The 121,896-nt window shown below is 42.0% G+C and overlaps 4 protein-coding genes and 1 long non-coding RNA gene across 7 annotated transcripts in view; 2 read left to right on the top strand and 3 right to left on the bottom strand.

Moving 5' to 3' along the window:
- Positions 1-1,857, bottom strand: part of LOC133491103 (uncharacterized) — a 5,610-nt gene extending 3,753 nt beyond the window's left edge. The window contains exons 1-2 of the long non-coding RNA XR_009792353.1: positions 995-1,857; positions 813-902 (exon numbers count right to left, since the gene is read on the bottom strand). This is a non-coding gene — a long non-coding RNA (uncharacterized LOC133491103). The remainder of the gene's footprint in view (positions 1-812; positions 903-994) is intronic.
- Positions 1,858-9,363: 7,506 nt separating this feature from the next.
- Positions 9,364-50,565, bottom strand: mbd2 (methyl-CpG binding domain protein 2). 2 transcript variants are annotated; one of them, XM_061801068.1, is made up of 7 exons: positions 50,323-50,565; positions 41,611-41,770; positions 35,227-35,367; positions 25,123-25,213; positions 24,881-25,058; positions 16,388-16,533; positions 9,364-9,952 (listed from the first exon to the last, which is right to left on the bottom strand). In XM_061801068.1, exons 1-6 carry the CDS (start codon positions 50,391-50,393, stop codon positions 16,416-16,418), a joined length of 759 nt encoding a protein of 252 aa, XP_061657052.1. In that variant the 5' UTR covers positions 50,394-50,565; the 3' UTR covers positions 9,364-9,952; positions 16,388-16,415. The 2 variants fall into 2 exon arrangements, with proteins under 2 accessions (XP_061657052.1, XP_061657051.1); XM_061801067.1 differs by lacking the exon at positions 50,323-50,565 and adding an exon at positions 48,529-49,863.
- Positions 50,566-59,250: 8,685 nt separating this feature from the next.
- c17h18orf54 (chromosome 17 C18orf54 homolog) lies at positions 59,251-94,992 on the top strand. Of its 2 annotated transcripts, XR_009792362.1 has the most exons (16): positions 59,251-59,814; positions 60,207-60,352; positions 68,134-68,290; positions 70,201-70,368; positions 70,521-70,617; positions 70,687-70,750; positions 70,832-71,030; positions 74,564-74,646; positions 74,911-75,019; positions 75,110-75,202; positions 87,987-88,065; positions 88,158-88,212; positions 88,625-88,783; positions 91,443-91,495; positions 92,357-92,543; positions 92,656-94,992. XR_009792362.1 is itself a non-coding variant. In XM_061802092.1 (15 exons), the coding sequence occupies exons 2-15, from the start codon at positions 60,218-60,220 to the stop codon at positions 92,445-92,447; spliced, it is 1,542 nt and encodes a 513-aa protein (XP_061658076.1). In that variant the 5' UTR covers positions 59,251-59,814; positions 60,207-60,217; the 3' UTR covers positions 92,448-94,992. The 2 variants fall into 2 exon arrangements, 1 of the variants encoding a protein (XP_061658076.1); XM_061802092.1 differs by having other exon boundaries at positions 92,357-94,992.
- Positions 94,993-95,068: 76 nt separating this feature from the next.
- LOC133491175 (sperm-associated antigen 16 protein) lies at positions 95,069-99,064 on the bottom strand. The gene is made up of 3 exons (XM_061802091.1): positions 97,529-99,064; positions 96,055-96,159; positions 95,069-95,718 (listed from the first exon to the last, which is right to left on the bottom strand). Exons 1-3 carry the CDS (start codon positions 98,483-98,485, stop codon positions 95,071-95,073), a joined length of 1,710 nt encoding a protein of 569 aa, XP_061658075.1. The 5' UTR covers positions 98,486-99,064; the 3' UTR covers positions 95,069-95,070.
- A 173-nt stretch (positions 99,065-99,237) lies between these two features.
- Positions 99,238-121,340, top strand: wdr91 (WD repeat domain 91). Its single transcript, XM_061802090.1, has 18 exons — positions 99,238-99,469; positions 99,842-99,978; positions 100,244-100,423; positions 100,494-100,700; positions 101,683-101,766; positions 108,206-108,315; positions 110,051-110,225; positions 110,360-110,554; positions 112,261-112,457; positions 113,927-113,981; positions 114,082-114,177; positions 114,312-114,406; positions 115,907-116,060; positions 119,502-119,610; positions 119,694-119,806; positions 120,242-120,349; positions 120,426-120,515; positions 120,710-121,340. Exons 2-18 carry the CDS (start codon positions 99,856-99,858, stop codon positions 120,872-120,874), a joined length of 2,256 nt encoding a protein of 751 aa, XP_061658074.1. The 5' UTR covers positions 99,238-99,469; positions 99,842-99,855; the 3' UTR covers positions 120,875-121,340.
- Positions 121,341-121,896: the final 556 nt, after the last annotated feature.

Consider the following 121,896-nt stretch of genomic DNA (forward strand, 5'->3'; position numbering starts at 1 on the left):
TAAAGAAGAAAACATTTTCTGTGAATTTTTGATGAATTGCATAATAGAGAACGCTGCAAATTTAATTAAATTTAATTTTAAAATGCGAGTAAACAAGTTTAAATTTTCTGTCTGAAATAGGATGTCGCAGAGACAACAAATGAACAACGCGTTTAGCATGTATTTTGCCATTGCGATTTTCCAACTGATTGCCTTAAAATGTAACGTTTTTATGACAAAAAATGCTAAGTTTTTGCAATGTTATAATGATAGTGCTTCACAGCATATTTTTGGAAAAGTTAACATGTCACGGAAATCAGGCCCTAGGTAATATGCAAGGTTTCTTGGTAGTCACGCTGTTATATGTCTTTCCTTTGCACTTAGCCTTTTTTGGCTTACCAAGTCAAATTAAAAATCCTTCCCGTTACCAGAACTGAAAAAATGTCAAGCTCACACGACCAGTTTTAATTCTACATGGCAAACTTTGAGAAACTCGCCGCCATAATCCAACCTGTAAACCAGGGTGCGCAGACTTTTTACCCCAAGATCTACTTCTCAAGCATCCAGCCTCTCGCAATCGATGGGGGGTGACGGGTTGTTTTTTTTTTGTTTTGTTAGAATGACCAATGATGAAAGTGAAGGACCAAGGCACAAAGATCTATCCACTACAAAAATGCTTATATTGAGGATTCCTTATGTTTAAATGTATGTTTGTGTGCCTTGCATTATTGCATGAGCCAATATTACACAATATAATGAACTTTAAATATTTTTTGTAACTATCTGAGTTCATGTTGATGATCACTAAACGCCATACAAATGAAAATGCACACCTGGGCTGTGTCACTCACGTCACTGGATTCGTCCAACTGCAGTGAGAAACACAATCTCCGATGTCCTTCCACATCCGATGTCCGTTACAGCTGCAGAGATTTCATTGAAGATAATATTTCCACCTTATTTTTAAAAGATCGTCTTTGAAGGACTTCTTGTTATTAACGATGATGTGACGAACCCGGAAACGATGTTTCAGCAGTGGCTTCCGCTGTTGAACTACAGTATATTGTGTGAAAAGTGACTGCTGTGCGGCCAGTTGGGATTTTAGTTCATTCACTTTTCTCAATCTCAGCTTGCTTTTCGGCAGAATGTTGGTGTCGTATTTTCCATAAACAGTTAGAAAATGCCACTCCACATTTCACTACACTGGCAGATGAGGCAAACGCATTTCAAAAATGACATTGTGAAAAAGTTGTCCGCCTCTCATTCCTTATGAAAGAAGTTTTTGTCTTCTTTACTCCAGAATCCATACTCATGTGTGTTAAGATTTCTTAAGCGAGCACTTAAAATAGGGGGGAACTCACTGACAGCGTGTTTTCCTGTACTGTCGTTGTTTGCACATGCGCGGTGAGGTAAAGTTAAAAAAAATACAGCTGTCTTTTTTTTTTCTCAGCACGCCGTCAGGATCGACAAAAACTCCAGTCGATCGCAATCGAAGCATTAGCACACCTGGGTTAGAGAGTCTTACTCACAGTTCTGCAGACCAGCGTTCAAATCCCACCCTCGCATGTGTCGAGTTTGCATGTTCTCTCCGCCCAAACTCGACACGGGATCAACACATTGAGCACCCCTGCTGTAAAGCTATTCTTAACCAGTGCACCCGAGGACCTTTGTGGAGGATAGATATCCCGTATCACAAGGGAATATTTTTCCTCTAGATGGCATAAAAGTCGATCGATGAATTGAGCACTCCTGCTGTGAACCGTGTCCTCCACATGGTTTGGGGATACCAAGATGGCGGCCGACTGGCTTCAACCAATCGACATACCACTCGATGTGTACGCGCTATCCAGTCTTTTTATTTTAGATCAGTGAGCCACACCGGACCACACACTCTAGTCTACTTCCTAGTGTACCTGAGACCGCCCCCCTTCATTTTAAAGGGGTACACTCATAATTACAAACACCAGGGGTATGTGAATAATAGAAGAAAAAGTGGTGAAACTGGACAAGATTTTTTTCTTTGAATAAAAATGATCTGTTCTGAAGCCAAAGTGGAAAGCGCAGGATGAGATGGTGTATAATGTTAAAATTCCACCTTGGCACAGCCTGACGATGAACGCACAGAGGATCAGCTATTTCTGTATTTTAAATATAGGAGGGAACAAAACATTAACCTTAAAACTGTTTGGGGGCATCATTCAGCTTTCAACATGGATTGTGTAGCGCCTCTCTAGTATAAAATACTTCAACGAGGTAGCCACCTGAGTTCTTTCCTCACTCCAAAGTAGAAAACTAATAAATTAACTCAATGGTAATTACTCTAAATGTCTATTACAACTTTACTCTTTACTTGTGCACTTATTCCCTCTTCAAAGGACTCTGAAATAATATTTCCCTTATGAGTTAATATTATCCTAATTTAAATAATCAAGCTACCAAATAAACTCACTAATATTTTAACTGTCTTACAGATTGTCAAAAAATAAACCTGGTTATGCAACAAAAAGTGTGAACATTTAATAACAATAGGTTAGAAAAGCAAATCTCTTTACTCAACAGTCAGTAAATAAATTGAACAAAACAGGTACACACTGCACACATGGCTAGGCTAACCTAAGCTAAGGGCCCAAACAAAAATGAATCTAGCCGGCAAAAAAATCTAGCCAATGTCACTGTGGTGCTTCCCCAGGCAGGTGTGAAGGAAGGTGAAGGTGGTTTTTCCTCTGTCCAGCATCCTCACGGTCCTCGTCCTTTTTTTCTTCCTTGAAGTCCAAACACAGGCCTTGTTCGCCGTGTTAGCTCGACGCTATCGCCCTTGTCTGCTCCCTCGTGGTCCAACACACAGGCCCTGCTAGCCACTCAAACGACACACTATCCCAGTTGAACTTTCAACAGTCCTTGTCGAACACGTTGATCAACTTTTGACAAATGTCCACTGTTCACTTTCTTTGTCCTTTCCCTCAACCACTTCTCCCGGTCACACTGTCCAGCTTTTTCTCTTTCTTTTTTCTTTCTTTCTTTCTTTCTTTCTTTCTTTCTTTCTTTCTTTCTTTCTCTCTCTCTCTTCTCTCTCAAAACCCAGGTTACCACAATAAATCAACAAATAAAAGTATTCCCTTTTCACAAATGAATCAAACACATTTAAATACAAATCCCTCTAAAAGAAAATAAAGTCAGCACACACAGTTTAACAGATATTCCACCACTTTGCATAAAGAAAACCTATAACCTAATTGCTACTCTATTATAGTTAACTTTTACCTTTACCAATTTTTTTTAACCGGGTTACAATTGCAAAAGACATGCTGTAAGCAATAAATCAGTTTTATACCAAGGAAAACAGACAGGGATATCATTGTGGGTTAAATATTATATTAAACAAAGTTGGAAGCGACATAAAAATTTATAGTTAATAGTTGCCTTGGTATGCATTTGTATTGTAATGTACTTTTTTGTTTGTTGACATTTTCAGTCTAAGTTTGCAAAAACACAAAATTGTTCTTAAAAATGTTCTGATGGGAATGTTATCTGAACCTTTCAATGAGCCATGTAACTTCAAATGGATGACACTGGTTGAACACAGTGCATACATCTGATGTTGCCCACAGTGGTCAAAGGGAGTGCTCACAGCCTTCGTGTGTTTGCTCAGACGTAAAAAATTAGAGGGAACATTGCCGAATGGCCCAGTTCAAGCACGCCGTGAGTATCCAGCCAGCTGGCACACAAATTTCATTGTGATTAATTTCCTCTTTTTCAATGAATTTGATGGTCCTATGGACCATAATTCATGGAGTAGTTAACAAACTCCAAAACAAATGGAACAGAGTAAGATATGGGTCATTTTGCATTTGAGAGTATCTGAGTCCCAGGGGCACCCGGAAGCAAATCCAGCCGCACCTGTGTGGAGTTTGCATGTTCACCCCATGTTAGTATGGGTTTTCTCTATCTAATCCAGGTTCTTCCCACATCCCAAAAATATGCATGGTAGGCTAATTGAAGACTCGAAATTGGACGTAGGTCTGAACATTAGCGTAAATGATTCTTCGTTCGCCTCAAATTGACTGCCAATCAGTTAAGGGTGTGCCCAACCTCACACCCAAACATAGCTGTGGTAGGCTCCAGCATGCCCACAACCCTCGTGAGGGTAAAGAGTATAGAAAATGGATGGGTGGAGGAATTTATTTTATATGAGCAGATGTGCCCATATTTACATTTGTAGTTGCATTGTTGGGCAAAGGGTTCCATATTTACAAGCTGATGGGAAATAAGAGTTTCACCGTCTTTTATGTTTCTAGCTGAAGAAATTGTGCGGGATTGTTGTATTTAAAATTGATTTTATCACTTCAAGAATTTAAGTTGTGTCTTTGTTGCAACTTACTACAAATTTAACAATCAATATAGCTAGAATGCAAAGTATCCCCATACCGTTGCGGCCATTCATGCTACTCAATTTTCTTTAGCTGCAGTGACCAGTATGCCCTAAAAAATCTTAGCTTCATGAATGCTAGCACCCCCATTACACACGCTCACGGCCAATCAGACGGTGGGTCCCTGCACTACTTCATTATCTTTCAGTGGTTTATAGACCGTGATGAATGGAAACCATCATGTGTCTGCTTTACAGTCATGGGAATGTTTTTTTTCTAATGGCCCCGTCACACCATGACGTTTTGATCAGCGGGATAGCTCCAGAAGAGCGTTGTTTGAATGCTAGTGAACGTCAATGATTGCTGGGAATCGGCAGAGAACGCCGGTCCAGAAAAACAGTTTTGAACATGCACAAAAGTTCTCACCGAGACCAGCCTTCATCAACGTTAAATTTTAAAACGCTGCAGAACGTTCAAAACGTTTGTGGAACGTTTTACTAAGGTTCGCCGAGCGTTGCACCCGTTTGGCTATCGTTAGTCAGTCGTAACTCGAGCTTTACTTGGTTGTTACTTAATCGTTTGCTTTGCAGTGAACTGGCGCCCTGTCAACGACCACTGAACAATCCCGTAGCGCACACAGCATGTAACTAAAGTCAAACGAACGGCGTTTGGAGTACATTGAGCGTCATTTGTGCATTTCCCGAACGTCCATGCATATGGGTATATAAAGCGTTGATTTGTTAGCAAGGTCTATTTAATATTAAGCTCCAGTAGAGAGTACCTACTATAGAAGATCCAGAAAGCAGCAGTTCATTTTCGCGGAAAAACTCCACCAGACTATCCTCAACAGCCCGGTGCAGGATCCTGCAATCCTTTCTCTGCTTCTTTTGTCTCGTTGTCGGACCGTCCTCACTGGGGTTGGCAAGGTGTTAATTAACTGTTAAAATAATTCTTCTGATTTTAGGTTTCTTTCATGAGGACTCCACCCTCATGACAGCTTTCCTCATTTTCTCTGGCATTTCTGTTTAAATTCAGAAGAAAGTCATCTCCTAAACACCAGCACATAATCGGTGGCAATTTAAAAAAAAAAAAAAGTACAAATGCACTAATATGTTAGTTAAAGGACCAATCTAATACATATGGCAGCTAAAATAAGTATTTAACATGTCACCATTTTTCTCACTAAATATACTTCCAAAGGTGCTATTGACTTGAAAATTCCCCCACATTTTGAACCCAAACCTACAAAGAAGGTAGAACAAATAAGCTAAAAAAATTAAGTTGTGTGTAAAAATTTGAAATGACAGAAGAGAAAAAGTATCAAACAGATCAGCAGAGGCAGGTGCAAAAGGGCATGGAAAGACAAGGCAATGCCTAAAATCTATCAATAATAAAACAGCAATCAGCCAATTGTCAATGCAAATGATTATCAGCTATTTCAGCCCTAATAAGTGGAAAGCCAATCATACCACCATGAATTTTCCTCGATCAGGTGCTCCTTGCAACATTTATGACAGAGGAGTCCAAAGAATAATGAGAAGAGTTGTCCAAGAGCCATTGGGTGAAATGTTCATGTCAATAGCACCTTGGTGCTAAGTACGCTGTATATATCACGTCCGGTTTGGAGTAATTTTTAGATTATGTGTTATAAAACTTGGGAAAAATAACGAGAAACCTTTTTATTAATTGATCTATCTCATAACCCTTTAAGGTTTGCTACACAGTTCACATTCTTTGTTACAGCTGTTCATTGGTTCTCCTTAGTCAAAGATATAAATGATGCACATAATGAATTTTATAGAAAGTTTAATAGGAGCTAATAGGGGAATATACAACAGACAAGATAAGACGAACGAATGAACACTGGTTTAGGAAGCTGAATTGTAACGGGGTGGCCAGACATATAGCAGGAATCACTGTTCTCGTTAGTCTAACCCAAATATGCACCAATCTGTACTTTTAATAGGCTGCAAGGTTGCACTTACAAGCGTTGACCATGGTCAAGGTGGGTGCGGCGAGCTTCCAGGTTCAGCCGGAGGGGGTAAGTTCCCATCACAGGTTTGGGGCGGGCATGTGGTCTACACCTTTGTCTCTATCAGTGGTGCTGGAGCTCCACATAGGAAGGCTTTGAGCGCATCCGTCAAGGCTGCTCATCCCTGGCTGACATCACCTTGGGGAAGGTGAGAACTATTGGCCGGATGGAGGAAATTTGGGTACAGAATTTAGCATAGATCATGGAAGTTGAACATGATTTGCTTTTACACTCAGATAATCGACGTTGGCCATGGGCCTTGAGTTTTAACACTAAAGTGCCATAAAAATGATGTATTTAGCCCCCCCCCATTTCTGTTTTTTTTTTGGGGGGGGTGATATCTAACACACACAAAGGTTTCAAATTCATCCATCCATCCATCCATCCATCCATCCATTTTCTTAGCCGCTTTCCCTCACGAGGGTCGCGGGAGTGCTGGAGCCTATCGCAGCTGTCAACGGGCAGGAGACGGGGGACACCCTGAACTGGTTGCCACCCAATCGCAGGACACATTGAGACAAACAATCCCACTCACAATCACACGTAGGGGCAATTTAGAGTCTCCAATTAATGTTGCATGTTTTTGGGATGTCGGAGGAAACCAAAGTTCCCGGAGAAAACACCTGCAGGTACGGGGAGAACATGCAAACTCCACACAGGCAGGGCCGGGATTGAACCCGGAACCTCAGAACTGTGAGGCCAACGCTTTCCAGGTGCACCACCATGCCCCCAGGTTTCAAATCATTAAACCAATTTTAAGAGATGACCAAAGGAAATACAAAATGCAGTTTTGTAATGACAATTCAATTTATTAAGGCAGCAAAAAAAAAAAAATCTAAACCTTTCTGACCCTCAATGAAAAGGTAAGGTTGTTAAATCAAAAAGCCACTGTGACTAACTGCAAATTTGGGAAAAGTGAGTTAGGAAATGGTTACAAAGCCATTTCCACGGATTTTGGGATCCACTGAATCACTGTTCGAGCCATTATCCACAAATAGATAACTGGGAACAGTGGCAAACCTCACCAAGAATGGACAACCAACTAAAATTATTCCAAGAGTGTGACAACGACTCATCTGGGAGGTCACAAAAGAACCTCGACCAACATCGAAAGACCTACAGGCCTCGCTGGCCTCAGACACTGGCCAAAAATGGCATCCATGGGAGGTTCCCAGGTGAAAACCCATGCTGTCAGTAAACTCTCCAGGTGAAAACCCATGCTGTCAGTAAAGAATGCAAAGGGTCGTCTCTCATTTGCCAAACATCTTGATGATTCTCAAGACTTTTCGAGAAACATTTCATGGACTGACGAGTGCTATGTGGAGTTTGCAAGTTCTCCTCGTGCCTGTGTGGGTTTCCTCCAGGCACTCAGGTTTCCTCCCACATCCCAAAAACATGCATCAATAAAAAATTGCGCATAGGTGTGATCGTGAGTGTGAATGTTGTCTCCGTGTGCCCTGGAATTGGCTGGCAATCAGCCCAGGGAGGACCCTGCCTCCTGCCCGATGACAGCTGGGATAGTCTCCAGCACGCCCTGTGACCATTGTGAGGATAAGTGGCTCAGAAAATGGATGGATGGATGTCAGCAGATAGTTGTAATGGTTTATGGCAACTAATTCAGTGCAGCCATAGTCACCATTCATGGCAGAAATGTTGCAACTGCATGAGAACTCGTGATGGTCAGTGACCGTGTGTAAATGTAAATGAATGTGCTCTTTGTAATTACAGTACATCCATCCATCCATTTTCTACATCCTCACTAGGATCACCGATATGCTGGAGTCTATCCCATCTTAATACAGTCTGATTGTAAAAATTGATTCCTCGGAAAAAAATTTGTATTGGAATACTTCAATTAGGGCAGCACGGTGGCACAGCTGGAAAGCGTTGGCCTCGCAGTTCTGAGGACCCGGGTACAATCCCGGCCCTCCCTGTGTGGAGTTTGCATGTTTTCCCTGTGCCTGCGTGGGTTTTCTCCGGGCACTCCGGTTTCCTCCCACATCCCAAAAACATGCAACATTAATCGGACACTCTAAATTGCCATTACATGTGATTGAGAGTGCGGCTGTTTGTCTCTATGTGCCCTGCGAATGGCTGGCAACCAGTACAGGGTGTTCCCCGCCTCCTGCCCATTGAAAGCTGGGATAGGATCCAGCACTTCCGTGACCCTTGTGAGGATAAGTGGCAAAGAAAATGGATGGATAGATGGATGCATACTTATATTACAATCACATAGTAATTTATTTTAGCAATGACCTTACACCATTGTTCCTTTCTTGCAAGTTTTAAATTTCTCAAGTTAAAAATAAATACCATTTACGCAACATGTTGTTCATGAGTGTAGGCTGAAAGCTGCAGCTGGCCACTAATGTGGACTGAATGAGTGGCAACAATACAAAAATGAATGCCAGTATTCTGAGGGGATTAACCCCTCACCAATGTATTGAGAAAAAAACTATGAACAAGTTCATTTTTGGAATGGAATGAATGGAACCCTGGTTCAAAATATTGAGTTATAAACTGAAATAGTTCTTTTCTGAACATTTAACTGCATCATGTAGAAAATGAATGGCTTTCACGCCTTCTTCTGTACAACGGGGGCAAACGTGCTGCAATCTGCCATGTCCATGTTTTATTCTTAGAAAGCTTTGACAGACTGTGAAGAATGGTTCGGACCTTATCATGTGAGAAACGAAGGGAACCCATCACATAGTGCCATGTCAGGAGGGAACTTACAGGCATCCGTGTCCCTGAAAACTTAAATGGGAAAAATGGCCGATACACTCTGAGCAGACAGGGGTGCCATGGCCTTTGGGAACATAAAGCAAATGTAGCTTTATAGAGAAGATGTTGAATAATGTTGAGAAGGTATTTAAAATTAATAAGATTTATTTTTAATAGATTTTTTTAGAATTCTTTATATGACCAGAATAAATATACAGAAATAAAATATACATTGAAACAATCTGGCATTAACAGACAAAACACATTTGCAAATATAATCATTTATTTAGTCCTAAAAATTTACATGACAGTTCTGTCAAGGTAGCAAAAAAAAATATTAAATAAGTTCTCTGTTTCATAGTCATGCAAATTGCTGTGCATTATTTGATGAAAACCCCTGATTTTAGCAATTTTAGCATTTTAACAAAATTTGGACATAAACATAATTAAAGAGCACAGGAAGAGTTAAAGCAGTTAGCAAAGGCCGTCCAGCAGTTTGCACCCTGATTTTATTTAATATGAGGGTAATGCTCATAAAAAAATGTAAAAAAATTTAAAACGGACACACATTAAGAGCTTATTTAAAAGTTTATGAAACGTTTTGATCAGTGACAACTTTAGAAGCTTGCTCTTTTTCAAATTTCTGTAGAGCACTGTTGCTGTTACTTGTGTCCCTGTACCCATTGTATTCCTGGTAATGGGAGGCTTCCTTAATATTGAATTATTTCTGTGTGATGTCAGCCAGGGGAACAACTTGTTTGAAGAGGAAAAGTTGCACCATTTTGTTTGGTTGTTGTTAAAGGTCCAAATGAAGATGACGATACACCTGAGGCTGGTAAACGGAGAAACTCTGTAAAGCAGAATGAATACGTTATTGTGACAGTGTGTATAATCAGTCAAAAGTACAAATTTTAAACAAGGACCCTTTTTTGGACAAAACTTTGAGGAAAATATGCACACACAAAAAACAGAATCGTGATTTTTTTTTTTGTCAGTAAATTACAGAACAACAAAATTAGATGCACTTGAGATTTTGTGTCCAGCGGTGAAATGCAATTGTGTGGATCAGGATTACACACAAATATTACATAAAATGACTTGATCTATGATGATCTATATGAATATGCTTTAGTTCTCAGTGTAACATTTCCGTGGCATTCCTGCCCTTTTTATGAGCGGGGTGTTACCGTCAAACTGGAATGAAATTTGCAGGAAGCACTGATGTGGATTTTCTTAAAGTTGTATGATTTTGAAAAAGTATTAAAACATTGACTTACATCCTTTTCAGTTTTTTAAACATTACAATGTAATTTTTTTAATAATAATTTTGAATGGTTCAACATTTTTCCAAATTGCCTGTATCCTGGTTGACTATACTTTACAGCAAGACTTAACCTAGCAAGGTTTGAGGGTGTAGAGTGAAGTCATTACGAACTACTGGGGACATCACTGACACGATGCATTACATACCAGTATATGAAAAAGTACAATAACTAGTCATTTATAACTTTCTGAATTGTAATGTGTTATTTCTGCATTAGTTTCACCAAAACATGTACACTTCTTAATTATGATGTTTAAGAGAATAAAACAAAACCACAGGTTGTCTTGGAACGGATTACATGTAAAAAAAAAAAAAAGCGCTTCTACTTACGTTTATTATTTTACACTAACTCCACAAGTTTTAGATACTTATACCATTCTGGAGGAAGCAGAGAATTGAACTATCTCAGTCAATATTTACACATCCATACAGACTACAGTTCCACCTCTGCAGAAAAATCTGTGTGGGTGAGCAACGAAGTAATCAATGCTTCTCCTTTCATCTTCCATTAACATTAACATCAAAATTGTACTTTTGAAGAAACGTGTTTATGCCCAAGAAAATAATCCTTCTTCCACTTTTACCACTCCACTCAAGCCAAAATTAAGCCTTCGAAGCCTTAAAACACACTTAATGAAAACACTCAGAAGACAGTCTGGAGACAAAACAAAAGGCTTCTAGGGGGAAAATAGTAAAAGGAATGTAGAATGCCTCCACACTAACTATTAGTTTCCCCATTAACCCCGACACCTCTACCCTGTGAGTGCGTCAACAAAAGGGGGGTGGGCTATAACTAAAACTGCTTGTCTCTGCTCTGGAATATGAAGAATTAAAAAAAAAAACATTTGGTGCCATGTCAAATAATATTTTTCTCAAGCCAAATCTTAAAATTTAAAGAGCCCATTCAAGTTTGAATGCTTCATCTACTTTTGAATTCCCCGAATATAAGTTGCAATCACCTTTTCTAACATTTCAAACTGATTCACAGCATGTTGACTTCATGAGTGGTTCATTTTTAATTTCTAGTTTTTGCTGACCATTTTGTTTTCAGTGGGCTGAAACACCCAAAAACAGGCGTCATGGTAACCATTATAACTCTTCATTGTTTTACTGTTGTTGTATGTGATGATCTTGCAGTGCATTATTTTATTGCCCGTGCTTCAATAATTTAAGATGAACATTCCCCAGCTCAGTCTTAATTACTTCCTAATAATTACAAAACCCTGATAATCTGCTGCTCAATCGAGCCAATTCGGATGACTGACAGCAGACATGCACTCAGTGGTTATCAGCCTTATGAAAGCCTTTTGAAGAAGATAATTCTTCTTCTTAACATCCATTAATTACTAAGGGCTACGAAATGCAGCAGGAGTCTGAATCAGCGTCTTTTGGAAATTACAAGATACACAGCGAATAATCTCCCTCTCACACAAATGCACCGAGTGTGAATATTTGACACTGTTTCCCTATCAAAGCGTGTCAGTCTTTTCTAAGTCAAAAGCGTGCATCTTATTCTCCATCAGATAAAAAGCCAGCTTGCACATTCAAAAGGAATGCCAAGGTTTGAGTGAAAACTTCCTAAATCCATCTTTCCCAGAGTGAAAAAAGGGATTCAATAGCTTTATTGTCGTTTGCGTACCAATATTTAATGAAAAACCCATAAATTAATATTAATTGTACGCTAACCCCGGAGTCACAAAAAAAAAAAAGACTAATTCGTTTTATAAGTGCAAAATGGTAATTGTTAATGTGGACTTGTATGCAGGTAATAAAAAATGATTCCTTGAAGAAATAATCCATCCATTTTCTGACATGTTTATCCTCACAAGGGTCGCGGGAATGGTGGACCCTATCCCAGCTATAATCGGGCAGGAGGCGGAACTGGTTGCCAGCCAATTACAGGGCACATAGAGACAGACACACAACAGCCTCAAGAGATAATGTAAATTCCAATTCCAATTGATAACCTCAATCAACTAAAGCACTACAGTTATGCTTAGAGTTATTCCATTACTGGTGGTCCCAAACTGAAAGAGCCAATTTGTATGAGAACAATCAAGTAAAATCGAGTTATTTGTTGAGTTTTTTTTACATTCTCCCAACAGACAGCATTTTCAAAACAGTCCTCATATGCAACTTGAAAAGTCAAGATGTAGTGTCGGTTCAAAGCATGTGTACTAAGGGCATAGTCCTTCCAATACTGAGTCATACTTAAAATAAAAGATTATTAGAGTGGTAACTCTGCTTATGGACATCTCTAGTAACGAAAAATTCAGGTTACGCAATGCCTCCTCAAAAAAGTTACGAAGGAAATTCAGGATATGAAAGGAAAAAAATGGGGACTGGATTTGCAGCCCCCGAATTCCATCTAACGTAAACATCCTGTATCTTGGTTTGTGTGGCGTGATAGAGATTTTCTCCCATTGACTATCGCCGTCGCATCTTCCTGGCAACCCATTGGCTAGGAGGGATGTCAATTTTTTACCCATGATCCAAATCCTGGTTTGTGTGGTGCGATAGAGCTAATCTCTCATTGGCGATTGCCGTAGCATCTTGTTGGCATCCCATTGGCTAGGAGGGATGTTAATCTTAACCCATGATGCTTTTGTGTTTCCCTGGGACACTCGACAGTCACTGAATCACCCTAGCACACATTGTAAAAGTACAAGATTTTAATGAGGTTTTTTGTTTGATTTCTGCAAGTTTATTCATTTTAATTCACCATGTAACTTTTTGGCCGCAATGCAAAGCGATATGTTTGGTGTAAAAGCAACACAGCTCATCACCCTGTGAACACAACATCCCCTGTGATTACTGCCAGGATTTAAAACTCAAGCTACACAACCCAGGACACACACGTTTGCTGGCCACTGCCCACTCTCTGGTCCAGCTATAAAAACCCATTAGTAATCACTCCTCGACTCTTAGCGGCTCTTTTGCCCCATCGAATTCCAAACAGCCAATCTGCATAAATCTGCATTAATCGACTATTTTCCCAACACAGAAAACAAATGTGCTTTAAAAACATCTTATCTTTGGGCTCCTAGAGTAAACAGAGCGTGCACATACACGCGCACACACACCACACACACACACACACACACACACACACACACACACACACACTTTATGGGTAACAACAGAGCTTTTGTCTACAGGAACTTTATCACACCAGATGTGCCCCCACATCAACACATTTTAATCAATTCTTAGGGGGAAAACATACAATCACCCAGTTGGATAAATACACACACCCTCAAACTAATAATTTTTTGCACCAATGTTCAAATACTTTTAAAATCGCACTGAAGCAGGGAACTTAAATGTTTTGGAGCTAGCTAGTTAGCAAGCTACTGTTAGCATTTACGTTTATATGTAAACATGATGCCAGTGTTCTGTTAATTCATCTTGTTTCTCTTCAATATGATGCAAGTGAATAAACATTGACAACGACGACCAAGACAAGTGATGCACCATTGCAAGACACAAGCCTATTGGTTGAAGTGAAGATCAAACTTTTCAATTTGGCCTCGTTCACTAATTATTTCACACTAAATTAACACACTAAACACACTAAATTTTGCCATTCCCAACAAAGCGGGAAAATGCCCCTCAATAGCAAATTGGGCCTCTAATGGGGCTAAAGTCTTACGTTGTTTGAAACAAGCATTAGTTTATCTGATGGCTTTACCCTAACCCTAATTCCCACCGGGGTGAGCATTGAGTGTAAATGGTTGTTTTGTGTAACTAACGGGATATCAGTCCAGTGTGTACCCCGCCTACAACACAAATTCAGCTGACTCACCCAAGATTCAAGATTTAGTAATCAGTGTAAAGTGGTCAAATGGATGGAAACCTTGAGCGTTTAATAAGATGAACTTTATTAGTCCCATGATAGTAATATATTAGCAGTTTGTTCATCTGAAGCTGATGGGCACACAATGATATGGTCAAAAAGTATTTTAAATATCTTATTCCTGTTAATTAGTTGTTAAAGGTTACACATTGTAGTTTATTATTATGTTTATTCACTCACAAGACTTCTGCGCAAGGCACATGGGTTCAGTTCTCCCTCACTAATGGTACAAGTGTGGGTGGTTGTGTTGTCTCTACTAATACAGTATGCTCCCTGTGACAAAACTGTTTGCCATTCCATTAAAATCCCCAGCATGCCAAAATATGTGAGAATACAAAAAATGATGGTCATCTGGATCCTGTCAAGGTTTAAATGAGTTAAAATGAAAAAAAAAAAGAAAATATCAATGTCCTGGTTAAAAAGAGAAAAAAAAAGGCTTTGCATTTAGTCGTAGACATTACACTCTTGCATTCCTGAGTTTATCTGATTTTGTCTGAACAGAAGTGTGTATGTGTGTATGTATTTATCAATTACTTTGAGCATTAGGTTTCTGGTCTATGTCATGTGAAATAGGTTGCAGAAGAACTGAGAAAAGGAAAAGGGGAAACTGAGGCTTAAAGGGCTACTGTCATGAAATGCATGATGTTATTAATGAAAAAACGGCAGCCAATATGGCCCCATGCGTTTTTTCGCCACAAAACATTATTTTGATGTATCCAGCTTTTTGTAACTCCCGCCATGAAAATCCTCTCAAGGGATTTGTTTTCGAGAAGAAGCAGGAAGTGACGTAAAGGACAGCGGCGCCCCCAAATGGACTCGTTTGTTTCCATTAGTTTTAACTCTGGGAAGGTAGCTAGTTGTTCCTTCATGTTAGCCAAAATGCCGGTTTGTTGCATTGTTGGACATAGCTTGAACACTCGGGAGGATGGATTTACCCTTGATAAGTTTGCAAGAGACCCGGTTCGTCGTGAAAAATGGATTGCATGGGTGCAGAGGATGAGAGCTTCGTGGGTTCCGAATAACAGGTAGGTGTGTATACAGGTACTAAAAAAATTATAGTTTGGGGCTGGAACACGTAATCGGTCTCTCATAACGTAACAAAAGATCCGCGTACGAAATATGTCGCTGTGCGCATCAGACGGGGTCGGGTTGATTAGTCTCTACGCCAGCAAAGGCTGCGCTTCGGGCTCGTGGACAGTGGCGGCTCTGAAGAACCCAGCCAAGAATCCCTCACTCAGCTGCGTGCACGCACTAAAGCGCTGAGGCTTGACGGTGTTGTTCATTGTGTACTGCGGCGGCTATGAACAACCCCCTAAAGCAGCACAGCTCGGCTCCATTATAAGCCACATTGGCTGAGGCGCCGTGTTTGGTGGTCACGGCTTCTGCGAAGGCTGCGTGTCAGGCTTTGCGGAAGGTGGCAGCTCTAAGAACCCAGCTAAGAATGCCTCACTCAGCCGCATGTGTGCAGTAAAGCGCCCCGGCTCGACGGTGTTGTTCATCGCGTACTGGGGCATCTATGAACAACCCCCTAAACCGTCATAAGTCACACCGGCCGATTGCGATGAGCCGCAATGGCTCATCTCCGCCGCGGAAGTGGATCGGACGGGGATGCGGTTTGGGCATGATCGCATATCATCTGAATATGGCTCGAAACAATTGTGTAAAATTGCCTAGAGAGCTCGAAACAATAGTGTAATATTGCCCCGGTAACTTCACTCGGTTGTGTGGTTTTTCCTTTTTGAAAAGAGCTTCCGTGTCAGAAGGGACGTGTTCGTCTCCCATAGTTAGAGTGCACCGCGTGTTTTCATTGGCGAATGTCCAGGTGACGTCACGTACAGAGGATGCAGCCAATATGGCGACCAATTGGATGTCGTAGAATGATACTTCTGGAACTTTGCGCATGGATGACGCGCTCTCCGCTCACATTTATTTTTTCGTAGACATTGAAGTGAATCATGTTATATGTATTTTTATTACAATATCTATTTTAGAATTATAGGGATGACACTTGGGCTTTAAAGAATTAACAAGAAAAAACATATGACACAGAAAGGCTGTTTCCTTTTATACTGTTAATACTCATGAACTTGAGTAAATATGTTTACCTGTCTCTTACTTTCTTCTTTTTTGTCTTTAGGCTGCCTTCCCCTCGAACATCTCTTTGCTGTTTTCAGCAGCCTGTGCCAAACTGTGAGCCATAAGTGCCTCCTCCAGACTCCTCCTGGCTTGGTGCACCTTTAGCTCCTGCTCCCTACATTATAAAAATAGACGATAATAACTCATGTTTACGCTTTTTACAGAAGATTAAGCAGCAAATACAAGGAGTTGAAAATTATAACTGCAGGAGTCCCATATCACCTCAGCATCTTCTGAAATCGTCGTCTTGTCTTCTTTGACAGACAAAAATAATGGCGAGAAGTTTCTTTGGTTCAAAATTGTGGCCAGTAGAATATATGTTATGTTCCTGTTTGTGTGTGTCGTTGTTTTCCACAGTCTCCTTGGTGAGTGTTGGTGGGCAAAGTCTCATGTATCACACTTGCAGTCAATCTCAATCAACGGGGTTTATAGTTGCAGCAGAAGGGGACGGAAGATGACGTATTATCACATTCCTTACGTCCATCGTCCGCACATACAGTGTCTTTAAAAAGTATTGATATAGGCTTTGAACATTTTGTGACCTTACAACCCCAATCTTGAATGTGTTTTGTTGAGGTGTTATGTGATAAAACAACAACCATTAGCACATAATTATGTACTTTGTGCTCATGTAATGATGATTGATAATCTTTTCATCCATTTTCTCATCCTCACAAGGTATGTAAATGTGCAGTACACACATCAAATACAGACAAAGAATTATAAGGAAATTGATTTACAGATAAAACAGCAAAAGAAGCAGCAGCCAAAACCTTTATGGGATTAGCTGACCATGTAACAAATGAAGACATACTTTGAGATGATGTGTTAAACAAAATGCAACAACAGAGCTTACCAGCAGAACTAAAAATGTGGAAAAAAATAAGGTACTACATGACAAAATGGGAATTATGTCAGCACAAATACAAAAAAAAAAAAAAATTCTACCAAAAACATTTTTTAAGTGGGCGGCAATCTTGAGCCATGGGAAGTCTCAGGTCTCAACAGCGGGAATGGTAGCCCTGGTACAAAGGCATTACATGATCCATGGATTTAACTTGTGTGCAAAAAACTTTTTTTGTAGGGCTTGTTTGATCTGTGTACGACATAACCCACAAGGGAATGTGCATCCAAAATGTGGTCAGTTTCCTCAAGCTACACATCCGTTCATCCTTCCATCCATTTTCTTAGCCGCTTATCCTCACAATGATCGCGGGGAGGGCTGGAGCCTATCCCAGCTCTCAACGGGCAGGAAGCACGGTACACCCTAAACTGGTTGCCAGCCAATCGCAGGCCACATGGAGACAAACGGCCACACTCACATTCACACATAGGGGCAATTTAGAGTGTCCAATTAATGTTGCATGTTTTTGGGATGTGGGAGGAAACTGGGGTGCCCAGAGAAAACCCACGCAGGCACGGGGTATCACGAACGAGACTCGAGGGCGGACCCAAATCCACGACTCCAGAGACAAGCAGGCAGTACAGAGGAAGCCTTTATTCGTTCCAAGGTCGGTAATCAGTGAGTCAGTCCAAACAAGCAGAAGTAGCAGTAGCGGCAGGCTTACGAGGTTGGTCGAGTAACAGGCGTGGGTCGGTACACAGAAGGTAAACATCAGGCATACAGTGGTGCGGGAATGAGGCATGAGAGGCAACCATCTGGCGAAGGACCAGTCGTCCCCAGGGTCCTATATATACCGGGTTCAACCAGTCGTGATGAGGCGCAGGTGTGCGCCTCCTGATTAGCTGGCCACGCCCAGCCTGGGCTGGAAGGCAGGAGCATGACACGGGGAGAACATGCAAACTCCACACAGGTGGGTCCAGGATTGAACCCGGGACCTCGGAACAGTGAGGCCAATGCTTTACCAACTGAACCACGGTGCCACCCATGATTGATGATGATTTTTTATATTTTTGTCTTACAAACAGCTTTTTGAATATTATTCACCAATCAAACATTAATTGTTCACAATGTTCATTGTTATTTTATTTTTTTATTCATGCATTATAGGGAACATGTTACTCACTGCTTTAAATTAATCTCAAAGACCTATTATCGTAACTAAGGACAGGAGAAGTCCTGGATAATATCCTGAGGCTATAAAGGGTGAAAAACAAATGGAGTTCAAACTTAACCATCCCCTGGACAATTTGGTCTAAACAATTTGACCGAGTATCTGTCCACAGAAGACTAAGAGGAGCATTGCAGGGAGAGAGAAAAGGAATGAGAGCGATTTAGGATGACAAGCACATTCAGAGAGAGGGGAGGGGGGAGAATTGGAAATTAATGGGGGAAAGAGATAAGAAAAGGGGAGCACAGGAGGCATAAATGCTGGAGGGACTGAGTAGATATAGAGTAGACTGAGGGAGGAGGGGTTGAAAAAAGGAACAGAGTGATGGAGTTGGAAACAAAGACAGGTTGAAGACAAACAGTATATTTAAAAAAAGGGACTGAAAATATAAGTGGGGTAATAATTAGTGGAGCAGACAAAGAGTGTTGAAAACCAAACAAGTAACTGAAAGAAAAAGTCAAAAATAAAACGGTAGGAAAATGGAAAGACAGTGGGCAGAATAAATGGCCAAGAAATGTCAGGAGGAAGCACTTGATGAAAGGAAATGAGTGAAAAGTTCAGGCCAGAGAGGAGTGGAGACAGACATATTCCAATGAGTCTGCTGTAATGGCTTTGGCCAGCTGTTTCCTCTGATCTCTTGGTCCACTGGACAGATAGCTTCACACTTCCAGACAGTGTCAGTTGGAATGTGTCTCCACAGTGCCCCCTGCCGTCATGTATGCATATTTTAAATGAATGTTCCTTTACAATATCCAACTAATCCACATTCATGTTATGCATGTAAAAAATACTGTATAAATTCCTGAATGGAAGAGGATTTTATGATATGTAATTTTATGTTACGCTTTATATGATGATTTAATGTAGATATATGTTCAATTACATCATGCATGTGCTATTTTTCATTCAAACTTGAGAGCTAATACCTTAAAAACAAATATCTACTATACAGTGCCTTGTAAAAATATTCGGCTCCCTTGAACTTTTCAACCTTTCGCTACATTTCAGGCTTCAAACAAAGAAATCAACAATAAGTGAGACATAAGTGAGAAATCAGAAATCAACAATAAGTGAAACACAATCGTGAAGTGGAATGAAATTTTTTGGATATTTTAAAATCCTGAAAAGTGGGGCATGCAATATTATTCGCCTCCCTTACATTAATACTTTGTAGTGCCAGCTTTCACTGTAATTACAGCTGCAAGTTGCTTGGGGTATGTCTCTCTCAGTTTTACACATCGAGACTGAAATTCTTGCTCATTCTTCCTTGCAAAACAGTTCGAGCTAAGTGAGGTTGGATGGAGAGCGTTGGTGAAAAGCAGTCTTCGGCTCTGACAACAGATTCTTGATTGGATTCAAGCCTGGACTTTGACTCGGCCATTCTAACACCTGGATATGTTTATTTGTGAACCATTCTATTGTAGATTTGGCTTTGTTTTGTATCATTGTCCTGTTGGAAGATAAATATCCATCCCAGTCTTAGGTCTTTTGCAGACTCAAACAGGTTTTCTTCCACAATGGTCCTGTGTTTTGCTCCATTCATCTTCCCATCAATTTTAACCATCTTCCCTGTCCCTGCTGAAGAAAAGCAGGCCTAAACCATGAGGCTGCCCCCACCATGTTTGACAGAGGATGTTGTGTTCAGGGTGATGAGCTGTGTTGCTTTTACACCAAACATATCGCTTTGCATTGCGGCCAAAAAGTTACATTTTGGTTTAATTTCACCAGAGCACCATCTTCCACATGTTAGATGAGTCTCCCAGGTGGCTTGTGGCAAACTTTAAATGATACTTCTTATGGATATCTTTGAGAAATGGCCTTCTTCTTGCCAATCTTCCATAAAGGCCAGATTTGTGCAGTGTACGACTGATGGTTGTCCGATGGACAGACTCTCCCACCTCAGCTGTTGATCTCTCCAGTTCATCCAGAGCAATCATGGGCCTCTTGGCTGCATCTCTGATCAGTCTTCTCCTTGTTCGAGGTGAAAGTTTAGAGGGACGGCCGGGTCTTGGTAGATTTGCAGTGGTCTGATACTCCTTCCATTTGAATATGATTGCTTGCACAGTGCTCCTTGAGATGTTTAAAGATTGAGAAATCTTTTTGTATCCAAATCAGGCTTTAAACGTCTTCATGATGCTCTCTGCACTTTAAACAGAACCCTGAGACTATCACAGAGCAGGTGTATCTATACGGAGGCTTGATTACACACAGGTGGATTCTATTTATCATCATCAGTCAACCTTGGATCACTCAGAGATCCTCACTGAACTTCAGGAGTGAGTTTGCTGCACTTAAAGTACAGGGGCCGAATAATATTGCGCGTCCCACTTTTACTTTTTTATTTGTTTAAAATTATAAAATATCCAATAAATTTCATTCCATTTCACAAGTGTGTCCCACTTGTTGTTAATTCTTGACAAAAAAAATAGATCTTTATGTTTGAAGCCTGAAATGTGGCGAAAGTTTGAAATGTTCAAGGGGGGCCAATACTTTCACAAGGCACTGTATATAAACTAGTAGAAGGATAATGATGAGACCAAATTTCATTAAAAATTTACTCAATGACGTTGAGTAATGATGAAAGTGACGGGCCTCCAGAGATTTGTCAACAATTGTGCTTAGTAAATAACTAATTAACTACTTTGCTGCTTTGATTTGAATCAATGCAGCATGACTACGAACCACAACAGGCAAACATTGTCACAGGAAAGTATTTCAAGCCACAGTTAACAACCTGCTCTACAGCAAAGTGACAAGTGCTATTGTATGAACTTGCCAAATAGTCTTGTAAGTTTACAGTAGGAGTGAAATGGGAGCAAAAGAAGAGCGGCACACCCCAGGATGCACTCACTGATACACCACTTGTTACATCTTGAGTGGAACTTGGGCATTTGAACAACTCGGTGCTTGTACAAATAGGTTTTCGACCAAAAATTTGTGTTTTCTGTGTGTCGGTTTTTGACCTGGTTCTCAGTGTCCGAACACCGAGCAAAGCTAAACCCATATTGAGCGGGTAGCCAACTCGAACTGAGCGATGGTGAACGCACATGGGCGGTGCTAAGACGAGCTGCTGGCCACCTTGAGTAAAGCAGTCACACCTGCTTGATCCAGTGCGTGCTCATAGAGTGAGCATGTACCTTTGAAAGTGCTTCTGACGACTCTTCTCCAGGCACTCTGGTTTCCTCCCACATCCCAAAAATGTACATGATAGGTTAAGTGACAACTCTAAATTTCCCGTAGCTGTGGTTGTAAGTGCGAATAGCTATTTATTTGTGCCCTGTGATTTGCTGGCGACCGGTTCAGGGTGTACCCAACTTTCAGCCTGTAGACACCTGGGATGGATTCCAGCAGTCCCCCAACTGACCGTTGTGAAGATAGGTGGCTCAGAAAATGGATGGATGGATGGATGGATGATGGATGGATGGATGGATGGATGGATGGATGGATGGATGGATGGATGGATGGATGGATGGATGGATGGATGGATGGATGGATGGAGCAGGAAAAAAATAAATGACGTCTGGGTTCTGGTAGGCTAGAGACGATGGAAAGCCAACAAACAGCTGACTGCATAACTGTGATTAATGCGTGCAGGGGTGATCTGCCTTGCAAATGAGTAAAGATAAAGCAGGTGTTTTCTGTCTTGTCTTTAAAAAGCCACCTGGATGTTACTATATATTTAACTTACTGTTAATGGCGTGCATTTCCCAGTGTGACTGTTTTTCTCCAAAATCCTGCACTTCCTCCTTCAACCTGGTTTCTCATCACTCACATCTCTCATCATCTGTCACCTCTCAGTTTACTGATTACCTTGGTTGGACAGCTTACATCAATCTCCACACATCTAATCTGTCTATGGCTAAGAGGTAGAAGATGGTTTTCCCCACTCGTAGGTTATTTGCTTCCTGTAGGTTATCTTGAATCAATATCTTTGATATCCATTTTTTTCCCCAACCAATTTCGTGCCTTAATACTATTGAAAAGTTGTCAAACGTTTGCTCACGCTTGAAATGAATATTAAGGATATTCAACGAAAGATCCTTTCACAGATGAAAACGGCCAGACTGAACTAGTTTGGGGTTCAAAACAACATGGTGTCAACTATGGGAAGTTATCATCGAGTGGCACGACACATTCAGCAACATTATTTCGGTTATAACAAAGGAGGTGTTGGCAGAGAAATTGTTTTGTCCACCCATGTACCCTGTAGGCTGGTTGTAAGTCATATGGACGAACAACCATTCAACCTCGTGTTGACATCGATTGAAAATTTTGAAAATCTGTGTGTATGGTGGCACCATAATGCAGCTGGTTAGTGTTAGTATCACAAGTCTGCAGACAAAATTTCAAATCCCGGCCTCGCCTGTGTGGAGTTTGCATGTTCTCCCCATGCCTGCATAGGTTTTCTCTGGGTACTCTGGTTTCCTCCCATATCCCCAAAACATGGATTAATTGGAGACTATAAATTACCCGTAAGTGTGAATATGATTGCGACTGGTTGTTTGTCCCCATGTGTCCTGTGATTGCCTGGAAACCAATTCAGGGTGTATGCTGCTTCCTGCCCGATGACAGCTCAGATTTGCTTCAGCATTCCCGTGATCCTCGTGAGGATAAGTGGCTCAGAAAATGGAAGGATGGGTGTGTTTTTGGGATGACGAAGAAATCCACAACACTGAAGAAAACCCATGCAAACAGGGCAAATATTTAAATGCTACGACAATCATACTTTTCATCAGGAAACTCTTTCAGTGCTCTTCATTTATGAACCAATGGTCCACAATCATGATAAAATTGCTCAGGCACCACCAATGCATCTTTTTTTGGGTCCCTCACCAGTTTATAACAAGCTTTCCACAGAAAAGGATTCCATACCCACAAACTCATTCTATTCCAAGAATGATGATCAAGCCCATTATATAACAATAATATCAAATTTGAAAGAGTCCTGAGATTACATACACTACATGTATTGTTTCCATAATGTAGTCTGTATAAAAATCCAGTGGAAAAACTGAACACAAATGCTCACATTAAAAGATGATAATCACCCTTCATTGAACCAAAGCTTGGCATTAACTGTTGCTTTTTACAGGACCAAAACCTGAATGTGCTAAAACAAAATGATGTTCTCCCTCCATCCATCCATCCATTTTCTGAGCCGTTTATCCTCACGAGGGTCGCGGGAGTGCTGGAGCCTATCCCAGCTGTCAACGAGCAGGAGGCAGGTTATACCCTGAACTGGTTGCCAGCCAATTGCAGGGCACATGGAGACAGACAACAGTCACACTTAAAATCACACCTAGGGGCAATTTAGAGTATCCAATTAATGTTTCATGTTTTTGGGATGTGGGAAGAAACCAGAGTGCCCAAAGAAAACCAATGCAGGCACGGGGAGAACATGCAAACTCCACACTGGTGGGGCCGGGATTTGAACCCCAGTCCTTAGAACTCTGAGGCCAATGCTCTATAGCTGCGCCACCGTGCCGCAAAATTATGCTGTTTTGATCATTAATATTGAGGCAATATTTCTACTTGCTGGTTGTCTTAAAGGAGCATTCAATACTTAATAAATTGTTGGGATTTTAGTTCATTCACTTTTCTCATTCTCAGGTTGGTTTTCCGCGGAATGTCGGTGTCGTACTTTCCATAAACAGTTCGAAAATTCCGTTCCACATTTCACTACACCGGCAGATGAGGCGAACGCACTTCAAAAAGGACATCATGAAAAAAAAGCCCGCCTCACATTCTGTATGAAAGTGATACGTTTTTGTCTTCTTTCCTGCAGCATCCATACTCATGTTTGTTGTTCTTAAGCAAGAGCTTAAAATAAGGGGGAACTCGCTGACAGCATGTTTTCCTGTACTGTCATTGTTTGCACATGCGCGGTGAGCAAGGTTAAAACAAATATGGTGATGTCTTTTTTTTTTTTCTCAGCACACCGTCAGGATCGACCATAACTCCAGTCGATCACAATCGACGTATTGAGCACACCTGGGTAAGAGGGTCTGACTGACAGTTCTGCGACCAGCGTTCAAATCCCGGCCTCACCTGTGAGGAGTTTGCATGTTCTCTCCACGAAAACTCGACACGGCATCAACACATTGACCACCCCTGCTGTAAAGCTATTCCTAACCAGTGCACCCGAGGACATTCGTAGAGGATAGATATCCCGTATCACACGGGAATGTTTTTCCACTAGATGGCGTAAAAGTACATAATTACCTGTATATCAACTTGTTGTTGATTTGGGGTAAAAAAATAAATACCGTATGTGCCTTTGTGCAAAGTTTGAGAAATGCTACTGCAGATCTCCTATCACACTCAACCCACACATAAAAAATCTTAAATCTAGTAATAGCAACATTTCATTAGCAAGAATCATCCTCTCACCGGATTTGTTCGTCAGTCACAGTAAAGGCTTTACACAGCGGTTGGGATGTGTTCAGCCAGATTGCTGGGTTCTTCTCAGCTGCCACCGATGTCTGTCCCGTGATAGGTACAGAGCTCATGTGCAGAGCACTGGCGATGGCAGACAGCAGAGTGTCATCATTTGAGTTTAGACCAACACCTGTTGAGACAGCAGGTCAGAAGCTAAAATTGCTGTATTGGGGGTTTGGTTTCTGTAAACTTACTCTGTAGGCCTTTAGGCAGGTCCATTGTACGTAGAACTTCCTCTGAGACATCTGATGCTTGCAAACCTTTCAACCTTCTCTCCCAAAAGAGCTGCAAAGACACAAAAGTATAAGTTGAGTGCAAGTGATACATATAGTAGTTGCAAAAGATAACTGACAATCCAGACAATCCATAAATCACAATGTATGATTTTTCATTTATTTGTATGTTACTGCTGCAAATAAATATTTGACCACAGTCATGAGCATCGCAGGACCACAGCCAAGAGGGGCGTGGCCTAGCTTTCATCTCTGATACCTGTTGCCGGTCACAGCTATGTCACATGAGGCACTGTGATTAGACAATGTATTTAAGTTGGAGTTTTGTCACTGTTTTTTGCCAGTTCGTTAAGTATGCTTTCCCGCATCCAAGGTTACTGCGCCATTATAGCCCAGTCACGCTTTTGGATATGCTCTTTAGTTGACTCATAGTAATCAGACATTGTTTCTTGTGTTTTGCATCCTGCCTTCTTGGACTGTGTTGTCCTGCACAACTTTCGTGTATAATAAAACCCACTGAACATTATGTCCTCATCTTGGAGTCCTGCATTTGGATCCACCCATGTACCGTTGGTTCATGACAACCACCTGCCAATCAGCAAAAATTCTGGCTCTCAAAGACCCGTATGTCCGCTTCTAAAAAGTCAACTTGCACTCCACTTATTATTCTTAACTATTGGTACCTGTTTGAGATCTTTAGCTGTATAAAGACAGTTGTTCACCCCACACCAACACAAGACTCCAACTGCTAACATGGCTAAGACCAAAGAGCTGTCCAAAGACACCAGAGACAAAATTGAATACCTCCACAAAGCTGGGAAGCGCTACGGGGCAATTGCCAAACTGCTTGGTTATAAAAGATCAACTGTTGGAGCAATTATTAGTAAATGAAAGAAGCCAAAAATGACTGTCAATCTCTCTCAGATTGGGCCTCCAAGCAAGATCTCACTTTGTGCCGTATGAACGATCCAAAGAAAGGTGAGGAATTACCCCAGAACTACACGGAACGATCTTGTCAATGACCCGCAGAGAGCTGGCACCACTGTTTGTAAGGTTACTGTGTAAAATCATGCATTGCACAGATGTTTCCCCTGGTTAAATCAGCACACCTCCAGGCAGGCCCGTTTTAGGTTAGCCCATGTCCATTTGGATGATCCAGAGGAGTCATGGGAAAAAGTTACCGTATTTTCATGAGCATGAAGTGCAAAAAGAGTCTTAAATTTTCTCCAAAATGGATGGGGCAGCTTATAATGGGGAGTGTCTTGTGTGTGCACCAAGTTCCAAAATCTGAAAAATGTTGTTGTGTGACTTTAATGAGTGCTCCACCTTAAGTTCTCCCACTTAGAAATCATGGAGGGGTCTGAAATCATCTAAAAAGAAAAATCCAGAAATCACAATGTATGATTTTTTTAACTATTTATTTGTGTAATACAGCTGCAAATAAGTGTTTGAACACTTGAGAAAACCAATGTTAATATTTGGTACAGTAGCCTTTGTTTGCAATTACAGAGGTCAAACGTTTCCTGTAGTTGTTCACCAGGTTTGCACACACTGGAGGAGAGATTTTAGCCCACTCCTCCACACAGATATTCTCTAGATCAGATGGGTTTCTGGGCTGTCGCTGAGAAACACGGAGTTTCAGCTCCCTCCAAAAATTGCCTATTGGGTTTAAGTCTGGAGACTGGCTAGGCCAGGCCAGAACCTTGATACGCTTCTTACGGAGCTACTCCTTGGTTTTCCTGGCTGTGTGCTTCAGGTCACTGTCATGTTGAAAGACCCCGCCACGACCCATCTTCAATGCTTTGACTGAGGGAAAGAGGTTGTTCCCCAAAAGTCACAATACATGGCTGCGGTCATCCTCTCCTTAATACAGCGCAGTCGTCCTGGCCCATGTGCAGAAAAACACCCCCAAAGCTTGATGCTTCCACCCCCATGCTTCACAGTACGGATGGTGTTCTCAGGATGGAACTCATCATTTGTCTTCCTCCAAACATGGTTAGTGGAATTATGACCAAAAAGTTCCATTTTGGTCTCATCTGACCACAAAACTTTCTCCCATGATTCCTCTGTCCCATCCAAAGGGTCATTGGCAAACTTGGGACATGCCTTAACGTGCTGGTTTAAGCAGGGGAAGCTTCCGTGCCATGCATGATTTCAAACCATGACGTCTTAGTGTATTACCAACAGTCACCTTAGAAACGGTGGTCCCAGCTCTTCTCAAGTCATTGACCAAGTCCTGGGCTGATTCCTCACCTTTCTAAGGATCATTGAGACCCCACGAGGTGATATTTTGCATGGTGCTCCACTCGGATTGAGAATGACATGTTTAGCTTCTTCCACTTTCTAATGATTGCTCCAACAGTGGACCTTTTTTCACCAAGTTGCTTGGCAATTTCTCCGTAGCCTTTTCCAGCCATTTTCTTCACTGTATGGAGGAAAGGCGGGCATGATTGAGGACAGCATGCGGACACAAGGGGGAAGGGTGGGTGTGGGAAAGGGATGCTAAAGGGACACCCCACCATAGGTATAAAGTGGCAGTATTTGTTTGTGCAGAACATCGCTTTCGTAAGGACCCCCGAAAATGACACCAACAAAGAGATGCTACCAAATCATCTGGGAGGCTTGACGAAACAAGTTCAGCTGTTGGACATCGGTGTAAACAGAGCGTTCAAAGTGAAGTTGTGAGCAGCGTGGGAGCGATGGATGACAGATGGCGAACACAGCTTTACTAAGACAGGGAGGCACAATGTGTCAATGGATTGTTGATGCTTGGGCTAACTTATCTGCTTCCACTTTTGTTCAAGCTTTCCAAAGGCCAGCACCTTTGGGGGAGCCGCAGGGTGAGACTGACTCCGACAATGACGTGAGGGAACATGGTGTTTGACGGAGAACGTGCCCGGGTGTTAGTTTCGGATACAGAAGATGAGGACTTGATGCATTTGTGGATGTGGACTAATAAAAAAAAAGAACGTGTGTACGTACATTGTTAAATACTTCAATAAAGTACGACCAAACTTGGTTTTGCTCCTGCTGCCTTTTTAAACTGAGTGCATGCATGCTACCCTATGTTTTACACTAACGTATTGTAGTGTCACTCTGAGGATGGAGGTGATCCCAGCATGCTTTGCGGTGCCAAATATGTACATAAAGAGCGTTTGAAGTGAATGTTTTGTTTCAATTATTTCTTCAGTCATGGTTCTGGTTGTTTTGTTGTCTGCTTATTGTGCTTTTCTGATTGCTGTGGGGTTATGATTTTGGTTTGGTGTGAGACTGAGTGAGGATGGCATATTGACTGGTGACTTGGTTGTATTGAACTTTGTGTGAAAAAAACTGATGTGTGCCACTGCACGTGTTGAAAGGATATTGTACTTTATCTTGCTTATATGTGTTTCAAGTTTTAATTTACTGTATTCACTTCTATGTTTTTAATGACCCTTTTACAGAAGTTTTATTGACTCTGTTTCATCCTCTTGTATTTTTGCTAAATTTATAGATGAATTTGTATAAAAAGAATCTATAGTCGTGTTAAAATGGTGGGAAATATCTCTGGGAGTCAGCAGGCTGAGCTCGTGCCTGTTCATAACAGACAGGTTCTGAGAAAGCAAATGCCATTATGTACTATCCTAATCATCCACTCCTTAATGAGTTTGAGCTTTTGCCCTCAGGCCGTCGGCTTAGTGCCTCGAGGAGGATAAAAAGACACCATGTTTCATTTATCCCCAGTGCAATTTGTTTACTTCATGGAAGTTAGTCCATAGGTTGCTCATGTTTTCATATCACTGCTTTTGGGTATTTACCCATCTTTACGTTTCACTTTCTGCAATACAGTACTTGGAAGAATTTTTTACATTTTTGGTTATGACCGCTGGAGCATACAATTTTTCACAATATTGTGTAAGGGTATGGTGTTTCTTCGATTGTGTTTTTTTTTGTGTGTGTGTGTGTGTGTGTGTGTGTCTGTGTCACACTCAAGGTCCACATAAAGTTATGTGGCCTGTAAAAGCAAATCATATGCATCAACATCCATGATACTTGTTTAAAATTTCTATCACAATTTCAAATTGTGAAACGCAATGTTAAAATATTGCAAGCAACAGAACAGTCTTGACTTTTGATTTAAAAATTGGTTATCCATCAATATGTAGTGTATGCAATAAAAAATGAGCCGATTAATGATATGGTTTCATAGTCATAATTCCCCTGTGCAGGAACCGTGAATACAATGTGGCCCACAATTCATTTTGTACCTTGTCCTCTTTGTACTCCTGCTCTTTAAGAGATGATAAGATTCTGATTCTAATGGGAAAACTGAGTAATAACATCTGACGGAAAGCATCACGTATCAATAAAATAATTAATTCAACATTTTGGTGGGTTGATATTTATTATCAGAGAGGGAGAGAGAAACATTGTCTGATGCGTCATTTTGTAAGGATAATATGGAAGCACTGGCTAGTCTCTATCTTGGAAATCCATCAATCATCCAAGCTACTCATCCTCACAAGGGTCACGGGAGAGCTGGGGCCTCATCCAGCCAGCACTGAGCGAAAGGCGGACTACACCCTGAACTGGTCAGCAGTCAGTCGCAGGGCAGATATCAACACCATCACTGAGCAGGAATCAAACCCACGCTGCCGGAAAAAAGTCAGGGGTGTGTACCACTACACCATCAGTGACGCCTACCTCTTGGAAATCCAGTCAGAGCTTATCATTTCAGACAATGATACTTCACAAAAACATACAGAATGGGAGAATGGAACAGATAAACAGACAGAAACAGATACCCAGTAAGAGAGAGTAGGGCTGCACAATATTTTTTTATTTATCGTCACTGTAATCTAAATGCTTAATAATCACACAACATATGGTCCACTGTGATGCAGAGAAAGGGAAAATGTGACAGAAAAAGAGAAAGAGGGAAACAGAAACAGACGCCTCGGGATTGACTGAGTGAGAGTGAGTGCGAGATAGAGAGCGAAGCGCTACACTGTATTTTGTTTATCATCACTGCAATGTACATGTGCAATAGTCACATCATGGGATCCCCGGTAATGTTGGTGTACTGGTGACTCGGTGACTCAGTGTGTGACAGTGACTCAACTGAAATAATGGAAAGTGACATAGTGATTCAGTGAGTGACAGTGACTCAGCTGTAATATTGAAAGTGCCCTCTCTGAGCCACTTATCCTCACAAGCGTAGCAGGAGTGCTGGAGCCCATCCCAGCTAACCAGTGGCAAGAACCGGCATACACCCTGAACTGCTTGCCAGCCATACGCAGGGAAAAAACAAAAACAAAACAGCCAGTCGCAGTCACAATCACATCCAAAGGCAATAGAGTCTGCAATTAAATCATGTTTTTGGGAGATGGGAGGAAGCAGTAGTGCCCAGAGAAAACCCATGCATGGAGTTTGCATGGAGAGAACATGCAAACTCCACACAGGTGGGGCCGGGATTTGAACACCGGTCCGCATAACTGTGAATCAGACCCTCTACCCCAGGGGTGCTCAATGCGTCGATTGCGATTCACGGCACGCCAAGAAAAAAAAAAAGACGTCAGCCGTATTTTATTTAACTTGAGCTCACCGCGCATGTGTTAACTACGACAGTACAGGAAATCACGCTGTCAGTGAGTTCCCCCCTATTTTAAGCTCTCATTTGAAAAATCTTAACAAACATGAGTATGGATGCTGCAGTAAAGACGACAAAAAGGTATCACTTTCATACGGAATGGGAGGCGGACAACTTTTTCACAATGTCATTTTCGAAGTTCGTTTGCCTCATCTACCAGTGTAGTGAAATGTGTCGCAGCCTTTTCTGTTTATGGAAAATACGACACCGATATTCCACCGAAAAGCAAACTGAGAATGAGAAAAGTGAACGAAGTAAAGTCCCAATTGGCCGCACAGCAGTCACTTTTCAAACAGTATAGTTCAACAGCGAAAGCCGCCATCAAAGGATCGTACCAAGGGTTCATCACATCATCGTTAAGAACAAGAAGTCCTTCCAAAATGGTTAATCTCTGCAGGGCGGATCAGATGGTAAAGTGTTGGCCTCACAATTCTGAGGTCCCGGGTTTAATCGCAGACCCACTTGTATGGAGTTTGTATGTTCTCCTCGTGCCTGAGCGGGTTTCCTCCAGGCACTTCGGTTTCCTCCAACATTCCAAACACATGCAACATTAATTGGACACTCCAAATTGCCCCTCGGTGTGATTGTGAGTGGGGCTGTTTGTCTAAATGTGCCCTGCAATTGGCCAGCAACCAGTTCAGGGTGTACCCCTGCCTCCTGCCCGTTGACAGCTGGGATTGGCTCCAGCACTCCCCACGACCCTTGTGAGAATAAGCAGTGAAGAAAATGGATGGATGGAAAATCTCTGCAGCTGTCAAGGAGTACAGTTACACGGCGCTGTGAAGCCATGGCTGATGTGTGGAAGGACATCGGAGATTGTGTTTCTCACTACAGTTGGACAAATCTACTGATGTGAGTGGCACAGCCTCGGTGTGCATTTTCATTCATGTGGTGTTTAGTGATCATCAACGTGCACTCAGATAGTTACAAAAAATGTTTATAGAGTTAATTATGTCATGTAATATTGGCTCATGCAATTATGTAAGGCACACAAACATACACATTAAGAATCCTCAATATACTTTAAAATAAATATGTTTTGCTTTTTTGTAGCGGGTAGATCTTTGTGACTTGGTCATTCTATAAAAAAAAAGGTCATCCCCCAACCCACCAAATAGATGGATGGATAGATAGATAGATAAGCACTTCCACATCCCAAAAACATGCATTCATTGGAGACTCTAGATTGCCCTTAGGTATGATTGTGAGTGTGACTTTTGTCTGTCTCTATGAGTCCAGCGATTGGCTGGCAACCAATTCAGGGTGTACCCTGCCTCCTGCCCAATGTCAACTGGGATAAACACCAGCATTCCTGCGACCCTTGTGAGGATCAGCAGCTCAGAAAATGGATGGATGGAAGAAACCGGAGTGCCCAGAGAAAACCCACGCAGACAGAGGGAGAATATGCAAACGGCAAACAGTCAGGGAAGGGATTAGAACCCCAGTCCTCAGAACTGTGAGGCCAACACTCTACAGCTGCCCCAAAAATATAACACTTGAAAAAACACAGAATCCCAGAATATTGTATACTTATCTCCTTGTAAGACAACAATCAAATAGGACACAGGAAAAAATGTACACCTACTACATTTCCTGTTTCATTCTTCAGAATGAAAGTACTGTTGGGATGCAAGGCACAGCTGCGAGTGCGCAAGTTGCATTCGGAGACATTCCGTAAATGGGAGTGAACTTGTTCCTGAATTCTTTTCTAATACGTAATTGTAAAAATGGATTACGAGGAGCAGAACGTGTTTCTGTTTGCATATTAAGGACTGCTGTCTTGTTTATGTTTTAAAACCTCATTTTAAAGTGCCACTGTCATGAAATGCATGATTTTTAGTATGTTATTAATGAAAAAACGGCAGCCGACATGGACCCATGCGTTTTTTCACCACAAAACATGTTGTCTCGAGGGATTTGTTTTTTGAGAAGAAGCAGGAAGTGACGTAAAGGACAGACCCGCCATCAAGTGGACTCGTTTGTTTCCATTAGTTTTACCTCCGGGAAGGTAGCTCGTTGTTCCTTCGTGTTAGCCAAAATGCCGGCTCCTTGCATTGCTGGACATTGCTTGAAAACTAGGGAGAATGCATTTAACCTTCATAAGTTTGCAAGAGACCTAGTTCGTCGTGAAAAATAGATTGCACATGTGCAGTGGACAAGAGCTTTGTGGGTTCCAAATGACAGGTAGATGTGTGTACAGCTACTAAAAAAAAATAATAGTTTTGAGGTGGACCACGTAATCTGTCCTAACGTAACAAAAGATCTGCATACGAAATGTGTCGATGTGCGCGTCGGACGGCGTCGGGCTGCTGCGTCGCTTCGCCTGCACAATGCAGCACTCAGCCGCGTAAAGTGGCTGGTAATGAAAAGAAGTTCAATACCCCTGTCCTTCACCCTACAACAAAGTTTCTTAAAGTTCCACTGCCTTTTGTGTGTTGTATTTGAATCAGTTACAGCATCTTCTTTTCTTCTTCTGAAGACTTTCTCAAATAATTTTAACACACAAAATATACATTCTTAGGTAAATGTATTTAAATTGTAACTGAGCTCATACAGACTGGAGGGCCCCACTTTTAGGGACAGATATCTAGCAAAGTCAGAGATGGAGGTGTGGGCTTATTGCTGCAGAAATGCCACTGTTTTACCTGAGTACAGGAGTAAGGCACTAAACATTCAGAACTGCTCGTGATGCGATATGGACCAAAAACATGGATGGAGGTTTGGACTGATTGCTAAAGAAATGCCACTGATTTGCCCGAGTAGTCTCTCTCCCTTGATTCCTAGTCTGCGTGTGTATGGGTGCTCATGACTTGGATTGAAATTCTTACAGACAGGATCAAGTACCAATCATAAAACATTTTACCTCAAAACCTTTGGGAGGTTTCAGGTTGATTATCAAAGAGGGAAAATACGAATGGTCCAATACACTAGCTTGTAAGGAGATAAGACGCAAGCACTGGCGAGCCTCCATTTTGGGAATCCAGTAAAATCTCATTATTTTAGACAAAGGTACTTCACATCACGTCCCATCGGAACGAGAGCCGGACGGGTCGTGTTCGGGACGTATTCATACCTCGCTGGCAGAGCGTACGACACGGAAGCGGAGGACATCAGGGGACATCAGTGAGTGAGTGAGTGAGTGAGTGAGTGAGTGAGTGAGTGAGTGAGTAGAGAAAAGACAAGACGGGACTAAATAGGGCTGCACAGTATTTTGTTTGAATATCGTCATTGCAATTTATGTCCACCGTAGTCATATCGTAGGTTCCACTGCGATGTTGATGTCGTGTAATATTGCTCAACTGGCTGTAATATTGCTCACCTGTAATATTGAAAGTGACTAGCACACCCATGTTAGGCTAATAACTGCACAGCCCAGTGTTGTATACTTATGTCCTTGTATAACAACTATAAAAAAGGACACGGGAAACAGTGTACACTTGCTGTAATTCCTATTTCACTATTGAGAATGACCATATTGCAGTCACTGTGATTTGACGGGCGCGTATGTGCTCACGCGCCATCATATCCGCAAATCTGCAGTCGAGCACAAAAAAATCATGCGCATAAAATTTATTACGAGTAGAAATACATAGATATAGAAAGACGCTGCTTATTTTGTGTAGTCTCGACATTAATTTATGTCTTAAATTCATAAACGTTGGTAACAAAACAAGCCTGATCCTAAACAATCAGTATTCACCCGGAAAAAGAGGAAATGCAAGTTAACCATACTGAGCATGTTCGGAAGTTATGCCAAAACAAAAGGTTCCGAGCTTCTTCACGTACTGCAAGCACATTTACGTCAAAAGTCATCAACATCATGAGCCATGTCTAAGGAAATTCAGTTACACTGAAAACATTTCTGGGATATAACACAGGTAATGTTTCAGTATCTAATTATAATGGATACGAGCGGGAGTGCTAGAGCCAATCTCAGCTGTCATCGGGCAGGAAGCAGGGTACACTTTGAACTGGTTGCCAACCAATCACAGGGCACATGTAGACAAACAACAGTCGCACTCACAATCACACCTAGGAGCAATCTCGAGTGTCCAATTAATGTTGCATGTTTTTGGGATGTGGGAGGAACCCGGAGTGCCCCAAGGAAACCCATGCAGGCACAGGCAGAAGATGCAGACTCTACACAGGTGGGGCCAGGATTTGAACCCCATTCCTGAGAACTGTGAGGCAAAGGCTCTAACCAGTTGCTCCACCATGCCAACTATTTTATATATTATTTCACATAGCAATATATATCACTGGCTTAAAAAAATGTAATGGCATTTTTTCCACTACCTTGCAGCCTTGAGTGTATGAGAGGCGGGAGGGTTGAGAGAGAGAGAGAGAGAGAGAGAGAGAGAGAGAGAGAGAGAGAGAGAGAGAGAGAGAGAGAGAGAGAGAGAGAGAGAGAGAGAGAGAGAGAGATTGAGATTTACCTGTCTGGGCTGCTCAGTCGCTCTCTGCAGGTCCGTCTTTACCTTGTTTCCCGGGTGACTTGTAACCTTGGTAACAGGCTGTTTAAAGATGGATGCTGTCTGTCTGATGGGCAGAGTCGTGTTCAGGTCAGGCTTCCCACCCTGGAGAGAGAAGGAGGCAATGTTGGTGTGTCAGGAAGGTTTTGTCTTTGCTCATTTCCTTTTTTTTCTTAATTCCACATATTTATCTTCTGTCCATATTTTGCAGGACACAAATTGAACTGTTTCTGAGAAAATCTTTTCTCGAGTATGAATTAGGCTTTACACTACACTTCAAAGATGAAAAGCCACATTTTTTACTGTGTTACGGCAAAGAGCCACATCGTGCACAAGAAAGAGCCAATGAGCCACATTATACAGACGAACATCATTTTTTAATCACATACATTCCTTTGCTCACCCAGATTAATTGTAAATGTCACACACAAACATGATAACAAGAAAAATCGACTCCTACAGAGTACCAAGACCACCGCCCAGTAATTAAAAAAAAAATTACATTGTGTGCTCTCTCACACATACAAACTGCCAGTTCAACCAAATCTTGTTTTGTAGGTCACAATTCTCATCTAATGTAACACTAAAATATGATTGTAGGTCTGAGTGCAACTGTGAATCAGTAGCCATGCTAATGTCCAATATTCTCTGTACAACTGTGTGGCGGAACAGATGAAGGTCTGTTAACATTTGTTTAAGATTTTGCTTTTCAGGACACATCCTTTCAGCGACAAAACCAAGTCATTTTTTAATAAATTACCATTCATTGTATGGGTTTTTTTCATTTGAAATGTTCCAAGCCGCTTAACATGATGAAAGTGTCTCTGGATGTTTTTTTTTCTTTTTTTAAACTGCATCTAGTTTTCTGTGGGATTTTTCAAAGTGGCTAACTTGGGACTGGGAAATTTAGTCCCTGTTGGTAATTCCATGTCGATGTTCGCGTGGAGTGAGAGGAAGTGAAGACTTGAAGCTCTGAAATGCGATAGACATCTGACACAAAGGGCAGAGCTTTTGTGCTCAACAAAAAAAAAATATGAGCCCTCCCGTTCTGGTAAAAATGTCCTGTGTTCATCCCCATATTTTTGTTTTAACTGTGCCTTTTTCCCTGGCATCAGAAACCAAGCGATTGAGCACAACACATCTACCAACATGCCTGAATGAAAAAAGTGCAGTCCTGTTTTGGATTTTACATGCTGTGGAGTATACTGGTTACCCAGGCAGGCAATGTTTCCAAATCAATCCAGGCAATGTGGCAAATTTGGAGTAGAATTCTTATAATTTACTTCCGCATTTCACTTGAAAGAGGTTTTGCTCTCTTATTCTCAGGGCTCCTTGTATAGTTCAGAAAAAAATAGGTATAATTTACTTTGTTTTGTACATGAAATACTTGTTGACAGGCCATGAGGTTATTGGTCACATCTTTTTCAAAGGCTTTTTCCCCCCATCTTATAAGTTGACAACTAGAACATTTGCTCCAAACATGCAGACATTCTTCTACTTTTCCTATAGCTTGTCCCGTTCGGGGTCGCCACAGCGTGTCATCTTTTTCCATCTTAGCCTATCTCGTGCATCTTCCTCTCTCACTCCAACTGCCCTCATGTCTTCCCTCACTACATCCATCAACCTTCTCTTTGGTCTTCCTCTCACTCTTTTGCCTGGCAGCTCCATCCTCAGCACCCTTCTACCAATATACTCACTCTCTCGCCTCTTAACATGTCCCAACCATCGAAGTCTGCTCTCTCGAACCTTGTCTCCAAAACATCCAACTTTGGCTGTCCCTCTAATCAGCTCATTTCTAACCCAACCCAACTTGCTCACTCCAAGCGAGAACCTCAACATCTTCATTTCACTTCCAAAAACATTCACCACACATATCTATTGCAAAAAAAAAAAAAAAAAAAAAAATACTTATACAGTACTTCAGATCTCTTTTCTCTTGGAAGTGAAAAGTGCAGCAGATTTTTGCAGCTTTACCCAGATGTTAAGGCCAGGTGATTAATCAATTCAAGGAGTTTTTCTTTTGCTCAGGAAGACACAATTTTTGGCATAGTTGTCTTACATGCACTGCTTGCTCTAATTACATGGCTGCAAACAAGAGAGAATCTAGTTTACAAAGGTTGGTGTTGCCAACTTAAGTTTTCCTACATTTTTCAAAAAGCAACTTCTATATTTAATTCCTGTTAAGAAATAAGAGAACTTAAGCAAAATCATTTTGCATGATTTTCTGGAGGATGAGTGGCATTACTCTTTGACAAGACAAATGAACCGTCAACGCTAGATGGTTTCAGTGCTTATTTTATTGTGTTAAATGGTTGAACATTAAAAATTCAATTTCAACTAAATGGTTAAAAATTAAAACTTATAATATTTTAGAGATCATATTTACATGTGGGCGACACGGTGGGGCAGCTGGAAAGCGTTGGCATCACAGTTCTGAGGTCCAGGGTTCGATCCCGACCCATACCTGTGTGGAGTTTGCATGTTCTCCCCGTCCCTTCGTGGGTTTTCTCTGGGCACTCCGGTTTCCTCCCACATACCAAAAACATGCAACATAAATTGGACACACTAAATTGCCCCTAGGTGTGATTGTGAGTGCGGCTGTTTTGTCTCGATGTGCCCTACAATTGGCTGGGAACCAGTTCAGGGTGTACCCTGCCTCCTGACCGTTGACAGCTGGGATAGGCTACAGCACTCCCGTGACCGTCGTGAGGGTAAGCGGCTAAGAAAATGGATGGATGGATGGATGGATGGATATATACATGTATGTTTCATATTACATGTTGGCGGTACAGTCGTCAACTGTTTCGCACTGTCAAAGCATATGATATTAAAAGAGGACTTTAAAGAAAGAGCCAAAAAAGTACTCTTACCGATGAAAGCTCGTTTCCTGTTCCCTTGGTGTTATATGGAGCACAATGTGGAGGCATTCTTGTTATTTTGGTTCTTGTGTTGTCCACAAATATAACAATTTGCTCCAAAAAAGCACTTTTCATATAGAAAATGTGATCCAAAATGCTTCACAGAGATAAACGATGACCATAAAATAGCAGGAAATGTACAACACCCAGCCCTCCCATCCCCACATTTTAAGTTACGTAAGTACACTGCTGAAAGGGGTGTGTCGTATCTCCAGTTGAAGACAGTAGTGTGCATACAATGCAAAAACACACATTTTATTTTTTGAGTCGCTGTCTGAAGTCAAATCAGACTAAACGTCTCCTGTTTCAGATCAGTCAGGATCACCAAAATTATTTTAGTTAAATGCCACAATAATGAGAGAGAGAATTTCGGAAAGAGATTTATATTGTTTTAATCAAGCTCATAAGTTTACGTACATACATTCCCTTCGTATCGAGTAGTATTTCCTTTGAACTGCATGACTTGGGCCAAACCTTTTCAAACCTTTTGGGTAACCTTCCACAAGCTTCTTAGAGTACTCTGCTGGAATCATGGCCCATTCCTCACGACATAACTGATTTAACTGAGTCGGGTTTTTCGCTTGCCATGCTCGCAGACGCCTTTTCAGAGCTACCCACAAATTTTCAATGGGATTCAGATCGGGACTTTTTAGCAGCCACTCCAAGACACTGGCTATTATACTCTAGCCACTTTTTAACCATTTTGGCAGTACGCTTAGGGCCAGGGTGGCAGTAACTGCTATTTCTTCATCAGATGAGGATAAATCTGAGAAATCAGCACTGGGCATCATGGTGTCCCATGTAATCGAACGTCCGAGAAATCAGCACTGGGCATCATGGTGTCCCATGTAATCGAACGTTTGGAACGGCACAGTACACGTCACATACGCTCACGTACATCATGTGACCTGCGAAAATGGCAGCCCCCCTGAAAATTCGGAACTGTCCACAAAAATCTTCTCACAACACTATTAAATGAGAGAGGATTTAGCATCACATTGTCAAAATAGGGTACATACTACATGACCTATTGGATACACTGTTCATGCAAAGCACTGGATTTCTCCTTTAAAGACGTAGCACTATTTGTGTCTGTAAACTTTTGACCTCAAGTAAGATATAACTTTCTCTAAGAAAATTGTCTCTCTCATTATTGTGCCATTTAACAAAATTAATTTTGGTGATCATGACTGACCTGAAGCAGGAGAGGTTTAGTCTGATTTGACCTCAGACAGTGAGACAAAAAAAATAAAATGTATGTTTTTCCACAGTGTATCCCAACTGTTCATGTATTTAACTCTTGTTAAGTCAATTTTATGAGTGCTTTGCAACCATAAGAGACGATGTGGCGGTTACATTATGCAATCTTATTGGATGACATCAAGGTGCGCTGTCGGAAGGTTGTACTTGATATGTCACACCACACGGAAGATATCTAAATGAAATCAAACACACTAAACCATTCCTGATTTCATTTTTCTTCTGCAAAATTGCCAACTATAGATAATCAGGCCAATATCAGGGCTAAAATCTTGTAGTCTGATTCAGGTATTACACATATAAAATTCATAAACATTCGCATGTGGTCAGAATATGCTAAGAATGACTCATACTATACTGTACATGTGAGTTATTTCATTCCATGTGTGCTCTCTACAGCAGTGTTTCTCAACCGGGAATCCCTGGACCCCCTGTGGTCTGTGATGTAATTGGAGGAGTTCTGCAAAAATAAAACATATTTTTTTTAAAAAGCCTATGATATTAAGAGAGGATTTTACTCAAATGTGATTGAGACCTATATCTACCTAAGAGTTGATGAAAAAAAATGCAGGGGATCCAGGATCCCAAAATGGTTGAAAACCATTGTTAAAAAAAATACCCTTTCTTCTTCTTTTCCTTTCGGCTTGTCCCGTCAGGGGTCACCACAGCATGTCATCTTAGATGCACGCATATTTGTTTGGCACAGTTTTACGCAGGGTGCCCTCCAGTGGGGGAAATGTACACTTTTCACTGCTCAACTAAGCACTATGTTAAATGAGTGTCAGAAACAGTTATTTCCTCTTTCTAGTCTTCCATTCCTTTTTTCTTGTTATGTTCTTGTGTGTGCATTAACAGAATGCGTGAACATAAGCATAAGCACTGTCATATGTGGTACAGGCAAAAAAATAAATACACCAGAGGCGTACGTGTTTAAAAGCATGTCAGCACACATGCTTGACATCAGAGCTGGAGCTGGAACAAAGTAGCAGGAAATCCTGCTTTCCGATTGGCTGTCCTTTAACCTCATAAAATCCTGTGTAATAAGAACTCAAGCATGTACAATAAACCCCAATTATTTTTTTACTACACAGGTTTGGAACCTGTGGGCTCAAACAAACCATTCCAGGACAATGGATTAGGATTGGTAATCTGCAATGGCCATTTATTTTGAAGTTTATTTGTTTTTCAAATAAAATGTTAATGTATTTAGCATTTATTTATTTTACTATTTACACTGCTATACAGTGTAAAAAATAGTTAGCCAGTATTTATTTGTACCAAACTGATGCTCAAATCCTTCCCTGCAAAAAGGTTACTGAGAAAATTTACCTTTTAGAAGGATAATGACAAGCATACAGCCAAATCAACAAGCAAGTCATCAGAAGAAATGATTTAATTGCCTAAATTGAAGCCATTATAGAGTACTAAAAAAATTCCACATTAACACATAAAATAAGTTTTTTTAGCTTCTTCACAAATAAAACATGATTTGGCACAGTGAATGAAATGTTTTTTTTCTCATCCTTTTCAACTATATTAAAATTAATACACTACAAAATATTTACTGGGTTTTTTTTTTGGGGGGGGGGGCAAATAATTCTCATTTAGTGCCTGCAACATGTTCCCAAAAAGCTGGAACATGGGCAAATTAAGACTTATAAAAATTTGTCTCCATCGTGTATTCAATTAACCATAGTTTTAAAAGGATTTGGATTACACTCGTTTTTATTTACATGATACAAAATGTAGTGGCATGGTGGACGACTGGTGAGCACATCTGCCTCATCTGCATTTTGTTTGGCTCAATTGCCAACTCGTCTTGATGTGCTGAACTGTATATCCTAATCAAAATCAGGTAGTCTTAATCAGTACTCATGGATCCAAGACCTGACCAAAAGTCCCCCATAAAATAGAGCCACCAGACACTATTACTCTAATTATAATGTCTCAAGGGGAAATTCAACTCATGTTTGTTGTGTACACTACACAGAGTACCAGATCACACAAATGTACGAGTACCAATAAAAAAATTGAGGCTGATCACACGAAGATAAATGAATGTTAAATGCCTGTCACCTGACCTGCCAACCTTTCTGGGTCCTCCACGGTGAGATGTGTTAATATGATAATCTGTTAAACCACCTACACTGAGGATCTTGATCCGCATTACCTTTGCCAGAATGAGTTGGTCATGTCGGAGTCTCTGTTTGTTCTTCTGAAGTTTGCCAGGCATCATCTTTCCCGTCCGGAAGTCGAAACATGCCAAATCCACTGAGTTTCCAAGATAACGGGACAACTGAGGTTTACTCCTGAACTTTTTCCCTGTAGGACTAAAGAAAAACATTTGTATGAATTAACTTTAATCTGATCAATAGTGTAAATCCAATTGTTCACATGAGCCCCCCAAAAAATGTTGTGCCTCTTTTGGTTATTGTGTTGTCCAAAAATATAACAATTTGCCACAAAAAAGCACTTTTCATATAGAAAATTTGATCCTAAATGCTTAAACATTCCTACTCCAACTCCTACATCTCACAACCAAGGTTGGTAGGTATTATTTTATTATTTTTTACAAAATATTTTTACTCCGGGCGGCACAATGGGTCAGCTGGACAGCGTTAGCCTCACAGTTCTGAGGTCCCGGGTTCAATCCTGGACCTGCCTGTGTGGAGTTTGCGTGTGTTCCCTGTGCCTGCGTGGGTTTTCTCTGGGCACTCCAGTTTCCTCCCACATCCCAAAACCATGCAACATTAATTGGACACTCTACATTTCTCCTAGGTGTGATTATGAGTGCGGCTGTTTGTCACAATGTGCCCTGCCATTGGCTGGCAACCAGTTCACGGTGTACCCTGCCTGCTGCCCGTTGATTTATCACATCAAGATAGAGTACATATTATATGAGCTATTGGCTACATTGTTACTCCAAACTACAGGAATTTTCCTTTAAGATTTTTGTTTTCAGGACACATGATTTCAGCGATGTCACCAAGGCATTTTTTCATAAATTCCCCTTCATTGTATGGATTAGTGGCACTTACAATGTTCCAAGTCAGGTGGCACAATGCAAGCATTAGTGTTTATTTTTATTTATTTTTTTTATAATTGCATCTACTTTTCTGTCTTATTTTTTAAAATGACTAACTTGTTACTGCAAAGTTCATTTCGGTCCCTTTTGGAAATTCCAGGTGGATGTTATTGTGGAGGGAGCTCAAGTGAAGATTTCAAGCTGTGAAATGCATGATAGATGTCCGACACGAAAGGCAAGAGTGACTGGCCGTTGCACTCAAAAACAAAAAATTATCTCTCCCGCTCTGGTAAGAACGTCTTGTGTTCAACCACATATTTTCAGTGCACTATGCATTTTTGCCTTCCATTTTGAGAGGAACATATAATTTTCTCCAAAGATCACGATCCGACTCTGAAACTTCAAGGTATTTTCATTCAATGCGCAGGGTAATTTTGTGAAAATACTGTGTTAACCTTTCCTGCTACGGTCACGTGACCGTGGTCGGGAGACACAGGGGAGACGTCTTGTCCGGAGCCAATGTTGTCCTCCATGTGGTTAAGTCTTCCTTCTCTCAGTGCACAGATGATCTGGTTGTGGAACGATAAAGGTACTCTTCCCTGGTCACATTTTTTTTTCTTCTCACCCTCCCGCTGCACACGCCTATTCAGTCCCGTCTCACTCACACATTGATGCACACACACATTGAGCATGTTGTCAAAATACCCATAACAGCCGTAATAAACTCAAGCAAAGTGTGCACGCACATGAAATAAAAACAGAACTTTGATATGATTTTCGTGCCTTCACAAGACCCGTGGGTTGGCCTGATAGGTCAAACAGAAGTAGCTATCAGAGCGGTCTTTTCTGGACAATCATAAAACAAAACCATATTGTTTTTTTATATGAAATTGACACTTTTATAATGAGTCCATGTCAGAGAGGTCAAAATAGCCAAAATACAGAAATATTAAGATGGCAAAAAAATTAAGTTCAGTGTTCCCTCACTAAAACATGGTTCACTTTATGCGGCTTCACTATTACTTCATCCATCCATTTTCTTTGCCGCTTATCCTCACGAGGGTCGCGGGGAGTGCTGGAGCGTATCCCAGCTGTCAACGGGCAGGAGGCGGTGTACACCCTGTGTCACGAACGAGGCTCGAGGGAGGACCCAAATGCACGACTCCAGAGGCAAGCAGGTAGTGTACAGAAAGCCTTTATTCGGTCCGTGGTCAATGAACAGCGAGTCAGTCAGGAAAAGCAGGAGTATCAGAAGAGGCAGGCTTACGAGGATAGTCAGGGAACAGGCGAGGGTAGGTACAAGGTAGGTCAGGTATACGAGACTGCGGGAACGAGGCATGAGAATCAACGATCTGGCGGAGGACTAGTTGTCCCCCGTGTCCTATAAGTACCGGGTGCAATCAGCCGAAACAGGGTGCAGCTGTGTGCCGACTAATTGGCTGGCCACGCCCAGCCTGGGCAGGATGCCAGGAGCATGACACCCTGAACTGGGTACCAGCCAATCACAGGGTACATAGAGACAAACAGCTGCACACACAATCACACCAAGGGGAAATTTAGAGTGTCCAATTAATGTTGCATCTTTTTGGGATGTGGGAGGAAACCGGAGTGCCCAGAGGAAACCCACGCAGGCACGGGGAGAACATGCGAACTCCACACAGGCGGGTCTGGGATTAAACCCGGGACCTCAGAACTGTGAGGCCAACACTCCACCGTGTCCCCTTCACTATTACTTATTATTAATTATTTATTTATTATTTGTGCATGCGTGTTTAATTTTTTACAGTGTAAGAAGGCTTTTTTTTTTTACAACGGAGGAATGCGCATCGTGTTTTGTATTCTGAGTCGCTAAGGGAAACCCCGCATCATGTTCTGTATCCTGATTCGCTGTGGGAAACCTCGCAGCGTGTTCTGTCTCTCATTTGGCTTGTCAACCGGAACTGCCACCGATGGACGGCCGGCAAGGCCCGCGGAATTTCCGCGCAACGTGTCGCGGCTTCAGCTCTCAAACATAATTGAAGGTTACATGTCTGTCCATCCATCCATCCATTTTCTGAGATGCTGATCCTCACAAGTGTTGCAGGAGTCCTGGCACCTATCACAAGTATCTTTGGGCAGGAGGCAGGGTATACCCTGAACTGGTTGCCAGCCAATCACAGGGCACATGGAGACAGATAACAGGCACATTCACAATCACACATAAGGGCAATTTAGAGTCTAATTAATGCATGTTTTTGGGATGTGGGAGGAAACTGGAGTGGCTTGAGAAACTTCACACAGGAGGATGCTAAAAGAGGACGGATGGAAGGATGTTTATGAATTTATTCCTCAAATAAATGTGGCCTCAAACGATTGCTGATCTTTGGTTTCCTTCTAGAATACAGCCGTGTATCTTTTTTTTTAATCTACGAACATTTGAACTGTGAGAGTGTTTGATAAGGGAAATGTGAGAAAATGTTAAATGGGAAAAGTTTATGATTATTATGGTTAAATGTGTGGTTTAACAGTCAAAAACTTACTGTAAATGAAAAAAACATCCTGTCAATGAAAAAATATATAATGAATGATAAAACAAATGAAAAAGGAAAAAAAAAACCTACTACACGGATTTCACCTAATGGGTATTTTTAAGGAATGTAACACCCACACTAAATGAGGAAACTCTGGAAACACACGTTCATCTTCCACTTGTCCTCACTCTGGTCACAGACATGGTGGAGCCTATCCCAGATAACTCTGGGCGAGAGGCGGGGTACACCCTGAACTGGTCGCCAGCCAATCGCAGGGCAGACATGAGTGAACATTGACACTGTGTCTTCAATTAACCTACCATGCATGTTTTTGGGACGTGGCAGCAAACCGGAGTACCTGGAGCAAAGGCAGGCATGGGGAGAGCATGCAAACTCCATACAGGCGAGGCAGGATTTGTTTTCAGGTCCTCAGAACTGTGAGGTGGACGCACTAATCAGTCGTTGACAATGCTAATATCTATTTTATTTTATTTGATTCTACAAATCCATGTTGGAGAGTCGCTCGATCGAGGTCTAAACAGCCAAAATACAGAACCTTAAAAATATTCCAAATTCTCAAATTTCAGCCTCTCAACAGAATACATTATCTTATTTCTGCAGTCCTCCACGAAAGCAGACTTGATTATCTCTGTTTTTCATAAAAATAAGAAAACGAAGATGCTGATCTTTGTGCAATTTCTTTTGTTACATTCCAAACAGTGGCTCAATCATAATGAATTTATGGAAGAAAATAATCAGTTTTTAATGTATTACAAAAATAACCACGATTTCCAAATAAACAATCAGTTTAACACTAGTTGATAAAATATATATTTTCATTATGAAGTTTATTGTGAAATAACTTTTCACCTGATTATTCATTTCATACAGGGGTGTCAATTTTTTTTCACGGGCCACAATGCAGTTGTGTTTTTTTCTGAGGGCTGTTAGCCCCATAAAGATTTCCTCATAATAATTGCCTCATTATATTTACACACAAAACTTATAAACTCCTTTTGGAATCGGAAATCAAGGCTCTGTTTATGTTTGGTAAAAAATGCTTATATTGCAAACTTATCATTATGATACATGACAACTTGAAATTTTGGTACAGATTTTGACAAGAATGATTTGCCTTCGCAGGCCACATAAAATCATGTGGCGTGCCGGATCTGGCCCCTGGGTCTTGAATTAGACACCTGTGATTTAATATGTGGAATAATCAGTAGAATAATCGGTATAAGCGATTCTAAAAATATTTTTTACCAGTAGGCCTAATTGATTTTTTTTTTTTTTTTAGAATCTATTTGACTAATTTAATGGACCTCCAATCCTGTGAGCATTGGCATTTAATCCATAGTTCCAGACAAACATCTGCAGAAAACAATATCCCTGAAAATAAAGTAATTTTAGGCTTGTTTCTGTTGACATTTTATTTTTGTCAGATTTAGCCCCGTACAAATATTGGAACAACAACGACATCTGCCTGTGATGTCAGCAGCAGAAAACGAGTACATTTCCTCATTAAAGTACAGTACATCGTGCACTGCTATGTAATTTTGTGCTGTGTGGTATAATGTCGTTGACATTTAAAGTCTGAACGTTTTGTTTCTTAATAATGAGTGAAAATAGTGAGGTTAGATGCATTTCAGTAGAACTGTTTGTTAAAATCAATCACGGTAATGCATCATTACACAAGGAAGGCAATTATTGTCCACATATATGCAAGGGTTTTGTAACTTCAGTGTTGTATTTAATCCACTTACTTTTGAATAAAAAGTTTGGAAATACTGTAGTTTGATGCAGGCGGTTCCTTGCTCTTAAAGGCTTTTTGTACAGGGGTGGGACTGTGTGACATTGGAGAATTTTGTTGACGTGCCATGCTAGTGTTGTGTTCATATGACTTGAATAAGGACTGTCATGTTTTTAAAGATAATTTTGGGTCAAAGATTTGACTGGCGACCAGTTCAGGGAGTCGTCCGCATTTCGCCCAATGTTAGCTAGGATAGGCTCCGGCAGTCCCGCGAACCTTGTGAGGATTAAGCGGGTTGGAAAATGGACATGGATATGGATTTAAGTATGCAAACGGTATATGATAACTTGGCTTGAACAAAGTCTGTGAGAAGGACATGTGGCGGCTGATGCTGTGTTTGTATCATTTTAATCATTTTTTTAGCAAAAAATATGAAGAGAATTTGTCCATATGAAATATGCAAAAGGACTTCTGGACCTCTTAGTTCCATTAACCGACTAAAAGAGGAGTTAAATCAGTTCCTCCTGCCTTTTTGCCTAAGTGGAAGTGATCATGTCTTGTTACCAAAGTTTGTTTCTCAATTGGCCCCGCGATTGGCTGGCAACCAATTCAGGGTGCACCCCACTTCTTGCCTGAAGATCGCTGGGCTAGACTCCAGCACTCCCGCGAACCTTGTGAGGATAAGCGGCTCAGAAAAGGGATGGATGGCTGGATGGATGGACATTTCTCAGTTGGTAACTACGTTGAATACTAAATCGCCCGTAGGTGTGAATGTGAGTGCAAGCGGATGTTTGTATATATGTGCCGTTCAACTGGCTGCCGACCAGTTCAAGGTGTATCCTGCTTCTTGCTCGAAGATAACTGGATGGATAGAGGCTACAACACGCCCGTGACCCTGGAGAAGAAAAGCGGTACAGAAAATGGATGGATCTTTCTCAATTGGCAAAATAGCCTGAGAGGTAATCTTGACACAATGTGACGAAAACGCAAAGAAAACATCTGCCGACTTCATGAGCTGTGGTTGCGTTTCACTGCTTTTCCAGTAAGTCGACCTGCTGACTGTTTTCCTGACTGGAAACTGATGAGTCATATGACAAACCAAACTGAAAGTAAAGCCAAGTCACAGCTTATGATGTACTTCACGTTACAGAGTGGGGAAGTGACGCAGAACAGATATTTGTGACACTGATCTGTCTGAGCAACAGGAAGTGACCGCAGCCATAGGTGGTGGCTATTTTATTTGCTTTTTATTGCCTTTTCAATAACGTTGTCATTGTTTATTAAAGTACAGTAATTTGGGAATGTATGAATTGTCATCTACCCTTTTTTTAACAACCACCTGCTTTTAAAAGCTTTGGGATCAATTATAAAATATAGGTCTGAGGCTAACGACCTTAATTTGACCAAGAAAATGATTAGGTTTTTTTTTCGTTTGTTTTTTTGACTGGGCAACATGTCAACAGCAGACACTAAACTAATGGAAAATAACTAGTGGCAGTAAGGTAGTATTCGTTATGACGGTTTTGAAACCATGATAGGGAGTAGCATTTCATTTGCATTGTACACTGTATACATATATCCACTTGACGTGGTGGGAGCATACAATATGTTTCAATAGTTACACACACGTGACCATCCTCGACAGGGAACAGTAAATTGACTTGCAAACAATTCTTACGATGACTGAGACTTTAGTGCGGAGTAGTGGTTGACCTAAACGAGCAGGTCAACCACATCCAACACTTGCATTTCTCCGTGGCTGATAAGTGACCAATCAATACTTGAAACAGGACAATGTACCTGTAGTAATAGACGTCGCTCTTGCCAGCGCTCAACCCAGACTTCCTGATTACTTCTTCCTTCTTCCAGCCGGGTGGCAGAGCTGCACAGTCCGACTTCCTCTTCTCCATCCGAACCCACTTATCGATCCCAGGATTCAGATCCGTTCAAGTCAACTGAACTTTTCGTGGCCCTCCAGCTAACTACACTGGAGGCAAACCCGGCGGAATAAGCACCGACGTCACAGATGTTTCGTTATTGCCGGCTCACCCTGACTCCACCGTCTCTAGCTGCTTGGTTTGTGTTCCGTGAAAAGTGCCCCCGGTGGACCGTATGCCGCGAATGAAGCGTCCCCCTTTGGAGAATTTACTTCGATTGACCCCCCCAAAGTAAAGGAAATCACAAGTCCGTTGCGGTCCGAGCTGGGTTAACGGCGGGCTGCGAGCCTGCTATGACGTCAATCCAGACCCGTCACACTCCTCGAGATCTTCTATTTGGACAGACCAGTCACTTAAGTCAAAGAGTTTTTATTTTTAGCTACAGTACTACTGTACCTAGTACCTTCTCAGCAAATGGCAGCTCTGCAACCGAAATAACAAAACTAAACGTTATCAAAGTAACAAACCGTTTATAACCTTCATACGGACATGTACATACATTTATCTTTATCCATTTAACGCATGACATTATTGAACAATGGAAGCATACACCAACCATTCAATCATATTGTGGGTGAATAAGAAGGCCGTTTTGCATTCATGCAAAAACATATCGTTCTGATATTTCTAAGGGGAAACCATTAAACGACTTTTTTATATACATGTTAGAACATGATAATATATTACTTTAAGCCAAACGTTTATAATAATTTTTCATAGCAAGTCTCTAACCATGGCGTAACAGATAAACACTTTTTACTAAGGTTGGGGCGAGGAGGCGGGCGGGGGAGGGGTGTCGAGCAATGGGATGATTTAACACAGCAATGGTGCCTGGACAAAGGCGAGAGTGACCATACTTTTCACTCTTTCACAGCTCTGTTACAAAACAGTGATGTCACGGAAGAGTTTAAAGGGGCCTCCAGCGGCCGTCAAACTTGACAGAACGGTCCCATTACATTTCCACATGGTCTTTTTTTTTTTTTTGAAGGGCGTATACTACAGTATACTACACTAACATCAATGAATGCACGAATAATAAAACATGAAGCCAATCCTTCAGACCACCACCAGTGAGATGCAATAATCATTTAATTCACAAGCATTTGTAGCACAATAACTGTATAATATACATAACACTTTAAAGGTATATTTCAAAACTTTTTACATCAAGTAACACCCCGCAAAAATACTTGGGTCTCCAACCACCACCATCCTGATCAACATTAAAATACAGAAGCATAGTAGGCCCAAGTGGTCATCAAAAATAAGTTAGATTTTTTATATCTACGATTATTATTATTATTATTATTATTATTATTATTATTATTAGAGAATTGTTAGGAAAGTAAGACTATTGTGCAATTTGAACTGTACCATTACATTCAAGCAGTGCTTCTCAAAATGTTTCTACAAACATAAAACAACCACTTAAATAAAGATTTGATTATAAGCTTAATGTTATATGACACTAAGCTCATTTGAGTTGAATTGTTATAAGTGCATGTCTTTGTAATGATAGGCTCAGCAGCATCCACCTTGCTTTTGTGCTTAGTTTTTTTAACTTAAAGTGAAGAGAACCCTTTCTCATACAAATAGGAGATCATAAAAGAAAGGAGAAACACTTAAAAGGTAAATGTGTTGATTTCGTGGGGCTTACCGGCTGTGGCAATCAGGAGGCTGCCATGATGTGAAGCTTCCTGTGTTTTGGCTACACTTGTACCACAGCATGACACAATAATGGAGCACTGTTTCCAGTTTTGTCCAAAAATGCCTATAGCCTCACCTTTGACTATTTCCAGGCTAAAAAAAAAAAAAAAAAAGATAATATATTGCAATAATGACAGAGAAATAACACCACACAACCTTCCTCGTCTGACAGCATGGAAGAAATAAGAACCCTATTACACAGCAACAAAGGTCAAAGCATCAAAAGCTTTATGTAACGAACATACATGCAATACAGTGGCAACACGCTGTGGAACTATTTGAGAGTACTTATTAAGGCTATAATCCCCTATATGCGAAATGTCACATGATCAATGACAAACATAGGATAGCAGACGTTCAGGGTATGTCAAGATATTTATAACTAAGTTGAATGACATGATCGTTTGAAGCCATATTTGCTAAAATTTTGTTTTCTACATGGCTTGTGTCCATGTAAATGAATATGATACACTACATGTAACCCAAAGCAAAACACTAATCTATTGTAATGTTTGGTGCTTCTGTGGGGATAACTTCTGCTTGAAAAGATATTGTAAAGATTTAGCGTTCCTATGGGTGCTTCCAAGCGAGGAGGAAGTACCTTGTTTTGCCAAATGCGGAAGTAGGTTGCCCATTTTCTGGAGTGCATGTAGTTTCTGTTGCCCCATAGGGTGAAATTCTGCATTCCAACAACACAGGAAATACATAAATTTAATTACATTTAACTGCATTGCATTTCCGCACGTTGGCACAGCGAACGACTGGTTAGAGCGTCCGCTTCAGAGTTCTGAGGATTGGCATTCAAATCTTGTGCCTGCCTGTGTGGAGTTTACATGTTCTCCCTATGCCTGCGTGGGTTTTCTCCCACATCCCAAAAACATTAAATGGGGAGTCTAAATTGCACTTAGGTGTGATTGTGAGTGCGATCGTTTGTTTGTCCCTATGTGCCCTGCGACTGGCTGGCAACCAGTTCAGCGTGCACATCACCTTCTGCCCGAAGGTAGCTGGGATAGGCTCCAGCACTCCTGTGACCCTTGTGAGGATAAGCGACTCAAATAATGGATGGATGGATGTTTACTCAAATAACAATTTGGATAGATTGGACTTGTCACAGTAGCATTAAATAATCATACGTTATACTTTGACCTGTTAAGAAGAAACTGTACTTTTTCTCCACTTTTTTTCCATCCACGTGCCACTGGCTACTTTTATTCACACACATGTACGTGCACACTACAGTTGAAGTGAAAATACCATAAACAAGAGAGTAAAAATCCAATAATTTTTCAATAAATATTGATAACAAACAGCCTCTTCATTCGGTAAAACCCTATCAATCCATCCATCCATTTTCTGAGCCACTTATCCTGACGAGGGTCACGGCAGTGGCGCAGCCTATCCGAGCTGTCCTCAGGCAGGAGGCAAGGTACACCCTGAATTGGTTGCCAGCCAATCGCAGGGCACATGGGGACAGACAAGAGTCATACTCACAATCACACCAGGGGGCAATTTTTAGAGTCTCCAATAACTGCATGTTTTGGGGATGCGGGAGAAACCGGTAGACCCGGAGAAAATATATGGAAGTAACTGGTGGACTTCTGTGGATCAAATCCCATATTATCCTAAATATTTGTGTCACGGACGAGACTCAGGGGTGGACCCAAATGCACGACTCAGGTGAGAGGTAAGCAGTGCGGAATAAGCCTTTATTCGTTCCAATGTCGGTTACCAGGGAGTCAGTCCAAACAAGCAGCAAGATCAGTAACGGCAGGCTTACGGGGTGGGTCGGGAGACAGGCGTTGGTCGGTACACGGGAGGTAGACGTCAGGAGTACGGTAGTGCGGGAACGAGGCATGAGAGGCAACGATCTAGCAGAGTCTCTGTCGTCCCCCGGGTCCTATATGTATTGGGTCTAATCGGAGGTCATGAGGCGCAGGTGTGACCCTTCCGATTAGACGGCCACGCCCAGCCCTGGCTGGAATCCAGGATCATGACAATTTAAGTATCAATATCTCATTAAACCTTACACAGCTAAGCAATTCAAGTTACACACCATTTCTGGAAAAAATATTAGCTGATTTAAGACGTTGGAATAACTTGTCCATATCATTAGTGGGAAGCATAATTCCAATAAAAATTAAAATCTTACCTCAAATATATTATTTCTTTTCATTTATTCCATTCAAGACCACAATTAAATTGTTTCAAACCTCACCAGCAATTAATTTTGATTAAAAAAATAAGAAAAATAGAACCAGTCTACCCACTCTTCAGAAAAGCAAACAGTAGGGAGGCCTAGATGTTCCCAACTTTAAAGACTATTATTTAGCTAACCAATTACATTATCTTATCACATCGTTGCATCACAATGACGAGTGTGATTCTTGGTTAGCATTGGAACAAATAGACTGCAACAAAATCCAACTCCCAGAACTCCCATTTATTTCCACTATTCTTAAATGTTAAATGTTTTAAGAATCCAATAATCGCATCCACTTTAAGGCTTGAATCTACTGGCTCTCAATTTGCTCCCAGTCATAATCCAGATTTTAAAAATTAATGATATACCCCTTCATTTTAGCAACTCAAACAACATGTAATTGACTACCTACAACAACGATTTAAAAATAATATTTTTAAGGAAGCGTGCTGAACTGTTCCAAAAATTCCAATTAACACGTGGGAATTTTCTTCATTACAATAAATTAAAAGCCGCAATAAAAAAAAAAAAAAAAAAGAATCCCAACACTAATAGCTCGCTTAGCACACTCACACAAATCACTGTATACTTTTTCACTTATCACATCTGGGCACATATCCATGTCAAAGTGTGTCAGCCCCTGGGGGCTGATGTGGGCTTGGGGGGTTGAGGGTGTCGGACCAGGGTCTAGCACATCGGTGATGTTTCCTGCTCTGAGCGCCCTGCCCCTCTGCTCTGCCTCCCCCACTGGATTTTTAATGCACCACATACACCCATCTTTTGGAGGCAGTTGTTTGTGAGTGGGTTTTGGGGGGAGGGGAGGGTGTTGGCTACTAAGCTGTAGTGCCTGGCAGCCTTGCCTTCCACCCTCACTGGCCCTCCAGATTTTAAATGCACCATACCAGTCGGGAGGCGCTGATTCACGGGGTAGGGCCAACGACTGCCTGTCTGGGGCCTGACAGTCATAGTAACAGGGTGGGCGGTGGGGGGTTACACTTAACTACGTGGCAGTGCTCCTGAGGTGGGACCCACTGAGCTTGGATGACTCCTCGGTATGGGGGGCTTCGCTCTCATGGCCCGTGGCTGCTTCCCACCCTCATCATTCTCTTGTCGAGTGCCCCTATCTGCTCCCTTTCTCCAACTAAAAAGGGACAGTCTCCCTTCCTCTGGCTGAGCTCGGAGTGGCCGCATCATGGGCCCTCCGGGTTTTGTGGGGCTTCCTGTTCTCCTGGAGGTGGGGGTGGGCTGGCGGGGCGTGTGAGTCGGTGATAGAGGGAGGGTGGCTGGGAGGTGGCATTGGGTCTCTGCGGCCACTTGTTGGGGGGCCTCGGAGGGGGTGGTGGACCATCCTGTGTCCCTCGGCATGGGATGTGTCCTGTCCAGAGGGTTAATCTCAGGTGGGCCCCTAGTCCCAGTTCCGTCCTCGATTGATTGAGTGAGGTCCTTCGCGTCCGCCTTTCAGACACAGCTATTATGGGACATTTCTGACTTTTCTCATCATCAATGGTATGAATTCACTCGCATGTGTCTGTAGGCACACACCTCTGGGATTATTTCACTGGGTATGAGACTACTCACTCATTGCTACAAATAATGTACACATGAAGTGCTTATGTATCATCCCATTTATGTTCTCGTTCGATAGACTTCTGTAATTCACTTAGTTAGTCCCAGATGGTTTCAGGATCTTTGTCTTGCACGTTTCTTGTCCTGACCTTGTCCTGTCCTAACTTGTCCTGTTCTTCCTCCACAGGGTGTAGCGCTACAGTCACATGCAACATTCATATTTAATGTTTCTTTGTTGTAGATATGGAATGATTTACTTTTATTTTCTTTACAGTTAAAGCTTTGTCTTTTCTCTCTCTCACCCCTCTATAAACTCTGTTTTTTTCAAATGATCAACTCTGATCCTCAATAAAACACAATCACAGAGGAATCTCAAAAACTCCAGTGTGACACAGTAAAATTGTTCCATCAAAAAGGGGATGCAAATTCTTCATTCTCCTGGATTTAACAGTCGAACAGCACACACAAAAAAAGTTTAATTGAAGACAATTTATTCCACCACTGTTAATATACTGTAATTGTATAATAATATCCATCCATCTAGCCATCCATTTTCTGAGCCACTTATCCTCACGAGGGTAACGGGGAGTGCTGCAGCCTATCTCAGCTGTCAACGGGCAGGAGGCAGGGCACACCCTGAACTGGTTGCCAGCCAATCGCAGGGCACATGAAGATAGACAACAGTCGCACTCACAATCACACCTTGGGTAAATTTAGAGTGTCCAATTAATGTTGCATGTTTTTGGTATGTGGGAAGAAATCGGAGTGCCCGGCGAAAACCTTCGAAAGCATGGGGAGAACATCCAAACATCCAAAACTCCACAGAGGCGGGCTGAGGTAGTTTGCATGTTCTCCCTGTGCCTGTGTGGGTTTTCTCCGGCCACTCCGGTTTACTCCCACATCCCAGAAACATGCAACATTAATTGGACACTCTAAATTGTCCCAGGGTGTGATCGTGAGTGCAGCTGTTTGTCTCAATGTGCCCTATGTTTGGCTGGCAACCAGTTCAATGTGTACCCCGCCTGTTGACAGCGAGGATAGTCTCCAGCACCCCCCATGACCCTTGGGAGGATAAACGGCTAAGAAAATGAATAGTTGTGTGTGTGTGTGTGTGTATACACACACTCATAATTTTCATTTAAACTAATTGTAACCCCCCTTGTGAGGCTGCGAGTGGGTGGGGACCAGTTCAGTACCCTGCTTCTTGTCCAAAGATAACTGGGATGGGCTCCAAAACGCCCGCGACCCAACTAAGGATAAGTACAAGAGAAAATGGATGGATGGTTGTCAGCCAAAGCAGTAATCAAAGCAGAGTTAAAGGTAGTGTGGTGTTTACATAATTCACCCGCGGGACCTCGAGTTGGGGTGCGGGGTTCCGCACGGACTGTTTTTGTTGTTGCGCTTCCGGAGGAAAGGTTAACAGAGTTCCCGCCGTTATGCGAGTAGTTTGGTGATGTCGAACAATAAAGCAAGTTCTGTTTCTGTGTCCGACACTCCGCCTCCGACTCCTTTTCTCCGGCGCTACACTGGTGACCCCGACGTCAGTCCCGGCGTTTTCGAGACTGAAACGAACATGGCAACCGCCATCCTCAAATTGCCGGAGTTTTGGGAGACGTCCGCGGCAGCGTGGTTCGCACAGACTGAGGCTCAGTTCGCCCTCCGCGGGATCTCAGATGATTCCACGCGTTACTACCACGTTGTCTCAGCACTCGGGAGCTCAACGGCGGCCAGAGCAGTGAACTTCATCACCTCTCCCCCGGCCCGAGATAAGTATGCTGGGATCAAGGCTCACCTTCTCAAGGTTTTTGAACTTTCACGGCCGGAACGTGCCCAACGTCTGTTGGCTATTAATGGACTGGGGGACAGCAAACCTTCCGAACTCATGGAAATGATGCTAAACCTGCTGGGCACGGAAGAGCCCAATTTCATTTTCATGGGCCACCCCTACTTTCCGCTAATGGCTCCCCTATCCGCTCTTATGGCATGAGGACTGTGGACTTGTGTTTCGGGAGTCAGCGCTTCACATGGGACTTTGTCACTGCGGATGTCTCATTCCCTCTCCTCGGCGCTGATTTTTTTTGTGCCCACGGGCTGCTGGTGGATGTTAAGAGGGGCCGTCTGGTGGATGCACTGACTTTTTCCACGGTCGCCTGTGTCCGCAATGAGGCGACTTATGGTGGTCTCTCCAGTTCGCTATCGGACGGCACCAAGTACCAACTCCTCCTTGGTGAGTTCCCTGCCTTGACACGGCCCACTTTCTCCTCTACCACGACTAAACATGGGGTCGAGCACCACATTGAGACCAAGGGCCCCCCGATCCACGCGAGGGCCCGACGGCTTGATCCCGAGAAGCTAGCAGTCGCTAAGTCCGAGTTTGCCAACATGGAGCGTCTGGGCATCGTCCGCCGCTCGGATAGCCCGTGGGCCTTGCCACTACACATCGTCCCTAAACCGAGTGGTGGGTGGCGACCGTGTGGTGACTACCGCCGCCTTAACGACGCCACTACGCCCGACCGCTACCCTGTTCCACACATTCAGGACTTCTCAGCCCACCTGGCAGGCAAAATCTTGTTCTCCAAGGTCGACCTGGTGCGCGGGTATCACCAGGTTCCCGTGCACCCCTCAGACGTTCCCAAGACAGCTGTAATCACTCCGTTTGGACTGTTCGAGTTTCTGAGGATGCCGTTTGGTCTTAAAAACGCGGCACAATCTTTCCAGCGTTTAATGGATTCTGTGCTCAGGGACTTGCCATTTGTGTTCGTCTATTTGGATGACATCCTCGTCGCCAGCTCCTCGGAGGATGAACATCTGATGCACCTCCGCGACCTCTTCGCAAGACTTGAGCAGCATGGCCTGATCATCAACCCGGCAAAGTGTGTTTTCGGGGTGCCCTCTATCCAGTTCCTCGGGCACCTCATAGACAAGAACGGCGCCGGCCCCCTTCCGGCAAAGGTGGACGCCGTCTCCGCTTTTCCCCGACCTCGCTCGGCTCGGGGCCTCCGGGAGTTCCTGGGGATGGTGACTTTCTACCACCGGTTCATCCGCCGGGCGGCCCACATCATGCGCCCGCTCTATGAGGCTCTTAAAGACAAGGCCCCCAACCGGGACGTTGAATGGACGGCCGAGAGGATGGAAGCCTTCGAGGCTACGAAGGCCGCACTGAGTCGTGCCGCTATGCTGGCTCACCCGACCCACGGGGCCCCTGTCGCTCTCACTACCGATGCATCGGACTACGCTGTTGGAGCCGTATTCGAACAGTGGGTCGGCGGCGCCTGGCAACCGCTTGCCTTTTTCAGCCGTCAGCTGGTCCCCAGGGAGCGCAAATACAGCACGTTCGATAGAGAGCTCCTCGGCCTCTGGCTGGCGATCCGCCACTTCCGCTCCCTATTGGAAGGCCGTGAGTTCACGGCATATGTGGACCATAAACCCCTCACTTTCGCCATGTCCAAGGTGGCCGAGCCGTGGTCCGCCCGCCAGCAACGCCAACTGTCGTTCATCTCTGAGTACACTACGGACATCCAACACATCGCCGGCAAATCCAATGTGGTCGCGGACTGCCTCTCCAGGGCGATCGTCGGCACTGTGCATCTGGGTCTCGACTACTCCCGCATGAGCGCAGACCAGGCCTCGGACCACGGGGTGCAGGCCCTCAAGACTTCTGACACGGGTTTGCGCCTGGAGGAAGTCGCGGTTGGTGACTCGGGCGTCAGGTTGCTGTGCGACCTCTCGGCTGACCAGCCTCGGCCGCTGGTCCCTGCAAACTGGCGAAGAGCTGTTTTCAAGGCGGTCCACAACCTCTCCACCCCGGAAGGAAACCGTCCGTGAGGCTGGTGGCCCAGAAGTTCGTGTGGCGCGGTCTCAAGAAAGATGTGCAGGCCTGGGTCGACTCGTGCGTGGCCTGTCAGCGGGCTAAGGTGCATCGCCACACAAAAGCCCCCTTGGAGCCCTTTGCTGTCCCCGAGAGGAGGTTTGACCACGTCAACGTTGACTTGGTAGGTCCACTTCCTCCCTCGCACGGATTCACCTACTTGCTCACCATGGTGGACAGGACGACCCGCTGGCCCGAAGCCGTTCCCCTCTCCTCGACAACGTCGTCAGACGTGGCCCGGGCGTTCATCGGCACGTGGGTTGCACGCTTCGGGACACCGTGCGACCTTTCTTCAGATCGTGGCCCTCAGTTTACCTCTGAACTCTGGAACGCAGTCGCTGAGAGTTTGGGGGTCAAGCTGCACCGCACTACCGCCTATCACCCCCAGGCGAACGGTCTTTCCGAGCGGTTCCACCGCTCCATGAAAGCAGCCCTGCGTGCCGGCTTGACGGACGGCAACTGGTTGGATAAGCTCCCGTGGGTCATGCTCGGCCTCAGGTGCGCCCCCAAGGAGGACCTGTTGTCCTCATCCGCCGAATCGTCTACGGCCAGCCACTGCGGGTCCCCGGCGAATTCATCCCGGACGCCACAGCGCCCTGGTCCGCAGCCAGGCAACGGTCCTCCCTGCTGGAGGCCGCAAAAGGGTTTGCGCCGGTTCCCACGTCGCAACATGGCACCCCAGCTGCCCGGCTGCCCCGTCACCTGCGCTCTGCGGATTTTGTGTTTGTTCGTCATGACGCCCACCGTGGACCTCTCCGCCCCCCATACGACGGGCCGTTCAGGGTCCTGGAGCACGGGGATAAGAGCCTGCTCGTGGACATTGGCGGCAGACCCGAGACTGTTTCCGTGGACAGGGTCAAACCCGCGCACCTGGACATTGCCCAGCCTTTGGGGTTGGCCCTCCCCCCGCGTCGGGGTCGTCCCCCTTTGCCCTGTGCCCCTGCGCCCGCCGGGGTACCCTTGACCCCGCCTGAGCCCTTGTCCCGTGACTCAATGGACAGTGCGGCCCCGCCCCCATCGGCCCCTACAGTGCACACTCGCCGGGGTCGGGTCATCATCCCTCCACGGCACAAGGATTTTGACTATGGGTGAATTCTGGGGGGCTTGTGTGGTGTTTACATAATTCACCCGCGGGACCTCGAGTTGGGGTGCGGGGTTCCGCACGGACTGTTTTTGTTGTTGTGCTTCCGGAGGAAAGGTTAACAGAGTTCCCGCCGTTATGCGAGTAGTTTGGTGATGTCGAACAATAAAGCAAGTTCTGTTTCTGTGTCCGACACTCCGCCTCCGACTCCTTTTCTCCGGCGCTACAGTAGCACTAATTCGGTTTGCAAACAGCTGTTACGCGTGAAATAGAAGAAAAAGATGTAACCAATGGAGCACACAAAGCCGAGGCATGTGCATAGTTATTGATTTGGATAAAGAAAATAAAGATAACACATTATACGACTCTGGAAGACGGAATAGCGTTCCACAGTTTTTTTTTTTTACTTGTTCTTTTTCAAACCTTAACTATTTATAGAACACGCTTTAGCAATTATAGTAAACTTAACCTGATAACAGTCGGTTGAGAAATTAACAATTTACGCCTTAATTTCAAAACCCGTGCATCGCTTTTGAGGGGAAACTCGCCCCTGTCAATATGGCCGGTAGATAGACACTTCATATTCCTTGACGTGTCTACGAAACCCGGGACCCTTGAATATTCGCCTCGGCGCAACAGGAAGTAAGGTTTTTTTCTTTTTGTCCTTTTCATCGTTTTCTGCTCGTAGTGCTTAAAAAGTGAGAGGATATCCCGGACATGGTTTAACGTAAGTTTTGTCCTTCTAACAGCAACAATATAAAATGTTGCTAATTTTGAAATTACGATGATGTGCGTGTTTTGCCACTCCTCTGGTATTCGCTAAACCATTCACTAAATCATTTTAAAATCAGCTCCTCTAAATCTTGGTTATTTGTCAAAACGCAAAGCACAGTAAATGATTTTCTAATCTTCAATTAAAATAAAACCCTGACACGCATCTCCTCTGATTTTGAATGTTTGCTAACTTTAGTTTAATCGAAATGCAAGCAGGAGTGCGGTGACTTAAAAAAAAATCTTTTGAGGATATCAAAACCCACATTGAGCATTTTACACGGTAAAGAGCAGAAATTGTACTTTTGTCTTAATAATTTGTAAATTATGAACTTGGAACTTCAAAGTTTTTTGTCAGCATGTACTCCACCAGCCCTGTGAGTGACTTCGTATCTCCGGAGTCAACAGTGACTACGCTTTTGTCAAGCTCTGGAGACTTTAGGACCAACCTGTTATCACAAGAGTTCAACTCAACTTTCAGATACAGAGATAAGGTAGATTCACTTTTTGTAGTTATGGAGTACATAAGCATGATTCATGAATCAAACCAATCCTTTTCATAAAATAACAGCCAAGCTATAAAAAAAAAATCACCAACATGTGTCATGACTCGGAATCGATGATTTATGCGTGCAAAAGGACAATTATTGAAACAATAGGTGACTGTGAACACAAGTGGGAATTTAATTAGAAATAGCAGTGACCAGAGTAGAGGATCAAAAGATACCCAAATGAATGGACTGCAACCAAAATAATAACAATAATAAAACAATAATGCATTACCCTTACGTATAAAGTAGAATGGACTCTATTTACACATCACTTCCCTGTTTGGTGTTAGGTGTCACATTAACTTCTGGTTGTCATGCAAACATCTGGTGACAACATGGGAAATTTGTTGAGTCTCAAAACTGATTTGACACTGTACAAAGTAGCAGACCACAGTGTTGACTGGAGAAGCCAGCTATCTCTTTGCCTTTGAAAAGTAAAAACTTTTTTGATGGCATTTCAACTTTGAAAAAGCATTTGCGATGGACTATTGACAATATCTATTACCCACCCCCAGGTTATCACATAGTTAACAACCAAAGTTATTTTTCAATCTGATGACGCCCCAGTAGTTTGTTATGCCATCTGCGAAGAAATGCTTTTAGTAATGCTGTGCATGAGGTCCACTGGCTCATTAACACGCTTCAGTTTAAGAGCTCTTAGTGCCATGAGGCACATTAGGCCGGAATTACAGTTTCTGTTATCCATAGTTTTTTTACTGGAGTGTGCCTTAGCACATGGTATTGCTAGGTGGGCTCCCATCCAAGTACTAACCAGGACTGGCCCTGCTTTGGTTCCGAAATCAGACAAGATTTAGGATTCCCAGGGCAATATGGGACTTTTTAAACAAGTGCAAGTCAGTTTATAGGTTTAATAGGATATTTTGAAATACAATACTGCATTGTTTACCTTTGTGGCCTAAAAAAAAACAAGGACAGAAAAGAACAGAACACGTCTAACCAACTTCCAAAAAGTGGGCTTGAAATGCCACAACTTCACCTCCGTCTCCAATTACAGAACAAGGTCACAGCAAACCAATACAGACATCCAAGCAAGAGTATTTCATCAAGAGTACTGTCTTCTGGCAGACACGACGCACAGTTTAAATATTTAACATGGCAAGAACCCCACAGAACGACTGGTCACTGTAATAACAGCCATGTGGAGAGGGTTCGTTACATACAGTCATCTGTCTGAGTGGCAGGCCAGCTTGCTTAGTACTGTTTGGTCAGTCACATTGGAAAAGAGGGCCACCAGTCATAGAGGAACTGTTGGATGTGACAGCAAATCTCAGATGAGTACCAAGATGCTCAAATTTGCATACACAAGTACTTAAGTGACACAGATGGAAAGCAAGAAAAATACAATTTGCTGAGTTTTGGTCTTGGACACTAAAGGGTTTTCTTACTGATCCATATGTTGTCACTGTGTCTGGTGTCAACTTACTCGGCGAGCACATAAACATTTTTGGGGATAGGTCCTCAAGTCAAAACAAAGGGCCCCCATTGCTGAAATTATGTTTCAAATCAAGAATAAAACAGTACAATATATTTTGCGCACAGCACGGTGGAGCAGCTGTGTAGCGTTGGCCTCACAGTTCTGAGGTTCAGGGTTCAATCCCGGCCCCACCTTTGTGGTGTTTGCATGTTCTCCCTGTGCCTGTGTGTTTTTTTTGGGGCACTCCGGTTTCCTCCCACATCCCCAAAACATACAACATTAATGGGACACTCTAAATTGCCCCTAGGTGTGATTGTTAGTGTGACTCTGTGTGTCCTCTTATTGCCTGCAGTTCAAGCTGTACCCTGCCTTCTGGCCGTTGACAGTTTGAATCGGCTCCAGGATTCCCGTGACCCTTGTGAGGATGAACAGTTCAGAAAATGGATGGATGAATATATTTCTTGTCAAATAAGGGAGCTCAAATTATCACATTGAATAAGTAAATGAATAATAGGCAGAAATAATCGGAAAACTATTCCAATTAAAAGATGAACTAAAGTCAAGATGTCAAAACTTTGTTTTATATTTTAAAAGTGGATGGCTCTATCAATTGCTCTTTACTTAAATCCATCCATTTTCTGAGCTGCTTATCCTCACGAAGGTCACGGGAGTGCTGGAGCCAATCCCAGATGTCATCGGGCAGGAAGCATGGTTCACCCTGAACTATTTGCCAGCCAATCGCAGGGCACATGTAGACAGACAACAGTCGCACTCACAATCACACCTATGGGGAAATTTGAGTCTCCAATGAATGCATGTTTTTGTGATGTGGGAGGAAACTGGAATGCCCGGAGAAAACCCACGCCGGCACGGGAAGAACATGCAAACTCCACACAGGCTAGGCTGGGATTTGAACCCCAGTCCTTGGAACTGTAAGGCCAACGTTCTACAGCTGCCCTGTTTACTTAAATTTACAATGTGTATTTAGTCTGCGACAAAACATTATCACCAAAACTTGCTTATTGGGACTTCCAATTTTGGGGTATTTTCAAGGTCACGAGAGTTTGACTCTGACAATATTATATACAGTATCTTAGCCACTCCCTGCATGCTTTATTGATGAAGAAAACCAATAGAGTTATTTATTTATTGACAAAGAAAAGGAATTGTTAGTTAATATTTAGCAATGACAAGCTACATAGTCAAGTTCATTTCATTGCAAAAGCCATCATCACACCAAGCCTGTTTCCATCCAGACCTATTCAATCGAGAGTGCACACTAAAACAGAATCTGATCCGACCAAATCAAGTTGGACGGCACTCTTAGTGCCAGCAGTGGCGCAAAGCATGCTGGCAGGAGGTAAATAGCGTTTGAAGTGCATGTTTTACGTCAATTATGTGAGTCATTCTTATATTTCTTTTACCATTATTTAGTTATGCTACTCTGTTTGCTGTGGGGTGATAATTTTAGTTTCAATGTGACACTGTAAGTGTGTACAACATCGTCAGTAATAACCTGACTGGCAGTGTGTGGGGCAATGTAGGATTTTGCTTACAGATGTGAGATGCAATTGTCCGTCAGTGCCTCATGAGCGCCATCATTGGGTAGCTTACATACATGCCAAAATAGCATGCATGCTAACTACTAATACTGCATCCATTACTTTCAGATTTTCATTATTCGCAGGGGTGCAAGGAACGTAACCCTTGCGAATAATGGGGGAACACTGTTAGCAAAAAAAAAAAAAAAACCTCTTCTAAATCTTAGTTATTTGACAAATCCCAAAGCCCAGTTATTAATTACACTTCACAAGACAAAACGCTTGAAACTAGATGGTACAGACAGTGCAAGTAAACTGCATTGTTTCAAGTCTATAGTATTCCCTTGTTATTCGCGGCGGTTACGTTCCTTACCCCCCAGGAACAATGAAAATCCCCAAATGTTGGATGCAGTATTAAAGTACCTGTGTTTGATATAGAGTATACAATTTTTGTGACGACAAGAGGCACTGAAAAGTCTCAAATTTTCTCCAAAATGGAGAGCTCACCTTAAGTACATAACAAGTTTCATAATCTGTAAATTTTGTGTGACTAGAGTCCCTAGACCAACTAAGTACACCTGAATACACCAGTTTCATTGTTAGCATGCATGCTAGTATATTTTATAATTTAAGATATCATATGGCGCTCACAAGGCAGCGAGGAACAATTGCAATTTTATATTTGTAAGCAGAAGACACTCACATTGGCCCATACACTGACAGTGTAGGCAAGTCATTATTACCATGCTGTTCACACTCACAGTGTCACATCGAAACTAAAATTATTACCACAGCAGACAGAAAAGCACAACTAGCAAGTAATAAAACAAATAAAAATATGACTGAAGAAATAATTGATAGAAAACATGCATTTTAAACACAATTTACATCATCCCAGCATGCTTTGTGGCATTTAGGACCCCCTGAAGGCGCCCCGTCTATTTAGGAGAGAATTTAAGACTTCTAAGTGCACCTTATAGTTGTGAAAATATGGTACATTATGAAAAAAAATAACCTTTTTGAGAACCAAATCCGTGAATATGCGGGGCTGCGAACAGTGAATTGAGAATGGACAAGGGCACACTGTATTGTTAATGATGATTATTATCCTGTATGGTTTCTCAATGTTCTTGATCTCCACACTAGATTTTAATCCAAAATCATAGTACAACAAATGGCCATAAATTCAAACAGTGAAGTGGGTGTGTAGTGGAAAAAAATTAGCACCAAGCAACAAGCTCTGATGCTGATTTCAGAACCAGACTAAAAAAGTTACATGCATCTCTGCATATAATCCTTGAACGTTTATATTGTTCGGTGTACTTTGCTGATACTGCAGGAATTCTGTAGTTTATATTTCTCCGCATAGTTGCAATTTTACCTGGTAAATGTGTGCCACTTCTGTTGTGTGGATCCTTTGTTGAGTGTGTTGTTCCTCCTGTGCGCCCCTTGACTGCTTAGGGGCAGTGTGGTACATGCCTGTAGTAAACACCTACTTTAAACAAAGAAAGTGTCAGGTTCACCAATCAGACATTCATTAAAAAGGACAAAAAAGGAGGCAAAGACACCAGTTCAAGTCTTCCGAGGAGAGAGGAGAAGAACTGTCTCGTACAATTCACCACTGCACTCTCTGATTATCCTCTCCTCAGCACCTCTATTTATTTAGTTTTGAGATGCCCCTTATTTACATGGATGTTACAAAAAGGAGACGACAAGCAAAACAGTTTGAAACAAGGTGTACATGTTTGTTCATGTGCGTGTGCATGTGTGGAAGATTGCTGAATACATGTGTGGTCATCATTTCTTTAACAGGCAGCAGTTCTAACAGTTCTGATGATTAGATGTTTTTGTTCTTGCTATCTCCTGCTAGGAGGCTGCCACGTTATCTAGGGCTGAGCAAAGCATTTCTTTATTGGAAGCAAATGTATGATAATTATGATTATTCCTACAGAAAGTTAAGGTTGAACTTCATTAGTAAAACTCATTTTTACTGAGTACGAAAAATCAAGACCCCAGTGTATTTTGATTGATTATCTGTCTGGTTATGATCCTACAGCATTTGTGTGTGAATGTTTGTTGTTCAAAGGTAGATGACTATCGCGACTAAGCAAATATTTGTGAACCCGTCACTGTCGTTTTACATTGTGTGTACATTGTGTGTTAGCATTAAGGGGAACATATTTTGCCAAACCAATGTTTTTTAGTACTGTATTTGGGATGTAATGTTTCTATGGTGCCTCAGTAAACGTGAAATATAAATTAAATAAAATTTCACTTTATCGTCGTGGAGGCGTTTGTCTGTCCGAATGATCCTAGGAACTAAGTTGTCTGGGGCTTCACGTCCCTGGCAGGGTCACACATGGCAAACAGGTCCTAGGTGAGGACCAGACAAGGCACACCTTTAAGACCCTTATAACAAATACTGGAGCCCTCCTCTGGAGCCAGGCCTGGAGGTGGGGCTAGAAGCTGAGCGCCTGGTGGCCGGTCCTGGACCCATGGGGTAACGAAAGGATAACTTGGGCCACCCTTCCCATGAGCTCACCACCTGTGGGAAGGGCTGTAGAGGTCAGGTGCACTGTGAGCAGGGCGGTGGTGAAGGTGGGGAGTTTGGTGATATGATCCTGTCTACAGACACTGGCTCTCTTCTTGGGACATGGAATGTCACCTCTCTGAGAGATAAGGAGGGCTGGTGTGTGAGCTTGAGAAGTTCCAACTACATATGGTGTGGCTCACCTCTACACACGACTTGCACTCTGATAACAGTCCTCTTGAGAGGTGTTAGACTCGTTTGCACTCTCGAGTTGCCCATGTTGTCAGGCCCCAAGCATGTGTTCGTATACTTATTGCCCTCTGGCTTGGTACATGTATGTTGATGTTCCGGTGTATGAGAGTGTATCGTTCCTCTGCCTTCGGGTCAGGGAACGGGTCCTGACTGTAGTTTGCACCAATGCACCATACAGCAATTACACACCCTTTTTGGAGTCCTTGGAGGGGGTGCTGGAGAGCGTTCCCACTAGGGAGTCCATCGTTCTGCTGGGGGACTTCAATCCTCACGTGGGCAATGACAGTGAGACCTTGAAAGGTGCGATTGGGAGGAATACTGCCCCGATCAGAACCCGAGTGGTGTTCTGATATTGAACTTCTGTGGTCACCATGGATTGTCTATAATGAACACTGTGTTCAAATGAGGATTTCCACACAAATAGTTAGCACCAGGACACCTTAATAGTGTATTGTTATTGGACTGCTGTGCTTAAAATGGATTGTCTATAACAAACTCCATGTTAAAGCATAAAGGTGTCAACATGTGCACTTGGCACCAGGACACCCTGGGTTGCTGTTCGATGATCGACTTTGTGATCATGTCATTGGACTTGCGGCCGCTTGGCTTGGATATCCGGGTGAGGAGAGGGGTGAAGCTGTTAACCGATCATCACCAGGTGGTGAGTTGGCTCCGATGGTGGGGGACAATGGCTGTCTGACCTGGCAGGCCCAAATGTATTGTGAGGGTCTACTGGAACGCCTGTCAGAATCCCCTATCAGAAGGGGTTTCAACTCCCACCGCGAACAGAACTTCACCCACTTCTCAGAAGACAGGGGTTACATTGAGTGTGTGTGAACTGTGTTCCGTACCTATGTATATTGAGGCAGTCGACTGGAGGTGTAGCCGTATTCCCTGTCCTGGCAGCAATCCCCCAAATCGTTGGTGGACATAAGCGGTGAGGGATGCCATCAAACTAAAGGAGTCCCTTTGGGCCTTTTTGGCCGGTAGGACTCCTGGGGCAGCTGATAGGTACTGGGTGGCCAAGCTCAATGCAGCTTTTGTGGTCGCTGAGGCAAAAACCCGGGCACAGGAGGAGTTTGGTGAGAGCATGGAGAACAATTTCCAGACAGCTTAGAGGAAATTCTGGTCCACCATCTGGCATCTCAGGAGGAAGCAATGCACCATCAACACTGTGTATAGTGGAGTTGAGGCACTGTTGACTTGATTATGGACGTTGTGAATCGATGGGGCGAATCCTTTGAAGACCTCCCCAATTCAAAGGCCCAAAACACACTGCCAAGGAAACGCTCAATTGGTTTCAGAGGAAAAAAAACCTCCTAGTATGGCCCAGCCCATTACCTCACTTGAATGAAATTATAAATCTTTGGAAAGAAGTGAAAGAAGAATCCCATTTCAAGCTTTCAAGACTGTTTGTGTGGAGCAATCCATGCGAATAGTTTCTCCATGGGAGAGAGATCTTGAAACTGTCATTGCAAATTAAGGCTTTTGTACAAAGTATTAAAATAAATACCATCAATGCTTTTCCCTCTTGTCACATTAATTGAAAATTTCACATCAAAAGTACCTTGGGAACTATATTTAGTGAGAGAAATGGTGTCGTGTGAAATATTTATTCAAGCCCCTGTATATGCAGTAATATAAGGCCATAAACCATTTAAATGGTTTTGCAGTCGCAATGGCCCCCTGAGAGAAACTGTAACTAGACCGTGGCCCGTGACAAAAATTAGTTTTTGACATCCTTGTGCTAGAATTTATCTCAACTGACTTTGGACGGGAGGCGGTGTATGGCTTGGACTGGTTTCCAACCAATGGGTTGCAAAAGCAAACCAATTGCTCTCATGACTTAAACATTGATGGTTCAAAATATTAAGGTATATATTATGGAAGGTACTTATTCTTGGGACTCCTAAATGTGAATTAGTTATTGTTTATTTATTAATTGATACATTTTCGATTTCCAAAGATATATGAGTCAGCCTCGGCAGCTTTGGATGCCTACATTGCAGACTTTGACACAGGTCTGCACACTGAGTCACCAGGAACCCTGAGTCTGCCTCTGCCACAAATTCCATTGTCCACACCAAGAAGACCAAGAATGAGCACACGAAGAAACAAATATGGTAGGTAATCTGTTGTCTACTTGATTCTTACACGAGGCATAGTGCTGTGAAAAGGTATTTGCATCTGCCCACTGGGTCACTGTGACAAACCAGAAATTTGGGAAAGGTGAGTTAAATTTCACAAGCCACACCCAAACCTGCTTACCACCATACTTGTTCATTCAAGAAATCACTTCAGTTGAATTTGTCAGAGAACGTAAAGGAGGCTATAAGATCTCAAGAACCAATGCCTCATGCCACAATCCAAAGAAATTCAAGAAGAAATGAGGAAAAAAAAGTGATTAAAATCCATCAGTGTGGAACAGGTTACAATGCCTTTTCCAAGGCTTTGGGCTACAGCGAACCACTATTAGAGCCATTATCCACAAATACAGACAACTGAGAACAGTGGCAAACCTTCCCAGTAGTATACCCCCAACTAAAATTACTTCGAGTGCAAGGACGACTCCTCGACGAGGTCACAAAACAACATCGAAAGACATGCAGGCCTCATTGGGCTCAAGCTAAGATTAGTGTTTATGACTCTCCCATAAGAAAGACACTGGCTAAAAATGGTATCCATGGGAGAGTTCCCAGGCAAAAAACTCACTTGTCTGCAAAGAGGCTCATCTCACATTTTCCACAAAAGCATCTTGATGATCCTCAAGATTTTTGGAGAAACATTATATGTACTGAAGAGTCCATAAATTTGACTTTTTGGAAGGTGTGTGGCCCGTTACATCTGGCATAAAAATGGAACCGAATTTGATAAAAAGAAAATTATTCCAACTGTGAAGCATGGTGGTGGCAGTGTAATGGTCTGAGGCTGCTCTGGTACCTTCGGACCAGGACAACCTGCTGTGATTGATGGAACAATTAATTCTGCTGTGGATTAGGTTAAGCAACTAGTTTTTTCGAGAGGGTCAGAAAGGTTGGGATTTTTATGTGCCCTAATGAATTGAATTGTCATTCGAAAACTGTTTTGTATTTCCTTGGGTTGTCTCTAAGTGATACTAAAATTTGAAACCTTTGTGTGTGATAATATGCAAAAAAACCCAAAACAAATCAGAGGGGTCAAACACTTTTTCACAACACTGTATGTGGGGGAAAAAAAAATAAATCAGGATGTGGGCGAATACCTTTTCACGGCACTGTACGTCACTAAAACAAAGTCAAACTGGCCAACACAACTCCATGTCTAGAGTCTACATGATGACTATACCAAAAAATAACACCTGGACTATTCGATTAGAAACCAAATTCCTTTTGAGTGTGTACACGTTGCTTGCAAAATATGGAATTGACTGGGAAATGTGAATGACGGTAATTTAATTAATGTGCATTTAGTCAGTGATACTCAGCAGTGGTCACCTTGCCAGACAGTTCTTGAAAAATAATGCCTACTTGAAACTGGTCTGTGGTGAAAAAAAGTTTGGGGACCACTGATATACAGTTTTTCTGTTACCTACAGTAAATGGATCCAATATGTGATTTAGTGAAATTGAGTACTTTGAATATTTGCGTCATGATTAAAAGTAAACTATAGTGTAATTTGATATGGAGGCGGCAGCACGGTGCCCTAACTCTGTCTCAGGCCTTCCTGTGTTGTTGTTGTTGTTGTTCTTACCATGCTTACGTTGGCTTTCTCCAGGCACCCCAACTTTCCCCACACATTCCATAAAATGCATGTCAGGTTCACTGAAGACTCTAAATTGCCCATAGGTGTGAATCTTAATGTGAATTGTTGTTGACAGTATCAATTTTTGCTGTACTATTGACTGTGTATCAGTCCAGGCTGTATCTCTTCTCGCCCAAAGTCAGCAGGGATAGGCTCCAGCTCATCTGCAACCCTAACTGAGCAACGACAGGATTGAAAATAAATCACTGGACTGATATTTCTGGCCAATAACGTGTTGCGTTTCTGCTTGCAGCTCTCAAGGAATGTTTAACTGACAGCGAGTTGGATTTCCTGACCCTCCCTGTCAGTTCCCTCCGTCACCGTGATAACTATGACAGACATTCAATGACAACTGATGAACTGCTGTCCATCCCCCGTGATGGTTCCATGCCTGTCACCCACACAACTGCCTTTATCCAAGGTTTTTAAATATAAACGTTGCGAAAACAACTCTTGTTTTTCTGGAACACCAACCTAAATTATTGACTGTGACCACAGTAATTCTATTAGGGTTAGGAGTATTATTTAGAAGTCCAACATTATTGTGTTCCTCTTGTTTGTTTGTATGTTCAGGTTGCCTGTCTAAGTCTCTACCTTCATCCAAGCCAAGGTGCACTGAAAGGAATAACATATCCCACTTAAATTTAAGCAGGAACTGCAGCCAATCCAGGTTAAGCTCTCACCCTTTTTACATTATGTGTATCATTTGGGATGGTCATGGATCTTTGTTATCCACTAGGTGTAATCAAGATCCTGAAGTTTCCACTTTGAAACAAGATGTCCCCTTTGTCAGATGCTTAACAGTAATTACTATTCACTGTTATCTTTGAGTCATCATCTATTTTGCGACCATACTCTGACTTGAGCTCATCTTCATCTGTTAGTGTGCACACAGAGCAGTGAGGTCAGAGCAGGTATTGCCCGTTCCTCCCGTCTGTGGCCCGTCTTCATTGCCCTATTTACCACGCAGGGTCACTAGGAACAAGGCAGACATGGGGCACACTGGAATCAGTAATGTGTCTGCCTGGATCCAAGACTGTGAGCCATTACCCCCACCAGAGGTCTACTTCTCTGACAGGCTTGGTACAGCATCATTCACTCTCTATAATTCAAACCTTTTTTTCATTCTTTTTTTTTTTTTTGGGGTATGACCTGGCTTAATAGAACTTTCCAGTTACTTTTGTGCTTTGAGAAGTTGGTATAAATGCTCATCATCCCTTAATGTTGATTCAGCACTAGCCTCCTTTACATTCCTGCAACTAAAAATCCAGAACATTTCAGTTGTCTACTTTTTGTGCCAGAATGCTTTTCTCATCCATCCATCCATCCATCCATCCACCCACCCACCCACCCACCCACCCATCCATCCATCCATCCATCCATCCATCCATCCATCCATCCATCCATCCATACATCCATCCATCTTTTACCGCTTATTGGGGGTCAGGTTGCGAAGGCAGTAGCGTGAGCAGGGACGCCCAACTTCCCTTTACCTTGCCATCTCATCCAGCTCTTCCGAGGGGATCCTGAGGTGTTCCCAGGCCAGCCGGGAGTCAACGTCTGTCCAGCATTTCCTGGGTTGTCCCCTGCTTCTCATACCAAGGTGACATGCCCGGAACACCTCACCAGAGAGACATCTGGGAGTCATCTGAATCAGATTGTGCAGCCATCTGGCTCCTCTAGCGGAGGAGCAGGGGCTCTACTCTGAGCTCCTCCCAGATGACCAAGTTTCTCACCTTATATATAACGGGGAGCCCGGACACCCTGCGGCGGAAACTCATTCCGGCTACTTGTATCCGGGAGCTCGTGACCATTGGTGAGAATAGGTGCATAAATCGACTGGTAAATGAGAGATTCACCTTTCAACTTAGCTCCTTCTTTACCACAACGGACCAATGCAAAATCTATATCACTGAAGACGGTGCACCGATCCGCCTTTCGATCCCGCGTTCCCTTCTTCTCTCAGTTGTGAAGGAGACCCCAACATACTTGAACTCCTCCACTTGGGGCAGAATCTCATCCCAACATAGAGAAGGCATACCTCCTTTTTCTGTATCAGGACCATGGTCTCAGATTTGGAGGTGCTGATTCTCCTCCCAGCCACTTTACACTCCGCTGCGAACTGCTCCAGTCAGAGTTGGAGATCACAAATATATGAAGCCAACAGAACCACATCATCTGGAAAAAGCAGATGATGGTAGCGTTAGTGGAGTCCAACCCTCACTGAAACGAGTCAGACTTATTGCCAGCAATGCGGACCAAACTCTGACACAGGTTGTACAGTGATCGAACAGTCTGTGTCAGGGGTTTTGATACCCTATACTCCTGACTTCACAAGGGACATGGTCAAACGGCTTCTCCAAGTCTACAAAACACATGTTGACTGGTTGGGCAAACTCCTATGCACCCTTGAGGACCCTGCTGAGGGTGTAGTGTGGTCCACTGTTCCACGGCCAGGACCAAAACCACACTGCTCCTTCTGAATCTGGGCTTCGACTTCCTGACAGACCCTCCTCTCCATCACCCCTGAAAAGTCCTTACCGTGGAGGATGAGGAGTGTGATGCCCCTGTACTTGGAACACACCCCCTGGTTCCCCTTCTTAAAAAGGGGGACCACCACCCCAGTCTCCCAATCCAGAAGCACTGTACCTGTCGTCCGTACGATGTTGCAAAGGCGTGTAAACGAGGACAGCCCCACAACGTCCAGTGCCTTTAGTAACTCCAGGTGAATATCAACGACCCCCGGCCCTGTCACCAAGAAGCTTTTTAGCCACCTTGGTGACCTCAACCCTGGAAAGCCTGCCTCAGAGAACTCAGATTCTTCTTCCTGATGAGAAGGTTTGTTGGTGGAATTGAGATCTCCCCACGGATTATCAATGTCCTGAGTCGAGGTCACTAGCGCTCCATCCTCACTATACACAGCGTTGATGGTGTACTGCTTCCCCTTCCCGAGACTCTCGATATGAATCAAAATTTCTTCAAAGCCATCTGAAAGTCTTTCTCCATGGCCTCACCAAACTCTTTCCATGTCTGAGTTTTTGAGCATTCCGCTTTGCCAACTCATACCCATCAGCTGCCTTGGGAGTCCCACAGGCCAAAAAGGCCCAATAGAACCCATTCTTCAGCTTGATGGCATTCCTCACTGTTGGTGTCCACCAATGTGTTCAGGGATTCCCCCCTTAACAGTCACCGACCACCGTACGGTCACATCTCCTGTCTGCCGCCTCAGCAATGGAGGTGCAGAACATCTTTCACTCAGACTCAATGTCCCGTGCCTTCACCAGAACATGAGCAAAGTTCTATTGAAAGTGGGAGTGTAAACTCCTCCTAACGGGATTCTGTCATCTCTTTCCACCAGACCCTCACAATACTTTTGGGCCTGCCAGGCCGGACCGGCCTTTTCCCCACCACCAGGTGGTGATGAGTTTACAGCTCCGCTCCTCTCTTCACTCGACTGTGCAAGACATGCAGCCCCAAGTCCGGTGACACAAGCACAAAGTCGATCATCGATTTGCGACCTCAGTTGTCCTGGTGCCAAGTGCATGTGTAGACACCCTTATACTTGAACATGGTGTTCGTTATGGACAATCCGTGCTGAGTACAAAAGTCCCACACCACAACACTGGTTAGGTTCTGATTGGTGGGGGACTGTTTCTCCCAATCACCCCGTTGCAGGTCTCACTGTCATTTCTCACGTGAGCATTGAAGCACAACAATGGAGTCCCCAGCAGGAGCGCTTTCTTGCATTCTCTCTCAGGACTGCAAAAAGGGTGGGTATTGCTGTTTAATGCATAGGCGCAAACCACAGTCAGGACCCGTCCCCTCACTTGAAGGCAAAGGGAGGGTACCCTCTTGTCCATCGGTTTAACCCAAACTTAGAGGCGCCGAGCCAGGCAATAAGTATACCCACACCTGCTCGACGCCTTTCACTGTGCGCAACTCCAGAGTGGAATAGAGTCCAAGACCTCTCCGGAGGTACTGGTAAAAGAGCCCAAGCGGTGTGTGGAAGTCAGTCCGACGACATCTAGTCGGAACCTCTTGACCTCACATAACAGCTCAAACTCCTTTGCTGCCAGAGAGGTGAGGTTCCACGTCCCTAGAGCCAGTTTCTGTAGAGGGGGACTGGATCGCCAAGATCCCTGCCTTCGGCCATCGCCCAGCTTGCACTCCACCCGAGCCTTATGGCCCCTCCTACAGGTGGTGAGCCCATATGAAGGGGTACCCAGGTTACCCTTTTGGGCTATCCCCAGCTGGACCCCATCCGTGTAGGCTGGAATTACACATTGGCTTCGAGCTCCACTTCCAGGCTATGTCATCATAGGGGTCTTGTTGTCGCTTTTTGTCTGATCCTTCACCTAGGATCTGTTTGTCATGGGTGACCCTAGCAGGGGTGTGAGGCGCACCGACAACTTATCTCCTAGGATTATTGGGACACACAAACCCTTCCACCGCGAAAAGGTGACGGGTTTCAGTAGGGGCTTTTCTCTCCAGGATACAATATTAGTTGTACAGTGACTATTAATTAGTTCGTAGTCTATTAACTAAAACTAACAAACAAACTAAAAGTATTTCTAAGTTTGTTGTTTTTGTTAGCTTTTTGTTCTTTTCTACTGAAGGTGTTGTCCCATCAGAGGGACCAAGAAGCAGACCACCATCTTTAGTAGACACAAAAAATGATGCTGGCATGGCACCTAATCAGGTATAAGATGAAAATGCCTTTTCTTGATCAATTTATAACTATTCAAGAATGAATTTTCTCTGAATGCTCAGGGTTTTAAGTCATGTTTGTGTATCGGCAATGACAGGAATTATTTCTACTATTTTGGGCCACTTTCCATGTGTGATCAGTTTAAGAAATCTGAAAAGAAAATAATTTTAAATCAAGGTTAGAGTTTCAGAAATTAAACAAAAAATGCAAATGGGTCAGGTGTCTATGTTTTTTTTTTTTTTTTTGAAAAATCAGGTTGACACCCAACAGAATCTGAAAGACCTGACACTCCACTTTGCTGAACAGATATCTCTGATTGCCTCAGACAGAAAGAGCTCAGACTTCTCAGAATTTCTTTCAAAAGGTAAATATTAGAATGTGCCTTAGTGAAGTTTAAAGGAGACACTGTGTTGGCCCCTGTTTATGTTCTGATGGGGGGAATTTTTTTTGTCAGATAATCGGCTGGAGTCACTGATCCAAAAAGCAGATCAAGTGCTGAACTCTCTATCTCAGAGTTTTAGAGGAGCAGAAACTCTTTCAGATTCGGGTAAGATTAGTGTACGGTAGGGTTACATGATTATGGGCAAAATATTATTTGATTGTTTTGATCAATATTGTAATCACAATCATTAATCTCAGTTATTCCGCATGTTGGGGAAAAAAATTGTTTTTATTGCACTTACCTTGCAACAAACAATGTAACAATTGTCAGTTCAAAAAATCTTTAAACAAGAATAATTTATAGGTAATTAAATCAATTAAATTTATGCAAAAATTTTACTTGACAACTGAATAACTATCCTATTACAAAGGGCAATCATGTATTTCACCTTAATGAAAGCAAATAAAAAAAAAATATAAGGCAATATCATTGGGCTGCAAACACAAATTTTTCATTTGAAAATTCCCATCGTTAGCATAGTGACTTGTCAATGGTGGTACTTCTCCATTGTTCTCCATTCATCAGTCTTGTTCGGTCACAAACTGCAAAGAACGAAGCAGTTGTGATTTCCCACTCTCTTTACTTCCTTTGTTTTTTCATTGCATTCAGTCCAACCGAAAAGTTGAAGTTAAGGCATCCGCTACGGCGATTGTAAGTTGTGTCTTACTACGACAGCCACCTCTTTGTTGATTAATTGAGACGGCCGACTTCAAAAGAAAAGATTCTTATATTACTACATTGGGCATCAATGCAATTTTAGACTTTAATTTTGAAGTTAACACCTGAGGTGGTTCTCGAGCCAAATGAAACCTTAAAGGTCAAGTGTCATCCCTATAAACATTCTAAAATATATATTGTAATGAAAAATACATATAACATTTTTCACTTCAATGTCTATACAAAAAAAAAAAATATGAGCGGAGAGCGTGTCATCCATGCGCAAAGTTGCAGAAGTGTCATTCTACGACATCCAAGTGGTCGCCATATTGCTGCATCCTCTGTCCGTGACGTCACCCGGACATTCGACAATGAAAACAGGCGCTGCACCCTACTATGGGAGACAAGCACGCCCCTTCTGATCTCACAGCATCTCACAACCGAGTAAAGAGACCGGGCAATATTACCCTATTGTTTCGAGCCATATTCAGATGATAAGTGATCACGACCAAACCGCCTCCCCGTCCGATCCACTCCCGTGGCAGAGATGAGCCATCGCGGCTCATCGATGCCGGCCAGTGTGGCTCATTTTCGGGGCCGAATTAGCTTATCACGGAGCTGAGCCAGGGTGCTTTAGGACGTTGTTCATAGCCGACGCAGTACGCGATGAACAACACCGTCGAGCCAGGGCGCTTTACTACGTTGTCGTCACACGCGGCTGAGGGCTAAATTGTGACAGCGGTCTTCAGAGCACCCGCCGTCTGTGAGCCCGACCCGCAGCCTTCGTCGAAGCCGTGACCGGCTGACGCAGCGCCTCGGCCAGTGCGGCTCATTTTCGGCGCCGGTGTGCTTATCACGGAGCCGAGCCGGGCTGCTTTAGGGCATTGCTTATAGCCGCTGCCGACCGCAATGAACAACACCGTTGAGCCGGGCTGCTTTAGGGCATTGCTCATAGCCGCTGACGACCGCGATGAACAACACCGTCGAGCCGGGGTGCTTTACGGTGTTGCCGTCGCATGGGGCTGAGTGCGGCATTGTCCGCAGAATTCTTCCTTCGCTGGCGAGGCGACGCAGCAGCCTTCGCCGGTGAGCCTGACGCCGTCCGACACTCACATCAACACATTTAGCACGCCTGTCATACGTACGCGGAACCTTTGTTTGTTATATGAGAAACTTTTTTTTTTAGTAGTTGTATACACACCTACCTATCATTTGGAACCCACGAATCTCTCGTCCTCTGCACCTGTGCAATAAATTTTTCACGACACACCGGGTCTCTTGCAAACTTATCAAGGGTAAATCCATCCTCCCGAGCGTTCAAGCAATGTCCAGCAATGCAACGAGCTGGCATTTTAGCTAACAAGAAGGAACAATGAGCTACTTTCCCCCAGGTAAAACTAATAGAAAAAAACAAGTCCACTTGGGGGCGCTTCTGTCCTTCCTGCTCCTTCTTAAAACAAACCCCTCGAGAGGATTTTCATGGCGTGAGCTACAAAAAGCCATATAGGTCAAAACCCTGTTTTGTGGTAAAAAACGCGGGGGCCCATATTGGCTGCCGTTTTTTCATTAATAACATACTAAAAATCATCCATTTCATGACAGTGGCTCTTTAAAGCTCAACTGACATCCATATATACATTTTAAAATAGATGTTGTTTTAAAAACTACATATAATATTTACTTCAATGTCTATACGAAAAAAAATGAGCGGAGAGCGTGTCATTCAAAGTTGCGAAAGTCTCACTTGACATCTCAGTGGCAGCCATATTGCCTGCAACGTCATTTGCAGCTGTCACACTGGGACAGTCGCCATTGAGAAGACGCTGTGCCACCCGCTATGGCAGATTTTCAGATTTTTCTGAAGCCCCTTCTGAGACTGAAGCTCTTTTTTGAAGAAGAGAATATCTCAGAAACAAGTGAAGTGACTGGGGCCATATACCTTATCATTTTGACCCATATTAGACGATATGCAGATCACTTCTAACTGACAACAGACTCCCCAACAGATGGACAAGGAGGACAAGGAACCCGACCAAATATTCAAAATGGCTTGTGTATGTAGCGTACTCAGGATGACCAATGCCGGGTGAAGTAGCTACTTCAGGGGTGCCCAGACACTTGTGGGGGCGGGGGTGGGTTGGTGGTGGAGGGCTCTTTTCTCCTCCCCACCAGTGGTGTGATAGCACGGGCCAGCCAGCCCCCCAGCCCAACCCACCTCCGCGTCGGGTGAAACGGTGGATAACTGCGGTGACCAGCGATATGACGACTATCTTTAGAGAAGGATTACATCATCGGACACGGACGGATCTTTTTATTCAACCTGCTGCTATCGGCCAAGTACACGGATACTACCGATACGACGCATATCTTTTGCTATGTTCTGAGAGAAGGATTACGTTGCCGGATGCCAACGGAGCTTTTTATTCATCCTGCTGCTATCGGAAAAGTACACAGACACTACCGATATAACGCAAATCTTTTGTTACGTTCTGAAAGAAAGATTATGTAGTCAGACGCGGATGGAACGTTTTATTATTGCTGCTTTCGGAGAAGTTGTTCGAGATTAGTGACTGTACATATAGTTAGCTAGTTAGCTCGTGTTACACGTTACTAAACTGTCTTTGTACTTCTACTTTATTGTTTTGTGTTGTATTCTATTTTGTGTGTGTGTGTGTGTCTGTGTGTGTGATTAAATTAATCGCAATACAAGTGCTTTGTTATATGTTTCCGGTTTGACCAAGGAGATTTATTCTAAATTCACACGTAACATATGCTATAAACTGTGAGATAAATTAGTCCCCCACAACTATTATTTTTTTAAATAGCTCTATACACACCTACTTGTCTTTTAGAACCTACAAAGCTCTCGTCCTTTGCACCTGTGCAATCTATTTTTCACGACAAACTGGGTGTTTTAGAAAGGTGTGAAGAGCGAATCCATCCTCCCGAGTGTTCGAGCAAAATCCAGCAATACGATGGCTGGCGTGGCATTTTGGCTAACACGATGAAAAAAATAAGTAATTTTTCGCCGGTACAATAGGTATAAACCAATATAAGCACTCGACTCCGCTACTGGAAAAAAAATGTTACTTCGTGGTTCATCTCCAACACAAATGCCTCAAGACGTTTTTCATGCCGGGAGATGCAAAAATCCATATACGGCAACATCCTGACATTTGGTTAAAAAAAAAAAAAATGGATGGGTCCATTCTGGCTGACTTTTTTTAAAATCAAAAACATACTAAAAATTATGCTTTACGTGTCAGTTGACCTTTAACAATGCTTTAACCATCCCCCTGGTGGCTGGCTACCTTGGTTGTGGGCACTGCTACAATTGAAGCACTTTTCATATGTGGCAGTGCCCGCATTTTAAATGTAAAAAAAAATACCCCACGATCAGGCTCATTTAATTGTGGCAGCCAAAATCACTTTAATGAATAAAATTAAATTGTGCAGTTCTAGTGTACACTGTAACATTCTTTTAGTTCTCATTATCTGGACTTTCTTTTAGAAGCAAGTCATCAAACTGTTATTGTTACGTTTAATGTTTACTGATTTTCATAAGTATATATACTTTCATGAAATTATTTTACATGATTATTGTTCTTTGGGAAGAGGTCGAGCAGTGGTGTTGATAAAAACATGGAGGCTGGTGATAAGTGCACATATCTATATAAATTTTCCCATGTGATTTTTGTCAAATAGTAACTTTCTAACTGTCAGGTTCACCAATCAGACATTCATTAAACAGGAAAAAAAAGGAAGCAAAGACACCAGTTCAAGTCTCACGAGGAGAATTCGTACAATTCACCACTGCACTCTCTGATTATCTTCTCCTCAGCACCTCTATTTATTTAGTTTTAAGACGTCCCTTATTTACATGGATGTTACAAAAAGGAGACGACAAGCAAAACAGTTTGAAACAAGGTGTACGTGTTTGTTCATGTGCGTGTGCATGTGTGGAAGATTGCTTAATACATGTGTGGTCATTTCTTTAACAGGCAGCAGTTCTAACAGTTCTGATGATTAGATGTTTTTGTTCTTGCTATCTCCTGCTAGGAGGCTGCCACGTTATCTAGAGCAGAGCAAAGCATTTCTTTATTAGAAGCAGATGTATGATAATTATGATCACAATTCTTCCTACATTTCCCCCCTGTTCATCCTACATTTGCTACCACATTTTCTAGAGCAGAGCAAAGCATTCTTCATTGCAGGCAGAGCATTAACTGAATTGGAGCAGAACAAAGCATTTCTTCATTGCAGTCAGAAGCAGTTACTTAATATTATTTACAATTATTTCTACATTATCCTCCTGTTTATCCTACATTTGCTCAAATCCTTACATCATCTAATAGATCACCCTTTCGGCTTATACTCAGAGGAAAATATCGCACTAATTACTTGTAATCTTCTGGATCAGAGAACAGGTCTGGAAGAGAAGTCATAACGTCATCATCGTGGTCAACAATATCACTGTCATTACTCTGTTGTGCCAATAGTGGATATATTTCTTCCAATTTTGAATTTGTCAGGGCAATAGCATTGGTTATACGTTGGTTGTGATGCCTTTATGCAGGGAATACAACAACATCCACACAATGCAAGAATAGCTGCAAACAGCTATAGAAACTAGGACAGAGAACACCAAATTTTTAGATTTGCCAAACTTTTTTTTTTTCTCCCCACCACTCAGACCTGGCTGATGTGTTTACAACAGAGTTCAGGGTTTGGAGGCCTTGAATGGCCCTTCTGCGTGACCCATCAGGTGCTGTGATATTTGGAATAAACAACACTGGTCACTGTACATTGAGCAGTCGCCACCCTTTTCGGCCAGGAGCATGTCGACCGCTATGCGGCACTGGAACGTCATGAGTGAGGTTGCAGCTGGTTGTTCCCTCATGGCAATAAAGCCTACTTCCGTATAATTACCTAGTTTCTGTACATTGTAATATATGTAGTTGATTCTGTCAACGTTTTTATTGAGAGTTATCCACAACAAGATGGATTCCCATCCTGCAGCAATCTCGTTAATCAACTTATACTCATCTGGTATGCCGTTGGGATGCCATTTGCATCAATGTATGTCAGATCTCCATCTTTCCAAGAGGACCTTCGCCTTCGGGAGAACCCAAGGGGAGGTCCAAAGATGGATGCGGCAATTGTATATCCTCTGCTTTGGATGGAAACACAGTCACAGATAAGAGCAGTGATACCAGTATACACGTTCCTGCTGCATTTATTAGTGTCATACAACTTTTGACCAACACACCACCACAACAAATCGCTGCATGGGAGCAGTGGGGCAGTTTGCAGATTTGATATCATGACATCATGTTTTGTTGAGACTTCCCACCTTAAAATCTGTCCCTGTAAAGCTAACACAGGAACAATTAGCCAATGCAACATTAGAAAATATCAGTTTATCATTTACTCCCTTAGTTGTTGGATAAACACTTTTCCATTTCTGACAAGTGGTGTTAGGAGTTTTTTTTAGTCATTACCTCCAGGGTACAATGTGTTGGGATTTCTGTTGGAATGACACGCATTAGTAGCCCAGGGCCCATGCATGTGATGTAACTATAGTTTACTTTGTTAGCTGCATTCTACATTAATAACAACCAGTTTTGTTTCCTATTTGTAAAAAAGATAATCATAATAATGAAAAAATGTTCCTCAGGCTTTTTCAGTTAAAATACTCCCTCCATAGTATACATACTCTTTTGTATGGCATTCGGATTTAAGGTAGCATTCAATTGGCAAATGGTGAGAAGAAAGTGGGGGTTTCATTTAGCGTAAGCCCAAAGATGGAATCCCCAGCAATTAAACTCTGCCAAGGAATTGAAAAAGTGCTGAACTGATTCACTGGGAGGCACACATGGAGTCCTCCTCTCATGCCTCAGTGACTCCCGCATAGTTGTTTACCAATGTTATTTGAAATGAGGTTGCGCCTCTTTATCTTATGTGTGGTAGGCATAGTTGACTGAGTATAATTATTGGTTCTGTTGTTCGGTATTTTTGTCAGCTTTACATGTGTCCAAAAGTAGCATATGAACAAAAATATTATGGCTGTCAATGTTGCAGCCCAATATGCTATCATATTATTTAGCCATTTTGAAGTCATGTCGACCAAGTCACCCCTAAATGACTGAAGTGTCTTTTAAATCTTCACCAGCCTTCAGGTATTTTCAGATACTATAAATCTGCACCCACCGTATGCTGGACTTTGCTCACCTTTCCCCTTGAGTGACTAAGCTGAGATGACCTTTTTACAGTGTGTAAGGTGTATCCATGTGTTTCTTTCTGCCATTTTGTCCACGTCATTCAGGTCTTGCTCAGTCTGCCAGTGTTCGGGTAAAACTGCATATACAGTAGATGTTAATTCATAAACAGACATAGGATGAATAGACAAATAGCAGTAATAAGGTTATTAAAGCACAGTAACTTGTTCCATTTTTTTTGTGATGGTGTAGTGCAGGGATGTCAAACTCATTTCTCATTTCTCGGGCCACATTGTAGTTCGGGTTTCCCTCAGAGGGACATTTCGAGTAAAGGCAGCATGGGATCGATTCCCGCTCAGTGATGGTGTCGATATCTGCACTGCGACTGGCTGGCGACCAGTTCGGGATGTAGTCTGCCGCTGCCCGAAGTTAGCTGGGATTGGCTCCAGCTCTCTCTCTCTGAATAAACGCAGAAGGGTTGCGTCAGGAAAGGCATCCGGCGTAAAAAAATAAAAAAGACAGTTACTGCCGCACCACCATGACAATGGCACAAAAATGGCTTTACACATCATTGCTGATAAAATTCCTAATTTGTTTCTAGTTCTATCAAATTGATGCATGTGACACGCCATTAGAAAACAGTTTTTTTTGTTTTTCAAAAGAAGTGAATGGATACACAGAATCCCCCAACTTTTTTTTTTTTTGCATTCGTTATCAATTAATAGCATTGGTATTATCTCTGGATCTGTGCAAACAACACAATCTTTTGGACACGTTTTTTGTATGTAGTTATCCAATTTGTTTTGTTTTTATTTAATTTAATTTATTTTTTTGGGGTGGGACCTTGAGTGGTTCCTACAGGTACCACTCGAACAGAAAAATTAAAATAACGGGTAGAGTTTTCATCCAACACCCAACAGCAAAATTTAACTGTTTAGTCACCATTATGACAGCAGTCTCACTCCCATGTGGAACCAGACTCCAGCGACCTTGGCAGTGGGAATAAGAACAGGTATCTTACAAGTGGCCAATAAAAACAAATTAGTTTTGTGTTAACTATGGTTTCAAAAGCAATAACTTTACTACAATCAACAAATGAACTCAAGTACCCCTTTTTGCATTTTTTAAGCTGTTTGGGGTTGTTAATAACTCCTGAAAGGGACCCACGTGTTTTTTTTTTTGTTTTGTTTTTTTTTTCCTTCATCATTCATCTATCTCTCATTGTGTGGAAAATATTGGTAATTTCTATGGTCTCCCAAACAGTGTTTTGAATGGAATGTGACCCTTACGTGCTTGTAATGTGTGTATAGTTAGACTAAATCTATCATTGTGTCCAAATTGCCCCTACGTGTGATTGTGAGTGCGGCTGTTTGTCTCCATGTCACCTGCAATTGGCTGGAAGCCAGGTCAGGGTGTACCTTGCCTCCTGCCCCTTGACAGCTGGGATAGGCTCCAGCCCTCCCCGCGATCATTGTGAGGATAAGCGGCTAAGAAAATGGATGGAAGGATGAACGGATGTGTAGCTTGAGGAAACTGACCACATTTTGGATGCACATTCCCTTGTGGATTATGTCGTACACAGATCAAACAAGCCCTACAAAAAAAGTTTTTTGCACACAAGTTAAATCCATGGATCATGTAATGCCTTTGTACCAGGGCTACCATTCCCGCTGTTGAGACCTGAGACTTCCCATGGCTCAAGATTGCCGCCCACTTAAAAAATGTTTTTGGTAGAATTTTTTTTTTTTTTTTGTATCTGTGCTGACATAATTCCCATTTTGTCATGTAGTACCTTATTTTTTTCCACATTTTTAGTTCTGCTGGTAAGCTCTGTTGTTGCATTTTGTTTAACACATCATCTCAAAGTATGTCTTCATTTGTTACATGGTCAGCTAATCCCATAAAGGTTTTGGCTGCTGCTTCTTTTGCTGTTTTATCTGTAAATCAATTTCCTTATGATTCTTTGTCTGTATTTGATGTGTGTACTGCACATTTACATATGGCTATTTCTTTTGGTAATTGAACTGCTATGAGCAAATTTTGTAGTTGCTCTGCATGTGTCACTGTGTTCCCTGTAGTTGTCGCTATTCCTCTATTTTTCCAGTATTGTCTGTGTAGATTGTGATCCCACCGTGAATACAGCAGTATCTGGTCTCAGATTGTTTAAGACTGTCCAATAAGATATAGTCTGTACAGTTTAGTCGTCCCAATCCAACTCTGGTTCTTTTTCTGTCCAATCGGGAACATTTCGTACTACCAAAACAAATTGTCCCAAACTCTTCCACTCCCGTTGTAATGACGTGTGTGCTGGTGTCCATTCCTTGTGTAGAGCATTTAGTTTGTCAGTCAGTCTTGTTCCTGCCACCATGACTGATTTACCATCTGAGTACAGATAATCATGATTTTGTCTGGTGTGGGCTGTTATAAGTTTACAGTATCTTATACTACATAGTCACGTGCAATGAGTCTCTTCCTACGTCATTTTGTGGTTGTTCAATCACGTCTTGAACTGTTTGCAGCAAGAAATCTTCTGTTCTTGTGGGAGGTTTGTTTGGAATATCTAAGGTGTAATAATAGAGTGCTGGATTCCTATTTTGTAAAATATTTAACTGTCCTCCCAGTAATTCCTTTTTTTCTTTTTACTTCTATTTTTCCTGTCAGAGAGGGAATTAAGCCCAGTCCTAGTTTCAGCAAGCCATCTCTTCCCAACAAACGTACGGGGCAAATTAAAAAGTTGCATTTTGGCAGCATTAGTTGTGACATTTTTGATAGGGAGATGGCTGATCTCTTCCTCATCTGTGGCCACAATTATTAAATGTTTCTCATAAAGCTCCATAAATTTCTCCTTCCTCTGTCAGAAAGGTGTCAACTTTCTTTTTCTTATTTTGTAGCACTCTTTCTGCATGTAGTGCTTGGTTAACGTAATGTTACAGGCTGCCAGTCGGTTTGTCAACCCAATGTTTTTCAATCCATTGTTTTGTAGGATTATTTGAATTTGCATGAAGAGCATTTTTTAATTGCCCTTGATACACGCCCTGGAGTGTGATCTTCAGGAATGCCACTGTTTGCTTTAAAACATGCAGTTGTTCCAATTCTATATTCTTCAAATGGTTCGTTATTTTATTTTGCTCTTCCAATGGCAGAACAATTTGCTTTTTTTCTAAATCTAGCAGAGGTGCGCGATATTAACCCTCAAACTTCCTGCTGCTGTGAGAAAGTACTTTGCTGACATCCAAATTTATTGTACTTCCACACCATTTAGGTGGTAAGATTTTCTCAAGTCCGGCGTTCCTTGGACAAATTATTTTCCATCAGCTTTATGAGATGTGATACCTTTTATGGCCGTTTTCACATCACCTTGAGTCCAGCTTTTTTTTTTTTTTGTTGTTGTTGTTCTGTTTTTTGTTTTTTTTTGTGTGTGTGTTTCGCTTATTTTATCCTGCAGGTTAACTATATATATATATTTTTATGTTTATGTTGAGCTGGCCAGCAAAGTCATATTGTGTTATCCACAAATTAAGTTGTTTTATTTTATTATGACATCTGCTTTCTACAAACTTCTAGTCCTGACACATCATTGTTATTTTTTTTTTTCAGATGTTCTGTTTCAACTATTTTGCTATTTATCAACTATTTTGCAATTTGTTTTTCCCCTGTTGGAGTCAGTGGTTCACCTAGGGTGACTATACTGACTTCCCTCTGAACAGGGTAACAATGACTTTCTGTTTGAGGTAATTCTCAAGCTTCGACCACAAGTGGCGGAGAATTCTTACCTCTGCATCCTCAAATAGTTGTCAATTTCCTGCTCAAATGAGGTAGCGAACCTCCACTCACACTTTTACACATGCACACGTTTCACGGAGCTCACGTACAGGACACACCTTGCCCTTTTCTCAGTTTTATAGACTAATTAGTCTACTCGATAGGGACTAGTATTCTCGAGGTTTGTTTCTGCCGCAGTCACCCAGACGTGCATTCACTCATTCCTCATGAGTGTGGGAGTTTCCTACTCACCAGAGATGCCTTTACTTCCTTCGGCTTCTCGCCAACCCTCAGCCTCCAGATGCAAAGTCGAGGCCTAGTCCCGGAAAGGGTCTCAAGTGCCGTGGCCACGGTCTTTGCCTGGACGTCAACTCAACCCCTGGAAACCTCGGGTATCTTGAGATCCGCCTCGAAGGACCAAGTAAATGTCAGGTTCACCAATCAGACATTCATTAAACAGGACAAAAAAGGAAGCAAAGACACCAGTTCAAGTTTTGCGAGGAGAGAGGAGAGGAACTGTCTCGTACAATTAACCACTGCACTCTCTGATTATCTTCTCCTCAGCACCTCTATTTAGTTTTAAGACGCCCCTTATTTACATGGATGTTACAAAAAGGAGACGACAAGCAAAACAGTTTGAAACAAAGTGTACATGTTTGTTCATATGCGTGTGCATGTGTGGAAGATTGCTCAATACATGTGTTGTCATTATTTCTTTAACAGGCAGCAGTTCTAACAGTTCTGATGATTAGATGTTTTTGTTCTTGCTATCTCCTGCTAGGAGGCTGCCACGTTATCTAGAGCAGAGCAAAGCATTTCTTTATTAGAAGCAGATGTATGATAATTATGATCACAATTCTTCCTACATTTCCCCCCTGTTCATCCTACATTTGCTACCACATTTTCTAGAGCAGAGCAAAGCATTCTTCATTGCAGGCAGAGCGGTAACTGAATTGGAGCAGAACAAAGCATTTCTTCATTGCAGTCAGAAGCAGTTACTTAATACTGTTTACAATTATTTCTACATTATCCTCCTGTTTATCCTACATTTGCTAAAATCCTTAAATCATCTAATAGATCACCCTTTCGGATTACACTCGGAGGAAAATATCGCACTAATTACTTGTAATCTTCTGGATCAGAGAACAGGTCTGGAAGAGAAGTCATAACGTCATCATCGTGGTCAACAATATCACTGTCATTACTCTGTTGTGCCAATAGTGGATATATTTCTGCCAATTTTGAATTTGTCGGGGCAGTAGCAGTGGTTATAAGTTGGTTAAGTGATGCCTTTATGCAGGGAATACAACAACATCCACACAATGCAAGAATAGCTGCAAACAGCTATAGAAACTAGGAGAGAGAACACCACATTTTTAGATTTGCCAAACCTTTTTTTTTTTTTCTCCCCACCACTCAGACCTGGCTGATGTTTTTACACCAGAGTGCTCCTTCATCTTGTGGTTCAGGGTGTGAGGCCTTGAATATCTTTAACAGGCAGCAGTTCTAACAGTTCTGATGATTAGATGTTTTTGTTCTTGCTATCTCCTGCTAGGAGGCTGCCACATTATTTAGAGCAGAGCAAAGCATTTCTTTATTGGAAGCAGATGTATCATAATTATGATCACAATTATTCCTACCCTAACACAATACTTTACTTGCTGAATGAACAAATAAAACAACAGCTGCATAATTCATCTGTGTGTTCAAGTAAGATACTGTAATCATTTTGAGTATGCATCTATTTTTATGACAGTGTAATTTAGTTAGAGAAAACCTTAAAAATTGCTGTATTGCAAGTATGTAGACAATTTCAATAAACTTAGAACAAGAGGCTAACCTGAGGTAGTTATAGCTTGGTCTGTAATAACTTTGTTTGGTGATTCAAAAGATTAAAATTCTGCAGTTGACGGAAGGTATTTTATTAGACTCTGATTGATAGAGAGGTGTCGGTTCCCAGCTATTTGACAGCGTTGGGCAAGCCATCAAACCCACAAATTCTATGGAGACCTTATCTCCTCATTAATGCATGTCTATGTCATTCCTATAGATTTTCTCCATCAACAATTACTGTGTCTATCTCATCCCTTATATTCAACAAACTTACAAAGGGCAGATATGTGTTGATTCCCTTAAGCAGACCGTTATTAGCTTCCTTTAGTCAGCAAAGAAATGAAATGTCAGTTTTTGAAAAGGTTGCCATCGTCTAACGTCTTTTTTTTTTTTTTTTTTTTGCAAACACCTCTTGTTAGTTTGCAGTGATTCTGTGAATCCATTGAATAGTGAAGAAATCCACCTGTCTTCGATTTCTCAGGGTCCCTTGCTCCCTACGTAAGACTGTTTACAGTTACACTTTTCCTATTAATGTATTTACCTTTGTCAATTAAAAAACAGTGCCACTTTTTTTTATGTTGATGATTCAGAGACTTGACAGGCGATGCAAACAGCATTGAGGCTCTGTTGGAGGAAACTCCCCAGGTAAGGCTGATGTTTTTATGCTTACATTAACCCCTCTGAATGGTTTGTAGAGACAATTAAATCTCTAACCACATTGTATCATAGTTAATAAAACATGAATGAAGAATCAAAAACCTAATGAACACCTTTTAAGACACTTGCAAAATTTTAGACTGATCAACACTTTAGACATGAACTAGACTAGGGAGTAGTTTCTAAATGTATTTTGTTACATAGGGAAGAACATTAATACCATGTTATGCAACATTTTATAATGCAAGCATGTAGGACAAGACCAACTTAGTTGAAGCCCTTACATGTGCAAAACATACACAGAGATATTTAACTATGAATCTATATCTCATTGGGTTTTCTTAAATATACACATCTTGCAACATGAAATTTGATAGTCTCCACATTCTGTCTCCTCTAGACACAGGATTGCAGTCACAATGGTAGCACCAACTGTAAGCAACCAGGTCCATTGGAGGCTCTGAAACAAATTATGTTTAGAATGCAGGCTGTGGAGGCAGAGCTTCACAGACAACAGAAAGCACCAATTGCTACAACTTGCAATAAGGAAACTCTTGGGGTATGTAATTTTTAGGTTTTACATGATCAGTATTTCTGTGGACGATCACCGATCAGCAAGTTTAAATCAAAAACAATAACCAATAATTGATCCAATCACAAGATGCAGCAATGTGTCTATTTAGATTCTGACTTTTTCTATTATATATACTTGTGTACTGTATACTGAGTATCTTCAAAACTAATCTCTAGTCGAGTCATGTATTCTAATCAGTCAGGTCAAATCACCATTACAATATGACAAAAATAATTAGCGCTAACTTACATTGATTAAATTACTTCACACACCGAAACTTTTGACCACGGGTTGAGAGAACGCTGGCTTGTTTACGTTCAACCTTTAGTGCTAGCACTAGCTTGCTAGGCTACATTATGTTTTGATGCCTGCTGGCAAGCCGTGTTGTATTAAAAGTACGTGAACCTACCGCAAGCAAGCTTTGGGGCAAAGAACTGTTGAGTCACAGTAATCACAACCACACATTTTCCTCCATTTTCTTCTTCTAATACCTGCAACGCAATCCATTGTTTTTGTTGCCATGATACCGAGTGTATCCGGTCGCGTTTGAGTTGACAGGAAAAAGCCCATTGGTTAGGATCCAGTGGTATCGGAATACAAGATTTTATTGCCTCTGACATCATATTCCATACATATATGGAAGTGACACCTGTGTTCCTCCCAGTTTAGTGTAAATTTTAAATTACAGCATTATAAATCAAGCTATTTTATCTAGTAAATGGGGCTAAACGTAATTTTTTTATACAGTATGTATAAAATTTAGGTAAAGTGACGAATCCTTTTTTATCAGTCTGATAATCTGAATGTTGCTACACTTTCTGAAATATTGAGGAGTTGTAGATGGCCTGAGGTTTCTTTCCTTGACCCCAAACACAGACAACACTCCAGGTAGTGAATTTTTATAGAAAATTTAATGAGTTCTAAAGTGGGGAATCTACAAAAGGGAAATAAGGCAGGAAAACAGCAAAACAAAGAAAGGACACATGATCATTGGCAAAGGAAACTGACTTGTAATGTGAGGTTGGTGGTGTTGTGACAATGCATATAACTGAGAATTGCTGTTCTCGTAAAATTTAAACCCAAATATGCACTAATCTGTACTTTTAGTAGAACGCATTTTTGGTCCTATGTATTTTCGAACACGAATGAGGCAGGCAGGTCGAGGTGCTTGGTGTTCAGCCGGCCCAGTCTCCACTGGGAACAGGTGGATTTGATGGGAATGAAGAAGGAAAATAAAACTAGAAAACAAAACTTCCATTCAGGACGTCTGGATCCTGGTTGTCTCTGTTTGCAAGATGTTCAGAGTGGACGTGTGGTGCCCGCTTCTGTATCCCCCCCACCTCTGGCCCCAAAAGAGGTTTGGGTGGAGTGCTCGCAGGATTCTCTGCAGTCGGGGATGGTCCAACGTGTCCTTGGCAGCTTGTGGAGAGTTGAGCCTCCTGGCTCGGTCAGTCTTGGGCAAATTGGTCAAACGAGCTGAGCTTTGAGCATATCTCTGGGTTTTCTTGATGGAATTGGTGAAACAAAAAGGGATGCTTCCCCACCTGCCCCCTACCCCCACCCTTTTTTTCACAACCTCACCTGCCTTGTGACATGCCCATCCAATTTAATCCCTGTAATAAATTTTTCAAGCGTATGTGATCGTTGCAAACATTTGTAATGTGGCATCATCTTGTGGGGTGAAAGATTTCATCTTAAGTTGACAACCAATTCAACATCAGACATTAAAGTTTGCAGAAACACAGTCACAATTGGTGTTCATGTAACGTTCTTAAAGCATATCGCATTCAAGTCCACTGAAGACCTCTGGGGTTGCAGGTGATGGAAGTTAATTAATTTAGCGTTCTGGTGCGAAAATAATTCCCTTTGCATATATATTCGAGACAAAATGCTTGTCTCTCACTTTGATGCTTAGGTCACACTTTCTTTTAGATGTATTTTGTGTATCCAGCCTGAGTCCACAATGCAGGTACGCATTGTAGCACAAGACTGGGGGTGCTGGCTTTACTGGTGTGTCCAGTACACTGCCATCCTTGTTTTTAAAAATAACTTTATTCTGGCAGTCATATATTTACAGTAGTGCAGTACTTCAAAAGATACGCAACAGGCCGTTAAATAAACTCGCTTTTGGATTCAAATATACACTGCATGATGGTGACATGGAGTAAATCAATGGCATGATTTAGCACATTAGCAAATTATGACACTAAAGCCGATCAGACGGTAAGCATAAAATGCTCATTATTGGCCGATACCGACCAAGCCAATCAGATCACTGTGAAGTCTACTAATTTATTTGCTTTCGCTCAAATTATATACACATTTACAGCCTAAGGAGCCTTTTTCTTGAATTTTGAACCTGCAAACCTCAAAACTAAGCAAAGCCATATTGTACTGAATCATACTGAGAGCCGTGTTGATATATGAGAACAAATCTCAAAATAGTGGCCACAACTCTTTATATGCACTTAACAAATTAATTAGTAAATTAATATTTTTCAAATGCCAGTGTCACTCAAAATAAGCATTATTATAACACTACAGATATAGCGCTTGTTTTGAATTTCATTAGTGTTATTCTGTGGGAGGACAATAGGTTTCTCTTCTCTACCACCCTAAAGTGAATGGTGTATTTGTATTGCAGAGGCCCGCAATTGAAGCACAACAGACTTTATCTGGTGCACCATCACTGCAAAGGTAACTACGTATGTCAATAATATGCTGTGTTATTTCCCATTATTACACACAACTTAGCTTCTGAGCTAATTGATTTCACTTTCTTTTCATGGATTTATGTTCATATCACACATTTGGAAGGATATGTAGGGAGAAAAATGGTGACGTGTTAAATACTTATTTCAGCCGATGTGTGGAAAGAACAAATTTTATATATATATATATATATATATATATACATACACACACACACACACACACACACACACACACACACACACACACACATATGGCGGCATGGTAGAGCAACTGGTTAGAGCATTGGACTCACAGGGCCAGGGTTCAAGTCCCAGGTCCGCCTGTGTTGAGTTTGCATGTTCTCCCCATGCCTGTGTGGGTTTTCCCTGGGCACTCTGGGTTCCTCCCACATCCCAAAAACATGCCTTAATTGGAGACTCTAAATTGCCCCTAGGAGTGACTGTTGTCCGTCTCTTATTTGCAACCAGTTCAGGATGTACCCCGCCTCCTGCCAGATGATAACTTGGATATACTCCAGAACTCCTGCAACCCTTGTGAGGGTTAAGCACGTTTTTGGGATGTGGCGGGTAGCTGGAGTGCCCGTAGAAACCCTACGCAGGCAAAAGTAGGACATGTAAACTAAACACAGGCGGGGTCAGCATTTTAACCCCAATCCTCAGAACTGTGAGGCAGACCCTCTCACCTGCCGACCACTGCTTTGTGCGCCACTGTGATCAAAACAGGATAAAATGTCAAGTGTTCCCTTTCCCCAAAAAATATTGTTAATAAACATCCCGTTTAACTATCAATAGTGCAATATTCTAACTGCCGTAAGCAAATTAAGTGAACCGTTTCCACCCTCAGGGCTCTGCATCACCTCAGTCGCTTGAAACTGCTGTTGGAGGAACCAAGAAAAAAGCATAATGAAGAGGAGAAGGATATTGATGAAGGATGATATTCTTCTTTGTCTGCTGACAAACTCATCACTTCCCAACAGTATTGGCATTAAAGATGGGAAAACCTGTCAGATGGATATTCGTGGACGCTGGAGGTTCTCACTGTCGTTTCATAGTTTCACTTTAGTTTTACTTATGTTGAGGAACTGTTGTTGCCAAAAGGAGCAGATGAATGAATGTTTTTTTTTTCCCCCCCATTTGTTTCAGATGAAAGTGCAATACAACACAGCAGGTGATACCCATCAGTACACAAGTGCATCATACCAAATGTGTATTGAAGGCAACAAAGTGATAAAACAATCTGGTCTGTAAATGGAATAATAATATTTTGAATGCATAACTACACTGAGGTGAATTATTTCAATGTACAGTAAGTGGGTTTGTTCAGCAGAGATGTAACCTTTTAAAAATCCTTTTGTACATAGGTTAAAATACATAAAATAGCATTTCCCAGCCCACCATTAAAGTGGCAGTTTTTTAAATCCTATTGTTTATATGTATTGGTTTATTATTTCAACTATATATTTATCCAGGGCGCTGCATGGTGGCACAACTAGTTAGAGCGTTGCCCTCACAGTTTGGAGGACTGGGGTTCAATCCCGGCTCCCCCGTGTAGAGTCTGCATGTTCACCCCTTCGCTGCATGGGTTTTCTTCGCCCACTCCGGCTTCCTCTCACATCCCAAAAACGTGCATTAATTGGACATGCGAAATTGCCCCTAGATGTGATTGTGAGTCCAACTGTTGTCCGTCTCCATGTGCCCTGTGATTGGCTGGCAACGAGTTCAGGGCCCACCCCACCCACCAAAACTTCATACTTTTCAGCAGCATGTTGGCATCCATAGATTCAGATGAATCAACAGAATCTTTCATAATGTCGAAGTCCAAATAATTCATGAGCTGAACAGTAAATTGTGGTCTACAGTTGGACGCCCCAAAACTAATTTATATAGGCTTTTAGGTTTATTTTTAGCCAGTTATTTAAAAGATATACTGTGTATGTAAGCTTGTTCCTTGGCAAATCCAAGGACCCCTGAAAGGAAACGGCAACATTAATCTACCTACTACTACAGTGAAGAAAATAAGTATTTGAACACCCTGCTATATTGCAAATTCTCCCACTTAGAAATCATTCTGAAATTTTCCTCGTCGGTGCATGTCCACTGTGAAAAAGATAATCTAAAAAGAAAAATCCAGAAATCACAATGTATTAATTTTGATACGGCTGCAAATAAGTATTTGAACACCTGTCTATCAGCTAGAATTCTGACCCTCAAAGACTTGTTAGTCCGCCTCCACCTCCAATCCATGTATTATCCTGAATCAGATGCACCTATGTGAGGTCGTTAGCTGCATAAAGACACTTGTCCACCCCATACAATCAGTAAGACTCATACTTGTAACATGGCCAAGACCAAAGAGCTATCCAAAGACACCAGAGACAAAATTGTACAACTCCACACGGCTGGAAAGGGCTACGGAGAAATTGCCAAGCAGCTTGGTGAAAAAAGGTCCAGTGTTGTAGCAATCAGAAAATGGAAGAAGCTAAACATGACAATCGATCTCAATCGGAGTGGAGCGCCATCCAAGATATCACCTCGTGGGGTCTCAGTGATCCTTAAAGGTGAGGAATCAGCCCAGGACTACACAACAGGACTTGGTCAATGACCTGAAAGAGCTGGGACCACCGTTTCCAAGATGACTGTTGGTAATACACTAAGACCTCATGGTTTGAAATCATGCATGGCATGGAAAGTTCCCTTGATTAAACCAACGCATGTCAAGGCCGTCTTAAGTTTGCCAATGACCATTTGGATGATACAGAGGTGTCATGGGAGAGTTTTGTGGTCAGATGAGACCAAAATTGAACTTTTTGGTAGGGGTGACCTAGGGAGCAGCCACAGGCCATGACAGGAAAGCCCCAAAGGCAAGCGGTCATCTCCCATGGCCCAGATTCAGGAGTACCGCCATGAAGCAGTCATTGCCCCTACCCTCTGTACTGCTGTACCCACCACCGCCCCCTGAGTGGTATGGCACATTAAAATCTGCAGAGGCCAGTGAAGGAGGGGAGGATTACATTGTATAATCGGTCGACAGCCTCCACCTAGAGTCCTATCTTATTTGGTTGACCTCAGCATCTGTTAATCTTATGTTTTGGACCTGTGCAGTGGTCATCCATCCATTGTTTTAGCTGCTTATCCTCACAAGGGTCATGGGACTTTGCAATGTCATTGCTGAAAATCCTTGTGAGGTGGATCACGAGTCAGTCATGCTCGTTCGTTGAATACAGAAGATTTTCAATAAATTTGCACAACTGTCTGAAAATGTTTTTACTTTGTTATTACAGGGTATTTTAAGTATATATTTTCTAAAAATGAAAACTACTCAAATAAGCTTTAGAATAAGTCTAACAGCGAAGTGTGGAAAAAGTGAAGGGGCGTGAATACTTTCTGGTGGCACTCCATCCATCCATCCAATCTTATACACAACACTTCTAAAACATCCCTGGGATGTGCAATGATTTTAATTGTTGTAATTGTTGAATTATTTATCAGCTAAATAAATTACATTTTACGTGAATATTATTTTTCACTGACAAGGATAAATTGTGTCCTCTTCATTCTTTACATCCATACATTAATGAGGCCATTACTTCCTGCAGACATAACCGTTGTCCCCTTGTGGTCAAATGTGACACTTTGCACACTGTCCCCTTGTCCTGAGAGGTTACTGATTGTGGATGAGTCCACGTTGACCAGTCTGACCAAACTGTCGCTGCTCGCAATTGCAACCATCCTGCCTGACGGACTGAATGCCACCTGATTGCCGCTCATTGGCCCCGCATCTATAGTGTGTACAGCAGAGGTGGGCTTCCTGATGTCCCAGATGTTGACTATGCCATAGCTGTCACAGGAAGCAATGACTTCTTCGGCAAGGGCGAAGGTGGCATGGTTGCAGGGATGCTGGTGTCCAGTGAAGGATGCTGTGCACACTCCAAGCCTGATGTCCCACAGGGCTAGAGTTTTATCTGCCGATGATGTGAGGAGAGTGTTGGAGAAAGACTGGAAGCAGACGCTGTTGACAGAGGCAGTGTGGCGACGCATTGTCAGCCGGCAGCGCTGGCTGTTCAGGTCCCACAGCTTGGCAGTTTTATCAGAGGAACAAGACACCAGGAAATGACCACATGAGTGGAAGGAGCATCCCCACGTGGGCTGGCTATGACCGGAAAGTGTCAAGACACAACGTCCACATAGAAAATCCCAAAGCCTTACCTGCAGGAAGAACAATGTAAAGGTTCAATAGTGAAGGCGGAGAAAACACAAAAAGTTAAAAATTACATGACATGCTGTCCGATGAGCTATGCCCCAAGGCAAAAAAAAATAATAAATTCTAAAGTGTATGACAAGCCGAAAGAAACACACATTGCAGTAAACCACCTCAATTCGTAGGGGATAGGAAGTGAGTCCTGCCACATGTAGTGAAAAGCAGAGTAACTAAGTAGCCTTTTTTCCCCTCTTGAGACCTTGTTAGCAGACAAGTCCATTGCAAAGAAGGTCCTGATGAGATTCATGTTGATGCTTCAAGCAGGGAACTGAATGTGAACTAACCGTGGTGTCTCCGCTGGTTGTTGCCATTTTAGTTCCATCTGGATGAAAACTGCAGCTCGACAGCCAGTCAGAGTGGCCCTCCCCTGTTAGGACCATCTGACCCACCTGATGACACATCCAATCATTAAAAAAAATAGTCAAACAGCCAGTGAGAGTAGCCTAAACAAGTACAAGAAAATACAATTTTATTGTAATGTCTAAAACATCCATCTATCCATCCATTTTCTAAGCCGGTTATCCTCACAAGGGTCACGGGAGTGCTGGAGTCTATCCCACCTGTCATCGGGCAGGAGGCGGGGTACACTCTGAACTGGTTGTCAGCCAATCGCAGGGGACATAGAGACAGTCACACTCACAATCACAGATTGGGGAAATTTAGTGTGTCCAATTAATGTTGCATGTTTTGGGGATACGGGAGGAAACCGGAGTGCCCGGAGGAAACCCACGCAGGCACGAGGAGAATATGCAAACTCGACACAGGGAGGCCTCGGATTGAACCCAGGTCCTCAGAACTGTGAGACCAACACTTTCCAGCTGCAAAACCGTGCAAATCTAAAATATGTCACTTCAATTGATTATGACAATAGTTGATTGACTGTATTCGCCCTGCTAATTATCGCTATTCTTGTCTATTTGGCAAATGTACCAGGTGGATTCATTTATATTATTATTTTTACTATTTAACTTTTGCTGTGATTGTTTGGCAATGAGCAGGCAGTATGTACCCTGCTTCTCACCCAAAATCGGCTAACACTCACTCTCATGAGGACAGGCAGTATAGAAAATGACTGGTTGGATATAAAGTGAAAGAAAGTGTACTACTTAGAGCTATTCCGGTAAGAGCGGTGCTGTACATGTAATTTTTTTCAATGATTCCAAATCTTTTTTTTTCAGTTTCTTTGTTTTATATCCCTGATTGCATTAAAATGCATTTGGAGGCTGTGAAAATCAATAAAATGCAACACTACTTGAGTACTAACATATGGTCATTTTAGCCAATCAGAAGACTGAAGAAAGTAATCTAATGAGAAATCCAAAGTCAGTTAGTACTTTTTGGATGTTGTTGTACTTCAAAATACCTCTGTTGTAAACAAAATACTGTAAGAAAAAGTATTGTTATGATCAAACATTCTGCCTGTAATTTGTCTTTGTTTTTGTAAATTTTAGGGGTGAAAAAATAAGTTACATTGCTTTTTAAAGTAATTGGTTAGTTACTAAGTTATTGGAATTTTATTCTGCCAAATATTGGACTTGGGGTCAACCCCAAAAGCTCCATATTGCATATACACTGCAGGAATGAAACCTCTATCTGGTTTTTAATGAACACTTAGCCTAAAAACTATTCTATTTTCATGTTGTTCATTTTAGTGATACGTGGAGAGTCGAGCATTTTATTTAATTTCATTTTTTTTTTTTTTTTGTCTGATGGTACTTCGTGTAAAAAGTTTTCGAATCCTCGCCTAACTGTTGTTACCTTCTCCCTGCTGGCCGGCAGCGCCCACAGCTTCCAAGTGCAGTCATCACTGGCACTCGCAAGGATTTTTTTTCCTGGATGTAGACTGATGCAGCTTATAGGAAGCGTGTGCGCTTTGATGGAACACAACAGACTGAATGAGCTCGGGCTTTTCTGTTCTCCAGGATTTTGCCAAGTTCGGTGAGGAATCCCAGGCCTACTGCAAACAGTCAACTCCGTGTCCTTTGGGTGTCTGGCAGTGCTCCGCCATTGGGTTGCGCTCTTCTTGGTGCTTCTCTCTATCTTGGTTAGGGTCTTGTCCTGACTTTGGCTTGCATTCAGGGTGTTCTGCATCCGTTCGCTCTCCAAACTAAGAAGCATTTTCTGCCTCACGGCCACCTCATATTTGTCATCGAGCTGCTTCAGCACTGGCTCATAGGACGCGAGGCGTTCCTTCAGCCGTCTGATGTCTTCGGTCAGACGGCTTTTGTCAGCAACCAGTCGCTGGCAATGCAGCCGGTGTAGATCCCTGTCCCTTTGCAATCTCACTAGGTCATCCCCTGCAGATAGAACTTCCCGTTTGAACTGGTTGGTCTCTTTGTAGACCTTCTGCAGTTCTGACTGAAGGAGTTGCTTGTGTGTGATGGCATCGGAGATGACAAGTGCCCCCGGTGCCGGGGGAAGCCTCAAGGGCTGTGTCAGGAGCATCTGAGCTGAGCTGTACCACTCAACCTCAAAACAGTTCAGAGTATGGGTCATGCCAAGTCTGTGGAGAAAGTTCCTGACAAAGTCGTCGACCGCTTCTGGGATGTTGCTGATATTTTCTTCTTTGGAGGGGCCATAAAGAATAGTTGCAGTGGAGGCAGAAGAAATTTTCACTGCCTCCTTAATGTTCACTTCTTCATTGCTTTTCTTGTCCTTTGCCTGAAAAAGCTCACTGGTCCTCCTTTTTTCTTTCTCTTTGGCCTCTGCGGACATTTTCTCCCTTGTAGCGCCGTGTTGTTTTGTGGTTGCTATAGTAACTGTACACTGCAATTCATTGGGAGCAGTCGTCAATCGATCTATTTTACGATAGCATTCACTTATTTGATCTGAAATAAACACGTGGGATAAATGTTTTTTTCGGATACTGTATATCGGTGAGGTAAAGGTAGATCTGCGTTGAATTCCCGACGTCGTCGCTAGATGACGTCACAGAGCCCGTGTCCTCACGTCATCCCACAATGCATTGCGAGTCCAAGCCCCCTGCTATTAAAACTATAAATGTTTGTCAACATTTTAAGATACATATATAAGCGATCCCTAGTATAAATTGTAAGAAAAACGACTTTGGTTGTGTATGTTGATGTGACCTATATTTCTAAAATAAAGTGATTAAAAAAAAAAAAAACTCCACACGACGTGTACGCGAAAGTTGACCCGCTTGTATCATTTTTTGAAACGTTGAACAACCTCATTTGGCAGAACATAAAAGTTGAACTAAAAAAATAGTGTTGCGACAATTCAAAAAATAAAATAAATAGTAAACACTGGCTGCTTGAAGTTCCATCATTTACATAGCTAGCAATACTTGTTCAGGTCATCACATGTACATTGCATTTTCAGTACTAATTGTAGTTCATATTTTAATTTGAGCGTGCTGGAATAACTGGACACACGCAAACCACCACTAAGTGGCGGCCTTTGTCTTTGCTTTAAACGCCCTGACGTCATGGGGAATTGTCACATGACTGTTAGGAGCACAAAACAGGAAGTTTGTTTGCTCTTTGTTGACACGATAAATGTCTGTAATGTAAAATCTCCAAATGTTAATTGAAGAACTAGCTATGTATTCTAGACTTTAGTTGGACTAAACTCTTGTTCATGGCGGTTTTCCATGTTTCAACGTTTACGTTTTGCTGTTGTCCATAAGAACTACTGGAGAATTTGTTGAATTTGAGGAAGTCTTGTTTGTCCGAAAAGGTAAGTCGAAGTACTTCCAACCCCCTTGTTTAGAATTATTCTAAATCTACACCCAGATCGGCACACTATTCAGTCATCCAAACCAAATGTGAAAATGAGCATCTTGTTCGGCCTTTTTCCAGTCAATGAATTGAATAGAAAGAAACAACAACAATACGTAACGCTCTTGAGTTGATTTGTGTTTGGTGATGTTCAGATTCAAATTCTTATAGTTTTTTTTTTTTCAAATAAAATTTTGCATTAATGTTTTCATGGTTGGAATCGTTACGATAATGGATTTATTTATTCTGATGGCCTTTACCAGTGACCTCGATGAAGAAACGCACACTAGAAACGGATACTTTTATTTTTGATTTATTGTTATTGGTCCAGGCTTGGAGATCACTATGGGGTCTGCAGTGGAGCGAACTGATGAGCATGTAAGGGAATATCTCATATATCGTGGCTTCACCAACACTCTGAAACAAATGGACAGCGAGATCAAAGCTGATAAGGAGAAAGGCTTTCGGGTATGACTAATATAAACAACGATGCATGTTTATCAAAGTTCACTGTATGGATAGGGTTCCAACTATTCAATCTTGTGTGTTGCCACCACCCTTAGACCAATCAGATGAATTAAATTTAGAAAAACATTTCACGCTTCACCTATCACCTGTGTTCTTTGACCTCAATGACACACAAGATGGCGTAATTGGAAACCTATCCATTGCACTGAAGAAAGCGTGTTCATTTGGGGTCCAGGTTTATTATGTAAAATGTTATTGCCTTCAGGTGGATAAGATCATTGATCAGCTGCTGCAGTTTATCCAGAGTTTTGAACTGTCTGCTCTGAAGGACTACTGGCTCTACTTGGACAGACGCCTTTTCTGCAGACTAGAGGATGTTTACCGACCCACTGTGAACAAACTAAGAGCAAGCCTGTTCAGATATTATGTTATAAACACCATCCAGGTAACACACATGTCTTGACTGAATTTTAATGTCTTGGAGTAACAGTTTCTCTGCTTTTCTGACTTCCCAGAAAGGAAACTTGGAGAAGACTCAGGAATTTTTCCAGAAGCAGGCTATGGAGCTGCAGGGTCAGCCCGAGTGGCGGGATTGGTTCATTTTGCCGTTTATCCCTGCACCTGAACAGAACCCGGCTTTTGCTCCATATTTCTCCCGCCAGTGGTCTGACACCTTCCTGGTTTCGCTGCACAACTTCCTTTCTGTGGTCTTTCAGTGTATGCATATCCTTCAGTTAAAAGTCACCATTTCAGTGACATTTTACATGAAACTAATTTCTGCCAACTGTAACTGTTTTTTTTTTTTTAAACCTGTCCTGTTCAGCTGCATGGCCGTGCAAACAGGTGGATTTTATGCATTTCGTGTAGGAATCACAATACAACCTGAGGAACTGATATGGGTTTCACGTAAACGGCAGCAGTATTTTTATTGTAAAACTTTAAAGATAAAAGTTTGCTAGTGGTTCTGAGGCACATACATTTAAGTAAATTGCTCCTGTTCCTGTCACCAAATTTATTTGTACTGACACTTGCTGAAATACAAAATTAATGGGACACGATCCTTCTTGACAACAATGCCAATCAGAAAAAATGGAAAATACCAATCAGGTAGAATAACAGAGAAAGTTAAAAGGGGTGTTGCAAGAAAAATAGTCCAGGTTAGGGTAAGGAAATCACTCCAAAATCAACACTGTACAAATTTAGAGACATTTGTATTTGAACAGATTGAACTTGTTGGCTGTATAAAATAATCAGGTAACATGGTTCTCTGACCACACGGTTGACCAGCATCATGTTTGTGGTTTACAATCGAGTAACAGGCAGGTCTTTGTGAGTGACTAGTTTTAGCTGTTTACAACTGGTTAGAGCATTGGCATCACATTTCTAATGAGCAGGGTTCAATCCCAACCCCGCCTGTGTGGAGTTTGCATAATATTCCTGTGCCTGCCTGGGTTTTCTTCGGGGACTCCGGTTTCCTCCCACATCCCAAAAACATGCATTTATTGAAGACTCTAAATTGCCCAAGTTGTCATTGTGAGTGTGACTGTTGTTTGTTTCTATGTCCTTGCAATGAGCTGGCAACCAGTTCAGGGTGTACCCAGCCTCCAGCCTGATGATATTTGGGATAGGCTCCAGCACTCCTGCGACTGTCTTGAGGATAAGCGACTCAGAAAATGGATTTTATTTGTCCTTAACTGAGGTTCACCCCAACCAGTGCTGCTGAGTTTTGATTCTGAAGTCCAGAAGACAACAAGCCTCACTGAGGAGAATGAGCAGCTTCGTCAGCTGGTAAGATTGTGCCCATGAATAAATGCTTCCTTCTTTTGAGTAGTCAAATTTATCAAGTAAAATAATTTTTACTGTGCTTTTTTTTTTTTTTTCCAAGGATTCATACCTAGCACTGAATATCTACCCTTAGTTACAGATTTGAGTATTGCCAATGAAGACTCTTATTTGCACTGTAGGAGTATAGGAGTAAAATAAGCAACTGTCAAGCTGAGAGATGATCAGAGTTTTAATGAATCATCAGCATTGTGCAAACATTGTCCGTAGCTTACCCATCCATTTGGAACAACCTTAAGGAGAAAGAAAACGTAATTTGTAGTAAGACATAAAGGTCAGTTGGGTCGTTGTCTTCTTTTCCTCTCGGCTTGTCATGTTATTGGTCGCCACAGCGCGTCATCTTTTTCCATGTGTAGCTATCGACTGCATCGTCTCGTCCTCTCTAAGACCAACAGCCATCATTTCTTCCCACACAACATCCTTTAACCTTGACTATCACCGTCTCTAATCAGTACATCACGGCCGGCTTAACCACTTCTTTTCCTTTCGGCTTGTCCCATTAGGGGTCGCCACAGCATGTAATCTTTTTCCATCTAAGCCTATCTCGTGCAACCTCTTCTATCCATCCAAATTAGCTGTCCCTCAAATGAGCTCATTTCTAATCCTAGCCAACCTGCTCACTCCAAGCGAGAACCTCAGCATCTTATTTTCTGCTACCTCCAGTTCCGACCGAACCACTGTTTATAAAATTTGCCCTTCATCCTAGCAGAGACTCTTCTGTCACATAACACACCAGACATCTTCCGCCAGCTGTTCCAACCCATTTCTTCACTTCCTTACCACACTCTGCTCTGGATTGTTGACCCTAAGTATTTGAAGTCGTCCACACTCACTATCTCTTCTCCCTGTAGCCTCAATCTTCCCCCTTCACCCCTCTCATTCACGGACGTATATTCTGTTTTACTTCGGCTAATCTTCATTTCTCTGCTCTCCAGTTTATGTCTCCCTTCATCTTTCTAATTGTTTCTCTACTTGCTCCCTTCTTTCACTGCATATTACAATATCATCTGCGTACATCATGGTCCAAGGGGATTCCAGTCTAACTTCATCTGTCAGCCTATCCATTACTACAGCAAACAGGAAGGGGCTCAGAGCTGATCCTTTATGCAGTCCCACCTCTACCTGAAATTCTTCTGACACACCTTCGTCACACCACACCACTGTGCTGCCCTCATACATGTCCCATAGTATTCTAATGTACTTCTCTGCCACACCAGACTTACACATGTAGTACTACAGCTCCTCTCTTAGTACTCATTCGAGGCATGAAAATATACTGGTACTGGTTCCTCTCTTGGTACTGTAATTGCCTTTCTCGAGAATCTAGAGTCTAGGGGTCTAGATTCTAGATTCACAAAGCTCCTCCTGACCTTCTTTGTACTTTCCCACTAGCATCCTCAAGGATAGTAATGCATCTGTGGTACGCTATCTAGGCATGAAACCATACTGTTGCTCGCAAATAATTTTGTCCTCAGTCTAGCCTCCACGATTTTTTTCCGATAACTTCAATGCGTGACTCATCAACTTTATTCCTCGATAGTTCCCACAGCTCAGCACCTTTTATTCCTTAAATTGGGAACTACCACACTTTTCCTCCATTCTTCAGGAATCTTCGCACCTGCTAGTATTCTGTTGAACAAGTTGGTCAAAAAACTCCACAGGCACCTCTCCAAATTGCTCCCATACATCCACAACTATGTCATCAGGACTAACTGCCTTTCTATTTTTCATCCTCTTTAGTGCCTTTCTAACTTCCCCCTTAATAATCATTGCCACTTCCTCGTCCTTTCCACTTTTCTCTTCTACTCTTCCTTCTCTCTCATTTTCACCAACTTTTCAAAGTATTCTTTCTATCTTTTTAGCACACTACTGGCACCACTCAACATTTACATCGCTACCCTTAATCACCGTTACCTGCTGCACATCCTTCCCATCGCTATCTCTGTGTCTGGCCAATCTGTAGAGATCCTTTTCTCCTTTCGTGTCCAACCTGATATACATATCATATGCCTCTTGTTTAGCTTTCACCACCTCTACCTTTTGCCCTACGTTGCATCTCAATGTATTCTTTTTGCCTCTCCTCAGTCCTCTTGGTGTCCCACTTTTTCTTCGCTAATATCTTGTATGATTTTCTGGAATTTGGGGTTCCACCACCAAGTCTCAAGACACCAAGTACTCTCCTGCCTGTCTCTCTGATCACCTTGGCTGTTGTAGTCCAGTCTTCCGGGAGCTCCTCTCCATTAACTGCATGTCTCACGTCTTTCCGAAAGGCGGCAAAACACTCTTCCTTTCTTAGCTACCACTAGTTGGTCCTCTGCTCTACCTTTGTCTTCCTGATCTTCCTCCTCACCACCAGAGCTATCCTACACAACACCATCCTATGTTGTCTAGCTACACTCTACCCTACCACTATCCAAATGAAATCACCTGCATGCTTATACCTCTGCTCTTGTAGGTCACCCAATGTTCCTACCTCTTCTGGAAAAAGTGTTCACTACTGCCATTTCCATCCTTTTTGCAAAGTCTGCCACCATCTGTCCCTCAAGGTTCCTTTCTTGAATACCGTACTTAACCATAACTTCTTCATCACCCCTGTTTCCTTCACCAATGTGCACCAATCACAACTCTCTTCATGTCTGGGATGCTCAGAACTACATCATCAAGTTCCGTCAACATTTTCTCAAAGTGACAAAATCAACTTTAGATACAACTATCCCACCCATTTTCTTCACCTAGGAAAAAAATACATAGTGGGCCACTTCCCATTTTCTGTCTTCTTCCAATTATGAAATTATTTGCTCAATAAAGCTAACAGAACCCTGACAGCATGTACTTTTTGGTGCTTGTATGCTCACATTATTTACAGTATAACATACTTGCTATTGTAAGAGATGCAGCCATTTTAAAGTAAGGCTGCATAGTTTTAAAAAGTAGTACACAGCTTCAATCAAAATTGGTTGCTTTTATCAGTTTGTGTTGTTCTTAGTGTTGCTACTTGGGGTTTTTTCTTAATCAACTTGACACTTGATTGACAGTATAATATACGTTAATGCATCATTGACTGTTTATACCGCTGTGCCAATATTTAATATTTATCGAAGTGGAATTTTTGGAAGTGAGCCTGAGTCTCTTTATTTTTCAAGATATTTTACTTATTGTCATACATTACATTGTCAATGTCCATTATTCTTAGAATTACAGTACTATAAAAGTTAATTGTGGTCTTCTGTTAGAAATAATACTTTCTTCTGTATATGATTTACAGTTGAGGCCAGAAGTTTACGTACTGTGTGCAATAATACAAGTTTAAGTTTTTTTGTCACACTGTCTAAAGTCAAATCTGAAGAAACATCTCTTGTTTCAGGGTAGACAGAATCACCAAAACTATTTAATTTTGTTGAATGGCACAATAACGAAAGTGAGGATTTCTTAGAGATTTTCACATTTTCTCCGAGGTTAAATGTTTACATCGACAAAATGTACCAGTACTATATTGCAAGTTCTCCCACTTAGAAATAATGGGGCGGTCTGAAATTTTCATCGTACGTGCACGTCCACTGTGAGAGAGATAATCTAAAAAGAAAAATCCAGAAATCAATGTAATTTTTTTTTTTTTTTTTTTTTTTGGTGATTTATTTGTGTGATACAGCTGCAAATAAGTATTTGAACACCTATCAGCTAGAATTCTGAACCTCAAAGACCTGTGAGTCCACCTTTAAAAATCCACCTCCACTCCATGTATTATCCTGAATCAGATGCACCTGTGTGAAGTCGTTAGCTGCATAAAGACACCTGTCCGCCCCATACAATCAGTAGGACTCAAACTTGTAACATGGCCAACACCAAAGAGCTGTCCAAAGACACCAGAGACAAAATTGTACAACTCCACACGGCTGGAAAGGGCTATGGAGAAATTGCCAACCAGCTTGGCTAAAAAAGGTTCACTGTTGGAGCAATCATCAGAAAATGGAAGACGCTAATCATGACTGTCAATCTCAATTGGAGTGGAGCCCCAGGCAAGATATCACCTCATGGGGTTTCAATGATCCTTAGAAATGTGAGGAATCAGCCCAGGACTACAAGACAGGACTTTAATGACCTAATAAAAGCTGGGACCACCGTTTCCAAGGTGACTGTTGGAAATAGACTACGATGTCATGGTTTGAAATCATGCGTAGCACGGAAGTTTCCCCTACTTAAACCAGCAGATGTCAAGGCCCGTTTTAAGTTGCCAATGACCATATGGATTATACAGAGGAGTCATGGGAGAAAGTTTTGTGGTCAGATGAGACCAAAATGAAACTTTTTGGTCATAAGTCCACGAACCGTGTTTGGAGGAAGACTAATGATGAACACCATCCCTACTGTGAAGCATGCGGGTGGAAGCATCAAGCTTTGGGGGTGTTTTTCTGCACATGGGACAGGATGACTGCACTGTATTAAGGAGAGGATGACCGCGGCCATGTATTGTGAGATTTTGGGGAACAACCTCTTTCCCTCAATCAGAGTATTGAAGATGGGTCATGGCTGGGTCTTCCAACTTGACAATGACCCGAAGCACACATCCAGGAAAAAAAAGGAGTGGCTCCGTGAGAAGCATATCAAGGTTCTGGCGTGGCCTAGCCAGTCTCCAGACCTAAACCCAATAGAAAGTCTTTTGATGGAGCTGAAACTACGTGTTTCTCAGCAACAGCACAGAAACCTGTCTAATCTAGAGAAGATCTGTGTAGAGGAGTGAGCCAAAATCCCTCCTGCAGTGTGTGCAAACCTGGTGAACAAGTACAGGAAATGTTTGACCTCTGTAATTTCAAACAAAGGCTACTGTGCCAAATATTAACATTGGTTTTCTCAGGTGTTCAAATATTTATTTGCAGCTGTATCACACAAATAAATCATTACACAAATCATACATTGTGATTTCTGGATTTTTCTTTTTAGATTAGCTCTCTTACAGTGGACATGCACCTACGATGAAAATTTCAGACCCTTCCATGATTTCTAAGTGGGAGAACTTGCAATATAGCAAGGTGTTCAAATGTTTATTTTCTTCACTGTATGTCGGTTGACCGTTATGTTTAGCTTCATCCATTTTCTAATGGTTGCTCCGGTAGTGGACCTTTTTTCACCAAGCTGCTTGGCAATTTCTCGGTAGCCCTTTCCAGCCATGCGGAGTTGTACAATTTTGTATTTGGACAGCTCTTTGGTCTTGGCCGTGTTACAAGTTAGAGTCTTACTGATTGTATGGGGTGCACAGGTGTCTTTATGCAGGTAACGACCTCACACAGGTGCATCTGATTTCAGAATAATACATGGAGTGGAGGTGGACTTTCAAAGGCGGAGTAACAGGTCTTTAAGGGTCAGAATTCTAGCTGATAGAAAGGTGTTCAAATACTGATTTGCAGCTGTATCACACAAATAATTAAAAATCATACATTGTGATTTCTGGATTTTCTTTTTAGATTCTCTCTCACAGTGGACATGCATCTACAATGAAAATTTCAGACCCCTCTCTTTCCAAGTTTGAGAACTTGCAATATAGCAGGGTGTTCAAATACTTATTTTCATCACTGTACCTGACTCAGTTACACTAGCTCTGTCAAGAGGATTGAGCCAGGATGAAATAATATAAAATTCTCTCTCATTATTGTATCATTTAAAATCCATCCATCCATTTTCCCAACTGCTTATCCTCAAATGGGTTGTGGGAGGGCCGGAGCCTACCCCAGATATCATCGGGTAGAAGGCGGGGTACACCCTGAACTGGTTGTCTGCCAATCGCAGGGCACATAGAGACCGACAACAGTCACACTCACAGTCACACCTAGAAGCAATTTAGCGTCTCCAATGAAGGCATGTTTTTGGGATGTGGGAGGAAAACAGTGTGCCCTGAGAAAACCCATGCAGGCACTGAGTGTAGATGCATACTCCACATAGGTGGGCCCGGGATTTGAACCCTGGTCCTCAGAACTATGAGGCTAACGCTCTACTGTAGCACCATCGTGCTTACTGGCATTGAACAAAATTAAATAATTTGGTGATCCTGAATGACCCGAAACAGGAGAGGTTTAGTTTGATCTGACTTGAGATAAAAAAGCCAAAAAAATGAAATGTTTTAGTACAGTGTATGTAAACTTCTGTCTTCAACTGTAAATATATGGAAATTAAATCTGAAAGGTTGATTTATTGTCTCATTATCTTCGGCTGTCATTTTTAGTCTAAAGTAGAGCATGTTTTTAATCACACTATATTTAAATTAATACAAATCATCACTTGAGGGATCTGAATATACTGGGAGTCTGTGGGGGAGAGGGCGATCATTTGGATGATCAACTCATATTAGTTTGTGTTGAAAGACGTGTTGTTTGTCTCTCCTCATCTTGTCTAGCTTTTTGCCCTGCAAACAGAAAGTCGAGACCAGAGCAGTGGAGACGAGGTGGTCCATCACAAGCTTCCCCCGTATGTTCAGAACATGGACCGGCTGGGAGATACTGAGCTGTGAGGCACTAACATCACTGTCTTTACCGATGCAACATTTGACTCAAAAACTGGCTGCCATTTTTGCTCATTTTCATCTTGATACTTTGCCCCAATATTTTTTAACTTAATGTTACTCTGAACAGAATAAGTGCGAGATGGCGAACATACATTTGGGATTGAAATCCTCAGGTGTATGACTTGCTTTTAAGTCTGTTGAAGTAGTCAAATAGAAAAATGGCGGACATCTTTTCTGTGAAAAATTAATCCCCAACTTTTTGCTCTATACAACCAAACTTAAAACTCAACTGTGTGCACTTTAGCAATCGCTATTTCATGAGTCACTTTATTATATTTTTATGATTAGTTCATTTAGCAATATGTTCGATAATGATTTTTTTTAAAAATGTACTTTATTTGAAGTGATTGATTTGTTAGCGTAACATACTAGAATTTGCAAATCTACGGTACCAAATCTGTATTTACTCTCTTCGCTCCAGAAAATGTAGTGATATTTTTTTTGTGCATGAATTTTTTTTTTCCTTAAATGCATGTATCTAACTACCAGTTTTAAAACATTTTTTAGGCACTTTACTGCAATATGCCCACTTCATTATTTTCTGTTTATATCACATATTTTTAAAATGTTTTAATCAACTAAGTTAAATTACCAATACAAGTCACATGCTGTTTACACTGTGCTGTGATGCAGTTGATGTTGCAAAATAAACAGTTTACTTATGAATGAATTATTGTTCATTGTCAGTAAATTATTAAAAACAACAACAACATCACTATGGAGCAATAAAATGACATTTCTTTTTTTTCTTAATGAGGTCATGCCCTGTAAATATTTCTCAAATTAAAAAGTGGCGGCAATGTACTTGGCATCTACCACTGCTGCCATTTTCTGGTGCTAAATTAACTGGTTGTTTAAAATAGTAATTTTGACAACTCGAAGCAATGTTGAAAAAAAAAAATTGCCATCTCCTATTCTGAAGATTTGTAAAGTGGTAAAACAAGGTGATTGACCTAGTAGGCCACTACCTCTTTTCAGAGACACTACTGTGTATTCCAAAGCAACATTCAGATTCAGACAGTAGTGACAACAAATTATTAAGGTCAACTATGCTTATAGCTCAGCATGCATGCAGGTTTTTAGCAAATATCTCTGCTCTACCTCCGATTTGAGATCAAAATGTTAAATATTGGAACCATTTCATTCAAATACACTAAATTCACAATCGTTTGAGTTAGACAAAGGTAATACAGTTTAGAAGATCACAGAGAGTTCTCATCAGTATTGGTACCAAAATTCTGGCATCCAATAATGACAAAAAGTGGATACAGCCATATGTAGTAAGACACCAGATTTCATTTAAATAGATTTAAATAAATTCTCAAGATGCTAATAACATGAACAATACATGGGTATCCAATAATTAGCTCTATGTGGACAATATAGACAGTGTAGATCGTTCTTTGAATTGCAGAAATAATTCCTTGCTGTACCAATATTGACTGCTTTTAGTGGTCTCTGCTCATGGTGGGTTGGCTCAGGCAAAGCTAGTGTTATTCCTAGTGTCAGTATTTGTACACCAAATTGACTTAAAGACATTACCGCAGGACCTAATCCTGATACAAAATATCCTCCTAGTGGGATTCATCACCTTCTGATGTCTGATCTATCCATTTGTTACAGGACTTGGAGTATTTTTTTCTGCACCACAATGATGACCTCTTTTTCTGCACTTAGTGACTTGGTATCAACCCAGCGGGCTGTCAGTGTTGCCACCACACCATCCAGGAACTTCTTCTCAACATTCCTACCACAAGGTCGCCGCACCCCAGGAGGGAAAACGCAGCAGGTGACCTCTGTGTCTTCACCAAGCCAGGCAGTAATTGGCAGAAAGGACCAAACAACTACTCAGGTGAAAGGGCCAAATAGTTTCAACACAATTGTCGGAACTTTACTATTTGCAGAATTTGTCATGTAGGATGTCATCATGTGAAAATAATTACTTTGAAATTGTCTGTACCTTATTTGTGCTACCTTCTTTTCCAGTCTGCGAAGTCAAAAGATGCAGTCCAAGTAAAAGAAGTGAAACCAGCCTCTAGTCAAATATCAGGCGGCGAACTGTCAAGTTCTCAATCCCAACATTCAAATCAGCAGACAAATCAACCATCACATTTACGCCACAAGAAAATCCAGGATCATGAAAAAGAGCGCAAGGAGCTTTTCTCAAAACCATCGTCACAGGTACCTGACAGTTAAACGAGGAAGTAGAGAATACAGTAGTGTTCAAAATAATAGCAGTCCAATGTGACTAACCAAATTAGTCCACGTTTTCAGTATATATATTTTATTGATACATGTCAAATAAGTTACTAGTAGCTGCAACGGATTCTCAGAAAACCAACAAGACCCAACATTCATGATATATACACTCCTAAGGCTGTGCAATTGGGCAATTTGTTGAAAAGGGTGTGTTTAAAAATATCAGTCTGCCGTTGACTTTACAAAATCAAAACTATTCTGTACAAAATTTTTGGTTTGTAGAATTTACCAATCCTTTATATCACTGAACTAATCATCAGTTGCATGCCCAGTTTATTTTTTTTTTTTACAACTGTTTCACATCTGTGTCTCATGAGTCAACCAACTTGTGGCACCTTTCAGGGGTTATTCCACTCCAAGATTTCTTAACGACATTCTGCAATTCATTTACATTTCTTGGTTTTGCTTCAAAAACAGCATTTTTGATGTCATCCCACAAGTTCTTGATTGGATAAAGGTCCAGGGATTGGGCTGGCAACTCCATGATCTTAACTTTGGAACCAAGAATTTGCATGTGTTCCAGTGTGTTTGGGGTCAGTGTCTTGTTGGAACACCCATTTCAAGGGCATGTCCTCTTCAGCATAAGGCAACATGACCTCTTCAAGTATTTTCACATATGAAATTGATCCATGATCCCTGGTATGCGATAAATAGGCCCAACACCGTATTAGGAGAAACATGCCCATATCATGATGCTTGCACCACCATGCTTGACTGTCTTCACTGTGTACTGTGGCTTGAATTCAGAGTTTGGGGGTCGTCTCACAAACTGTCTGCGGCCCCTGGACCTAAAAAGAACAATTTTACTCTCATCAGTCCACAAAATGTTCCTCAATTTCTCTTTAGGTCCGTTGTGTTCTTTGGCAAATTAAAGCCTCTTCTGCACATGCCTTTTTTTTTAACATAAGGACTTTGCAGGGGATTATTGTAAACAGTTTAGCTTCATGCAGACCTCACTTTCACAGTACCTACAGGTGACTCCAGCCTGTCTTTGGTCATCCTGCAGCTGATCATTGGCTGAGCTTTTCCTTTCTGGTTCTTCTGCAGTCCATTTTGATGTTGTTCTTCCAGTTCTTTGCCACGTGTCTCTGGTTTTGCTCTCTATTTTAAGGCATTACAGATCATTTTAGCTAAACAGCCTATAATTTTTTGCACCTCTTTATAAGATTTCCCCTCTCCAATCAAAGTATGCTGATCTTCTGAACAATGTGTTGAATGGCCCATTTTCCTCAGGCTTTCAAGGAGAAACCATCCTTCACCCTTAGTTAGGCTTTGGATTAGACCTGTTTTTCACACAATCACCTCACTGATTGAATGCCACCCTGCATTTTTTTTTAACTTTGAACACTTTCGGCAATTGACCAATTGCACAGCCTTAAGCGTCTATATCATGCATGCAGGGTTTTGTTGCTTTCTGAGAATCTACTGCACTGACTGGTAACTTCTTTGACATGCAGCAATTGAAAATGTGGATTAATCTGGTTAGTCACATTGAACTGATGTTATTTTGAATACTACTGTATAAACATTACTTTGAGTAAAAACGGTGACATCATTTTGAGTAATAAATGGTTATGTACACGTTTCTGACATCAATCAATTTACACTGGCTTAATGCTTCTCTTCAGTTACAAGAGAAAAAGGGCGAGGTAGGAGAGGTGGAACCTCCAAATGACACCGCAAGCGAAGCTCCTGACTCTTCCTCCTCAAGCAGCAGGAGCAGCGGCAGAGGAGCAGGAGGAGCCGGGCTATCAGTAGAGCAGCCATTTATCAAACTCAGTCAGGAGGAATATGGAGAACATCATTCCTCCATCATGCACTGCAGGTAGGCATTCAGCAAAACACACTCCCAAAGGGATTTTGACATGTTGAAGACAACCTAACTTTTCCACGTCACACACATTACCTTTGATAAGTCGCAACTAGACGATTTATGATCTCACTAATCATCGCTGTCATTCAGTTACAATGTAGCTGTCGTGCTAAAAACCATACTAGTATGAGTTATTGTGTTCTCTGGTGGTTGCTGCAAAAAAGAGATATAACTTATGCCTTTATTATTTTTTAACAACTCAGTGTTTGTGTGAATGTGAGTGTGAATCAAAGCCAGCCCATACCTCCCTTGGTCCCTTAGCAAAGTGATTTTAGGACTCTCGATTTCTGATGATAATCTTGAATATTGATCAGTCATTATTGAATTTCACTTGAGACCTTCCTTCCTTCCTTCCTTCCTTCCTTCCTTCCTTCCTTCCGCTTATCTCTGTTTAGGTCACAGGGGGGCGATCTTAAGTAGAGAAGCCAAGCCTTTCCCTCTTCCTAGCCACCATTTCACTCTTTCGGTGGTGTTGGGGTCCGGAGTGGCCAATTGGGAGACGGTCTCTCCGGCTTGTCGAAGTGAGGTCTTCCCCAGGGTCTCATTTCATACTTGGAACATTTCACAAAGGAAGTGCCCAGGAAGCAACCTAACCTGATGCCCGATTCAACCACATCTCTCTCCTCTCGATGCGGAGGAACGGCAGCTCTACTCTCAGCTCCTCCTCCATGACTCTGCTTGTCACCCATCCAACTTTAATGGAGAGCCCAGGTACCCTCTAGAAGAAACTACTTTGGGCCCCTTGTATCTGTGGACTTGTCCTTTCAGCTAGTTAGATGTAGATCGACTAGTAAATCAAGACCTTCACTTTTGAGCTTAGCTTATTATTACCATGAAAGACACATCCATATTTCCTATTAATGCAGATATTGTACTGATCCCCCTGTTGATCTCCTGCTCCGTTCTTTCATCACTTGTGAACAAGACCGCAAGACACTTGAACACCTCCATTTGTGACAAGATCTCATCCTGGACTAGGAAAGGGCCAAACGGCACCCTTTTCAGACTGAGGACGATGGCCTCACTTTGAAGATCCTGATTCTGATCCCAATGATTTTGCACTTGCTTGCGAATCACCGGACCGAGAGTTGAAGTTTGTCCCACGAGTCAAAGACAGATCCCAAATAAAAAATAATACATTACTGGTAATTATGGTAGCTTTTCTTCTTCCTTGTGCCACCTGTGGTGTGAATGGTAGTCTGTCTCTTGTGCGTGCCCTGTGGTTGTCTGTCCAAGTTATGGACTGTTTTTTTGTCTAAAGTCAGCTAGGATAGGCTCCAGCTCCCTATAACTATGAACAGGATGAAACAGGATTGATGCAAATTAGTTTTTTTTCCATTACAAATTGATGCATCTATGTCACCAATGCACTTTAAAGCTATAATTTTGTCTATCTGTGACTCAAAATGTTTTTTCTTCAGGGTTGATTGCTCAGGTCGCAAAGTTGCCAGTTTGGATGTAGATGGTGTTATTAAGGTGAATATGAGTCATTCATCTTTAGGGGTTATCAAAACGTAGACACAAATGTTTAAACTCATGATAAATGTTTCATACACTCTCTGCACACAAACTCCAGGTGTGGTCCTTCAATCCCATCATGCAGACCAAAGCCACCATCATGTCCAAGTCTCCTCTACTTTGCCTAGAGTGGGCCACCAAACCCGACAGATTGGTATGAATACACTCATTCCAAAAACAGTGAAGATACTTTCACTACGAACCCCTATGACCATTCATAATTGTCCTGTATATGATCTTGACATCATTCAATAAAAAAAGGTAATCAGTATTTGTGTTTGTGTTGAGTTGTTACTAGGAAGCGGTGTTGGCACAGTTCGGTTGTATGATACAGAAGCTAAGAAGAATCTATATGAGATGAGCATTGATGAAACTCATCCACGGTAAATCATTCTCTCTTTATGTCATTGTAACAATGTTATGGCAATGGACGGGTTCAGAACTTTTTCAATTGTTTATATACAACATTACTATAATGATGTGAACTACTATCGAGAGAAAATGAAAATACAAATGATTATCTTTAATTCCATTCTTTGTGGTAGTTTGTTCCCCTTATTCAATATTTTTTTTTTTGGGGGGGGGTGTTAAAAGAAGAATACACACACACAGTACTGTGAAAAAGTATTGGCCCCTTTCTCAGAAAAATGGTTGGGCCATCCTGAGCAGCATCAGTTGAAATGAAGCCTTTTTCTTTAACTGGCAATGAGTCTTTCACATCACTGTGGTGATGTTTTGGGCCAGTCTTCCTTGCAGAATTGTTTGCTTTCAGCAAAAAAATTAGGTTTTCCAGCATGAATAACCTTCTTATGGTTTTGGCACTGCATTTCAATTGGATTTAAGCCTGGACTTTAACTAAGCCACTCCAAAACCTTCATTTTGTTCCTTTAAGAAGTTGACTTGTTGATGTCTTTTGTATCATTATACCGCTACAGAACTCAAATGAACTTCAACTTGAGGTTTCAAACTCCTGGCTGAACATTCTCCTTCAGGATATTCTCTTAAAGAGCAGAATTCATGGTTGCATCAATGACAGCATGTTGTCCGAGTCCTTTAGGATCAAAGCTACCCAAGACAATCTGACTACCACCACGTTTGAGTGGTAGTTGCATGTTCTTTTTCAGAAATGCTCTGCTACATTTACACAAGCTGTAACAAGACCAAAAAGCTCAACTCCTCAAACACTTGGGACTCATTTAAATATTTATTATTTATTTATTTATTTGTTTGTTTGTTTTTTGCAAAAGTAAGATAAGCCTTTGTCTTGTTTTTGGTTTCACCTTGGAACTCTCCCATGGATACTTATTCTTTATTGTTTTTCATGAACACTGACTTTCTAGAAATCATCCCGAGTACCTTTGATGATAAGGCTATTCTCTTGGGGTAATTTTTGTAGGCCCGCCACTCCTTAGAAAGTTCACCACAACTGTTGCATATTTTCTCTATTTGAGGGTCTCCCTCTGGTTCACTGGAATCCTGGAGGTTTTGAAGTGGCTTTTGTAACCCTTTTCACAATAATAGATGTCAACTCTTGTGAGGATAAACTGCTTGGAAAATGGATGGATGACAATTAATTTCTCAACTATTCATGAATTTGTTTGGATTACGTCATTTTCATGCACTTTTTTTAGATATTGTGTCCAACTTGATTTTGTCGGGACAGATTCTGTTTGAGTTATTTATTGATTGAACAGGTCTTTTTCATGGCACTGTAAATATGCTATTAATTTTGAGTGTAATTATACTGCACGTAAATTATCCACAGATTTTCACCATCCACGTTGTGGCTATCCCCCTCAAATAACGGGTTTCCATTGTTGTGTTGTCTCTGCGATGTCAAAGTACAAATTCTGATGGCATAACATTTTTTTTCTTCCTCTCAGTATCTTGTCTTTGGCCTGCAGTCCCAGTGGTTCATCTTTTGTTTGTTCAGCTGCAGCTATCAACCGAACTGCACTTGTTGAGCCTGTTCATCGTCTCCCAATTCAGGTGTCTGGACAGCTGCTGCTCTGGGACACCAAGACAGTGAAACAACAGGTGTGACTATAATGCAATTAAATAAGTGACCATCTTAATACCCCAATCATGCACAAAATTATTACAATTGGACCTTTACAATACCTTATTTATTTGGACTATCTCACTGGGTCATACGATCCAAGGAAGATAAAGTACAGCGTCAAATGTTTGCAATAGTCCATTTCAATGTAGCCTGTGAAATTTTAGCTGCATACAAACCAATGTAATATCTTTGTAAGTAAATGCAGTTTAACTTTTTTAAGATCTCATTTAATTTATTAGGGCCTAAACAGCGACTTCTTGATGAGTGGTGACAAAGATTCGCAACGCGAATTGCTAACAGACAGAGATGTCAAAAGTACTGGTATTCAATACTTAAAGGTATGAAATGGATGGTTTTTAGTATATTATTAATGAAAATACGTCAGCCAATGTGGGCACGTGTTTTTTCACCACAAAACATGATTTTGACGTATCCGTGACTTTTTGTAATTCCTGCCATGAAAATCCTCTCGAGAGATTTGTTTTCGAGAAGAAGCAGAAAGTGACTTAAAGGACAGCGGCGCCCCCAAGTGGACTCACTTGTTTCCATTAGTTTTATCTCCGGGAAGGTAGCTCGTTGTTCCTTCACGTGAGTCAAAATGAGGGCTCATTGCATTGCTGGATATTGCTTGAACGCTTGGGAGAATGGATTTACCCTTTATAAATTTGCAAGAGACACAGTTCGCTGTGAAAAATGGATTGTACGGGTGCAGAGGACGAGAGCTTCGTGGGTTCCGAATGACAGATAGGTGTCTACAGCTACTAAAAAAAAGTAATAGTTTGGGGGGGTCACGTAATCGGTCTCTCATAACATAACAAAAGATCCGCGTACGAAATATGTCGATGTTTGCGTCGGACGGCGTCGGGCTGCTGCGCGCACAGCGGCGAATCTGAAGAACCCAGCCAAGAATGCCTCACTCAGCCGTGTGCGCGCAGTAATGCGCCCTGGCAAGTACTGCGGCGGCTATGAACATCCCCCTAAAAGCAGCACGGCTCGGCTCCATTATATGCCACCACGGCGCTGAAAATCAGCCACATCGGCTGAGGCGCCGCGTTCGGCGGTCACGGCTTCTGCGAAGGCTGCGCGTCGGGCTTTGCTGATGGGGACGGCTCTGAAGAACCTAGCCAAGAATGCCTCACTCAGCCACGTCTGCGCAGTAAAGCGCCCCGGCTCGACTGTGTTCTTCATCGTGTACTGCAGCGTCTATGAACAACCCCCTAAAGCAGCACGACTCGGCTCCATCATAAGCCACACCGGGCGGCTGCGATGAGCTGCAATGCCTCATCTCCGCCGCGGAAGTGGATTGGACGGGGATGCAATTTGGCCTTGATCGCAAATCATCTGAATATGGCTCAAAACAATAGTGTAACATTGCCCCGAGGGCTCGGAACAATAGTGTAATATTGCCCTGGTAACTTCACTCGGTTGTGTGGTGTTCTCCTTTTCAAATAGACCTTCCATGTCAGAAGGGGCGCGTTTGTCTCCCATAGTTAGGGTGCACCGCGTGTTTTCATTGGCGAATGTCCAGGTGACGTCACGGACAAGAGATGCAGCCAATATGGCGACCACTTGGATATCGTAGAATGACACTTCTGCAACTTTGCGCATGGATGACGCGCTCTCCGCTCACATTTATTTTTTCGTATAGACATTGAAGTGAATAATGTTATATGTATTTTTCATTACAATATCTATTTTAGAATGTTTATTGGGATTACACTTGGGCTTTAAGTAAAGTACTGATCATCATCTTTTCCTTTCGGCTTCTTCCGCTAGGGATCGCCACAGCGCGTCATTTTTTTCCATGCATGTAACCCTATCTCTTCCATCTTCGTCTCTGACACCAACTGGTTTTCGTCATGTAACTCTGCCATGGAGGCCATTTTTACCCAGGCTTTCTTATTGTGGAGACACGAACACTGACCTAAACTGAGGTACGGTAAGTGAGGCCTCTAGTTTTTTGGATATTGTTGTGGGGTCTTTTGCAACCTCTTGGATGAGTCCTTTGTCACTCTCATGGGGTAATTCTGGTCTGCCAGCAACTCCGAAGAAGTATGACCGCTGTTTTTGCAATTTATGGATAATGTCTTTGACTGTGGTTTGCTGGAGTTCAAAGCTCAAGACATGGCTTTATAACATTTACCGCACACCAAAATCTCAGTTACTTTCTTCATCATTTGTTCCTGAATTTCTTTAGCTCTTAGAGTAATTTATGACGAGTTTTTGGTCTATTTCACTTTGTCATGCAGGTCTTATTTAGATAAGTTCTTGATTGAGAACAGCTGTGGCAGGATCTGGCCTTTTAACAGATGGGAGAGGGAATTATTCACACAGGGCTGTAGGTGTAATTCTTTTTTTCCCCTCCTTTTAATATTAAAAACCTTCATTTAAGGACTGCGTTCTGTATGTCATTTGTGTCTTTGACTAATATTTAAATTGATTTGATTTTGGGAAACATTGAAGTGTGAGAATCGTACAAAAAAGTAAGAAATCAGGAAGTGCCAACACATTTTTTTTCACACTACTATACCAACTGAAGAGAGTAGCTGCCCCAAACAAACGTCAACTGAAATGAGTATCATCATTATTTGCCGATTTTCCAAGTCCAAAACACAGAAGGAATTTATCTGTTTTTTTTTCAGCTCCTCTAGTATGACAACAGATAACTATTTTGACAAAAAATACTTTTGCAATATAAAAACACTTTGGAGCCTCACTGCGCCATGAAAGGACACCAGTAGTGCTGATTAAAAAAAAAAAAAAAAAATTAAGTGGGGGAAGCTCGGAAAGGCATCACAAATGAAGGATTTACGTAATTATTTGGTGATGGGAATGGATCACACACTTGATGCAGTTATTGCAAGCCAATGATTTCTAACTACATTTTAGGACTCGTTCATTATTATTTTATTTACTGTCCTGTTTGTCTTGCAGTATCGTGGCTCTATATGGCCTTTTTATGTCTCAACAGTTTTACTGCACAATAAGGGACTTTGATATACTCTCTCTGTGGATTTATAGTATTTTGATGGATATTTAATTAGAAATGCAGTTGAACAGAATGATGGTTGATAATGGACAGACAGAGAAAAGAGAACAGACCAAAAAAAAAAGAGACAAAAATAACTGTATATGAAAACAATAACCACATAGGAGTATAGATTTTATCTCCAGTATATGTGGACTGGAAAGGCAGTCCTAGACTCACTGAGAAAGCATTGTAACAAGTACCAAATAGCGGCAGGATTGGACAGGTCTGGAAAGAACAGAGCAGTGAGTCAAGCAGTGCTGCCAGTCTGTAGTGGTATTGACTATGCACTGCCGACAACTGGACGCCAGTGGCTTGTTGGGAATGAGTACGAGGCAGTTTGTTGTGTATAGCTTTTGCCATAATCATTGTTCTTTCTGTCCCTCAGCTCCAGTTCTCTTTAGAACCTGAACCAGTCGCCATTAACTGCACAGCTTTCAACCACAATGGGAACTTGCTGGTAACCGGAGCTGCGGATGGAGTCATCAGACTCTTTGGTAAGTATTTTTAAAGTGCACATTTTGGTAATTAGTCTTCAAAATAAAAATATCTGTAAAAACTGTTTACTTGTTTCCTATAGACATGCAGCAGTATGAGAGTGCTATGAGCTGGAGAGCACATGATGGGGAGGTTTACAGTGTTGAATTCAGCTACGATGAAAACACCGTCTTTAGCATCGGAGAAGATGGAAAGGTGGAAATGTTGAAAAACACGATGACGATCTTTATTGTGCATTTTGCTAAGAAATAAATTTTGCTTTTGACTAAAGTGTATTTTTATGGCGCGGCACAGCTGTAAAACGTTCGCCTCGCAGTTCTGAGGACCGGGGTTTAAAACCTGGCACTGTCTGTGTGGAGTTTGCCTGTTCTCCCCCTGCCTGCGTGGGTTTAGTCCGGGCACTCTGGTTTCCGCCCACCTCCCAAATACTTTTTAATTGGAGACTCTAAATTGTGAGTGTGACTGTTGTTTCATGCGCTCTATTATTGGCTGGCAAACAGTTCAAGGGTGTACCTCTTGCTGGATGACAGCTGGCACAGGGTCCAGTAGTCCCACCACCCTCGTGAGGATATGTGGCTCAGAAAATGTTTTATGTATGTATTAATATGGGTTGCTTTTGTATATCATCAGTTCATCCAGTGGAACATTCATCGATGTGGAATAAAGCAGTCAGAGCAGGTTTTACCTCAAGATGCCACTGGGCCTTTTGTCCTGTCGGGGTACAGCGGCTATAAACAGGTATACAGTATAGTGATATATAATAAGATGGAACACAATTACAAATGCAAATAAATATAATTGAACTTTTATTTAGGTCCAGGTTGCCCGGGGTCGCCTCTTCACCTTTGACTCAGAAGGACAACACGTCCTGACTTGTTCAAGTTCTGGAGGGATCATTTGCAAAGTAAAGAGATCCCAGTTTAATGTGGACACATTTTTGACACCATGTTTCTTCTGTGTTTGCAATAATTAGTTGAATGTATTAAAAAAGATAGAATCTTTATAGTTGAACAAAGATTGGAAAACCGATTTTGAACGTTAATCGAATCAAGTGCTTCATGGTTCTCTCTTTTTGTGCCCACCTCATCCTTTGTCCAGCTGACAAATGGAGAACCTGCTCTGGAGAGCGTGCTGTCTCTGGGCGGACACAAAGCACCGGTGGTGACGGTTGACTGGTGCTCGGCATTGGACTGCGGTACTTGCTTGACTGCCTCCATGGACGGAAAGATCAAACTGAGCACTCTCCTTGCACAGAAGTCCTGATCCAAAACCAGAGTACTATACATTCCTTTGAGGGGCAGAGGTTATAAAACATACATCAAGCAGAATACAATAGATGCCATGCAGAGATGATTCCAGAATCTAATGTCAGCAGTTCCATGTTGAATACAAACATATTCAACATTCATGTAAATACAGTATTAAAAGTCCGAAGAGAGTGAAGATGAGGATGCTTTTTTTCTCGTTTAAACTGCCCTAAAACTATTGTCCTTTTTATGTAGAAAAGCATGGACATCTGCATTTTTTTTTGTACTTGTAATTTGAAAGTACCTATTCATTAACATTACAATCGTTTCAAATGTCTGCACTGCAAAAAGTGTTTAGGTCAAATCAAAAGTTTGAAACTTGAGAAACAGCAACTTTTATCTTGTATTGTTTCATCAGGTAATGTTTACGGTACTTTCTGTAGATCTTAGACGTTAACAGTACATCAATAAAAATTGCAATGTGCAGTGGTGAGTTGCATACTTTCCCCACAGGTGTCAGGTCTGCGGTTCGAATGTATGCCCTTCCTACACTTCTTGTTTTCCTTTCGGCTTGTCCCGTTAGGGGTCGCCACAGCATGTCATCTTTTTCCATCTAAGCTTATAATAAAACTTCCCACTTCATCAGTGACTTATGGTGCTGGTAGTGTCATGGCGTGGGTACGTATGTCTGTCAGTGGAATTGGTTCCCTAGTATTTTTTGATGCTGTGGCTGCTGACAAACTAAGCAGGACAAATTCTGAAACATTTAGGACAATTATCTTTATATTATCTGCTTATATTTAGCCAAATGCTTCAGAACTACAACTACAATTAGAATACTGTAAACAAGTAGTTTACTCAGTTTTTGCAGGAAAAAAGAAAGGACCGCAACTCAATCAAAATATGGTACAGTACTTTCAAAATACATTAATCAATACTTGGTTGGGAATCGCTTTGCTTTAATCACTCCAATGCACTGACATTGCCATTTCTAAACTATTACTACTTACTATTTTGTGGCTTTTATGGATGCTCAAA

This window comes from Syngnathoides biaculeatus, chromosome 17 (assembly GCF_019802595.1).
Source record: "Syngnathoides biaculeatus isolate LvHL_M chromosome 17, ASM1980259v1, whole genome shotgun sequence".
NCBI classification, from domain to species: Eukaryota; Metazoa; Chordata; class Actinopteri; order Syngnathiformes; family Syngnathidae; genus Syngnathoides; species Syngnathoides biaculeatus.

Coding starts and splice junctions, on each gene's coding strand:
- c17h18orf54 (XM_061802092.1), top strand. CDS start 60,218: ATGTACTCCACCAGCCCTGTGAGTGACTTCGTATCTCCGGAGTCAACA. Junction 71,031..74,563: donor CTACTTCTCTGACAGGCTTG/GTACAGCATCAT, acceptor TTTCTACTGAAG/GTGTTGTCCCATCAGAGGGA. Junction 91,496..92,356: donor GGTGCACCATCACTGCAAAG/GTAACTACGTAT, acceptor TTCCACCCTCAG/GGCTCTGCATCACCTCAGTC.
- wdr91 (XM_061802090.1), top strand. CDS start 99,856: ATGGGGTCTGCAGTGGAGCGAACTGATGAGCATGTAAGGGAATATCTC. Junction 100,424..100,493: donor ATGTTATAAACACCATCCAG/GTAACACACATG, acceptor CTGACTTCCCAG/AAAGGAAACTTGGAGAAGAC. Junction 100,701..101,682: donor CTGTGGTCTTTCAGTGTATG/CATATCCTTCAG, acceptor AACTGAGGTTCA/CCCCAACCAGTGCTGCTGAG.
- LOC133491175 (XM_061802091.1), bottom strand. CDS start 98,485: ATGTCCGCAGAGGCCAAAGAGAAAGAAAAAAGGAGGACCAGTGAGCTT. Junction 96,160..97,528: donor TGCCGGCCAGCAGGGAGAAG/GTAACAACAGTT, acceptor ATGTGTCATCAG/GTGGGTCAGATGGTCCTAAC. Junction 95,719..96,054: donor CAACCAGCGGAGACACCACG/GTTAGTTCACAT, acceptor TTCTTCCTGCAG/GTAAGGCTTTGGGATTTTCT.
- mbd2 (XM_061801067.1), bottom strand. CDS start 48,638: ATGGAGAAGAGGAAGTCGGACTGTGCAGCTCTGCCACCCGGCTGGAAG. Junction 41,771..48,528: donor AGCGACGTCTATTACTACAG/GTACATTGTCCT, acceptor GTTTTTCTTTAG/TCCTACAGGGAAAAAGTTCA. Junction 25,059..25,122: donor CCTGCCTAAAGGCCTACAGA/GTAAGTTTACAG, acceptor CTGTCTCAACAG/GTGTTGGTCTAAACTCAAAT.